This window comes from Cetorhinus maximus, chromosome 10 (assembly GCF_964194155.1).
Source record: "Cetorhinus maximus chromosome 10, sCetMax3.hap1.1, whole genome shotgun sequence".
Taxonomy (NCBI): domain Eukaryota; kingdom Metazoa; phylum Chordata; class Chondrichthyes; order Lamniformes; family Cetorhinidae; genus Cetorhinus; species Cetorhinus maximus.
The window spans coordinates 72,033,005-72,177,183 of NC_135888.1; the positions used below are offsets into that span (position 1 = coordinate 72,033,005).

The 144,179-nt window shown below is 44.7% G+C and overlaps 1 long non-coding RNA gene across 1 annotated transcript; it reads right to left on the minus strand.

Annotated features, from left to right (window-relative positions):
• Window positions 1-5,879: 5,879 nt before the first annotated feature.
• LOC144685254 (uncharacterized) lies at window positions 5,880-107,904 on the minus strand. The gene is made up of 3 exons (XR_013577683.1): window positions 107,850-107,904; window positions 105,957-106,060; window positions 5,880-5,938 (listed from the first exon to the last, which is right to left on the minus strand). It is a non-coding gene; the product is annotated as an uncharacterized LOC144685254 (long non-coding RNA).
• Window positions 107,905-144,179: the final 36,275 nt, after the last annotated feature.

The window sequence follows — 144,179 nt, forward strand, 5'->3', positions numbered from 1 at the left end:
CCATTCGGCCCATTGTGTCCATGCCAGACAATAAAGACCTGAATGCACTAATCCCATTTTTCAGTGCTTGGCCCATAGCCCTGGAGGCTATGGCAACGCAAGTGAATATCTAAATATTTCTTAAATGTTATGAGAGTTTCTGACTCAACCACCCTTTCAGGCAGCGAGTTCCAGACTCCCACCACCCTCTGGGTGAAAAAATTTCTCTTAACTCCCCTCTTAGCCTTCTACCTCTTACCTTAAATCTATGTCCCCTGGTTATTGACCCCTCTACTAATGGAAAAAGTGCCCTCCTATCCATCCTATCTATGTCCCTCATAATCTTATATATCTCTATCGGGTCCCCTCTCAATCTTCGCTGCACCAAGAAAAACAACCCCAGCCTATCTAATTTTTCTTCATAGCTCAGACCCTCCAGCCCAGGCAGCATCCTGGTATACCCCATCTGCACCCTCTCCAGTGCAATCATATCCTTCCTATAATGTGGTGACCAGAACTGCACGCAGTACTCCAGTTGTGGCCTTACCAATGTTTTATACAGTACCACCATAACCTCCCTGCTCTTGTATTCTAGGCATTGGCTAATAAAGGAAAGTATTCTATATGTCTTCTTAACCACCTTATCTACCTGCCCTGTCTTCAGGGATCTGTGGAAATACACACCAAGGTCCCTCTGATCATCAATACTTTCCAAGGTCCTACCATTATAGCGTAATCCCTTGTCTTGTTATTCCTCCCCAAATGCATTAGCTCACCCTTTTCTGGGTTGAATTCCATTTGCCACTGCTCTGCCCACCTGACCAGTCCATCAATATCCTCCTGCAGTTTACGGCTATTCTCCTCACTATTTACCACCCCACCAATTTTCGTCTCATCCGTGAATGTCTTGATCATACCCCCTACATTTAAGTCCAAATTATTTATGTGCACCACAAACAGCAAGGGCCCGAGCACTGAGCCCTGCGGAACCCCACTGGAAATAAATTTCCAGTCACAGAAACATCTCTCTACCATCACCCTCTGCTTCCTGCCTCTCAGCCAATTTTGGGTCCAATGTGCCACTTTGCCTTGGATCCCATGGTCTCTTACTTTCTTGACCAGTCTACCATGAGGGACCTTAGCAAAAGCCTTGCTAAAGCCCATGCAGACCACATCAAATACATTCCCCTCATCAACACTCTTGGTTATCTCCTAAAAAAAGTTGATCAAATTTGTCAAACACGACCTTCCCTTAACAAATCCATGCTGACTATCCCTGATTAGTCCGTGTCTCTCCAAGTGCAGATATATTCTGTCCCTCAGAATTCGTTCCAGTAACTTCCCCATCACAGAAGTTAGACTGACTGGCCTGTAATTTCCTGGCCTATCCCTTCCTCCTTTTTTTAATAATGGGACAACGTTAACAGTCCTTCAGTCCTCTGGCGCCTCACCTGTTGCCAGAGAGGATTTGAAAATTACTGCCAGGGCCCCTGATACCTCTTCCCCTGCCTCCCTCAATAGCCTGGGATACGTCTCATCCAGGCCTGTGGATTTATTGACTTCTAAGGCCGCTAAACATGCTATTACCTCCTCGCGCTCTATGTTAATTTTCTCTAATATTTCACTGTCCCCCACCCTGATGTCTATACCTGCATCGTTCTTTTCCATTGTGAAGACCGATGCAAAGTATTCACTGAGGACTGTGCCCACGTCTCCCGGGTCCACACACACACATATTACCTCTATGGTCCCTAATTGGCCCTACTCTTTTCCTAGTTATTCTCTTGCTCTTTATATATTAAAAAAACCCTTTGGGTTTCCTTTATTCTGCCAACCAATGCTTTCTCATGCACTCTCTTAGATTTCCTAATTTTCTTCTTAAGATCCCCCCCTGCACTTTTCATACTCCTCTAGGGGCTCTGCCATATTGAGCCCTTGGAATATGCCTTACACTCTTTTTTTCTTAATCCTAATCTTTATGTCCCTTGACATCCAGGGTTCTCCGGACTAGGTCCCCCGTTTCGTCTTTATGGGAACATATTTGCTCTGTACTCTCGGTATTTCGTCCTTGGAATGCCTCCCACTGCTCTGATAGTTTTATCTGCAAATATCTGCTCCTAGTCCACTTGGGCCAAATCGTATCCATCTTAGTAAAATTAGCCTTTCCCCAGTTTAGAACTTTTATTTCCGGCCCAACCTTAACCTTTTCCGTAACTATCCTAAATCTAACTGAGTTATGATTACTATCTCCAAAATGCTGTTTTTCCAACATTTTCTGTTTTAATTTCAGATTTCAAGCATCCGCAGTATTTTGCTTTAATCTTAGTACTGATAGGTTATTGGGTTAGGGGGAATTATAACCAAGCCTGGTCCTAACCATACCTGACATTCACACACATAGGGCAGAATTTTTTGCTCAGTGGGTGGTCTCGCGCCCGACCTGGGCGAGCGTCCTGACATCATCGTGCACTCGTGTGATATTTTGGTCGGCAGGCGCACACTAAACTTGGAAGCGCACCTGCTGACAATTAAGAGGGCAATTAAGCCCATTAATGGTGCAATTAACAGAGAGTTTTCATTGCCCATCCAACGTCACGGTTGGCAGGCAGCCTTTGCATTTTACAGGAACCCTCATTCATAGGTGGGATGAGGTTTCTGTGATAAATTAAAATAAAAATATATTTCTATGGACAGCATTTTCATTACCTACATGTTGAGGTGACTGATTGTGAAACTTGGACACTTTTTCCCGGTCCCTGTGACCTTTGTTTTAGGTTGTTCAGGCCTTCAGCTCCCTGAGGCAGCTCTCTGCCTTCAGGGAGTTTTCTGTGAGCGGTCACCCACGCCCATGCTGACTTCAGGGCGCTCGCCCTCCTCCCACTCCCATCCTGGCAGTGCTGAGCCTTTCAGTGCATGCTTCACGCTGGCTGGCTGCTAATTGGTCAGCCAGCGTGAATTCGCAGTCGGTGGTCCGTTCCCCGGCTGATCCCCAACCTGCCGATTGCGCCTGCCCGCTGACCTAAAAATTCTGCCCGTTCACTTTTGAGCAGAAACCATACGGACTTGTAAAAAGAGAAAAATGTCATTGCCCTAACAGGCTTTCACAGATCAACCTACCCACCTGTCTTGTCACCAGATCCCTCTATCTCTTCTTCTTATATAAACTTTGATTTGAAAACATTTAGATTATCTGCTTTGGTGACCATCCCTGGTAACTTAGTCCACATTTTTTTTTTTACTTGTTGATTGAAAACATCGTGTATGACTCCCTACCCAACTTCTAAGCTCCTAGGGCTAAAAAATTGGTTGTAGCCCATTTTTGGACTTAGGGATCATGTTTTATGACCTGCCCATGCCTGTTGCTATTGAGGCAAGCAGCATGCAAACTTAGTGCTGCCTGATATACCTGATTGTAGCACTGCTCTCAGCGGAGCCCATACTGCTGGTTGCCTGAGTGCTCAGAGAGGGCCAAGGAGCATGTGTTGATAGCATGTGGTGTAGTCAGCCTGCTCCTCTTAAAGGCAGCCTGTCCCTTTTAAAGGGGAGCTGCAGTCAGTGACAGAGAGCCAATGCTGGCTGCCTGTACTGACAGTAGCCTCATATAGGAGCTGCGCAAGAGAAGCACAGGGGAGGGTTTCTAGAATTATAGATGTGGGATAGGAGAACTTCATGATGGAGATAGACAGGTGGAGGGAGGCCATGATTCTGTGGGTGGGCCAGGAGGCTGTCAAGAACCATCCCCTGAAGAGAATAGGGGCAGGTATCCAGAGAGGTCAATGCAAGGAGTCTTACCCTGAGGACCTTATAGCAGTGCTACACAAATTTTAATGTCCTTGCATGGGTGATCAAAATCAATGTATGCATCTTCACATGATATCTCCTACCAATCTCTCCACCAATCTCTCATGATGCTCTCATGTGGGAATGCACCCACCCCTATCACTCACCCATCAGCAGTTGCAGGAACTCAGGACTCAGGCCTAAACATTCAGATTCTCCACCTTACTTTCACACACATTCCAATATTCCAGTCTTACATCCAGCTCCCCGTGCTTCTACATCCCTCCAGTTATTCATAACCACATCATCCAAAATCAGTGCAAAACAATTTCTGACATTTTTCCCATTCCCTTGCAGGACAAGGTGGCACACAATATAAGGGAGTAAAGCAGAACCGGTGGGGTACAAGGACATCTGCATCTCCTGAGCCCCATTGAAGAGATGGTTCTCCACATCCTGGGGCCTACTGTGACAGAGTCCATGGTCATTGAGGATGTTAACAATGACAATACATTCCCACCTTACACCCCTTCTCAACTTCCAGCTCACTCTCATTCTGTTATTTAACATGCCAGACATCCCCAATCTTTTGCACCAACTCATATTTACAAAAGGTTACAAGGCTAAGTTTAGATGAGGAAGGCCAGTCATCACATTTATCTCATCCTCTATGGAAACTCAGAGCCTCACATCATAGCATTCCATTGCTTCTCGAATGATTCCTGAGTATTGTGTTCACTACCTTACCAGGAAGAATGCTCCATGTCTTTATTACACTGTGTGAAGATATATTTTTTGACATTAGGCTTGAACTTGCATTTTACTACTCTTTACCTACACTGTCCTACAGTTTTGGGTTAACTTGAAATATTTCTGTTTTACATAGTGTCTTATGTATCTTATATGTTTCTTTAAAGTTCCCTCTCACTTGTCTCCTTTCAAGGCTGAAGAATTTGAGATTTTCTAACCCTTCCTTGTATCTCCTCCAACATTAGGGATCAAGATGGATTCTGATATTGTTAATTGCATGATGGTATAGGTATGTTTTACCGGTGTTTCTCAATTCTCATTGTTAAGATGGTCCAATTGACTTTCGTTCTTGGGATTTTTAAAGAAGTTTCTGAGCATCCATGACACATTTTAATAAATATATTATTAATCAATGGGTTTTATTTTGTAATTTCTAAATTTTCTGATTGTGTTGGACTTAGGTTAAGGCCAATCAATATATTATTCAAAAGACCTGAATTGAAATGCTGAATTTGGAAGTAGCAAAGATAAACTGAGCACAATGAATATCCTCATACAATTGTTCAAAGTACATCACAATGAATAGCTCACAATTAAATCTACAAGTATTCAAATGCTTTTGATATAATATGTTTGGAATCACACATTGCACTGAGAGAGAAGCAGAGTTCATGATCTTTCTGGGCTTTAGACCAGATAAATAAATCTGTGGTTGGACTCCTCAGTACTGATGTTGACAATTTGGCCAGTTCTCTGAGAAGTCAGCGCCATTTGAATGTTATTCTAGGCGTCTTTCTGTTTGATTAACAATTTGGACAGCAGTTTGTCTAAACCAACGGCTGAGAATTCAGATTATTAACTTCTAAAGTGATAAGTGCAACATCTTTGAACCATTCACTTTTAATGTAAGAAGAATAAAAGAAAGACTTGCATTTTAGTTCACCTTTCATATTCTTAGGACATGCTGAAGTGTTTCACAGACAATAAATCCTTTTTCTCCTTGAAGCTCAGTCATTGCAAACTTGATAGCTAATTTACACTCAGCAGAGTATCACAAACCACAAGATAAATATTTTGGCTCGTTTGATTGAGTGTTAAATTTTCGTCAGCATGCTAGATGAATTCCACTGCCTTCTTCAAATAGTGCCACAGGAATTTTCACCCAAACACGTAGACTGAAACTCAGTTTAACATCACATCCAAAAGAAATGGTAGATACCTCCAACAATGCAGGATTCACTCAGTTGTAGACTGAAGAGTCAGTCTAGAATATATTCTCACATCTTCCGTGACTTGAATCCATGTTCTTTGAACTCAGGAATGCGAGTGCCACTACTGAGGCAAGCTGAGGCCAGAGGCACTTATTATGCTGCAAAATAATTCGGTTGGTACAGTATAAACCTCAGGATATTTAACTCAAAAGGAAAAGCTGAAATAAACAAACATGTTTGGTTAGTTTTCATTAACTGGCATCTTTCTGTGTTTTTTTTAATTTAAGCCTCTAACCTAAAAGAAAACAATAATCATTGTGAATGTACAGAAGAGATAAACAATGTTCAAAATTTATAAAAATTCTTTATATAATTTGGGAGAATGTTCATTCTTTGCTAGAAAAAGACTAAAGAGTTCCTTAAAAGAAAGGTATTGTGAAGCACTAGCTAAATGTTCTTGGGTGAGAGGGGAAATCAAGATTTTTAAGCTTTGAAAAATAAGTGAAATATCCAAACTAATATTTATAAGTTATGAATATGGAATATTTTTGTGACTGGAAGCCACCATTTCTGTTCAATACAGTCCAGACAATGGTTCATACAATTGTAGTGTTGGAATTGTAGAAAATACTGATGGATTAGAAATACATTCACACTCTGCAGCAAGGCAACTTTTTAGAAAACTGAAACAAAAACAAAAATTGCTGGAAAAACTCAGCAGATCTGACAGCATCTGTGGAGAAAAAGACAGAGTTAACGCTTTGAGTCTGTATGACTCTTCTTCAGAATTAAAGAGCAGTAAAAATGTGGTGAAATATATACTGTTTAAGGGGGGTGAGACAGGTGAAGCTGGATAGAAGGCTAGTGATAGATGGAGGCAAAGGAGAGATTGCAAAAGATGTCATAAACAAAAGGACAAAGGGTGGACGTGGGGAAGATGTTTCCATTAGTAGGAGATACTAGGACCCGAGGGCACAGCCTCAGAGTAAAGGGAAGATCTTTGAGAACAGAGATGAGGAAAAACTTCTTTAGCCAGAGAGTGGTGAATCTATGGAATTCATTGCCACAGAAGGCTGTGGAGGTCAGGTCATTGAGTGTATTTAAGACCGAGATAGATAGATTCTCGATTGGTAAGGGGATCAAAGATTATGGGGAGAAGGTGGGAGAATGGGGTTGAGAAACTTATCAGCCATGATTGAATGGCGGAGCAGACACGATGGGCCGAATGGCCTAATTTCTGCTCCTATGTCTTATGGTCTTATGTTGATGGTGGTGGTACTGGCTAAAGGAGGTGCTAAATGGTGACATTAAGAGCAGAAAGCACAATGATCAAGTGACAGATAGCCCTAGTGAAGGAGGGGACAGTGTGGGAAAAAAGATTGAAACAGGCTAAAAGGTGGGGATAAAACAATGAATGGAAATAAATTTAAAAAAAATAATAGAAATAAGTGGGAAAAAAATATATATATAAAAATTAAAAAATAAATATTTTTAGAAAGGGGTTCAAAAAGCGGTGAGGATGGAGGAGAGAGTTCATGATCTGAAGTTGTTGAACTCAATGCTAAGTCCAGAAGGCTGTAAAGTGCCTAATCGGAAGATGAGGTGCTGTTCCTCCAGTTTGCGTTGAGCTTCACTGGAACATTGCAGCAGGCCAAGGACGGACATGTGGGCATGAGAGCAGGGTGGTGTGTTGAAATGGCAAGCGACAGGAAGGTCTGGGTCATGCTTGCGGACAGACTGAAGGTGTTCTGCAAAGCGGTCACCCAGTATGCGTTTAGTCACTCCAATGTAGAGAAGACTGCGTTGGGAGCAGCAAATACAGTAGACCAAATTGAGGGAAGTGCAAGTGAAGTGCTGCCTCACTTGAAAGGAGTGTTCGTGCCCTTGGATGGTGAGGAGGGGAGAAGTAAAGGGGCAGGTATTGCACCTTCTGCAATTGCATGGGAAGGTGCCGTGGGAAGGGGTTGAGGTGTTGGGGGTGATGGAGGAGTGGACCAGGGTGCTCCGGAGGGAATGGGGAGGGGGGAGGGTGAAGGGAAGATGTGTTTGGTGGTGGCATCATGCTGGAGTTGGCAGAAATGGCGGAGGATGATGCTTTGAATGCGGAGGCTGGTGGGGTGACCCTATCATGGTTCTGGGAGGGAGAGGAAGGTGTGAGGGCAGAGGCGCGGGAGATGGGCCGAACACGGTTCAGGGCACTGTCAACCACACAGGGTGGGAAACCTCGGTTAAGGAAAAAGGAAGACATGTCAGAAGTACTGTTTTGGAAAATGGCATTATCGGAACAACTGCGACGGAGGCAAAGGAACTGAGAGAATGGAATGGAAGCAGGGTGTGAGGAGTTGTAGTTGAGGTAGCTGTGGGAGTCGGTGGGCTTGTAATGAATATTGGTGGACAGACTATCACCAGAAATTGAGACAGAGAGTTCAAGGAAGGGAAGGGATATTTCAGTGATGGACCATGTGAAAGTGATGGAGGGGTGGAAATTGGAAGCAAAATTAATAAATTTTTCCAGGTCCAGACGAGACCATGAAGCGGCACTGAAACAGTCATCGATGTATGGGAGAAAGAACTGTGGGAAAGGGCCTGAGCAGGACTGGAACAAGGAATGTTCCACACACCCCATAAAGAGACAGGCATAACTAAGGCCCATGCAGGTACCCATAGCTGCACCTTTTATTTGGAGGAAGTGAGACCAGTTTAAGGAGAAATTGTTCAGTGAGAGAACAAGTTCAGCCAGACGGAGGAGAGTGGTGGTGAATGGAGATTGTTCAGGCCTCTGTTCAAGGAAGAAGCGGAGAGCCCTCAGACCATCCTGGTGGGGGATATCCAATCCCTCTACACCTCCATCCCCCACCAGGATGTTCTGAGAGCTCTCTGCTTCTTCCTTGAACAGAGTTCTCATGCCCACATGTCCGCCCTTGGTCTGCTGCAATGTTCCAGTGAAGCTCAACGCAAACTGGAGGAACAGCACCTCATCTTCTGATTAGGCACTTTAAAGCCTTCCGGACTTAACATTAAGTTCAACAACTTCAGGTCATGAACTCTCTCCTCCATCCTCACCGCTTTTTGATCCCTTTTTTCAAATATTTATTTTTAAATTTTTATATATATATTTTTTCCCACCTATTTCTATTATTATTTTAAAAGTTTATTTCCAATCATTGTTCTATCCCCACCTTTTAGCCTATTTCGAGCTTCTTTCTCACACGGTCCCCTCCCTCCCACCCCCACTAAGGCCATTTGTCACTTGCTCATTCTGTTTTCCACTCTTAATGTCACCATTTAGCGCCTCCTTCAGCAAGTATCACCACCATCAACACCCCTTTGACCTTTTGTTTATGACATCTTTTGCAATCTCTCCTTTGCCTCCACCAATCACTAGCCTTCTATCCAGCTTCACCTGTCCCACCCCCCTTAAACAGTATATATTTCACCACATTTTTACTTCTCTTTAGTTCTGAAGAAGTTATACAGACTCAAAACATTAACTCTGTCTTTCTCTCCACAGATGCTGTCAGACCTGCTGAATTTTTCCAGCAATTTTTATTTTTGTTTCAGATCTCCAGCATCCGCAATATTTTGCTTTTGCTCTCTTCTAAAAAACTGATTTAGATGCAGGAAAATATTGTACTATGAAATGCAGCACAGTAGAATGGATATCCCATTTATCCTAAGGAAGGTCCACACTTTGATTATTTGTACTGATAGTTTTAATTACATTATCTTGAAAACCAAACAAAACATTTTAGAACAAACTGCCGCATCTGTTGTTATTGGCCGAGATTTTGCAGTAGAAATAACAGTGAGGCTATCAGCACATATTGTTATTAAAGTGTAAATCAGACAGCAATATCCAGCGATTGTACATGTCATAGAAATTAGAAAATTGCTATCCAAGTTTCCCTGTTCCTTCAGAAGCTTCACTATACTGGTATCTCACCAGGGGGACTCAGCGTTGAAACCTATGAAACAGTGTGAAGTTGCTGTACTTATATCATAGAAACCCGCTAAACTTGTGAGAAAACGTTAAGGCTTGTCCATTTCAATGTAAGTAAATTTTTAACAACATAGGTCTTAATTACTGCCAAATAACCTCTTCCCTCAGTAAAAATGTTTTACAAATGTGGAGTCTCACTTCTTCTGATTTTGATTGTTGTTGGTGATTTAAAGAAATAAAGTTTCCTAAACTTTTCCTTTCTGTTTCTATTATTTTTCTTTCAATCCTATCTTTATTCTATTTTGCTTTCTGTGCCTGATTTGCCATTGAATTGACTATTCTCACTGATAATTCATAGTTCAGACTCTGTGTACCTCATTAATAATTCTTTGATTTGATTGGTTAAGGAGATGCTGGGGGTTATTTGGTCAAAGGGTGAAAATAGGTGCTAAGTATGTGCCATGCTAATAAGCAATGCCCATGTGAAAGTCTTGTTTAAGCTAATTTTGTTGGTGAGGTTTTGATAAAGCGTCCCAGGAAATTTCCTCATGTGTTTCAAAAGTCCTCTTCACACCTGTGAACTGTGAAAGCTGATTAAGTACCTTTCAAAATCCTCAACAAGAACACGTTTACTCCCAATTAGCTTGTCACTGTTAGGTCAAATGCTATCCACCAACATGCTGTGTAGTCTCTGTAATGAGCAACAACAGCCAATTTAAGTGTCAATCAGCTCCTAACAATCTTCTGTGTTGCCGTTCCTAGAGTGCACTTCAACTCATTTACCTAAATGGTGTCTTGTGCTAAACATGGATGTCATGAAAATATTATAATTTTCATAATATTATTGTGATTCATTGTAAAAGTGGGTTAATAGTGAGGTTTGGATTAGTTCCTCTGAGTGTATGTGTGTGTGTGTGTGTGTGTGTGTGTGGGCGTGGGGGGAGGGGGGGTAGATTTAATTGAATTGGAGACAGCTGGTCTAGAGGTTTTGAGTTATCAACAAGAAGCTAGGTTTGAAATGCTAAATACCTAAACATGGCTGAAGTTTTATAATGTGAGATGTAAGGAAAATTTGCATTTTTAGATAAACCAGAGTAGTTTGAATTTCAAAGAGATGGTAAGATGTTACGCCTAGCCAGAAGAAGCTAAGCCAAACAGTGTGTTTATTTTTCCCAAAGGTTACTGATAAAATTAGTAATATGAAATATTTATATTATGAGAAAAGCAAAGTTGCAAAGACATATTGGAACAATGGAGTTTGCATTAAAACGGGAGAAACATGTATAAAGGAGATGAGGTTATGTGTAAGAGGAGAAGGCATTCTAAGATCTAACAAGTGTGAAAAGCCTCCAGCCTCTGTGCATGAAGTTGTTGTGTACAGGAACTGAAGCTGAGAAAACTTATTTTGAATGAGACTGTCCAGGGTATTGTGTTGCTTTGCCTAGGTCTGTTTAAATCTATTTATTTTTACTGTTGCCTTAATAGGGTGGAACTGGAAGCCAGATTAATTAGGGGTTTTAGGAGTTATTATAGTAATAATTTGTAGAACTATAAATGTACTTGAAATCCTTTCTTTTGTTAATAAATTTAGTTTTCTAAAAACCTCTGAAGTCCTGGTAATCTCATTACTTCTGAATTCAAGGCATGCATCTCGAAATAAAATACAAATTGCAAAACAGTTGTGACCGCATGATCAAGTTTCCCTTGTGGATTTGATCTGCCTGGCACACATCATCTGCCACATCATAACAGTGGGTTAAATCACCATTGTAGCTCAAGACAAAAACAGAATTACCTGGAAAAACTCAGCAGGTCTGGCAGCATCGGCGGAGAAGAAAAATTTTGGCTATCGTGGAGGTTCTTTAGTGCCTAAATATCCAGGGACAATTGGGTAGTTGCTTGCCCCATTCACACAGTTCCCAGAGTCTCTGCTGAAGACCATATGTTGAAATGGCTTCCTAATCCCAGCAAGTTCCAGTGCAAAACCCCACAGAATGTCTGTGAGTAAGTGTAAGTGAAATGAATGGCTGGTATATTTGGTTCAATGATAGCCAGAAAATCCAGGCTAGCATGTGCATTTTTGTGATATAATAGGTGTTATACTACAGAGCAAGGGTTAGTGTTCTTGTTTAATATAAACTTTTCCTTAGAGTTTAATAAGTGGAAGACAACCATACGAATCAGCCTCTGAATGAAAAACAAATGACATTCTCTTCAGCGGTTATTCACTTAATCAACACCACAATTTATGGCACAGGCTCTTATTCTAAAACTCAGGGCTGCCAATGACAGATTGTGCACATAGTATGGTCTCTTGGGCTTCTGTACATTCCATTACTATTACACCATCCTTACTTCCAAGAAATTAATATAGAAATCAAGTTTCTTCCATCCCTTTGACTCCCAGGTTTTGTATGAGTCCAAGGCCCCATTTCGCTGGACTATTCATGAGAATGGTATTACTAGTACCAATCTCTCATCAAGCTGCATATTTATGTTCCAATAATAAACACAGACTATTTGCTTTCATTTGCTGACGATGTATATGAGGAATCAGCACCTATATACCAGATAATCCTGTTAATGCTTATATCCCAGAAATAAGTATGCAAAATTCAAGCATCATTGGTAAACTATATTCTAAATTCTTAGAAAAGTTACATAGGAGGTCTATCACAATGTTTCCAAGAAACTTCAGTTCTAAGGAGAGGTTGGAATTAAGACTGTTCTCCTTGGAACAGAGAAGGTTAAAAGGTGACCTTATTGTATTTGTTCATGGGATGTGGGCACCACCGGCAAGGCCAGCATTTGTTGCTCATCCGTAATTACCCATGAGAGCAGTTAAGGGTCAACCATATTGCTGTCAGTCTGGAGTCACAGACCGGGTAAGGATGGCAGATTTTCTTCCCTAAAAGGCATTAGTGAACCAAATGGGTTTTTACTATACAATAGTTTCTGACACTAGTTTACAATGCCAGATTTTTAAAATGTAATTCATTGAATTTAAATCCTACCAACTGCTGTGGTGGGATTTGAACCTGTATCCTAAAATATTAGCTATGATGCTCTGAGTCACTAATCCAGTGACATTAACACTATGCCACTGTATCCCATAAGCTAAGCAAAGTTTTCAAGATGATGAGAGGTTTTGGTAGAATAGGTGGCGAAAAACTATTTCTTTTGGTACTTGGGCCAATAGCCAAATGTCATACATATAAAATAATTGGCAAAAGGGAGATGGGGGAATTTCTTTCCATCAGAGAGTTGTCAGGAAGTGGAATGTTCTACCTGAAAAGGCAGCTGATTCCATAAATAATTTTCAGAGGGAGTTGGACAGGGACTTGCAGATGAAGAATTTAAAGGTTTATCGACAAAAAGATGGGACCAAGCATCCAGGCATTGTGTTATGTTATTTTGCTTATAAAGAAACAAGCACTAGATATATTGGGGTTGAAATATCTTTATATCTGGCAGCATTCAGCTAGCTTACAGCTGGAATATCATGGCCAGCCCCTAGAGTGGATTGGCAGGCAGGGGCGGGTGTAAAATCAAGAGCGATAGTGGGGAATGCTGTGCCCGTTATCTACCTGCCTCTGCTGTATTATACCAGTGATGGGGTAGGTGCCCATCTTTAGGCCAATTGAAGCTCTAAAGTGGCGAATTAATGGCCACTTAAGGGCTTCCTCCTGCCGGTCCTGGTATTTTACCAGTGGTGAGGTGTGTCCATGCCATGTGGCAAGGTTGCCAGGTATACCTTGGCAGCCTGGCTGCATGTTTGAGGTTAGGACACCTCTTGTTCAGACACCCCCACTTGAACCACAGCACTGGCTTCCCGATTGCAAACCCGCCACCTCACCTGGGCCTGCCTGACTGAGCCCGGTGAGACCACTTCACTTATTTTCAAGTCCGGTCTCCAGTGACAATTCTGCAGCTCAAGTGCCACTGCCGGAACTGGAAAGCTGTCGACCATCTGATTTGCCAGTAACTCTTGGAGGCAGGATATCCGCCCTCATGGGGGTGGATGCCATGACCTCAGGCACAACTGCATGAATCATATAAAATTGTATGATAACTTCCCAGGCTGGGTGAAGCAGGCTCATCCCCAGCTTTGCAGTTGGCGGGCAGAGCTACCAACTCCATGTGCTCACCTACTTCTTCAGTTTGGATCTGACTAGCTTAACTGACACTCAAGTGAAAATCTCTATATGATCATAAAAAAACTGAAATATTACAGGCAGGTTTGAGACACTGGGCTTTCACAGCATCTTGTCTTTCATCTGTCCTTATTCCAAGGGTTGACCGCATTATGAACAATCTTTCAGCACTGATTTCTATCCTCTGTTGCCCTGACTGCCTGTCCCATAGAGAGGCAGTCCACATTCTGATATTATGCCACCTTAGGCCTTCCTTGTGCAGGTTTTCCAGGTGCTTTGCCTTGCATTGCCTCTTTTTCCAAAAACTCCCCTCATGTTCGCATCACATGTCCAAAATATGTGAGCTTCCTTGATATCACTGCCTCAAGCAGGTTCCTCTTAACACCAGCTTTCTCAAACACCTGCTCATTTGCCCGCTTGGCTGTCCATGACACATGTAATATCCGTCTGAGTCCTTTCATTTCAAATGTTCTTATTCGAGCCTCATCACTCTTCTTGATGGTTCAGCTTTCACAACCACACATTGTCACCGGCCACACAAGGGTTTTCAGAAGATGAATATTCATTGTCATTGAGATGCTGTGGCTACTCCATGCTCTTTCAAGTGAGTTTACAACGCCATGACCCTTGTTAAATGTAGCCCAAATTTCTTTGGTAGACTTTGCATCTTCTGTGATGAGTGACACAGGATAGCAGAAGGTATCAACTTGCTCAAGCTGAACTCTATTAATCAGGATCTTGCAGGTCTTTCCACCCATCCCCATCACCTTTGTATTGTCAACATTGATCAGGAGATTGTATTTCCAGTTAACTCAATAACTTCATAATGGCTAGATTTCTCAATGTCTATTGTTTCCCTGCTTTCCATAGGCATTTAGCTTTAGATACTTTAGCTATTGGTGTTAAATCATTTCTCTTTACATCAGATCCTTCCAGATTATTTACTTTTGTTCTGCCTTGTGTAAATCCCTCTCTTTTGAGTCACATTGAAAAACAACCTCCAGAAGTAAACTCAATTCTGACTGTATCCCAGGAAACTGTCTTTGGGTGAAAAAGATTGAGTTTATATCATCAATGACAGACTTAACTGGCTTTTGACCTTATTGTACCTGAGTTTTGTGTTTTTTGCAGCTGAAGGAGCAAGAGCAAGGGGACAAGAAAGCAAAGAGAAAAAAATAAACCAAGTGTCACCTTGACTCTGGAAACCAGTAAGTAGCTGTCTCATTTACTATTTTGCAAATACCTTGGGGTGGGAAATTTCAAAATATGCCGTTGGACTGGTATCCCAACGTGCTCCTGCCTCCTTCTGTCTTTCCAAATGTGGGTGGAGTCATGAACCCTTGTGGCTGAGGTGGGAAGCCAATTAAAGTTGTTACACAGGAAATTTAGAGAGATTTGCTGCATGGATTCCCTCTTCCCCAAAAGGAGATCACCTCCACCCTGTGTCTCCAAATCAGCTGGTAGGAGAGGATGAGAGCAAAGTAGGAGTGAATTCCTTAGTGTAACTGAGGAGCTGTGAAGACTTTGATCAGTTAAATGGATGAGCTGCCGACATGCTCAGGTGAGAGGCTGCTTTGCACTCAAAATAAAGAGAGTGCAATTACTGCTTGACAGGTGACTGCTAGCTTCTCAGAAGGCACATCACCAATCCAGCACTTCATCCACCTTCAGCTCCAGTTCTTTGCTGCCAGCATTCAGAATGCCATGGGAGCATCTTATGCAGCTTCACCATTCACTTCTGCTGATGGTTCAGGACATGGGGCTCACCACCACCACCTGCTCCAGGAGCAGTAGAAGCAACACCAGCAGCAGCAGGATCAGCTGCCTTCTCCTCAGCCACATGCTCCTCATGGAAGAGGGGATAGCCACCAAGATCCAGCAGGAAGGAGGCAAGAACTTTAATTGAACATAAGAATATAGGAACTGGAGTAGGCCACTTAGCCGGTGAGCCTGCTCCGCCATTCAAAAAGATAATGTCTGATCATCTACCTCTACATAATTTTTCCTCACTGTCCCCATATCCCTTGATGTCGTTAGTATCCAGAAATCTATTGATTTCTGTCTTGAACATGCTCAATGATTGAGCTTCCACAGGCCTTGACAGCCAACTCTACCAGAAACCTACCAGTGAACCAAGATCTCGTAATAATTGCACTATCTTCTACACCTGACCACATCCAAAAAATAGCTAACCCAAATTGGCTGCAAGGTTTACAAATCTATGCCTCAAGGACAATCAAAGGATACTGTTATGGAGTTGATCTTCTGACAACTTAGTGGAAACAATTAAATCCTTTACAAGGCAGCAGCAGCAACTACATGCATGCATCAAACTCCATAAGTAAAGAAGAACGCTGCTAACACATTGGTTTACACAGATCATGTGATGTTACAACTGTTATGGCACAGCTGATGGTAAATGTTGAGCTGCTCAAATCCCAAAGAGAAACTTGAAACAATTGCCACAACTGTTTTGCAATTTATATAAATTTCAAGATGCGTGCCTTGAATTCAGTAGTAAAAAAACCACTGAGGCTTATAGGTTTCTTACAAAACTAAATTAAACTTTTATTAATAGAAGAAATGATTTTAAGTACACACATAGATCTACAAATTACTACTATGATAACTTCTAAATCCCCTAGTTAACCTAACTCCCAGTTACACTTCCATTAAGGCAACAGTAAGACACATAGATTTTAAAAGACCCAGGCAAAGAAACACGATATCCTGAACAATCCAATTCAAAGCGAGTCTTCTTAACTTCAGTTCTTGCAGACAGCAACGTGAGGCTTAGATGCTGGCGGTTTTTCACATTTGTTAGATCTTAGAATGCCTGCCTTTACACTCAGCCTTCTCTCCTTTATACAAATTTTCCTCTTTGAATGCAAATTCCCTTTGTTTCACTTTGTCTTTGGGCTTTACTTCTCTAATAATAAAAAACTCTATCATAGTACCAATTTTACCAGTAATCTTTTGGAAAAATAAACACACTGTTTCTTAACTTCTTCTGGCTAAGTGAAACATTTCACCCCCTCTTTTGAATTCAAGCTATTCTGGTTTATTTAAAAATGCAAATGTTCCCTTTGCACCTTACATTCTAATACTTCCCCCATGTTTACCTACGTAATTTTTCAAACCTAGCTTATCTTCTGATACATCAAAGCCTTCAGACCAGCTGCCTTTAATTCAATTAAGTCACACACACACACACACATCCATAGACACAGACCGCACTATTACTCTAATTTACAATAAATTTCACAAACATTATGAAAATTATTATATCTTCCTGATACAACACAGGATTATTCTTAAAGCTACAGTCCTATGTTTAGCCAAACTAAATTACTATATTCCTACCCCTTTAACTTTCCTGTACATTTTGCATTTACAAGGATATTTATCTCATGACATTACAATATTTACACATGTCATGAAATTACAAGTTCAGTCTTTCAGGTGGCTTCCTGATCCGTGTGGAATGTCGCAGCTCCACAACTGCAGATTCTTTTGTAGGAAACACATTCTCTGGAACTGCATTAACATCAGGTACCTCATTATGCACATGCAGTTCAGTATCTTCCACTCTTACAAAGACATTGGGCATGTCTGTCCTTGGTTTAGCAGCTTCAACATGAACCACTGGTTCAGTAATGGTTACAGGTGGAACATCATTTTGTTGGATTATCTCTCTTTCTCGTAAATGATCCACATGCTTACTGGTGATCCGGCCCTCCAATTCCATGTGGTGCGACAATGGTCCGGTCACAGAGCTTACTTTACCGGGTAACCACTTCAGTCCTCCACCAAAATTCTTTACATATACTACTTCTCCAACAGTGAATTGTCTCTTACGACTATGCAAATCATGAGTCGCTTTTTGTTCCTTGACTTTTCTCCACCTTCCCCTCCAAATTAGGAAGTATTAAGCTTAGTCTTGTCTGAAGATGGTGCACCTTCAGTAATTCTGCAGGTGCTGTTCCTGGTGTAGTGTGGGGGTTTGTTCTGTAGTGAAACAGAAAATGAGCAAATTTGGTCTCCAGCGAATCACTTGTTAACTTTTTCATCCCCACCTTAAAAGTTTGTACTGCCCTTTCCACCAGCCCTTTTGATAATGGGTGCTACGGTGCAGTCTTCACATGGTTGATATCGTTGTGGCTGATAAATCATTGGAACTCAGCATTTGTAAATGCAGTACCATTATCAGAGACGATTACCTCTGGCAATCCGTGAATGGGGAAGCTCTGTCGTACCTTTCCTATGGTAGAGGACTGACATTGGCAACTTTACCTCATAAATGTCTAACCACTTGGAATAAGCATCTATAATCAGTAGAAACATGGTCCCAAGGAAAAGACCAACGTAGTCAATGTGCAATCACACCCAGGGTCTACCAGGCCGCTCCCATGTGTGTAATGGGGCTGCCATCAGCAACTTTTGTAGCTGTTGACATTGCCCACAACATTTAACTACCTTCTCAATATCGTCATCCATCTCCAGCCACCAAAGATAAATCTGTGCTATCATCTTCATTCGGGAGATCCCTGGATGGGCTTTGTGTAGCTCTACTAAAAGTGGTTCCCTTCCCTGTGGAGGAACTACTTCCCGTGCACCCCATAATAGAATATCATCTCAACTGCTCAACTCATATCTTTGGTTGAAAAACCAAATTCATCCCAAACTCCATTCATCAGAGACTGGTTCCTGGGACCATCCATGTAACACGTGGGGCAGAATATTGCGCTCATGAGACAGGCGAGCGCCTAACCCGAATGAGCGTAAAATGATGCACAATGACATTGGGCAAGCTTCCCGATGTCATTGCGCACTTGCGCGATATTTTGGTCAGCGGGTGTGTGCGTGCATGAGTCGGCAGTGCGCCCATCGAAAATTAACAGTCCTATTAAGGTCATTAAAGTACTAATTGAATTTAATTTTTCGCTGCTCATCCAACCTTACGGTTGGCAGGCAGGCGAAAAGCCCAAGCGGCCTTTGGATTTTATAGGAAACCTCATCCATGGGCGGGGTGAGGTTTCCAACAGCAATTAAAAATTAAATAAAAATTTTAACATTTTAACATTCAATTCATAACATGTCCCTGCTCATGCGACAGGGTGGACATGTTATTAAAATTCTTTACTTTTCATTTTTTAAATCTTCAGCTCTCTGAGGCAGCTCTGTGCCTCAGGGAGCTTTCATTGCGCACACTTGTGCACATATGCAAACTTGTGCAGTCGCCTTTCTCTTTCTCCGACCAAGGCAGCACTGAGAACTGCAGTGCGTGTTTCATGCTGGGCTGGTCTTAATTGGCCCACCAGCATGAAATCACAGTTGGAGACCAATCCTGGGTGGTGGTCACTTTCACGGCCGCTCCCGCTTGCCCCCGTCGAGCCCACTTGATGAGGGCAAAATCCTGGCCTTGGTCTCTCATTTGAGACAGGACTGGATCACAATTCATCCAGTTTCTTATCTGCCTGACACAGACTGGTGAGGCATCTAGAACATTTGTCACTAATACGAGCTCCAGTGGGGTTTGGGATAAGTTCATCAAGCTCTTGCCAAGGAAGGTGACTTAGGGCATCGGCATTTGCTATATGAATCCCTGGTCTATTTACAAAGGTGTATTCATATGCTGCCAAAATTAGGGCCCATCTTTGTATTCTTGCAGAGGCTATGGAGGTTTAGCCTTTTCCTTGCTAAACAGACCCAAAAGCGGTTTGTGGTCTGATACTATCATGAAATGTCACCCATGCACGTATTGTTGGAACTTTTTTACACCAAAAATAATTGACAGACCTTCCTTTTTGATCTGAGAATATCCTTTTTCAGCTGTGGTAAGTGTCCTGGATACATAGACTATTAGCCTCTCTGTACCGTCATCCATTTAGTGAGAAAGTACCATTCCCACTCCATAGGAGGACTCACTCCATAGCAGGTTAGCACCAATTCCTTCGTCAGGTCATAATGCACTAACAAATTTGAAGAGTATAAGAGCTGTTTTACGTTCATGAAGACTTCTTTTGGGGTGCCTCCCAAAACCAAAGCTATTTTTCTCTTAGCATTGAATGTAGAGGGTCTAGAACTGTGGATAAATTTAGTAGAAATCACCCATGATAACTTAGCATCCCTAAAAATGATTTAAGTTCAGAGGTGTTCTTGGGTGCAGGTGCCTTTCTTATTGCTTTAACCATCTCTTTAACCGGGTGTAACCCTTGGGCATCTACCTGGTGTCCCAAATAAATGGCTTCATTTGCTTGAAAAGTGCATTTTTCCATCTTCAGGTGCACTCCTGCTTCTAAAAATCATTTCAGGACTTCCTCTAGGTTAGCCAAGTTTTCCTCTTTTGTGAATCCAGCTATCAGTACATCATCCAGGTAAACCACAACCTGAGGAAATCCTGTAGTAAGCTCTCGATTGTCATGTGAAAAATGGCACAGGCTGAGAAAACACCGAAGGGCAGGTGTGTATATTGGTATATTCCTTTGTGGGTATTTATGGTTACCAATTCCCGGGAGGCATCATCCAGCTCCAGTTGCTGATATGCATGACTCATGTCAAACTTTGTATACGTTTTCCTTTCTTCTAGTTTGGCATATAGGTCTTCAATTTTGGGAATAGGGTACCTGTCCAGTTTGGCCGTCCTGTTGACCGTTAGTTTATAGTCCCCAAAGATCTGGATGGTCTGATCCGGTTTTAGGGCAGGGACTATGGGTGCTGCTCACTCTGAGAGCTGAACCGCTTTTATGACACCCTGCCTCTCTAGCCAGTTTAGCTCAGTGTCAATCTTCTCTCTCAAGGCGTATGGCACTGGTCTTGCTTTCAAGAAGCGAAGGGTTGAGTCTGGGTCCACATAAATATTGGCCTTGGATTTTTCCCAATCCATCCTTGAAGTTGGTGTCATATTTTTTTAGCAGCTCTGGTAGTCCACCTGCTCACAACTGGAAGATTTTGGATCAGTTTAATTTAATCTCCTTCAGCCAATCACACCCAAGAAGGCTTGGTCTTTCACCTTCTATCACCATCACTAGTAGCTGTGCCAATTGGTGTCTACAATGAACAGTTGCTCTGGTGATACCTTTTACTTGGATTTCTTTACCTGCGTACGTTTTCAACTTGGCAGATGTTTGTTCCAAATTTAATTGTTTATCAACTTTATTTAAATATCTGAAAGTGTGTTCTTCTATTACAGTGGTACAAGGTCCCATGTCTACTTCCATTTTTAATGGTTTACCATTCACTTGCACTGTAACAAATATTGGCTCTGTCTTCCCAACTTTCATGTTGAATAATGAATAAATGTCAGAATTGGTTGTGTCAGGCTCTTCTACACTATAGACTTCATTGGACTTTGTTTGTTGTTTGGAGGCCTGTTTAACTTTTGCTTTGCACTGTCTCATTATGTGTGCACTTCTGTGACAAAAATAACATTCTACTTTTTTTAAAATTGCCAATCGCTAGAAGACTGATTATTTCCATGTCAATGAAAGTTATTTTTCGATTTAGTTGCTAAGCTGTTTCCTCTCATTTTTCAGTTAACAGGGGCTGTTTCCCGCTTTGTGGCGGTGTCCCGGCTTTTTGCGCCACTTTCGGATGACTGTTCCTGCCCAACTAGGAGAACAGCACCATTTTACGCGTCTTGAATTGCTTGTGAATCCCTTATAGCACTTTCCATCACCAGCGCTATGTCTAACGTTTTCTTAAAATCAAGATTCACTTCAGCCAGCAATCTACACTGAATGCTGTCTTTCTGCATGTCACATATTAAACATTCTCTGGACTTGTCATTCAGGGTTTCACTGAAATCACAATATTCCATTAGTTGTTTTAATTTTGCCATGTAGGGGGGCAATTATCTTCCCTGGATCTCTATTCCGTGAATTGAACCTGAACCTCTGCATTGTGACTGAGGGCTTGGGTTGAAAATGTCCCTTAACGAGGTCTACTAATTCACTGAAAGTCTTCGAATCTGGGGCACTGGGAGCCGTCAAGCATCAAATTGAACTGTAGGTCTTGCTCCCACAAATACTCAGGAGATTCGCTTTCCTCTTTTCCTCCCTTGTGATTTTGTTTGCTTGTAACAAGAATGTGAGACGTTCTATATATTGAGACCGATCACCTGTGGCTGGCTCAAAGGGATTGATTCTGCCAAACTATGGCATTTCAGATGAATATATCTTCCTTTATTTTTAATGACCATAGATGCTCACAATTGCTGGGCGAGGCACAGCACCGAATCTGATTTATCCTCATTGCTGGTTTGTTATAGAGTTGATCTTCTGACAACTTTTCTCAGTGGAAATGTTTAACTTTATTTACAAGATAGCAGCAGCAACTACACGTGTGCATCAACCTCCATAACTAAAGAACTCTCCCTGTAGAGGTTCCCCGTGCTGCTAACACATTGGTTTACACAGATCATGTGATCTTACAACACAGGATTATTCACAAAGCCACAGTCCCACGTTTATCCAAGCTATAATTACTACAGATACTTAACTGTATATTCTTCTACCTTTTTTTATTGGAGTCTAACTTCTCCTATTTATGATACCTATGTGTGTGCTTGTGTGTGTGGGTGTGAGAGTGTGCCAAATGCCCGACGTCACATTTTTATTATTTTATTGGGTTTAGGGGCTAATAAATTTTCTCTTCCTTTGACTTAAGAAAACCTTGTTTGATTGGCTCCTCGTTGCTCACAGCTTAAACAGTTAAATACATTCTGATTTGGAAAAGCATATTCTCGTGAAGAGGAAACTTAAACCTTTGTTGTGACCAACTGAGGAGGTTGAATGGAGGGGAGCCAGTTCACCCCTTCTCACCTGGTTGTAACAATTTGTGGAGGGTGACAGTGAGGTATGATTCTGAGAGGGCAGAAGGATGATAGGGAGTGTGATTATTCACTGCTCAGATGAGGATGTGAGAGACCTACGGGGGGGGGAGTGGGGGAATGAGTGGAGCTGCAGGGTGTACTGACCTGAGGCTTTCTGTGCAGGAAAATGCTGGGCAAGTCAGAGTGTGGAGCTTGGCAGCTGACAGTTCTATCCTACTTATCTGTCATGCCCTCCTGAGTTCCTAGATCCTCTTGGTCCATGGTCTCCAGGTTGTACATACAGTTGCTTCTCATTTCTTTGCCCTCTTCTATCCATGTCTGCTTGGCTGGAGAGGCTATTTTCTTATTCCTCTCCTTGGGAGAGCTCACCGCACTACAGCCCCTTGGATTCCTCAGCTGGGCCTTCAGGTAAGAATGGGAGATCCAGGGTGCTGCAGCCTAAAAACATGTCACGGTCCCTTTAAGCAGAACTCATTCATCTGACAAAATGGCCACATCATCCTAGCTGCCCTCCCTAATTGGTCATGGAGTCTGGAGGCTGGCTCTTAGTTGATTGCCTTCCAGAAATAGTAGCCAAAGGGGCCATTGTTCCTACTTTCCAGTTCCCAACCCGAAAATGGTCCTGATGCCTCATAAAAAAATGAATATGGCAAGAATCCATCCCATGTCTCCACTTGTTTTTAATGAGGTGATGAAAATTTTTGTCACATCCATCATCTCTCCATTAGCTTTATTAAGGATGTTTATCGCCAGATGCAAAGGTTATTTACTCTGTGTCCTTATGTGTTAATATTCATTTTCCCTGAAGACTGCCTTGATATCCAAATGCCTTGATTATGAGACAGATAGAATTTCCTACATTAATGAGCCCATGCTGGTACTACTATTAGTTGCTGTTGTGTTACCACAGCTGATTTTTTTCTTCATTCGTGGGGTGTGGGTGTCACTGGCTAGGCTAGAAATTATGGCCCATTCCTAATTGCCCTTGAGAAGGTGGTGGTGAGTCGCTTTCATGAACCATTGCAGTCCATGTGGTGTAGGTAAACACACAGTGCTGTTAGAAAGACAATCCCAGGAATTTGACCCAGCAACAGTGAAGGGACAGCGATATAGTTCCAAGGCAGGATGGTGTACGGCTTGGAGGGGAACTTGCAGGTGGTGGTGTCCCCATGTATCTGCTGCCCTTGTCCTTCTGGTAGAGGTCATGGGTTTGGAAGGTGCTATTGAAGGAGCCTTGGTGAGTTGCTGTAGTGCATCTTGTAGGTGTTACTGCTGACACTGCGTTGGTGGTGGAGGGACCGAATGTTGAAGGTGGTGGATGGGGTGACAATCAAGTGGACTGCTTTGTCCTGGATGGTGTCGAGTTTCTTGAGTGTTGTGGGAGCTGCACTTATCCAGGAAAGTAGAACGTATTCCATCACACTCCTGACTTGTGCCTTCTAGATGGTGGACAGGCTTTGGGGAGTCAGGAGGTGAGTGACTCTCCTCAGAATTTGGAGCTTCTGACCTGCTCTTGTAGGCACAGTATTTATGTGGCTGGTCCAGCTCAGTTGCTGGTCAATAGTAACACCAGGATTTTGATAGTGGGTGGGGGGAGGGTGGGGTGTGGATTTCAGCGATGGTAATGCCATTGAATGTAAAGGGGAGATGGTTAGATTCTCTCTTGTTGGAGATGGTCATTGTCTGGCATTTGTGTGGCATGAATGTTACTTGCTACTTGTCAGCCCAAACCTGAACGTTGTCCAGGTCTTGCTGCATATGGACATTAACTGCTTCGGTAACTGAGGAGTTACGAATGGTGCTGAACATTGTGCAATCACCAGAGAACATGCCCACTTCTGACCTTATGATGGAAGGAAGGTCATTGATGAAGCAGATGAACATGGTTGGGCCTAGGACACTACCCTGAGGAACTCCTACAGTGATGTCCTATGATTGAGATGATTGATCTCCAACAACCACAATCACCTTTCTTCATGCTAGGTATGACTCCAACTAGCGGAGAGTTTTCCCCCTGATTCCCAGTGACTCTAGTTTTGCTAGGGCTCCTTGAAGCCACACTCGGTCAATTGCTGCCTTGATGCTGCCAAGGGCAGTCACTCTCACCTCACGTCTCAAGTTCATCTGTTTTGTCCACGTTTGGACGAAGGAGGCCAGGAGCTGAGTGGCCCTGGTGGAAATCATACCTATGTCAGTGAGAAGGTTATTTGAGGGAGTTGTATTGGAGACTAAGGAAGGTATTTTATTAACAAACCCTAATGAAATAAGAAAAAGGCGGTCGAAATATATGGAAAGAAAAAGAAAAACCTGAATGATTGAGCTAGAAAAAGACAGTAATGTTAACATTAATTTAATTAGCCCAGGAATACTAGAGAGTGAGGTAAGAGCAGCAATAATTGTGACAAAAGCTGGAAAAATGGCTGCAGAGTTGATTAAAAAGATGGGAAAGAACATAACGTCAATGTTTACTGAGCTGTGAAGAAGATATTTACTTAGCAGGAGAATGGCCAGAGGGCTTCAAGTTGACTATAGTGATCACCCTAAGAAAGAAGCCCAAGGCATGCTGCTGTTCTGACTTTCTTACAATTAATCTGATTGTCCATGCATCGAAGGTTGTGTTGAGGATTGTAACAAAGAGAATGGGTGGGAAGGCATGCTATTTTAGAGATGACCAGTTTGGTTTTCAGGGAGGAAGAGGGGCGAGAGAAGTACTCAGCATTATAATAAGTGAAAGTAGTTTAGCATTAGACAGGAAGTATATGTTTATAAATTTTGTGTTTTTTGAATTTTGAAAAAGCATTCGATCAGATTGACTGGATTAGCTCTTGACAGTGCTGAAAAGCATTTGAGTAGACTGGAGAGATAGATGACTCATAAAAAATCTGTACATGGGATAAGCCGCAACAGTAAAAGTAAATCAGCCAAGGGGTGGGGAGTCGGAACCATGTGTAATTGGAAGAGGAATTCGGCAAGGCTGTTGTTTATCACTGATGCTCTTCAATGTCCATGCAGAAGCAATGATCAAAGAGGCATTTGAAGGCACAGAATCTGTTGTTAAGATTGGGGCAAATGATAACATCAGCTATATTTGGAGATGACAAATCAATTGTAGCAAGCACAGAAGGATTACAAGTTCTAGTGGATAGACTAGTAACAGCAGGCATGAACATTGGAATGAAAGTGAAAATTGGCAAAGCCAATGACGCATATTTCAAAATTACCATGATTACCAAATATTCATATACTCATAGAAGGAAAGGAACTAGAATGGGTGCAAGAATTCAAGTATTTAGGAAGCAAAATATCTGCAGATGAAAGGTGCAACAAAGAAATATGAACAAGGATAGCAATGGGATAGGCAATATTTAGTAAGAAGAAACAGTTGCAAACCGGAAAGCTGAGTGTCCAATTTATGAAGCAATTAATAAAGAGCTTGATTTGGAGAGTTGTTTTATATGGATGTGAGACTTGGACCTTATCGAAAGAGAAGACTGACATGCTAAATAACTTTGAAATGTGGGCTTGGAGGAGAATGGGAAGGATCAGCTGAACAGAAAAAGTAATAAATGACAAAGTGCTGAGGAAAGTGAATGAACAAAGAAATTTGCTGAACATATAGGAAAAGACAGAGACTGGGCAGGGCACATCTTAAGAGGAAGTGGACTAGTGAGAGTATTACACAGGGCAGATTTCAAGGAAAAAGTGGAAAAGGAAGGAAGAGAATATCAATGCTGTATGGCTTGAAAATTTAAGGAAGTTATTAGAAAATGAAAAGACTGGTACAGGATGAGGGGACATGGAGAAGACTATGAGTCAGGGACCTGCCTTTGGGCAGTGCACATATGATGATGATGATGTTGTATTATAGTGCCCTTCATAACATAAACAGGAGTTCCTTCAGTCATTAGTCCTTACTGGACAGAGCGGTAACCGATTTCCAGGCAAACTGGGAGAAAAATTGAATCTTTCCCTGTAGTAGATCACGTGACCAGAAAGTTGAATTGACTATGAGCTGGGGAAATTGCCAAGGCTCTGACCCAATATATTTATGGGTATGGATTGTCAATATTACAGAACCATGTTTAGCATACATGCTTTTTCCACTTGGGCTACAATTTACTTTCTATGCAGCGTGAATTGCAATTTGCTATACCATCTGTATCATGCTGTACATATGCCATTGAATGAAGTAATTTAGGATCTTTCACAAAAATACAATCAATTTAAAGTAAAAATAAACTCCTGAATATGAATTAATTTTGCATCAAAAATGAACAGATGTGAGCATCATTGCCAAATTATTATTCACAGTGATGTGAACAGGACTTATCTTTATGCATGATACCTTCTTAACTTTGCTTTCTTTGAAAACATTATTTTGATTAATAGTCTTTTATATTAAAATGAAAGCAGATAATAACAAACATTTCAAACATTCTAGTGAATTACTTCCATATCCATAGCCTAATAAATGTCAATTTAAATTTGGCTACATCAAGCTGCAGCCAGACGTTCTGGTCTGAATTCAATCGAATTATTTTAAAAAGCAAGTCAACAAGAAAGGGTTCTGAAGACGAGTCATATTGGACTTGAAATGTTAACTCTGTTTCCCTCTCCACAAGTGCTGCCAGACCTGCATCTTCTGGTTTTATTTTAACAAGAAAGTGAATAACCAGAATTTGTCACCGGCTGGGATTTTGACAACGACGTGCCATTCCTGAAGTCCTAAGCACGGAATGATGTTAGGATGCTCGCCCGACTTCATCTCGCGCGATTTCACATCTGATCGGGTCAGGCATGCGCCAGTCCGCCGACCTAAAAATTCTGCCCATTAACTCTCTTTCTCTCTCTAAAAGGCTGCCTTATCTGCTGAGTATTTCCAGCATTTCCTGTTTTATTTCAGGTTACCAGCTTCTGCAGTATTTTACCTTTGTTATAAGTGATAATTAAATCGATGGGGACGATGGATGTAATCTTGTCCACTTTGTCCCTGCTGGAATGGTGGAACCATTTTTGGGTCACAGATCTGATTGCCTTCTGGGCAGGCTGTGCCAAGGCTCTTTCCCAGAGCTTTGGCATCAGCATTCCACCTCCAGGCTGCTCGACCAACTAAGGAAAGCGAATGGGATGGTGCGTCCATTCAGTCAAGGAAAGGAAAGGATTTCTAAATAAAAGGTCTATGATATAGGCTACAAGGGTGCACCAGCTCAGCAGCTACAGGAATGGAGAGGAGACCCTGTGCAGACTGCTTCCTAGGTTTTTCACTCTTACCCTGTGGTCTTGCTGTGGGGTCTGATCCCCCACCCTGGCCCCTGTTACTCTCTGTTCCTCTAAGTGTGTTTTTATTGGGAAAGGTATGGAGTCTTTAAACTCCTCAAGGAGAATTATTTTATGGAGGTTTTTGTAAGTGACTTTTGTTTTAAGTGCCCACACCCACTGGTCAAAAACAAGTTGCTTAAGCCTTTCAAATTCCAGGTATGTCGGTCAGGCCATTTCCTAAGGGTACGTAATTTCTGACGGTATGCCTCCGGCACTAACTGGTACGCACTTAACATAGCCCTTTTTGCTGTGTCACAGTCAGTGGTACTTTCCTCAGGCAAGAGGGAGTAAACCTCGTGAGTTTTCCCCGAAAGTTCACTTTGCAGCAATAAGGACTAATGTTGGACTGGCCACTTTAATGTCTGTGCTAACCACTCGAAAGAGATAAAGAAGGCTTCCACCTCTGCTTCTTCAAACTTTGGGATTAAATGAGAAAACTGGATTGCCTCAGCCCTTAAGTCTGAGCTAGTGGTGTCTTCAGGGGACACAGTAGGATTCCTGCCCTTCAGCTCGCACTTAGCTTAACCTCCTTTTCCTTCTCTCTGTCCTGAAATTCTCTCTCTTTGCTCTATGCCCTTTCCTCTCTTTCCCTTTCCCTCTCTCTGTCCTGAAATTCTCTCTTCTCTCTGTTCCCTTCCCCTCTCTCTGTCCTGAAATTCTCTCTTCTCTCTTGTTCCCTTTCCCTCTCTCTGTCCTGAAATTCTCTCTTCCCTCTGTTCCGTTTCCCTCTCTTTGTCCTGAAATTCTCTCTGTTCTCTCCGTGCCCTTTCTTGTCTTTCCTCTTTCTGTCTTTCCCTTTCCTCTTCTCTTTCCCTTCCTTTCTCTTTCCTGAAATCCTAATTTCCGCTGCTCCAATTTTAATCTCTCTACCGCTATCCTATCCGTTTCATCGTCCACAATTTCCACCCATAGACTGATGACCACCCCTTATAAAATTTCAGGTTTTCTAGCTTTCGAGTGAAATTCCAATCCTAAGTGCCTTGCTAAATCTTTTAACTGTTCGAGGGACAGAACTTTGATATCCTCAAAGTAACTTCCCTAATTCTCCTAGAAAAGCACTGACATCAAATGTGAACATTTCTGCACTTTTGTGGTACAGACTCAAGAAAGCCTTTTAGCAGCTTTTAAAAATTGGTTTCAAAGGAACAGTTTACTTTCCCCATTCTAATTCTTTTGTCTCGTCTGTGGGAACAATCCTGGTACCGAGCCCCCAGTTTGTTATGAATGGTCCTGGGCGAGGTTTCCCCAATTTGTTTTGATCCTGGAAAAGGTACCACAAATTGTTATGCTCCCGGGTGAGGAAGGGTGAACTGGGTCCTCTTCTTTATTCAGCCTCCTTGGTTGGTCGCAACAAGGTTAATTTAACAAGGATCTCTTCCCTCGTGGATACCTTTTCCCAGTCCAAATGTATTTATGTTTTAAAAGGAGCCAATTTAACCAGGCTTTCTTGAATTAAAGAAAGGGCGAGTTTATTAGTTACTAAAACATGAGAAAAAAATAATAAAAATGCAACACACATACACATAGATTATAAATGAGAAGTGAATATGGAAATAGAAGTTAAAAAGCTTTATACGAATCAGTCTTTTGGCTAGTCTGTGAGGAGTAGATGGCAAAAAGTTGTGGCCATTAAGTTGGGTGATTCCGGTAGAGTTGACTTTGGCAGTTAAGCAGTGGGTGTGGAGATTCTTGGATCTGTAGGTTAGCTGGAAGAAGTTGTCCTGTTTCCTTTTTGACTGTTGCTTTATTGACTTGTGACTTGCTCCAGCAATCAGAGAGAGAGACTTTTTTACCTGCAAGCGTAGGGATACCTAGTTGGTGTTCTTCAGCTGTGACCTTCACAGCACACCCTCACACACCAGGTCTGGAACACCAAAACTAGCACACAGAACTAGGGTTGCAGTTGACTTTTTAACCCATTTTCTTGTGCATTTCTGGAAGGGAAAAAACATGCCTTTCACCTAGATCTGCTTTCTTTTTCAACTCGCATCATGTCCACAGTCTGGGATATAACTCAAAGGAGATGGTTCCTGATGAGATAGTAATCAGCTTTCATTATCTCCGCAAACACAGGAGATTACAGTTCAGTTTATGCTTTGCATCTTTTCCTTTGAATTGTCCCCGTCTGAAGTAGGCCTTGACACCTTTATTGGTGTGACATTCCGTTCTCTGGACTAGTTGGTCCAGTGTAATTCACATAGGAATTTTCCAGCATGTGGTTACTTTACAGTCTCAGCCAGTTTTTGATTGTATGTCCTTTTTTTAAAAAAAACGTCTTACTTAAAAATTTAAAATGTCCATAAGTGATTCGGGGCTATGATCCATAGTCATGATACCAGCATCTTCTGCTTTGATCCCTGGATCCACTAATTTTGTCTCACAGTCATTCCTGAAACCATGACTGTTTCAGTAAATTGGAGTTAACAAGAACACAAGAAAGCAGGAGTAGAAAGCATACTGCCCATCGAGCCTATGCCAACATTCAAAACAATCATGGCTGACCTTGGGCTTCAACTTCATTTTCCCGCCCACACCCCATATCCCTTATTCCCTGAGAGCCCAAAAATCTCTCTATCCTAGCCTAAAATGTATTCAAAGATGGAGCATCCACATATCTGCTATTTTATGGATTAAATCTGATTAGTAATCATGGTATGCAATTGGAATAACCTAGACTTGTTTCTTGTAGTGAGATGAACATGAAATCTTTCACTGTTACCTCTTAAATGTAATTTTATCTCTTTGAAAAAAATACTCATTAAACAATTTAAAAAAACACCCACACATTTGACTGGGTAACTTATGTTGGCATCAAACATGAGAAAATGGAAACAATTAACTTGTAATAGCTTAGGCTCTAACTGTGACTTGAAAGCAAAGGAAGTGTTTGAGCGAGTTAGAAGGACATTCTTAAAAATATTTACCTCGCTCCCTCCATCTTTAAAATCTCTTTCATCAAATTTTCAGTCACCTTTTCACATTTCTCCATGGTGGGCTCAACACATATTTTCCTTAAGCTTATTTATAAAGAGGCTTGTGACATCTCTGTGTGTTAAAGGGATCATATGAAAAAAGGTATTGCCCCAAGATTAATGCAAAGGTGGATTCCGATTGAAGGATGGGATAGGGGGAGGGAATTGTGTGTTGCAAAAACCTGGAAGAAAACTTAGTGCTTTCTCCAATTTCAAGTTGACTGACTCATTAAATTTTAATTGATGGCTTTGCCAGTTCACTCCTTCTCACCTGGTCATTACATTCTTCATGAATAAAAGTTCATGAACGTGAAAATAGACCAACTCCTCAATCTACTTAAACTGACGTTGAAATTCCAAGGAAGCAATAACTGGCGGAACATTGGGCTGAACTTAACGGCTGAGGCGGTGGCCTGGTCCACCAACAGGATAGTTGGTGGCAACCTGGCTATGGCCATTTCTGGGAGCTCTTCTGGGATTTAATCTCAATCAGGCGCTTACCTGCCTGCTGTCGGAGTTCCCAGAGCATTCAAGATGAAGAGACCAACTCCAAGAGCTCTTATCCAATTAGAATGTTGACAGCTCTTCAGCCTTAGCAGTACACTGAAATGTGGTCACTGCTGGGACTGTAGGAGGCCCTGGATGAGGAGCAACCATGGATGTCTGGAACCAAGCTCCTCAGGGCCAGTCAGACAGGCCTCCAAGATGGGTGAGGGGTGTTGGTGTGTTGGGTAGGGTGCCTGAACAGATTTCCCCCCCACCCCACCCACCACGTTCAGCCCCTAGCCGGCAGGCAGGCCCACCAGGGTGTACCCGGTTCCCCAGCCATGTGGCATGCATCTCCCCCACCAACAGCAGAATACCATTGGCAGCAGGATGAGGTCTTAAATGACGCTTAATTAGCCACTTAAGGGCCTTAATTGGCCTGAGGTGGGAAGACCGTCCTTGACCTTCATCGCCCTTGACTTACTTGGGAGTATTGGGAATACAACCTCATGCCTTCCTTCCTGCTTAAATTGAACCCGCATCACCTCGCCACCGCACCAAACCTTCCAGCCTGCTCCACATTGGACTGGGGTTGGGTGGGAAGGGAGGCTGGTGGCGGGGCAATGGTGTTAAATTCTGTCAATTGATTCTATTTTGCTTTTGTGCCTGACATACACTTTGAAATCTAAGACCTTAATCTTCCATGCTTGGATTTAGAATCCTCCAAGTACAAAGCATTTATTATGGTTTGATACTAATGATTTGTTTCATTATTTATAATATCTCCAATCATCTCTTTCATCCATACTCCGTAATCTACTTGTCATTTATGTACAGGGTCCAGTTGTTAATTTGCCCTTTTTTTGTTCAATAAAGTATTTTGAATTATAAAAGATCTTTGCTGTTTTTGCATTACTGAGCTCTGTGTTCCTTTTGAAAATTCCAATTAAAAACTAACACTGCCAGCAAGCAAAATGAGTTTATTTTTATTTGCAAAGAATTCTTTGTGCTGTTGCTTGACTTATTCAGCTAATGTTCCCACAACTGCAGCACTGTATAAAAATGTGCTTTGAATTATATGGACATGGCACTTTAATTTTATTATGCAGTTAAAATATTTAAAGCCTGCACTTTAACCTTTCATCTATCATAATTTATCAATGAGATTATAAACCAGATAGAACAAACAGTCATTGCATTAGTGGAGATTCTTAGATTCAGATTTAATAGTATTAGCAGTGTGATGAAATTGGAAATCCATGTCAGAATTAAGTCTGTCAAACTGCATTTGTATAAAAGGTGGTGCATTTTTTAGAATGCAAAAACTTATTTGACACCAATGTAAATTTCTGCACTAGTCTGTCCTTTGGATGAAACATTAAACCGACGTCTCTTCTGCTGGTTCAGGTGGATATATAAGATCCCATGGGATAATGTAAGGAAGAGCTGTGTGTTCTTCCAGCATCCAGGCCACCATTTCTCCCTCAATCAACAACACAGCACCATCAACAACAACTTGTATTTATATGGTGCCTTTAGGATAATAAAACTTCTCAAGGTACTTCTCAGAAACACTGTAAAGCAAAATTGGACATCAAGCCTTTAAGGAGATATAAGTGCAGATGGCCAAAAGTTTCATTAAAGAGGTAGGTTTTAAGGATGGCCTTAAAAGAGGGGAAGAGATGGAGAGGCTTAGGGGGGAATTCCAGAGTTTAAGACCTTGGAAGCTTAAGGCACAGCTGTTAATGGTGGATGCTCAAGGCCAGAATTAGAGAAGTGTAGATATCTTGGTGGACATTACAGAGATAGGAAGGGTTAATGCCATGGAGGGATTTAAAAGATTTAAAAGGAAGGATGAGAATCTTAATCAGTTGTTTAAGAGGGAGCCAATGCAAATCATTGAGCACAGAGATGAAAGTTGAATGCAGATTAGGACATGGGTACGACCTCAAGTTTACAAAGGGTAGAATAGAGGAGGCTGGCCAGAGTGGATTGAGGTAGTCAAGTCTAGAGGTAACTAAGGAATAGATGAGGGTCTGAGCAGCAGCTGCTCTGAGGCAGGGATGGAGTAGGACAATGTTAAGGAAATGGAAATAGTCAGTTGTAGTAATGGCACGAATCCGATGTTGATAGTTCATTTTGGGTCAGATGTGACACCAAGATTGTGAACAGTTTGGCGCTGTCTGCTCAGACAGCTGCCAGGGAGAGGGATAGAGTCAATGGCTAGGGAATGGAGTTTGTAGTCGGTCCTCAAGACAATTAGAGGAAATTTCTGCACGTGCAGTACTATATATCAGACCAGCAGTTCGACAATTTAGAGACAGCGGAGGAGTTGAGCGAGGTCTTGGTGAGACAGAGCTGGGTGTTGTCAGCATATGTGTATGTTTTCAGATGATGCTGCCGAGGTGCAACATGTAGATAAGAACTAGGAGGTGACCGAGGATAGATCTTTGGGGGACATCAGAGGTAATGACGTGGTAGTGGGAGGAGAAGACATCGTAGGTGTTTCTGACTATGATTTAATAGATAAGATGGAACCAGCGAATGCAGTTCCGCCCAGCTGGACAACAGTGGAGAGGTACAGGTGTGGTCAACCGTAGCAAAAGCTGCAGCCAGATTGAAAAGGACAAGGAGGAATAAGTAGCCTTTGTCACAGTCACACAGGGAGTCATTTATGCAGTATGGCATCCAAAACACCAAAAGCAGATTACTTGCTCATTTATCTTGTTTGCTGTTTGTGGGACTATGCATCAGGAAGGTGGGGAGGGGGGTGCTGAAAGCCACCTCTACTGCCCTTGCTACCCCCCCAAACACCCCTCTCCACTGAGAACCCCACCCTGAGATCCCTTCCTGTCATCACTCACTTGTGCTTGGGTCTTCCTCAAGCTGAGGCCTTGGATGAGTGTAATAATAGGTGTGCAAATCACCTGGCCTCAGCCAGTGAATTTGGATACTAAAATGGTCTCAAAAATCTTCGGTTATGGAAGAGAAAAGTAGCCAGGATCACCACACTTTGCTATCCAGTGACCTTCGACTTGGATGCAGCGTTGACATTGGGCACGGGCAGGGTAGTGGTTGGCTCTGTTGACCCACAGTTCAGTAAATTGCCAACATTCGCCATCAAGATTCACGTATGACTAAATGTCACTTGGGCAAGATATCAAAGGGTGACTGGTGTCTAAATCATACCTGAAGGAAGAGCCATTGAAGTGGGACAAGCCTAAAGGTGGCCACCTTCAGTAATTTTGTGAACCAGGAGGAGCACTCCTGCTTCTTCCAGCTCTGCAAGAGAAAACAACTTCTTTCAACTTTGTCTCTCTGTTTTCTGGTGTGAATACCAGTACACAGGGGACAAAGTGTGCTTTACGCAAACTCCAGCCATGGGTCCCCAAGATTTGCAATTACAATTCGGAAAAGGGCCTACCACTTGTTTTAAGCCAGTGTGTTGGCCAACCTGTAGTGGGCATGTGAAAGTCTGGTAAGGCCATCATCCCGATTTCTAAGTCCTCACTGCCCTGTTAATGCCAATAACTTTCTTAAACGAGAATTGGACCGAGTGATATTGTTAATCGATCATGTGATGATTAACACAGTAAGGGGTGAAACTTGTTTACACGGCATTGCTATAACTCTGCAGACGTATGTCGATGACACAGCACAAATGTGCAGGTAGCGGCCCACAGCTTTGCCTGTCCCCAGGGTAGGTAAATCTGGGTGGCACTGTCAGAAGTGATGCTACACAAACAAATTTCTCAACCAAAGGGCCTAAAGTTTTTGTGTGAATATTTGCTGAAGAGAAACAAACTTCTAGTGAGTTTGGACTGAAGAAGATCTGGTGGCCTCCAACTTATTCTTCTGGGAATGCCAATGTATTCAGTCACAGCAGTAAAATTCAAGAGTGTCTTTGCATTCAAAATCTTGTGTCATTGTTTAACTTTAATGTGATGCAGCGTGACTGAAAATCCACATTCTATATTATTGCAAATATTACCCAGAAATGGAAATCTTGAGCACAGATGTCCTGAGTGCTGCTTTGTGTGGTCATGGCCTGCTTTGCCTAGTTGTATTAATAAGTTTGAATTTATTTCTCTGGGTCTTCTAACATATTCTTTTCAGCTTTATCAGGCAGCATACATGTTGGCACGTAGTTTGTTTGCACTTGGATTCAAATGCAGTTGTAACAGCTCAGACACTGGTGGGATTGGAATTCTTTGAGTCTAACCATAAAAGTCCTTTTTAAAAGCACAGAATTGTTAAAAATTTCAAGAATATAATATGGGCACAACAGTTGTGATATAATCCAGAGCTTCTTGTTATGATCCCAGCTGAGGTTACCCCTGGACAAGCCTGATCCCAGACAGCTTGATAGATCCTAACTTTTAATTTGTTTGTTTAGATAAATGGACCGTGGCTACTGAACAGTCACAGGAGTCGGCTGATGAATTTTTAACAAAAGCATAAAACATTTATTTAACAAGAAAAGATTAACTATATTACAATACTTCTTCACCCATAACTATACCTTTACAGATATACACAGATTTATAAGGATAGCTCAAGTTACAAAAGCTACCTTATACTCTAATGTTCACAGTAAGTACACAGTCCATGTACCAATAGGCATCCTGTGGTCAGGAACACCACACTCTGAAACAAAGTGACAGATGCCACCCCAGACAGATGCTATGGATCCCTCCTCAACTACCCCCAGACGCTTGTCACACCATAAGCCAACCAGCCTCACTGAACTCCATCTTTCCCATGAGGGTTTCCAATCTCCACTTTCCAAGAACCCACCCTGGAATCTTCTCCCAAACTGACACTTTCTCTCAGACACCTTCCACAAGGGTTCACCTCCAGGATTTCAAACTCTCCTTCAGATGTTCCTCTCCCCTGGTTCACCACATGCATTCAAGCTGTCTTCCACACACTCCCTCTCTCATTGACTCAGCCGTCAACAGTACCACTGCTTCATATGCCTATAGAGAAGAGTTACAGACCTTCAGTTGTCTCTTTGGATCTTCTTGCCTCTTGCAAGCGGTTCTCACTTTAAATCTGCTTTCTGCAGCTTTTGTCTCTTTAAATCTGAATCTTGGAGCCTTTTTCTATGCCTCTCACTCTTAACTTCACTTAACAGGACCTCTTCCAGGTTCTTGTTCTTCCCTTTGATTAGAAGGTCTTCTTGGGACTTTCCCCTGCTTCCACTCCTCTGGAGTTTTGGGATTTTTCTTTAGCTTGGAACTGGCCATCTGTCCCTCTTGCACCAGTCTCTCTCTGGCAGCTACTTTCAACCAACTATAGTTTGGAACTGGCTATCTGTCCCTTCTAGGTGGCTTCTGTTTGGCAGCTGTCTTCAAAACCAGCTGAACTCCAACAGCTTCCACATCAAACTGCTGTTTCTTTAGTTTTTCTGTGTGTGTCTGTGGGAGGGACCTGCCCCTCTCGACCCCTGTTGCTAGACAACAGTCCAATTCTTCTACCCTTGTTTGTTTATCTTAGCTGCAACATTCATAAAAAAAACTCATTAGAAATGCAGGCACCTTTTTAAAGTGAACCTACCACTCAATTTGACCTTTCTTAACACACAGGTACAGAAATACAAATCAAAGTTAAACGTTAAAGCTAAAAATCATTCCTAGCACCTAGAAATACCAATATAACTTACTTAAACTATCTCTATTTCCTAATATTCTGAATTCACATTCCAGCATGGTGAGTTGGGAAATTATACACATCAAATCACAGATTCAAAATTATCAACTGATCTAGCATCAATTGTTGTTCGCAGAAGAGGGTTCCAAACTTCTACCATGCTTTGCATGTAGAAGTATTTCCTGGGGCAGAATTTTTAGCTCAGCATGCGGGCTTGCACCTGATCTGCTCAAGCATAAAATAGAGCGTGATGATGTTGGGCGATTGACCCAATGTCATTCCGTGCTCGTGCGATATTTTGGTCGGCGGGCACGCACAGAAGTCAGAAGCGCGCCCACCAACAATTAAGGGGGAAATTAAGCCCATTAAAGTTCCAAATGTCCCCAATTTTTCACAGTACGTCCAACCTTACGGATGGATGAATCTGCCAGATGGGCTTTGTATTTTTGATGAAACCTCATCCAAGGACGGGATGAGGCTTCCATTATTGAATAAAAAAAATGTATGGACAGAATTTTCATCACGTATACGTTCAGGTGACTGATTCTGATGTGTGGAAATTTTTTTTATGATATTAAAAACTTAATTTATTGCTTTTAAATCTTCAACTCCCTGAGGCAGCTCTCTGCCTTCAGGGAGTGTTCATTCCGTGCTCCCCCATGCCCACACTTACATCAGCGCCTGCCCTCCTCTCCCCCCTACCCCGGCAGCGCTAAGCATGTCAGCATGCGTTCACGCTGGCTGGCTGTTAATTGGCCAGCCAGTGTGAAATGGCGGTCGGGGGCCTATCGTGGGTGACGGCGCTTTCCACGGCCGCTCCTGGGCCCACCAATCATGCCTGCACGCCGACCTAAAAATACTGCCCCTAATTTCGTTCCTGAAAGGTCTGGCTTTAATTTTTACACTATGCTGCCAAAGATTCCCAACCAGTGAAAATAGTTTCGCTCTTTCTACCCTATCTGTTCCCTTAATATCTCAGGAACTTAGGACAAATCACCCATTAACCTTCCAAATTCCAGGGAACACAAATCTATTTTGTGTAATCTCTTCTTTTAATTTAACTCTTGGTGCCCAGATATTATTTTGATAAATCTATGTTGCACTTATCCCCCCAAGGTCAATACATCTTTCCTAAAACGTGATGCCCAGAAATACTCATAATACCTCAGGGCCTGAACCTTGCATTCTGAGGTTGGGAGCGCACCCAACGTGAACGCACATAATATTGTGCAAAATGACATTGGGCGTGCCTCCTGACATCATTGCACACACGTGTAATATTGAGGTCAGGGTGCGTGCGCACGAGTCGGATTAGCACCCACCGACAATTAAGGGGCCAATTAAGGTCATTAAAAAATGTATTGACAGCGAGTTTACATTGCCCGTGCGATTTTTAGCTCATTGCACAGGCAAAATGGGTGGGCGGAAATCACGTTTTAATCATTTCCTCCTTCTGTCATTGCCAGTCCTTTGACGTGTGAGTACAGAGTTGTCCCAGAGTTTCTTTGCATCTCATTTGATTGTCAAGCCTGTCTTTCAGCATCTCAGGTCCTCATCTTCCCTGGAAGGTTCCCCTGAGTATTTCAGCACAGTGCTCCTTCATCTTAAGGGCACTGGTCCTCTGCATCCCATCTAATTGGGATAGTGTATTCTGCAGGTTGAACTTCCTCTGAAGAGGAAGATGGGCAAGAAGGAGAGGAGGCCAGGTGGGTGTGGACAGCATCCCAAGGACAGACCTTTAAGAGGAGAGGCACAGCCTCAGTTGGTGCAGGGCCAGCAGGGAGGCCAATGCAGGAAGGCACACCGAAGACACCACTACCCAACGGCTAGAATGTTCAGGCAGCGCTCCAACTACCGCCAGATGTCCGAGGTCCAGGGCCGCAGGAGGCTCCACCTCTCCAGGGACACAGTGACAGTGATATATCACATGAGAGATCCGGAAATCACTTCCAACTGTGTGGGTGGACACCCCATGCCGGTGGCTTTGAAGGTCACAGTGGCCTCAACCTCTCTGCCTCCAGGTCTTTTCAGGCCTCAGTGGGGGATCTGTGCGGTGTTTCTCAATCAGCTGCACAGTTGTGTCAAGCCCGTGACTGATGCTATCTTTAGACACGTCCGCACGTTCATCCACTTCCGACAGATGAGGCGAGCTAGACCGAGAGAGCACGAGGCTTCACTGCAATGGTTGGGTTCCCCCACATCCAGGGGGTAATAGAAGCACTCACGTGGCCACCAAGGCGCCAGCAGGTGAGTCGGGAGGTTTTGTAAACAGAAAGGGGTTCAACTCAATGAATGTTCAGATCATCTGTGACCACAGGACACAGATTCTCCAAGTTTGTGCCCATTATCCTGGGAGCTCACATAATGCTTACATCTTGCAGCACTCACAGGTACCAAGGCTGTTCATGGCTCCTGTATGAGTGGATGGATGGCTCCTGGGTGATAAGGGCTATCCCTTGAAGAGGTAGCTGATGACCCCATCCTTCACCCAAAAACTGAGGCCGAGGAGAGATACAACAGGAGTCATGCCTCCACAAGGTCAGTGGTGGAGAGTTCCATCAGGCTGCTGAAGATGCATTTCAGATGCCTGGACTGATCAGAGGGAGCATTGCAGTATCCTCCAGAGCATATCTCCCTCATAGGCATCGCTATGCTGCACCCTGCACAACCTGGCTCTGGTAAGGGGGGACCCACTGGAGGCTGAGGAAAGCGAGGCAGCTCCTCAGGCCATGGAGGATGACTCAAGTGATGGCTCAGAGGAAGAGCCTGGGGAGGTGCAGGGTGAGAATCTTGAGGCCCAGGACAGGAACCTTCATTAAGGCAGGGACACCAGGGATGCTTTGATCCAGTGAAACTTCAGCTAGGCATTCAAGGCATCGATGCCTCATCAAACCAATGGCATTGTCTCCTTTGCTAACAATCAATAAATGAGAACCCAACCCAGTACGCCAGCATCACACAACGCCACACTTTTACAAGTCTATGCTGTATCTGGCACCTATTCAAACCATCCAGCCAACTCAGCCCATTTAAGTCAAATAAATATTTATGTTACTTCACATGAACAAAGAAAGAATAAACAAAGTGTCCATCCCTAACACATACTTCAAAATAATGAATGCAAATAATGTCACCCGTGACACGCCCCTGTTGTGCTCAAGGTGCCTTCAGCTTATGTCTGAGGGTGCTGCGTCTTGGTGCCCCTCCATCACTGTCAGTGGCGTTGGAGGCAGCTGCTGACTCTGCTGTCCTGGTTGCCTTGGTGATCTTGGTGGTTATACTCTGCTGCTGGAGCCTGAGCAGGCTCCACCTGGGACGGTGTGTCCAGTCCAATGGTTGGGTACTCCTCAGTCATCGTGGTATCATCAGATGCAGCGGCCTCTGGCAGAGGGGTGGAGAAGCTGGTGCCCTCGTCCAGAGTGCCCTGAGAGAAGCCCACAGGGGTGACAGGCAGATCGTCTGTCACTGTGTGGTGCGTTTTGTACCTCCCAGCTCACCATTGATGAACGGGGACATAGCAGTGAGACTAGGTGCCTCATCCATCTCACACACTGGCAGTGACCTCCTGAGATCACTGCCTATGTGAGGGTTTGCAGATCCGAGTGCAACCACAAGAACCCCTGCGTCTGCTCCTGAAGCTGCCTCTCCATGAGAGTTGCCACCGTCTCCATGGAGGAGGCTGTACACTCGTTATTAAGGGTTAACGTAGAACTCATGCTCCACATGGACTCCTCCATGATGGAGATCAAGGCACCCAGGCCCTCATGGATCTCCGCCAGATCTCCCCGCCTGATGGATGACTTCAGAGACTCGTCATCTGTCTGAGACGCAGCATGGTCCTGGTCTCCAGCTGTGCTCCCACTGTTGGCTCCCTGGGACCTCTCTGCCTCTGCCAGCTCCCCATGTGAGGGTGATGTGCCTTCACCACTGTGCATTACCTGCGGAGCCAAAGAGCTAATACCCACCGACGTGTGAGTATCTGTGTTGGTGCCTGGTTCAGAGAGATAGTGTGATGCTGGTGCAGGTGTGCTGTTTACCCCAGAGCTCAATGGGGGGGCCCTTGAGGTCGCCATCGACTCCTGTGGATTGTGCACCTGTGGGAGGGAGGCAAAAGATCAATACATTCAATCACCATAGTCACTATGCATGCTAGGCGGGCAGAGGAGACAGTGGAGACCTGCTGCATGGTGCCATCTGCATTGGAGCTTCAATGGGATCTCTGGTGATGACAGTTCACTTTCTGATGAGAGGAGCCTGTTATGTTTCCAGTACCTACTGCACACGCTTCTGTCACCTGCACTCTTACCTTGGTCTGAGGCCCCCGCCTCACCACGACCAGAGGAGTGAGCTGGCCGGTGGCATTCCAGCTCCAATGCATCGCTTTTATGCGTCATGAGGATGCACAGATTTGGCACTCCTCCACCCTTTCTATAGTGCACAGCGGCGTTACGACTGCTCTTCTCCTGACAGAGAAAAATAGCCTCATTATTGCTCCGTCTCCCTGAAGGTCCTTTCCTGGCTCCCCCCCGCCCTTCCACCCAGGCATTAGGTGGGCCGTGTCACTGTGGCACATCTCACCCTGCAATACACTGAGGCCAGTCGTGCTGACATCCCAGCCTTGGCAGGGCAGGCTTCAGTGCCAGTTGGCATACATACTCTTAGACCTCTGAACGTTGCATGCAATGGGCACCTGACTAAAGTTCTCCGCACAGGCCCATGCCATTTCTGCACTTACCCTTGCTGACTGCAGGAGATCATTGAACCTTTTGTGGCACTGAAGCCACATGCAGCTCACCACGTCTTGCCCACTAACCTGGGCGGAGACCTCTGTCCAGGCCTTCTCTTGCTATCCCTCAGCATTAAGATATGTCCCCTGGCACTGGCCCTCTCGACCAGCACTCCCAGCCACCCATCTGAGAAACGCAGGGCAGAGTACCCACCTGACTTGCCCTCCCACCTTCCATGACCACCAGGTGCTGAGGCCACGACTGCACACTAGGACACTTCTTGAATTGGTTCAAAACAGCTCCTTCAGCCTCCCATACAACTCCTGGCAGCTTTCAGGGAGCTTCCTCTTCCGATTTTGAACACCCTGCCCGGTCTCCATTGGACCTGGTGCCCGATGCGTTCCCACCCCCGTGCACAGAAAACACATCCAACGGTCACGTTTCACGCTGGGCTGGCATTAATTGGCCGCCCAGCGTAAGGTCACGTTCACAGCGCAAACTCGGCCGGGAGTGCGTTTTACATCCTCTTCCCGGTTGCGCCAGCTTGATACACACTCCGAGGGTAGAATTCAGGCCCAGGTGTTGCCTAACCAGGACTTTGCATCATTGAAACATGGCTTCTAATCCCTGGTGCAGTGTTATAGATTCTCAATATAGAGGCTAGCATTCCACTAGCCTTTTTGATTATTTTATGTACCTGCTCAAGATATTTTATCAATCTATTTACCTGGATCTCCAAGTCTCTTTGGATCTTCACTGCTCCTAATTTTTAACAATTTGGAAAGTATCCTGTTCTTTGCTTTTTATATCCAAAGTGGATGACCTCACATCTCCCTCCTTGGAAATCCATTCGCCAAAGTTTTGCATTCATTTAATCTATCAATACCTCTTTGTAATTTTACCTTTCCACTTATACTGCTTACATTGCCACCTATTCTTTGTGTCATTGACAAATTTGGGTATGTGGCTTTCTATCCCATCATTTAGGTTGTTAATAAATACAGTAAATAGTTAAGGCACCAATGCTAATCCTACAGGACACCACTAGTCACATCTTGCCAATTAGGGTACCTGCCCATTATCCCTGCTCTCTGCCTCCTATTGCTCAACTTATTTCCTAACCAGGTCAATAATTTGTCTTCAATTCCACTGTTTCTTGCCCTGCTTATAGATCTCCTGTTGAGGGCACCACACTGGATCAGATATCAGATTATTGGAAATTCCTGGTGACAAGACCATGAAAAATCGGTGGGCAGCTGTCAGTGAGGTGAACGGTGAGTGCCATTCCTTTGCCGCTGAAAGCAATATCCAGGCCAATAATAGAAACCAGCAGATAGACTCTGTAGAAATACAGAACAGTTCAACACAGCACAGAGTGGCTATAGCTAGTGTCATGGCTATATTTCATGTAAGACTATTGCGTGGGAGAGATGCTGCAAGCTTGTAACACTGTGTTCAGGTTTATTAACTTGATGCTTGTTGAGTTCAGAATGCAGGAAAATGACACTCATTATTGAACCAGGCGACAGAACCATAGACTTTTTTGTAATTGTGAGCAAACATTGAGAGCCAGTTTATAAATGCCATTGACAAAATCCAAATTAAACACTACCAATATAAACATGCCAATAAACTGTTTGGACTCTCTTTAACCATAAACTCATTATGACTCCATATTTTACAATTCTCTGGCCTAATTGCAATTTGAAATATAAAATTTAACTGTTGAAATGTGCTATATTGCTATTTTACTGTTACATGTTGTATAACATAATTATTATGGTACACCTTTAAGGATATGAATATGTATCTGCATACATCACTAGGTGGGAAATGATGCAATATATCATACAGAAAAATAGATCAATGATATGCCTTGATCCGAGACATTTGAACAGCTTTGAAGCATTGCCCACACAAAATACCTAATTCGGAAAATCTAAATCTGAAATTCCCCAAAGCAAAGTTCTTTTCAAAACATGATGTCAAACATGGTTATTTGTCAGTGCATCCAGCAGAGAAGTCCCAGCAACAGACGGCATTTTGCATCAGATGACATTCTTTTCAACGACTTCCTTTTGGGCTATCAGTTAGCTAAGATTGCTTTCATGCACATATGGATCACATTACATTACCATTCCAGAATGTATATCTATTGCAGATCAAAAATCCATCATGGGAAGAACAATGCAAGAGCTTGACCATAACTTACACCTGTTAATGCAAATGGCACATAAGGTAGCGCTGGTGGTCAACTTTCTTAAATGTGACATCAACGTGTAACAAATCAATTTCTTTGCCTCTATTTATTCAAGTTTTGGTATATGCCCTGATCCAAATAAACTAGAGGATATTCATGCCATGCCAACACCCCAAGATAAGGAAGATCATTGAAGATGCTTAGGTCTCTTTAATTTTTTGTCTCCTTACTTCACGATTTCACACAAAAATCATCACCTTTAAGGGAATTGTTGAGAAAGGAGGTGTTTTTTCTGTAGTACAAAAATCACCTACATCTCTTTGAAACACTGAAACAGTCATTATCAGAAACATTGGTTTGCAACTTTACGATCCCAGTGAGATAGCCACTCCAGAAATAGATGCATCACAAAAAGGTTTAGGAGCATGCATACAACAAAAAGGTTAACACATTGCACTTGCTTTAAAATCCCTATCTGTGGTGCAGTCCAATTACTCTAACATGGAGTGGGAAAGATTAGCCTTGATGTATGCATTTCACACCTACTTATTTGGCAAGAGATTTGTGGTAGAAACCGACCACAAGCCACTGGAGATGATTTGGAGGAAACATTTGACCAGCGCACTGCTGAGGTTGCAACGTCACTTGATAAAGATCCAAGGTTATGACTGAGATTAGACACAAGCCTGGTAACTTGACGGTCACATCGGATATGCTTAGCAGATTGCCTAATCCGCCGAAGGCCACAGATATATCTTTAGATCTACAGGTTGAATTGATTGACATTGAACTTGAAGATGTTCCACAAATTTTGCTCAATGTAAATGTCAGCAACTACAAGAGGAAACTGTGAAAGATTCTATGCTACAGGAACACTGGAAAATCATCATTGAAGGATAGTTTGCCTCATTCAGCATGCCCATGAACATGTGAGACCCTTTGGGCCTTTTTGGGTAGAGATAGGCATCCCCTGGGGTGTCATTTTTAAAGGTGGGAAGGTGATGTGACCTACTACAACAATTTCATCACTCACACATGGGCATAGATCAGACAAGAAGACTCGCAAGAGAGAGACCGGGTATGAGCAATGATATTGAAGTCATCATTAAGAAGTGTGAGGCATGTCAAGAGAACATGTCAAGTCAGCACAAGGAACTACTTCTACCACATGAAGTTCCGACTCATCCTTGGTCCAAGCTTGCTTCTGACCTTTTTCATGTCCATGGCACTTAATCATTATTAACTACTTTCCAAATACCTATACACCAGTTGCATGATATGTCAAGCTCAACTGTAGAACACATACCTAGTACTATTTCCAGTTTATTTGGCGCACCCAGAGAGATCGCCTAGAATAATGGTCCTCAATTTATTGGTAAGCCATTTCAGGATATGTGTGAGAAGTGGAATATCGATCATATTATTTCCTCTCCTCAATACCCTAGATCTAACGACCTCACTGAAAGTGAAATCCCTAATTCTCAAATGCGGGCAGACCAAACAAGGTCTACATATTACACTGTTACACCTGAGAACAACACCTCTAAGTGCAACCCTTCCATCACCAGTGGAACTCATGTTTGGCAGGCCAGTGTGAACCAATCTACCTATTTTCTTATCCACTCTACTCTCTCAAAAGCTGGAGGGCAGCTTTTAAAAAAAAGGGAGGATGACCGACATGCACAACAGGAATGCAGGTGCAGAGTTGCCAATCTTACAGTTGGGACAACGAGTGCAAATCCAAGATCCCACAGAAGGTATGTGGCAACCAGCCAAGATGACAAGTATCTGTTCAGAGCCAAGGCCCCACGAAATCATCACACACAAGGTGAAACAGTGAGGCGTAACTGAGGACAAATCAGAAACACTCTAACTCCTCAATCACTGTGCAATCCGATTGCACCCAGAACAAGGTCCCAAACACAACCAGGAACAAGATCCAAAAGTGATACTCCCACAGACTACTGAGAGAAGATAAAGAAACCTCCAGACAATGTTACAATGACTATATCAGAGCATACAAGCAGACTCCTTTATACTTCAGAGACTTATAAGTATGAGTCTTTCAGATCACAAATCTGTAACATGTAAACACACACACATGTATTGTAAATAGTTACACTTATTTGGAAGGAGGGGGTAACCTTAAAAATTAAGGCGGGGTGATATTGTAGCATACCTTTAAGGATATGAATATGTATCTGTACACATTCTAGAAGGGAAATGATGCAATGTATCATACGATTCAGTGTCAGTCTCACTCTCTGTGTGTAGTGAGCAGGCAACAGCAGACGTGTTTCCAAGCTTGGCAACAATGTAAGACTGCTATCATCTGCCTGACCTTTAATAGATGAACCTATGAATAATGTGTTAAGCAATCCTTTATGCATTGTTGGTGCCTGGATGTTTATATAGCAAATAAGCTCAAGGATTTAGTTTAGAAGAACACAACAATTATAATTACTGAAATTAAGATTTTGGGATTATAATTATATACAGGCAATTGAATTGATATTAAGCTATTACATTTCAAAGATTTAAGGCTCCATTTTCACTCAATAGTTACAGACATTAAGTGGAGCGAGAATCTCAGTGTTTCATAGAATCAGATTTGTACATCAGAGACAATGCTATTACATCTGTGCCATCTCTCTGAAGTCCCATTCCCTTGCCGTTCCTTAAAAAACAGAATCTACTTAATGCTCACATTAATGTGCATTATTTTAAGACACTTATTTCCAGTCCTTCACACAGTAGCTGTTCCTCATATGAAGAACTACATTGAAGATATATCAACCTGATTATATTCCCTAGTCATATTGTGGGAAACTTCATCCTGATTTGCCAACAATATGTTAATCTGTACAAAGGTTAACAAATTCAACATCTATGCACCAGTAGCACAATGACAGCATTAAGCATCAATGATAAAATTTGGTCCTGCTTCTTCAAGTCCAACTAATTTCCTGTAGCAGGCTGGTTTACCATTTTAAAGGTTAGATTTGACGGAAATGTCACAGCAGCACTGAAATGCTATGGTTACTTGAGTTACCTCACAAAAGCCTTTTGAAAAGAAGAAAATCATCAACATGGGTCAGAGCATAAATTCATTCAGATGTTCGTCTTTGTTGGTCACAATAAACTGTTTTGCAAAAAACTATTTTTTGGCATAGATAATTGTTTTAAGTAAGGAAAGTGTATTTGAACTATTTATTTCCCACATTTGTCTACCTACTGGGATAATTTAGGCATGTTAACAACAAACTGATTCAACTCACAAAGCATTGCCTTTACACTGCACACTTTATTATTGGGATGGAGGTTATTTTCTGTATTAGCTAATGATAAAGCCTTTGTTAAATTAAGGAGTCAAATGATGATAGAGTAACAATGAAACAACTTCAAAATTTAGGTTTCAGAGTGTTGCTGTTTATGGCAAAGTGCTGCTACCTCATCATGCAGGTTCCTCCAGTGGAGAGAGTGTGGGCTGGTCTAGCCTGATTAGCACAGTTGAGAAATTTGGTTGTGGTTTGCCTACAAATGTTAGAGCTTTAATGGAATTAGATGTCTCCCTTCTGTTCTGGATTCTTTAAAATAAAACGGTAAAATGTTTATCTGGCTACTCAGGGTAATTAATTACTGATGAGGGTTCATTGTTGTTCAGTCTTTCTTTCCCACCAGTAATAGGTGTTCATGTGTTAATCTCATGCAAATCATATGCATTATCAGAATAGCATTCACTATGGCACCAGCCAGCATTTATTTTGCCAGCAATTACAGTTTGTTAGTTTTAATGTGTACAAATCTGCCAGCCTTTAAAGCCTCCAGCCTAGCTTTCTGCTTTCCATCCTCTGACATTCTTTAAATGCTTTATAAAATTGTACAATGATTTCAAGAATGGGTTCAAACATTTCCCAGTATTTCTGCTAATTCATTTTTTTACATAACCCCAAGTATAAAAGCTTGTCACTAACTTATTTTCCATTTCTATGGGGTTACCTTTTGGTTTTACTACTGGGCAACTTTAGAAAAACACATCAATATATTTACTGTTTATATAGTGTGAGCTTAATTTATAGCAGCAAATTAGATTATGGTCCCATCCCTTCCTAGGTGCAATGAAGCATAAACTGATTAAAATCTACTTAAAATCATAGCTTTGCCCCTGTTTTTGGAAATTGGGTTGACATAGGCATCCGTCCAGTCTAAGGGAACATAGAATTACTTTTTTACAATACTGATAACACGTCACATTCAGTTTTTATTTCCTCGACTCCAGGAGGAAGTTAAAGCATTTTTCTGGTCATGGTATAGCTGAGGGAACCTTGTTGTACGTTAGAGATGCACTGCAAAAGACTTGACCAGCTTGGGTGCATTATAATATAGTGCTCAGAGGAGCCTTCATGGCATTCTACGTGTTCCACACAAAGCTATCCCATTGTGGTATCCTAACAGGGATTAGACCATAAAAGACCATAAAACATAGGAGCAGAAATTAGGCCATTCGGCCCATCGAGCCTGCTCTGCCATTCAATCATGGCTGATAAGTTTCTCAACCCCATTCACTTGAATTGCACAGGAGATACCAGAATTTATCATCGACAGGCAGCTTGGTTCTACTTAATAAATAAAATGCTCTGAAGCAGAGTCATATGGACTCAAAACATTGACTTGGGGCAGAATTTTGTGCTTGACGTTGACGGTGGGCCCCGCACATCAGCTGGTAAAATGACACGAGGTGACATTGGGCAAACGCCCCAACATCACTGCGCGCCATCGCGATATTTCGCTGGGCGGGCGCACGATGAAGTTCGACACATGCTCGTCATTAACTAATGGGCTAGTTAAGGCCCTTAACTCAGCAATCGACGCCAATTTTCAGGCACCCGTGCAATCTTCGGGTTGGCGCACGGGTGCAATGGGCTGGCGGGTAAGAGACTTTTTAATAAAACTCATCCACGGGCGGGATAAGAGGGCTTAGTGGGGTTCTCAATCTGTTCTGTGAAGTATTTATTGCAGAAAGTTTTTTAAACTTGCCTGTGTAATCTGTGGCAGTTCAGAACGAATTCCAGCAGTTTTCTGTATAATTTGAACCTTCAGCTCAGCATTCTGCAGTCAGCAATCTTTATCGGGCCTGCAGCTTTCTGGAGGCCTCCCTTTAGCCTGGGTATGGGTTCTGACATATCCACTGGAGGCAGCTCATCTGAGGAGGAAGGGAGGGCTAGAATAAAGAGGAGGCCAGGAGTGGACATTCAGCCTCCAGGGGAGCCACCTTTGGGAGGCCAGGCGCAGGCACAAGGGGCGCAGGGCCAAGAGGTTGTCCAAGGTGGAAGAGGCCACAGAAGATGCCACTATCCTGCTGCCAGGGTATACAGGCGGTGAAGCAGCTACCTCAATATGACTGAGGTGCAGTGCCGAAGGAGGCTCCGACTGTCAAGGGAGACAGTGAACTATATCTGTCAGATGATTGGCCCTGAGATCTCTCCTAACTGTGTGGGCGGGCACCCCTTGCCAGTGGCTCTGAAGGTCACAGTTGCCCTCAACTTCTATGCCTCTGGCTCCTTCCAGGGCTCGGTGGATGATCTTTGTGGTATCTCCCAATCAGCTGTCCACACTTGTGTCAAGCAGGTCACAGACGCTCTGTTCAGATGTGCATTGACCTTCATCCACTTCTGTTGGGACCAGGCAAGTCAGGCACAGCGAGCCAGAGGCTTTGTGGCCATTGCTGGCTTCCCTCGCGTCCAGGGTGCAATCGACTGCACACATGTGGCCATCAAGGCACCAGCAGGTGAGCCCAGTGCCTTCATCAACAGGAAGGGCTTCCACTCCATGAACGTGCAGATAGTGTGTGATCACAGGATGCTGATTCTACAAGTTTGTGCAAGGTACCCAGGCAGCTTCCACGACACCTACATCCTCAGTCACTCCCAGGTGCCCGGGCTCTTCAGTGCTCTGGGTCGGCTTGATGGATGGCTGCTGGGTGACAAGGGCTATCCCCTCAGAAGGTGGCTCATGACGCCTCTCCGCCATCCAAGAACAGAGGGTGAGCAGTGATACAATAGGAGTCACACCTCCACAAAGGCTGTGGTGGAGAGAGCCATCGGTCTTCTCAAGATGTGCTTCCGATGCCTGGACTGCTCAGGCAGTGCATTCCAGTACCCCCCAGATCGTGTCTCAGTGATAGTGGTTGCATGCTGCGCTCTCCGCAATCTTGCGCTGGAAAAGGGGGATGCACTGGATGATGAAGACGTTGACGCAGTGGATGTGGCTGCACACGATGAGTCCAGCACTGATTCTGAGGATGAGGAGGCACAGGGCGATGTTGAGGGGCTAAGCGCTGACCCGGGACTACACCAAGAAGGCAGGGACACCCAGGACACTTTAGTCCAATGAACCTTCAGCTAGCTCCACACAAATAGATCAGGAGGACCAGCCTTGCCTGGCGCTTCCATTCTTGGCACTTAAACGTTACATCTACCACTTCATCAGCTGCAACTAAGGGCTTTGGACATAAACCTCAATGTCCACTCAAACAGTCATGACATGTATGTAAAACATACAAATGCAGAACCACCCTCAGCCATGGTAACACATCTGGTTTTAATTTTCACCATCAGAAGGTCACACAAAATCAAACCAAAACATTTTTCAAACATAAACAAATAATAATTTCCTAATCTAGGGCCAACACAAAAGCACCAGTGAGAAACCCGTGGTGTGCCTAAGGTGCCTTATGCTTATGTTTAAGGGTGCTACATCTTGGTGCCGCCCCATCGCTTGGAGTGGCATCTGAGTGGCCTGCTGACTCTGCTGTCCTGTTGGCCTCGATGACCTTGGCGGCCGTCCTCTGGCCCGTGGAGCCTTGGCCCGCCTGGGAGGGATCTGCCAGGTCCACAGCTGGCATTTCCCCAGTTGTCGCAGCCTCACCTGATGAAGTGGTCACTGGGAGAGGGGCAGAGGAGCTGCTGCCCTCATCTGGAGCACCGTGAGAGGAGCCCGCAGATATGACAGGCAGCTGCTGCGCCGATGTGAGGTCGCCCCGGACCACCCTGCTCATTGTCGATGGATGGGCAACGAGCTGGGAAGCTTGAAGCCCACACCATCTCCCACATTGGCACTGACCAGCTGTGGCCACTGGCGCTGTGAGGGCTTGCAGGTCCAAGTGTAACCACAGGAGAAGCTGCTTGTTCTCCTGGAAGCCCCTCTCCACGAGAGTCACCTCTCTCTCCATGGAGGAAGCATGACGCTCTGCTATGAGGCTCATTGTATCACTGATGCTCCGTGTGGACTCCTCAACCACAGACACCAAGCGAAGCACAGTCTCATGCAACACTCCCAGATGCTCCCGCACACCCGGCCACATTTCCTGCAGCTGCTGTGTCGCAGACGACTCCAGAGGCACATCATCAGGCACCGACTGAGCATGTGCCTGGTCCCCTGCAGTCCTCCAGCTGCTGGCGCCATCAGCACTCTCTGTCTCTGCCAGATCCTCCAGCGATTATGAAGTGTCCTCTCCACTGTGCCCCAGGACACTAGCTGATGTTGCAATGCCCACCGAGGTGCTGGTATCTGTGCTGGTGCCTGCCTCACAGAAATGAGGTGATGCAGGTGACAGCTGAGAGCCCTCAGGTGTGAGGGGGACATCTGCAATTCCTCCTGGTGGCCATGCTCTGATGATGCTGAAATTAACAACAAGGACAGTGGATCAGTTAGCGTGCACACAGTGACACACTTCATCCCTTCCCCCCTGGCTCATTATGCACTCAACCTTCCAGAACCTATGGAGATGAATATTGGTGGGTGGCAAATAGTCAGAAGGAGACCCTAACATTACAGGCGGATACAGATGGGCTGGTCAGATGGCCTAAGGAATGCCAAATGGAATGTTATGTGGATAAGTGTGAGGCACTTGGGCAGGAGAAACAAGTACGGGAATACACAAGGAATGGTAGGACCATGGAAAGTAAGGAGGATCAGAGGGATCTTGCTGTGCATGTCGACAGGCCTATTAAGGTAGCGGGACAGGTACATAAGGCATTTAAGAAGGTAAATGCCATACTTACCTTTATTAGCCGAGGAATAGAATATCGGAACAGGGAGGTCATGTTGCAAGTGCAGAAAACGCTGCCTAGGCCACAGCTATAGTTCTGCATGCAATTGTGAAATATGCTTCACGGGAGGAATATGATTGGAGTGGAGAGAGTGCAGAGGTAATTGACCAGGATGCTGGCTGGGCTGGAGAATTTGGCTTATGAGAAGACAAAGCATAGACTGGGAATATTTGCCCTGGAGCAGAGGAGACTGAGGGTTGACATTATTGAGCTTTATAACTTTATGAGGGGCATAGATAGGGTTGACAGAAAGGAACTTTTCCCCTTGGCGGAGGGATGAGTAACCTGGTGGCATTGATTTAAGGTAAGGGGCCTGAGATTGACAGGTGAGGTGATGAGCAACTTTTGCACACAGTAATGTGGGACGCACTGGCTGAAAGAGTGGTGAATGCAGAAACCCTCCTCACAGGTAATAAGTATTTGGATGTGCAGTTGCAATGTCATGGCATACAAGGCCATAGGGATAGTGGTCCAAAATGGGATAAGGTGACTTTGGAAGGCGCTTGACATGCGCATCTTCGAAGGGCCGAGGGACCTTTGTCTATGACCCACACCTCTGACTCTATCACTCTGTGACTGAGCAATGTTGTAACAATAACAAATCAAACAACTGTACTGTGGATGGTGGGAAGACAGAGCGGATGCCACTGTTGACCTCAAACACTTGCCTTTCACTCCAGCCTCACCGACACCAGTGGACCTGGGTGCATGGCACCTCTCAAGCTCCAGGATCTCCTGCTTGAAGCGGCTTAAAATCATCAGCTGGGCCTGGCCACCTCCAGTCCGCGAAAACTCACAGGAATTGTGAGCATTTTTCTCCTGAGAAACAGAGAAGACCTTTCATTGTGGCTAATCGCACATGGACTCTGCACGCGCACGCCGCACCCCAATCACATTGGCTCTTATCAGGCCTCCAGTGCCTCCTCTCAACGCTACTGCTAATAAGTCACACAAAGATAGTACACCTGCTCCCAAGACCCCACAACAGCCACCTTGGACACATTCTGTGCCCATCACTTTAGGAACCACACGTTCTTAGCTCTCATCGCAAGGAGGCGCAACTAGGTGCAGCGTCGAGGGCAGCAGATGGCTCTTGGCCATGAGACCTTGAGGGTCTCCATCCACAATCTCATCACGGTGAATAGGACATGTGTTGGAGTTCTGAGTATGCGCCCAGCTGCATCTCCTGCAGGTTGCCCCCGGACTAGTCATGTACGACTAAGAGCAACACATGGTGCGGGGGAGAACTCATCTCCTCATGAACCACTCATGAACCACTGATCTAAGCATGGGCACAATCTGCTTGCTCACCCAGCGTATGAGAAATGCTCAACATGATTCAATGCAGTCACGACAGTAAGACTTGGGGGGGTGGGGCCCTCAAACACTAAGGCTACCTGCTGGGTTAAATGCTCAATGCCAACATGGTACTCACCCTTCCAGGGGGCAACAAATCATTGAAGCGTTTACGGCACTGGATCCAGCTGCACCACACCAAGCCGCGGGAGCTCACCACCTCCGCCACCTCCCCCCAGGCATGTTTGGTCATGTGGGGGGCCTCCTCCTCCCATCCTGGGGGACCAGCACCTCCCGTCGTGCTGCCACCTCCTCGAGGAGGGCAACAAGACAGTCAGCAGAAAAACAAGGGGCGCTGGCCTACCCTGCAGCCTGCCCTGCTCCTCTGCCATTCCCTCCAGAGTGCCCAGCTCAGCAGACCCCCTGCGGTTGGATCTCAAGATGGCCAATGTGAGCAGCCTAAGCAGACTGCCGGGTCGCTATTGGACCCGGTGGTCTGTGCACGCCCACCGCCGCCCGCATACTCCCGCTATCCATGGGAGTCGGAAATGCGCTGGGCGGGCCTTAATTGGCCTGCCTGCGCAAAATGGCGGTGCAGCCCCGATCATGGGCGCCGATCGGGTCCACACCCACCCGTGTCCACTCCTGCTCCGCCCGCCCACCAAACGGAAAATTTTGGCCTCTGTTTCTCTCTCCACAGATGCTGCCAGATCGGCTGAGTTTTTCCAACGTTTTCTATTTTTAGTTCTACTAAATGTTTGGCAGTGTTCAAGAAGGACAGGATGAAATAAAAACTATTTTGATTAAGTACAGCATCAAAATTTTGCTTTCATTACTTGCTCTTAATACATTCATTGGATGTAAAAATCTTTGTGTTAAGACATCAAACCATTTTTAATGAATGGGTTGATTGCAGAATATGTTTTAAGTGGTAGTGATAATGATATTCAAACAAGGGTTCATTCTTAGTTGGCAGCCCGATTTTGTTCTATGGTTTCTAATTCAATCTAAGATGATGTCCTTATTTACTCTAACATTTACAATTATTTGCTTAACGAGAATGGACATTAAATTTTTGCTTAGGAACTAGAAAACAAATTAAATTTTATACTGGACATATGTTTTTTTAGGCTTAGATAATTCCCAGCCTTATGGCTTGATGACTCATGGACAGGTTCTCGAGTAGTTGGTGAGGCAGATGTGGGGATGTTGGTGTGGATGACAGAACATGATAATGAAGATTTACTTGGGTTCCAGCTGTTCACAATCCATATCATGATTTGGAGGTGGGAACCAAATGTAATATTTCCGAATTTGTTGATGACACAAAGCTAGGTGAGAAAGTGAATTGTGAGCAGGATGCAAAGAGGTTTGAAGGGAATTTAGACAGGCTAGTGACTGGGCAAGAACATGGCAGATGGAATATAAAGCGGAAAAATGTGAAGTTATCCACTTTGGCATAAAAAAGCCAGAAATGCAGAGTATTTCTTAAATGGTGAGAGGTTGGGAAGTATTTATGTCCAAAGGAACCTCAATGTCCTTGTTCGTGAGCCACTGAAAGCTAACATGCAGGTGCAGCAAGCAATTAGGAAGGCAAATAGTATGTTGGCCTTTTTTGAAAGAAGATTTGAGTACAGGAGTAAAGATGTCTTGCTGCACTAGAGCCTTGGTGAGACCACACCTGGAATATTGTTCAGTTTTGGTCTCCTTACCTCTGGAAGGATATACTTGCCATAAAGGGACTGCAATAAAGCTTCACCAGTCTGATTTCTGGGAAGGTGGGATTGTCCTATGAGCAGTGATTGAGGAGCTTGGGCTATATTCTCTAGAGTTTAGAAAAATGAGAGGTGATCTCATTGAAACTTAGAAAATTCTTAAGGGATGAGACAGGGTAGATGCAGGAAGGATGTTTCTCCTAGCTGGGGAGTCTAGAACCAGGGGACACAGTCTCAGAATAAGGGACAAGCTCATTTAGGACTGAGATAAGGAGGAATTTCTTCGCACAGAGGGTGGTGAATCTTGGGAATTCTTTACCCCAGAGAGCTGTGGAAGCTCAATCATTGAGTATATTCTGGACAGCGATCTATAGATTTCTAGATATTAAAGATATCAAGGGATACGGGAATAGTGCAGGATTGATCATTGAGGGAGGCAGTTTTCAGTTTTAAAGCAGGGAGTTATAGTTTAATGGTTTCCGCCTGTCCCATATTCTATCAGGAATCAGTATACATAATAACAAGAAATGTGATCCTGTTATTTCAGAGGAAACATATTTTTACGTCAGCTGCATCTCCTGTAAGAGATCAAACAGATCACGCTCCAATGTCTGACCCTACAAAATCAATACTCCCGACATTGCAATCATTTTTAAAGCCAGGCAGCCCACTACCATTTTACATGGTCTGACTGGTAAATAATTTCAAGGGTCTTGTGTGTAGAATTAAAATGAAATGTGCTGCAAAAACACATACAAAAACAATCATTATGGCACATGCCAGAGCAAGGACTCAGTGATTTCTTTTGTATTCTTCCGGCACATTAATTAATTAATTATTGTATTTATTAAGCCTATTACAAGAGCAACATTCACTACCAAAGTCTGTTCTATAGTGTCACGGGATGTTGAAAGATCATGACTGGAATAGCAACACAACACCCTTCACCCATCCGGGCAGCAGTCAGACTCTGTACAAATGGACCTCTTTGCCTTTTTTATATACACACACTAAAATCTTTCTAAAAACTTCGTCCTTGATAATGGGGGTTGTCAAACCTTTAAACCCCACGTCTATCATCAGAAAGATAATCGGTTCTGGGGACCAGCTTCATTAAGAGTAATACTCCTGGTGATCATTAAACATAAAGCAATAGGAAGTCAATGTGAGATCATTTTAGATCCTAGCTGAAGATTTGACAGATCCATTGAAACTCACACTGGCTGAGAATCCCTGCCCCTACATCATCCCCCTCACTGGCTAGGTTTTGGCTTTAGTTAATTTCACTTCTCTGCCTTGGAAGAATTTCTCAGAATGAGAAGTAATCCACTGAACAACACCCTCTACTGTAACTCTACATTCCTCCTCTCCTGCCTCATTCTCCCTTGCTCTTTCTATTCCCTTTTCTCTCCTCTTCCTCTGCCCTACACGTCCCTTCCCTCCCTCCACATCTCCTTCACCATGCTGTTCTGTGTCACCTTCCCTCCTCTCTTTCCATGCTGCCTCCCCTCCTTCCATGGCCCCTCCCCTCCTTTCCCTCCATCTTTCTCTATTTGGTTCAATTACCCTTCCCTCCAGCTGTGCACAGCATAACTACTGCCCTAAGCCTTGACTCCCCACTTCTAACGTCATGGCAGATTAATTAGTATTTAAAAGTCTGAACCTGTGCAGCTAGAATAGTGATCCTATGTTTAGAGAGACATTAAAGTAGTATCTCAATTATGTTGGAGAATTGACTGTTCTCACTGTCAGACTGTAAACTTTAATATATTTCATGTAAAAGTGTTGTTAATATTCAGTTACTCATTGTCTTTGGCTGCACTGACACTTATCAGGGGCTGCTCAATATTTTCAAAACAAAGACTAAGACCAAGATTTTCAGCCTCATTGCCTGTTGAAATGGAGGCAGGCTGGATTTCAAAATGGTGGCCAGGACCCGATTCTGGGATTCCCACCCCTATTTTCCACCGTGTGCAATTTGTATGCCCTGGGATAAGGATAGATGTAGCAATCCCATCCTTGCTTACCCCATTGCAGGGTTGGGCATTTTAGATCCACAAGTTATTTCCATGGAGTCGGACTTGTTTTATTATGAGACATAGTTTGTGGCACCTCAGAGGAGTCGTGAGCCATATGGGAAGTGAAGCTTAGCCTGAAGTAGGGAACCTTTTGACAGGTAATTTCAAAAGATGTTGACAACTTCACATGTCAATGTAATGGTGTATGATAAGTTTTTAATGTAGTGGTTATTGATAGGGCTTTGTTCAGATAAGGTAAGTGACAATTTCATTGATCAGTATTGTGAGAATTATCTCCCCATTGGGCAGGCGGGTTGGGAGCGGGCGCAGGTGGGCGCGGAGCTGATCGCCGCCCATGATCGGCTGCACGCTGCCATTTTGTGTGGGCGGGCCAATTAAGGCCTGCCTAGTGTGACGTGCGCCCGGTAACGCTCAGCGCTACCTGTGTGGGCAGGGCGAGGAGGGAGAGTTGGGACCTGCGCTCTTTTGCGCAGAAATCTCCCTGAGGCACGGGGAGATTAAGTTGAATTTGACAGTTCAAAATAAAAAAGTTAAAAATCATTTACATGTGACCCCTCATGTGGCAGGGTCACATGAGCTGGGACATGTTTATCAAATGTTTAAAATTTGTTTATTAATGTAATAAACCCTTCATGAAACCTCATCCCGCCAGTGGATGATGTCAGGAAATGGCCCGACTCGAGATTCCCACCTCAAGGATGAAAATCCAGGCCCAAGTGTCCACTTTGTGCGCGATCAGCAATCCAGACATAAATTTCAACCGAAATGCACATTTGTTTTGAAAAGTGTTTTTTTTCTCAAGTTTCTGATGCATAATATTTGTTTGCATAATAGTTATTTGAATAATATTGAACATAAAAGCTGCCATGAAACAATACAATTGGACAGTGTTTTAGAGGGCTTTAATGGGCTTATCACAAAAAAATAAGCGTTTTTAATATGTGTCTAGTTTATCGCCTCTGAGTCTCCTGATTTTGAATAATTGAAACTGACTTTAAAATACTACCCAGAGCCCTTTATTAGTTACAATAGTGTAGAGTGCCTAATAGTTTTCTTGTTACCTAAAAGCAGCTTAGTTTTCAGAGTCTCCTTTAAGGCCCTCAGATGGATACAATCAGTGGAAACTCGCCATGGTGATTATTCAATTGGGGATGTGACCAGGGCCAGCTACGAGGTCAGGGCCAGCTTCCATTGCAGTATTTTATTAAACTAGTGCAAACTGGCTTATATACTCTATGATAAAAGCGGATGCTGGAAATTTGAAATAAAAACAGAAAATGCTGGAAAAACTCAGCAGGTCTGGCAGCATCTGTGGAGAGAGAAGCAGTGTTAATGTTTCGAGCTCGTATGACTCTTCTTCAGAGCTGCCCTGAGAATTTGCATTTGTTTAATATTTCTCTCCATGCCACTCATATCCTCCATGCCCACTCATATCCTCCATGCATCCTTATCCCCCTAGCCTCCTTATATCCCCAATTCTCTCTCATATCCCTCCATTCCTCCTCATGTCCCCGTGCCTGATCTATGCTCTGCAGGATAGAAGTTGTGCCTAAAATTCCTTGATAAATTGCCCTGGTTTGGCAAATTCATATAAATTGTGCAAAATAAAAGAGCAATGCAACCAAATGGAAACTCCTGCCCAAAGTTTATTTTTCAGTCCGTATGGAGAAGCATAACAATCAGAGTTCACCTTCATCATTAGAATCTTATGTCTAAATGCTCTGAGCATATATATTTGTTTAATATTTCACCTCTTGCACTGTGGTCCAAGAATCACAATGTACTTTATATTTAATGAAGCATTTAAACATAACTCTTTTTCTTTCTTATTCTCCTTTTCCTCTATGTCTCTTTTTGTTTTCCATTACTCCTTTTGCCTGGTTTGTCTTCACCTTTTAAAGTTACCTTAACTGTTTTCTCTGTAGATCCATTTTCATGCAGCAGTCATGTTGGTTAAAGTTTCTTTTCAGCCAATCACAAAACAGATTATTGAATTTGGCCCTTTCTAATTCTGGGAATAATCAAATGGAGTATACAGTTGGTAGTTCAAATGCTTGCTGCGTTATCTTATTGGCAGTGTTTAGGGAATTAAGAAATACAGGATACAATTTAGAATTTTATTTTAGTTTAGGTTTTGCAAATTTTGCATTCTGCCCAGTTCCCTTTATCGTTTTTAATGGGACAAATCAGTCTGGGATCTTAACCACAGATTTGAATCAAAACTCATCATAAAAGAATAAAACTTGGTTTGGGAAGTGGCTAACAAAATATAATTAATAACTTTTTGAAAAGAATGACTAAATGAGCTTCAGAGACTAACATTTTAATGATTCATTTCCTGAAGTATACAACATTTTCCTCTATTTGATAGTTATAGTTTGCTTCCTGACACAGCCCATTGTTCTTATCCCACCTTTGGGACTGTTATAAGTTCCTTAATAGCATTCCTTTATGAGGTTGTCTACTTGCACAGTTCACTGTGGTCAACATGCTAAATGTTTTTTTCTTATTTTGCTCCATTTTAGGTAATCTCAGGATAAAGTTCATCCATCAAGTCATGTAACACAAGCCAGGCATAATTGCTAAATGTAGTCACAATTACAGTTTTCAATGAGAAGTTTCTGATCTTCAGAGTCTAGCTATGACATTTTGTTGTGAGATGCTATTTCTGTCTAAGTGGGATAGGCATTAGAAAAGAGCTCCTATTCCTGTTTACACACATCATGAAGATATATTGAGATTAAAACAAATTGGTTTCTGTTTCATTTTGTTATACAGTTACACCCTTAACTTGAACCTTAGAAATTAATATGTTTCCTGTTCACTCAATCCAATTAGAGGGGAAGTGCCTGCACTAAATTAAGAAGATAGCATAACAGCAGAAAGGAGAATGCCCTATCATCTGAGATTTGCTTTTGACCTTCAGTCCTTAAAATAAATCCCAGTGTCAAGTATTACCATGAACATATCAAGATAACATTGTATCTAAGAGCAAAATGCTGCCAGTTATGTCTGGCTTGTGTTACATAAGTAGATAGATGAACTTTATGCTGAAATTAATTTCATGGAAATCTGAGAAAGAAACAGAAAATGTTGGAAATACTCAACAGGTCAGGCAGCATCAGTGGACAGAGAACAATGGGCAGAAACTTGTGGAGGAAACGGGGGCCATGGCCGGTTGCTGGAGAGCCAGGAAGAGACTTGTGTCACCTCTTTTCAGTCTGCTGCACTTTGCTTCACAGGCACTTGACAAGCCAGTGACGGGCCTTGCCTCAGGTTCATGGACCCCTGGGGCAGAAGCGCCATCCATAAGTGCTGCGAACCATCCAGAGGCCAGAATTTCTATTGAACGGCAGCACCACTGGGGAGCTGGTGGCTGCTGCTGGGCTGACACCCACCTGAGGCCTAAGATCGTTGCTGGACCCCAGGACAGAAGTGAGTGATGTTGGGAGGGGTTTGCGGGGTAGGGCTTGTATAGATGCAAGGTTGGGGAATGTCAGGGTAGGGAAATTCCTTTTAATTGGTGAAGTGTAGCTTGGTGAGGTGTAACTTCCTGGCTCATGACTAAATAGAAGTGGTGCTCTCAGAATGCCTTTCGTAGCTAGGGTGTTTACGAAGAACTCTCCTTCTGCTTCCACCTCACAGAGGTTCCCCTCTCTACCTTTTCTGCTCCATGTCCTACTCATGGTACAGTATTTCAAGAACTGCTCCCATACCTATGCAAGGCACTGATCTTTCCTCCCTTATTGTGTGCAGTGAATATCTCAAATTAGCTGCACCAACTCTCCACAGAATTTCCATAAAGTTTTGCCTGTGCAAAAATAAGTCAAAAACTGAAACTTGCTAAGCAGCGCTTTAAATAGCACCAGAAACAGGCCCACCTTGCTTCAGAATGCTTGTTGTTTCAGGAGTGATTCATGAAGAACTGCCTGTGCATGCATCAACCAAATATGGGATGCTGTTGTTGTATCAACCTGATTGGCTGAGTGGCATCATGATGCTGGTGATTCGTAACCTTCTGCGGCATGTAGATTAAAGGGTTCACTCTGATAGGTTCTTTTGAAAATGCTCAGCATGATGTTATGTTATAGTGATGCCACTCACTGGGAGAGGATGTCTGAGTGGCATCTCAGAGGGCAGCTCTAGCTATATGTTGCACGTAAATAAATGTTTTTTGAATGAAGACCATTGCCCCTAGCGGGATCTCATCTGCATTAAGAAGCTAATGAATCTCAAGACAAATCCATGGTAACAGAGTGCACACCTGTCATTCACCCGCTTGTACCCTTCCTCTAAAGGAACACTATGCTTGCTGCACAGGAAGAGACCAGCAGTATACAAGGCTCCTGGAAATTGGCAGTGGGCCTGCCAGACATGGGGCTGCACACAATAAGGGAGGAAAGATCAGTGCCTTGCATAGGTATGGGAGCAGTTCTTGAAGTACTGCACCATGACCAGGACATGGAGCAGAAGAGGCAGAGAGGGGAACCTCTGTGAGGGGGAAGCAGAAGGAGAGTTCTTCATAAACACCCTACATACGAAAGGCGTTTTTAGAGCACCACTCCTATTTAGTCATTAGCCAGGAGCAGCGCCTGAGGAAACTACACCTCACCAAGCTACACTTCACCAGTTAAAAGGAATTTTATTGAAAATATGTAGATTATAGATTTTACAGCAAGTGTAAGCTTTCTACCTAATTATCCGAATTATCTATGATACTTGTATGTAGCTGGTGATTCAAACAATGACAAAGAAAAACGTTTAAAACCACAATGCAAAATCACATTGGCTGCCTCTTACTGAGTTCTATTGCAGTCAATGGAATTCAATATCAAGGAATGTTTATAAGGGGCAGTCCATTCAATGCATGTCTGTTTTGTGCTACAATCGGGGTTTATTGGCAAGCTAATATTCACTTTCCATCATAAATTTCTATGCCCACAATTAAAAAGGAAACTGTCTGTGTAAACTTGTCACTTTGCCTTTGGTCAGTAGTGGCCAAACTACTAGAGGGAGGGTGTGATTGCAGCCTGACACAATTGGTATAGACTGTGGGTATTGGAACTTACAATGGCAGAGCTGACAGAAAATTAGTTCAGGTGTAAGATTTTCCAAGATATTACTATAGCAACAATTATTATAGTCAATTTCTTGCGATATTATGCTCCTTTTCTTTCTATCCTGTGTTTGCTACCTTTGTATTGTTGCTTCCTTCTTTGGCTTTGGCTCTCTTCTTCTCTCTGTTTCCTCTGACTTAATTCTTCTTTCATTTCTCCCTTTTTCTCTTCCTCTTGGTGCAGTGGGGTAAAGGAACCACAGCAATTACAGGCTGCATTTTGGATGGAGGTTGTGGGACACATATGGCTCTCACAGCCCTCATGCTCATCCTTTCTCCTGGTCATGCGTGTTTTTGCCCCCTCACTCCTATCATATTCCCTAGCTCTTCGCCTTCCCACTACTCATTTCTCCTTCTACCCCTCAGCCCCAGAACTACCCCATCTCCGTTAAACAATTCACTCATCCCCTTTGTCCTCCTCTCCCTTTTTCTGCACTGACACTCATTTCACCCTTCACCCGCCATTCAATCTCTCCCTATTCTCTGTCAATTCTCTCGGGGCAGGCGGTAAGAGAGCAGGAGCTCTTCACCCTCTATCCCTTTTCCTCCTCATCTCCCACTCCTACAATATCTTTCTGTTTTACTCCAGTGTGGTTTTATCTACTTGAAAAAAAATCAGCATTTAAAAAAATAAAATCAAGTTACAATAGAGAAAGAAGCTGTTTTTCCCTCCATGTCTCCTATCATTCAGTTTCTCCTGTCTCATAGGCATTTGAAATTCAAATCTCTCTTTTACAGTCATAATCTGTTAGCATTTTCTGTCATGAGAACATGTGTGTGTTATTTAGTTGGCTTCATAATTTAACTAGTTACCAATGACTTTCTCTCCTTCATAAGGTCAGAAGTGAGGACATTTGTGGATAATTGCACAATATTAAGCACCATTCGCGGTTCCTCAGATACTGAAGCAGTCCGTGCCAATATGCAACAAGACCTGGACAACATTCAGACTTGGCTGACATGTGGCAAGTAACAATCATGCCACACAAGTGCCAGGCAATAACCATCTCCAGCAAGAGAGAATCTAACCATCGCCCCTTGACATTCAATGGCATTAACATTCAATGACATTACCATTGCTGAATCCCCCACTATCAACATCCTGGGGATTACCATTAACCAGAAACTGAACTGGACTAGCCATATAAATACTGTGACTACAGGAGCAGGTCAGAGATTGGGAATTCTGTGGCGAGTAACTCACCTCCTGATTCTCCAAAGCCTGTCCACCATCTAAGAAGGCACAAGTCAGGAGTGTGATGAAATACTCTCCACTTGCCTGAATGAATGCAGCTACAACAGCACTTAAGAAGCTCAACGTCATCCTTTTAAAAGCAACTTGTTTGACTGGCACCTCATCCGCCACCTTGAACATTCACTCCTTCCACTACTGATGCACAGTGCACAGTGACAGCAGTGTGTACTATCTACGAGATACACTGCAGCAACTCACCAAGGCTCCTTTGACAGCATCTTCCAAACCCATGACCTACATCACCAAGAAGGACAAGGGTAGCAGATGCTTGGGAACACCATCGCCTAGAAGTTGCCCATCAAACCATCCTGACTTGGAAATATATCACTGTTCCTTCACTGTCACTGGGTCAAAGTGCTGGAACTCCCTCCCTAACAGCACTGTGGGTGTACCTACACCACATGGACTGCAGTAGTTCAAGGAGGTGGCTCACCACCACCTTCTCAAGGGAAATTATGGGTGGACAATAAATGCTGGCCCAACCAGTGATACCCACATTCCATGAAAAATTAAAAAAAGACACAAAAGATGATTTAACTGATGATTAAAAGATGATTTATCATGTTATGGCAAAATATGCATTTCTTTAAAAATAAATTGGTTAAACTCCATAATTTGGACAATAATTTCAGTTCCTGTGGAAAGATATCAGAAATCAGTTTGAAAGCTATCATAGACCCATATTTCTGCCATGATGGAGAGGCTCTTTGTCATGGTGAAGATCTGGAAATGGCTGGAAATTCTAAGTCCGTCCCCAAACACAGCATTTCCTATTTCACGGGTTCAGGACTGGAGTCCAGCCAGGGTTCACGCATGCGTGGGTTACGGAGACAGCTGGCCATTTAAATCACCAGCTGCCTCCACTGAAGTGGGAGCTTGGAGGGCCAGGAGTGTGAAACCCAGAGTGTGCAGATTAGAATAGGTAAGAGGAGGTCTGAACTTGGTAGATTCATAGCCAGGGCAGATAGTCAGGGTACCCCTTTGGAGAGGTAAGGCACCCTTTTAGATATGGTCCCGGGACACCTTTGAGAGAGGTAAGGCACCCTTTGGGATTGTTAAAATTAAACACAACTGTATAGAAACTCATTGGAACTGTTGAAGCTGTCAAGGAACTGTCAGAGCTGTCAAGGAATTGTCAAAGAGTAGTGAAAGCTGTCAAGGAACATTGAAAGCTGTCAAGGAGCTGTTAAAGTTGTCAAGGAATGGTCAAAGCTGTCAAAGCTTTCAAGGAATTCTCAAATAACTTATAAGCTGTCAAGGAATTGTCAGAGCTGTCAAGGAACTGTCAAAGCAATCAAAGGACACTAGGCATCATGTCAATAAGATATGAAAATAAATCAAAACCATGTATATCAAAACTTTATTCTTTTTTGCTATTTTATTGTGGACTTTTGCTGAACCAAAATATAGCTGCTACAGGTCACATGACTCACAAGATTGGCCGTCTGTTCTGGAATCTTCCAAAAGAGATTACAAGATCAAAACAGTTCCACTCTCATCCTTATGGAATCTCACACCCCATTGTAAGGCCACATTATAATCATAAAACTAGAAGGCGAACAGATGAATTGGCTCCCCAGCCAGGGCAAAAACAAAGTTGGAGACATCAAACCTTGTTATGCCTGAAAGGTGTTAACAGACCCAGTTTCACTTCTAAGGGAGGCAATGGATTTTGAACAGGGGCACAGAAACTGCTTGTGAAGCTGCAGTTAACTCATTACTGGGCCGGACCACATGACCCCATGCTTCTACCCTCTTGGACAGTTTTAATATTACATATCTAGCCTCCCATATCAGTCTGCTGATTTTACACCAACTGGAAAGAGCTCCGGAAGGACTCCTAGCTGATCAAGCAACTGGCCATCATCTCTCAGCTCTTCAAATCCTAAAAGCATCTGATCATCGCCTGCTAAACATTCACGTGAACTAATATTCATTTCTATGGGTTATTTTACTATTGTTATCCATGGTTGCAAACGTGTGTGTGCACGTGCGTGTGTGTGCGCGCAGTTGTGTACATCCCTGCAGGGACCTGTATAGACAGAGCTGGTGGTACCAAAAGGAACTGGAGAGCTGGAGGTATCACAGGGAGCTGGAGTGACAATACCACAGGGAGCTGGTGAGACAGTACCACAGGGAGCTGGAGAGACAGTCCTGGACATAGTGCATGGAGCTGGAGTGACATATGTTGTAATATGCCTTTAAGGACTGTAGCATGACATCACTAGAAAGGAACTCGAGATGATTTGGCAAAAACCATTGGCCTGTGCACCACCAAGGTTGCAACATCTCTAAATAAAGGTTATAGGTTATGACTGTGACAATAGGTGCAAGCCAAGTAGCTTGATGGTCACATCGGATACATTTAGCAAATTTCCTAACCCAGTGAAAAAAGATGTATCCTTAGATTTACAAGTTGACTTAATTGACATCGAACTTGAAGCTGTTCTCCAAATTGATCTGGTATATTATGTGCAATGCAAATGCCAGTAGCTACACGAAGAATTGACAAAAAAAAATTCCGCACTACAGAAACTGTGGAACACCACCATTGAAGGACGGCCTGATTCAATTTAACATGTCCACAAACATGTGAGACTATTTTGGCTTGACTGGGATGAGCTGGGAAACTCCCGGGGAGTCATTTTTAAAGGCAGACAGGTCATCTTACTGGAATCTTTGTGACACAATACTCTTCAACAAATTCATCCCTTACACATGGGGCTCACAAGAGAGACATTCTATTGGCTGGGTATGAAAAATGACATTGAAGTCATCATCCAGAAGTGTGAGCCATGTCAAGAGCATATGCCAAGGTAGCACAAAGTACCACTCATTCCACATGAAGTTCCTACCTATCCCTAGTCCAAAATCGCATCCAACTTCTTTCTTGCCCATGGTACTGACTTCATTGTCATCGGCGACTATTTCACCAAGTACCCCATTATTCAACAATTGCACAATATGTCAAGCACAACTGTTGCAAACAAACTAAGTGCTATTTTCAGTTTACTAGATGCACCTAGAGAAATCATTATGGATAACGGTTTGCAATTTATTGGTAAGCCATTTCAGGATATGTATGAGAAGTGGAATATCAATCACACTACTTCTTTTCCTCATTACCCTAGATCTAACGGCCTAACTGAATGAATGATTTGCATGGTGAAATCCCTAATTTTCAAATCTAGACAAACCTAGCAAGACCTACACATTGCAATGTTACATCTGAGGACGACACCTCTAATCCATCATTGGCAGAGCTCCTGTTTAGCAGACCAATGCATACCAATTTACCTACTGTTACCCATTCTACCCTCCCAGAAACCAGACAGCAACATTTAAAACTACAAGAGAAGATTACCAATGTGCACGATAGAAATGCGGTTATCGAATTGCAAAATTTACAGTTGAGACAACAAGCATTCAGGATCCCACAGAAGGTACATAACAACTAGCTGAGGTGACAAGGATTTGTTCAGAACCAAGGTCCTATAAAATCATTACACACAAAGGTGGAAGGTGAGGCATAACCGAGGACAAATCAGATCCATTCCAGATCCTCACTCACCGTGCACTCCTATTGCATCAAGGACAAGATCCAAAATGCAACCAGGAACAACATCCAAGAATAACAATCCCACAGATCACTATGAGCAATTAAAGATACCTCCAGCCAAGGTCAGCATTACAAGATCTAGGCGTACCAAAAGGTTACCTTTATACTTAGGGCCTCAGATTCACTAGTCCTATTCACTTATGTAATGGTAACTAAACATGAACACGTGTTGTAAATACATATAAACTTCTTTGGAAGGGGGCAATATCTTTAGAAAGAAAGGGGGATTTTGTAATATGCATTTAAGAGATTGCAGCATGACATCACTAGAAAGGAAGTGTATCATGTGATCCAGTTTTAGTTTTGCTTTTGCTTTCAGTAGAGCACACACACAGCTCTGTAGCTCTGATGACTTCTAGCATTATGCCCCTGTACAAATATTCCCATGTGCCTAGCCCCAGTAAATGAACCCACACCTTATTTGCACAATTCCTTATGAGCAACTGGTGCCTTATTATCATTCTAAAAACACAACATCATAATTGGAAAGAAAACAAGGATCTGGAGAGCTAGCACAGGAGTGAGATATCTGTGGCCAAATAAACTGCAGATAGACAAGTAGGTCATTCAGCCCCTCAAGCCTATATTAGAATATGGTTGAACTACACTTCAACTCCTTGCTCCGAATCCCTTGACAGTAATTTCAAACAAAAATTTCAATTGATCCAGCATCCATAGCCTTTGGGAATGAATTCCATATTTCCACTACCCTTTGTTGAGAAAGTGTTTCCTGATGTTGCTCCTAAATGGCCTAGGTCTAATTTTAACATTATGCCCCCCCTGTTTTGGAATCCTGAACCAGAGGAAATGGTTTCACAGTGTTAAATCCCTACAACATTTTTAACTGGAACCAGCATTAGAAGAGTTCACCTGCAGTAGGAATGCCTTTGACATTTGTTTTGTGTTACCATGGTTGGACAAATGCTATCCCTTCAGCATAATCATATTGAACAAAGCAACAAAGTTTTAAAAAAAATATTTCTTCTCATTTGTGAGGAAATACTAGCAGTACATTTGCCAGATGGACAATGGCCCACTGGGAATAAGAGCATAATTTTCTTTACAGTTCAATAACTAAACTGTCTAATGTTCTGACATGAAAACATGCACAAATGCTCTGCTTTATGAGTTTATCCCATATTTGCTGGATTTATTGTGCGAGCTGGACGATTTACAGGTACTGGTTGATGCTGTCAGGATTATTTTAGAACATTTACATCCAGCCAGCATCTGTCAGACTCTCTCTGAATGTTGACTGTTGTGTGATTATCCAAAGTGATAATCCACAATTTGTAATCCGAGCTCGCAGTCTAGTTCCTTGGTTTGCAAGTGGCACTGATTCAATGATTAGTTTTATTCCAGGCAGCATGGTCAGCTTTTCCTTGCAAGTTTTCTACTTTCTGTACCTCTCCGTGAAACCACCAATTCTTATTGAGGTACAGTTCTATGGGTATCAGTACCACACTCAAATGGCTTTTATGCACATGTAATAATGTATATCTGCAGTTTATTTGACCACAGCAGTCTCACTCCTGAGCTATCACTTCAGCTCCTTCTTCACTTTTCTTTTACATCATACCAGCTCCCTGCATTATATCCTTTTCCATCGCTCCAGTTCCCTGAGGTACCTCCAGCTCTGACTCTCCAGGTCTCTGTTGTACGTCCAACTCTGTCACTCCACTTCTATCACAGCAACCTCATGCGGTCTTCCCTGTGTAGTATGTCCAGCTTTTACTCTTCTATCTCAGGGTGACAACTTTTATCCTCCTATCCCATCAGTGCCCTTGTTGGCTATCAGCCATTCTAGTCTGCTGCCTTTGATGAGATGGTGCAATCCTTCTAAGCTCAGAGCTGTTTGAGGTCATCATCCAAGACCCAGAGCTGCTCGATATTGTCTTTGAAGGCTATCTGCAGTCCTCTCCACTGAAAGTCAGCAGCCTTCCACTTGCTCTGCTGCAACCACTGGGGTAACACTGTATAGGAGCACTCCTCCTCCTTTAGGTACCATGCCAAAAGAGGCCATTGGCAACCATGAACCTCCATTGGATTGGCCCATGATTCTGCATGGCAAAGTATTGCAGTAATTTACCATTGCCTTCTGAGGTATGGCTGACCAGGAAACCCTCCCATTCTTACCACCTGCCACCAGACGTATTGGAAGGATTTACAGGCTGATAATCAACCTGTTTGGCCCCATTATGAACACACCTTCCATGGGTGTCAAGTCCTGAAGTAGGATTTGAACCCAGAGCTTCTGGTGCAGAGGTAGGGATGCTACCATTGCGCCACAAGACCTCCGTAGGAGGAGTACTAGGGCAGGCAAAGAGACCTGAAAGACAGGCAATGAGGGATTGCACAAGGATGACAAATTGCCTTTTGTATGCAATATGGCATGGTTTGATTTATAAATTTGTTTTGGAATGTTTATTCTGTGGTGTCTTTTACTTTTGCATTGTGGTCTAGCAGATACTGTGATGGTCAGTAACAGAGGGGAAGGGAAAGTGCTCAACTGTTTGGAAATGGTGAATTAAGACTCTATTTACTGTAACTGCACCTCCAATTAATTCTTCATTAACGCCCTGGGCAACAAGCGACTGTCTGGGTTGTCTTCCACTTTCTCCGCCTCAGCTGATTGCCACACGGGATATATATGCCATATAGGTGGCGAGGGCTGTCACTTCATGGTGGTGAAATTAGGCAGCATACAGTGGGGGCTACCGCAGATTCTGACAGCCACTTTGCCAAGTACTGGAGGGCTCTTCCAGAGCTGCAGAGGCAGTGGAAGCATTATTTTAGCACACCAATGGTGTCTATCACATTTCCTGTGGCAGCATGACTTGCTGCTGTGCACGTGTGCGTGGGTTGGACACTGCAGGCATTGTTAGTCATGTTGTCACTGGATAGCCCTTATCACTCAATAGCCACCCTTTCGTTTGCTCTACAGGCTCAATGTACTTGGAACAGTGGACTGCCACAGAATGAAGACATCATGACTGCTGCCAGGATAACAAGCATTGACCTGCAATATTTGCTGCATATGATCACACACCAGCTGGACGTGGAGGGATTTCCCCCCCACCCCCATTTCCATTCCATTAAAGGACCGAGTTGAAATTCGGTGCCTGGAAAGTGATGTGCGTGCATCCAGTGAATGACAAACTGCACCATGGAGAAGCTTGCAACCCTAGAAAAACTGTGTTTGCTTCACTTGCTTATCTCTGGCAAGCGTGAATAAAACGTAATCAGCTCTCATTGAATAGAGAGACTCAGTGTCCTTCCTTATGCAACATTGGATAACAAACTGCAAGATGTAAACTTCTTCAGCACCAGCCTGGATGGTCAACCACGTAAAAGCTCATCACCACAGACACCTTCAAGGTCACTGGCAACGTTGTCCTTGCCCTGCTCTGTGGTTGCAGTTGTAATTGCAGCAGGTGGCAATTTCATTGACAACTTGCTTACTGAAATGCAATTATCTCACATGTTGTTCCTTACTGAGGTTTAGGTAGGAGAATTGCTCCCTGAAAACGCTGGACAGATATGTCCTCTAGCTAAGGGCTCTTTTCCCTCACTTCCTCCTCCCTCTTCCGGTAGTGTATCCTGTGCTATGTGGCCTCTGATCATTCCATGAGGCATGTTGTATTCAAAAGGATATCTTTACTAGTGCATCCATGTCTGGGAGCAACTGATTTGTACAGAAATCTTGAAACGAGCAAACTGTCATTGAACACTTGCCACAGCACTCAGCGCAGACTTATGCAATTTGAAATGACTATAGTAAGCACCCAGCGCTTGTAGGATTATAGGGCTGCATTTTATCAGCCCTTTGGAGATGGGCTTAGAGGCAGGAAGGCAGGCAAAATGGCATAGGAAGTTGACGGGTGGCATGCCTGCCATTTTGCCACCAGCATGAAGGTTGGTAGACAGTTTGCCTGCCTGGAGTCCAATTAAGCCACATAAGTGGCCAGTTAAGCCCCTCTTTCTGCCTCTGCTGACATTTTACCAGCAGTTGGGGGATCTTTCGTCATGCAGGGAGACTCCCAGTGGGCCCTGAGTGGATCAGCCTCCACCTTTGGTGCTGTTTGGCCCACTTAGGACTGTCCCACCCCTCAGTGACAATGATGCTGCATGTCCTCACTCACCCCCCGGGACAGCCATCGATGCGCCTGTATCCTCCAGGTGCAGTTACAGAAGTGGAGACCACTCCTGATGGTGCTGCTGAGACTGCTGGATTGCACACCCTCTGATTGGGCTGGCAGCTCTTGGGAATGGGCTGCCATCCTTAAGAGGGACACAGCCTCAGCAGCAGCCATTTAATTGGCACACCCGGATCCCACTGCTGCTGAAGCGGGGCACCTCACCCCACCCCACCCCCCTCCCCACCTGCTTCTGGCCCCAGTGGTTGGATCCCTGTTGACTGCATAAAATTCAGCCCATAGAAACCACCAGAAGAAATCAAGCAGCAAATAACCTGCAAGTAGTTTTATTAGTTAAACAGAACTAATGTGCATGGAGGGAGGTGGGTGTATGTAGGTCCTGTCCTAGGTGCTTCTGATCACATGTTCAGCTGTACAAGGTTAAGAGAGGGTGTTATAGCACTGACCAAATGAGGAATGCGTAGAGCAATGTTCTTTGCTTACCATGTGACAGAGGCATGGCCTACTCTCTCTATTCAGGTACCATGCCTTAAGAGGGCATTGGCGGCCATGGACTTCCATGTGCTGGTTCATGGTTATACTTGGCAAAGTGGTTTCCATTGCCTTCTGCAGGTTCTGACTAACCAGGAGACTATCCCATTTTTACCACTTGACATAGGTGTATTGGAAGGATTTACAGGTTGATATTCAATCTGTTTGGCCACATTATGAACGCACCTCCTGGGGCCATCAAGTCCTGGAGTGGGAATCATTCCTGGAGCTTCTGGCTCAGAAGTAGGGATGTGCATGGCCTATTATCAGAAAGTAATCTGAAAACCATACATATCTTTGCAAACAATTAATATATTTCATGAATTTTTCAGCAGCTCCAAAACTTGCTTTAGACCTCAGCACTTACAAATTCTATGGAAGGCAGTGCGATGATACCCATATGTTTATCTATGGATTTACAGGTTGTATCAAATGCAAGCATTGGAAGTGAAAATTTGAAGAAACTTTGGCCAAAATTTTATGGCCCTGTTGTAGCAGGGACGGGGTCGAAAAATGCGGCGAGCCATTCTAAACTCCATTGACTTCGGCAAGAACGTAAAATCTCCCTGCCATAAAATTCCGCCCTTTGCCTGGTCATCCAATGCTAAGGGGAGAAATGTCCTGAATTAACCAGCCCTAACATTTCCTGGCATTTTTAGTGGTTAAATACAGCAAATTCATATTGTTACATGGATTTCATTCCAAAGTCTATCCGTGAGGTAATGTCATAGCACAGCCTGTAAAGAACCAGGGTATCTCAGACGACAGTTTGGATTTCTGTTTTTAACTAGGCATGTGCGAACTCCAGAAGTTGCTAAACAACCAACCCCATAATAACGGTGAGTGCTGGTCACCTCATCAAAATCCCAATGTAAAATGTGGGCCAATAATTCCATGCCTAATGCAATAGCTATTTGACACGATAAACATCTAAACTTGTGTGAAGAAGGAAAGACATTTAACTTGTGATAATAGTGTAAAATGGGCAAAATCAAATGGCCCACCAGATGGTCAGAAATTGCTCATTTTATGATTGCTACCTAAAGTTAAAATTACTTGCATAGATCTTTCACATTAACAACAACAGCATGAGTAAAATTTTGCTAATTTACGGTTAACAAGGTCTGTATAATACATAAATTTCCTGCAGACAAGTTAAATGTGCTGGTTCATCAATATATCAACAGCTTTACCTAACATGCTTCAAATAATGAAAAGAAGAAATGGCAAATGCTGTCTCTTATAAAACCAGAATTCTTAGTACCACTACATTTGGCACCAGTACAAATCCCACATTTCATTAAATGTCACACATGGTATTTATCATTCTTACACTTGATGTAATGCATCATATAATTTCAAGTGTAAGACATACTTACTTTTGTGCTTACTGCTTTAATGAAAACTTTACATGACATTTAAAAATTACATAACATAGAAATCATGTTCCTCTAGCAGAATGCACATAAAAAAAAATCCACAAAGGGATTTGTACAAGGCATTTCCACATGCACTAGACTTTACAGTAGTTGCAATTCCTGAACAGTTGTGTCAAGAAATTGTGGATCTTCCAGTTAGGAATTGCTCCCTTTGGCTATTTGTGGTTTACTACCTAAAAGGAAAACATTTTTAAGCTGACAATTACTAACAATTATTCTGAGGGAAATGATTTTGTGGCCATAGGTGTACAAAGCTTCTTTCCAACCATAATTCCGATCTTTCATCTGTAATATACAAAGTTTCCTTCTTGACTAAATCTTGGGAATATGTCAATCTGTGGGGTGTTGCAATGAATGCACTAGATACTGAAAACATAGGGCACACCTTCCAAACATCTCAACAGCGCAACTCTGTGACTTGTATTTTTTGAATCAAATTGTGCCAAAAGCTCATTCTCCTCACATCTGAGTGCTCTTTCATAGGGACAGCAGCAGGATCACTGAATGTTGGTTTTCAGCACATCCTTGAAGTGCTTCTTCTATCCTCCTCTGGTGTGTATGTCCTGACTGAGCTGGGAGAAGAAGACCTGCTTAGGGAGCTTGGTACCTGATACCTGAACTATATGATTAGCCCAACAAAGCTGATGGAGGATGATCATTGCCTCAATGCTTGTGGTGCCAGCTTGTGAGAGGACATTGATGTTGGTGTGTCTGTCCTCCCACTTAATATCTTTTACATTCTTTTTTTATTCATTCACGAGATGTGGGCTTTGCTGGCTAGGCTAGCATTTATTGCCAATCTTCAGTTGCCCTTGAGAAGGTGGTGATGAGTTGCCTTCTTTAACCACTGTAGTCCGTGTGGTGTAGATACACCCACAGTGCTGTTAGGAAGGGAGTTCCAGGATTTTGCCCCAGCGACAGTGAAGGAACATCGATATATTTCCAAGTCAGGATAGCGAGTGACTTGGAGGGGAACTTCCAGGTGGTGGTGTTCCCATCTATCTGCTGCCCTTGTCCTTCTAGATGGTAGTTGTCATGGATTTAGAAGGTGCTGTTGTAGGAGCCTTGGTGAATTCCTGCAATGGTCTTGTAGATGGTACACACTATGCAAGATCTTCAGGTAGCATTGATGGTTTGACTCTAGTGCTTTGTGGTGCCTCTTATATGTTGTCCATGTTTCAGCCTTGTACATAAGGAAGGGATCATGACCATATAATGGGCCATGAACTTGGTTTCAGTTTTGATGTCACAACCTTCAAACACTCCCTTCTGCAGGTAACTGAAGGCTGCACCAGGAATTTCAGATGGCGCTGGATTCCTTAATCAATGTCAGCCTTCTGTGAAAAATAAATTCCACGGTACTAGAAGCATTCCACATTTTCCAGGCACGCATCATGAATCCTAATCAATGGGGCTGGGATGTGTACCTTTGGAGCTTGCTGATGGAAGATTTTGGTCTTCTGAATGTTAAACGTAAGTCCCATCTTCTTGTATGCCTCCATTAATACATTAATAATTCTCTGCTTACTGCCGGATCATCAGCATATTGCAGCTCAATGACTGAGGTCAAGGTGGTCTTAGCTTTAGATTGGAATCATCTGAGATTAAATAGTTTACCATCCATTCAATAAATAAGCTGCACTCCAGCAGGGAGCTTAACTCTAGTCAGACAAAGCACGGCAGCAAGGAAGATCGAGAAAAGACTTGGAGTGGTGACACAATCTTTTTTGGCTCCTGTCTTAACCTCCAAAGGGTCTGTAATGGATCTGTTGCTAAGGATCACTGCTTGCATATCATAATGAAGCAGGTGAAAGATGGTGATGAATTTTGGAGGACATTCATACTTCAGCAGAATCTTCCAGAGTGCCTCACGATTTACAGAGTCGAAGGCCTTTGTCAAGTCAAAGAACACTATGTAGAGGGATTGATGTTACTTGTGATACTTTTCTTGGAGTTGGCGGGCACTAAAAATCATGTCAGCCTCTTGATGTCCTAAACCCTGATATTTGGGGAGTAGCTCTTCTGCAAGTGTAATAAGTCAATTCAGAAGGGTTCTTGTAGTCATATTCCTGCAATGGAAAGCAGGGTGATGTCTCTAATTTCCGCAGTTGGATTTGTTTCTGTTCTTGAAGATTGTCACAATCATGGCACCCTTGATATCATTCGGGACTTCCTCTTCATTCCAGATCTGTAGGATAAGGGCATGGAGCAGTCCTGTTAGTTCCTCTCCTCCTTGCTTAAAGATTTCAGCAGGGATTCCATCACCTCCTGCTGCTTTGTTGTCCTTCATTTGTGTGATGGCTTTCATCAGCTCCATAGGCATTGGCGGAGTTCCAAACTCATATATAATTGGATGTTGTGGGATAGAGTTGAAAACACAGTCATCAACAATTGATTCTTGATTGAAAATATCTTCAAAATGCTCTCTCCATCAGACATTGACAGCTTCACTTTCTTTGATCAGATCTACCCCTGTCCTTAGGCCTCAGAGAAGCTGTTCTTTGAGCACTTGGGCCATAAATGGTCTTTGTGGCAGTGAAGAAGCCACAGATATCATTCATGTCAGTGAGATGTTGAATTTCCTTTGCCTTGTCTGCCCATCACATGCTCTTCATGTAGCAGTGCACCTTTGTACCTCGGCTTTTGTTGGTAAGCCAGTTTCTCTTGCATTGAGTTTGGGTCATTCCACCAGGCACAGAAATTCTTATGCTTGTGATCAGTCAGTTCATTGATATCCTGAAAATTTTCGTCAAACCAATCCCGATGTTTCCTGACAGAAAATCCAGGTGTCTCTTTGCAGGCACTGATGATATTGGGCTTAAGGACATCCCAAACACTGTGGACACTCTCCTTCTGCTCTTAATGGAAGTTTGAAAATTTTTTCCTAAGGCATTGTTGGAACCGGTCTCCTTTGAGTGGATCTTTCAGAATTACGATGCTGATCTTTCGTGGACATCTCTTCTGTTGTACCCGTCGTTTGGGAGCCAATTTGATGGACATAATTGAACGGATAAGTCGGTGATTGGTCCGGCAGTCATCAGCCCTGTCATTGCTAAGGTGCTGTGGGCATTTTTGCAATTCTGGGCATGGACAATGGCATAGTCAGGTGTCAGTGCTTAGACCATGGGTGTTGCCATGACATTTTGTACTTGCTCTTCTGGTAGAACAGGATAACCCTATGTTTTGCACATTTGATAAGGAGAAGAATGCCATTGGAGTTAACGTTTCCAATTCTTTCCCTGCCAATAGTGCCATTCTAGTGACTGGAGTCTCTTCCAACTCTGGCATTGAAGTCATCGAGAAGAATAAGCCTGTCCTCCTTCGGAACCCCACAGAGAGCTTGGTCAAGTTTGGCATAGAAATCTTCCTTGGTTTCATCGTCAGCGTGTAGACTTGGGGCGTATGCACTGACCACATTGGCGAATTGACTCCTTGCCAGTTTGAGGTGAAGAGTCATGAAATGCACATTTCTTCAGACACTGCGACTCAGGAGGGAATCGAGGTGGACCCACTGTCAAAGAATGGAATAGCCCCAAACATTACATTGCTGCAGTGTTTCCCTCTCTCCCTCCTCCTCAAACCTAAAAAAAGAGAGAGAGGAAGAGGCAGTGCCTTCAGGAGTGCACCAGACCTGCGAGGGACACTCTTCTGAAAGTGGATTTTAAAGAAAAAGATTGGTGAGTAAATCCTGGGAGCAGACTCGGAGGGAGGAGTACCGGAGCGGTGAGTATAAATCAAGCTTACCTCGGGGATTCGCGGCCTTGTCTCCAGGGAGCAGACTCAGAGGGAGGAGCACTGGAGCGGTGACCTCAGGGCACAGAGTAACTGAAGCCAAAACTGAAAAAAATGATGTCACAGAAAAGCTGTGACCTGATTGGTTGGTAGGAAATCTGCACCAAATTTGTAAAAAAAAAACACTGCAAAGCTAATTAATAGATTAATTAACTAAGTAAAGATGGCTGGGCAGGTGATGTGTTGTAGCTCTATGATGTGGGAGCTGGCAGATCCCAATGCGAGCCGCAGTGACCACATCTGCAGCAAGTGTTGATTGCTGGAGGAACTGCGGCTCAGAATTGATGAGCTGGAGTCCAAGCTCCGGACGCTGCGGCACATCTGGGAGGGGGAGAGTTACCTGGATGCTTTGTTTCAGGAGGTGGTCACACCCGGTAGATTAAGTACCTCAGATTCGGTCAGTGGTCAGGATCAGCAGGGTGGGACTGCAAGTGAGGCAGGAAGAGGGATCCTGTGTTCAGGAACAGAGGAGCCTCAGCTCTTGACCTTGTCCAACAGGTATGAGGTGCAAGCTCCCTGTGTGGATGAGGAACAGGGCTGTAGGGAGGATGAGCCAGCTGACCACGGCACCGTGGCACAGGAGGCCATTCAAGAGGGGGGAGCAAAAAGACAAGTGGTAGTTGTAGGGGATTCTATAATTAGGGGAATTGATTGCATCCTTTGCAAGCAGGATCGAGAGTCCTGCATGGTATGTAGCCTGCCCGGTGCCAGGGTGAGGGACATCTCTGACCGGCTTGAAAGGATATTGGAGAGGGAGGGGGAGGATCCAGTTGTTGTGGTCCACGTCGGGACAAATAACATAGGTAAGACTAGGAAAGAGGACCTGTTTGGTGATTATCGGGAACTAGGAACTAAATTAAAGAACGGGTCCTCAAGGGTTATAATCTCCGGATTACTACCCGAGCCATGTGCAAATTGGCATAGGGACGCGAGAATAAGGGAAGTAAACACGTGGCTAAAGGAGTGGTGCGGGAAAGAGGGGTCCCATTTCGTAGGGCACTGGCATCAGTATTGGAACAGGAGGGATCTGTACCGTTGGGACGGTCTCCACCTGAACCGATCTGGGACCAATGTTCTAGCGAAAAGGGTAAATAGGGTGGTCAACAGGACTTTAAACTAGAAAGTGGGGGGGAAGGGAAGGGTAAAACTCCAAGAAGTATGACTAATGGGAAACAAAGCAGCAGGTTAGCATGTGGAAGGGTGGATTCAACTTCATGGAAAATTATGAAAAAACTGAAAAGAAAGGAGAGCCCAGGAGAGGCTATTAACGTCTACAGAACACAAATTGGACAGAGTGTTTGGAAAGGGCTAGGAATCTAACTTCAAGCACATCAGATAAAGGGACGACAATGAGAAAGGGGACGGGAAATACAGGACTGAAGGGGTTGTATCTGAATGCACGCAGTATACGAAATAAGGTAAATGAGCTTGTGGCGCAGATTGAAATTGGCAGGTATGATGTGGTGGGCATCACGGAGACATGGCTGCAAGGGGATCAGGACTGGGAGCTAAATATCCAAGGATATACATCCTATCGAAAAGATAGGCAGGTTGGCAGAGGGGGTGGGGTTACTTTGTTAGTAAGAAATGAAATTAAATCGATAGCAAGAAACGACATAGGGTCGGATGATGTAGAATCTGTGTGGGTAGAGTTGAGGAACCGCAAAGATAAAAAAAACCATAATGGGAGTTATGAACAGTAGTCAGGATGTGGGGCACAAGACACACCAGGAGATAGAAAAGGTGTGTAAGAAAGGCAAGGTTACAGTGATCATGGGGGATTTCAATATGCAGGTAGACTGGGAAAATCTGGTTGGTAGTGGATCCCAAAAAAAGGAATTTGTGGAATGTCTACGAGATGGCTTTTTGGAGCAGCTTGTGGTGGAGCCCACTAGGGAACAGGCAATTCTAGATTTAGTGATGTGTAATGAGGCAGATTTGATAAGGGAGCTTAAGGTGAAGGAACCCTTAGGAGGAAGTGACCATAATATGATAGAATTTACCCTGCAATTTGAGTGGAAAAAGCTGGAATCAGATGTAACGGTATTACAGTTAAATAAAGGCAACTACAGAGGCATGAGGGAGGAGCTGGCCAGAATTGACTGGGAGATGGGCCTAGCAGGAAAGCCAATGGAACAGCAATGGCAGGAGTTTCTGGGAGTAATTTGGGAGACACAGCAAATGTTCATCCCTAGGAAGAAGAAGCATACTAAAGGGAGGACGAGGCAACTATGGCTAACAAGGGAAGTCAGGGACAGCATAAAAGCTAAAGAGAAAGCATAAAATGCGGCGAAGAGCAGTGGGAATCCAGGGGATTGGGAAGCCTACAAAGACCAACAGAAGACAACTAAAAAAGAAATAAGGAGGGAGAAGATTAAATATGAGGGTAAACTAGCCAGTAATATAAAAGAAGATTGCAAGAGTTTTTTAGATATATAAAGGGTAAGAGAAAGGCAAAAGTGGACATTGGGCCGCTGGAAAATGACGCTGGAGAAGTAGTAGTGGGGAACAAAGAAATGGCGGAGGAACTGAATAGGTACTTTGCGTCAGTCTTCACGGTGGAAGACACGAGTAACATCCCCAAAGTTCAAGAGAGTCGGGGGGCCGATGTGAGTATGGTGGCCATTATGAAGGAGAAGGTGCTAGGAAAACTGAAAGGTCTGAAGGTGGATAAATCACCTGGACCAGATGGATTACACCCCAGAGTTCTGAAGGAGATAGCTGAAGAGACAGTGGAGGCGTTAGAGGTTATCTTTCAGGAATCACTGGAGTCAAGGAGGGTCCCAGAGGACTGGAAAATCGCTAATGTAACCCCCCTGTTTAAGAAGGGAGTGAGGCAAAAGACGGGAAATTACAGGCCGATTAGCCTGACCTCAGTCGTTGGTAAGATTTTAGAGTCCATTATTAAGGATGAGATTTCAGAATACTTGGAAGTGCATGGTAAAATAGGGCAAAGTAAGCATGGTTTCATGCCTGACAAATCTGTTAGAATTCTTTGAGGAGGTAATGAGTAGGTTAGACAAAGGAGAACCAATGGATGTTATCTACTTGGACTTCCAGAAGGCCTTTGACAAGGTGCTGCACAGGAGGCTGCTCAGTAAGATAAGAGCCCATGGTGTTAGAGGCAAGGTACTAGCATGGATAGAAGATTGGCTGTCTGGCAGGAGGCAGAGAGTGGGGATAAGGGGGTACTTCTCAGGATGGCGGCAGGTGACTAGTGGAGTTCCGCAAGGGTCAGTGTTGGGACCACAAGTTTTCACTTTATACATTAACGATCTAGATGAAGGAACTGAGGGCATTCTGGCTAAGTTTGCAGATGATACAAAGATAGGTGGAGGAACAGGTAGTGTTGAGGAGGCAGGGAGTCTGCAGAAGGATTTAGACAGGTTAGGAGAATGGGAAAAGAAGTGGCAGATAGAATACAACGTGGGGAAGTGAGAGGTTATGCACGTTGGTAGGAAGATTAGAGGCATAGACTATTTTCTCAATGGGGAGAGAATTCAGAACTCTGGAGTGCAAAGGGACTTGGGAGTCCTAGTCCAGGATTCTCTTAAGGTTAACTTGAGTTTGAGTCAGTAGTTAGGAAAGCAAATGCAATGTTTGCATTTATTTCAAGAGGACTAGAATATAAAAGCAGGGATGTGTTGCTGAGGCTTTATAAGGCTCTGGTCAGACCACATTTAGAATATTGTGAGCAATTTTGGGCCCCGTATCTCAGGAAGGATGTGCTGGCCCTGGAGAGGGTCCAGAGGAGGTTCATGAGAATGATCCCAGGAATAAAAGGCTTAACATATGAGGAACGTTTGAGGACTCTGGGTCTACACTCGATGGAGTTTAGAAGGATGAGGGGGGATCTGATTGAAACTTACAGAATACTGAAAGGCCTGGATAGAGTGGACGTGGGGAAGATATTTCCATTTGTAGGAGAGACTAGGGCCCAAGGGCACAGCCTCAGAGTAAAGGGAAGACCTTTTAGAACAGAGATGAGGAGAAACTTCTTTAGCCAGAGAGTGGTGAATCTATGGAATTCATTGCCACAGAAGGCTGTGGAGGCCAGGTCATTGAGTGTATTTAAGACCGAGATAGATAGGTTCTTGATTGGTAAGGGGATCAAAGGTTCCGGGCAGAAGGCGGGAGAATGGGGTTGAGAAACTTATCAGCCATGATTGAATGGCGGAGCAGACTTGATGGGCCGAATGGCCTAATTTCTGCTCCTATGTCTTATGGTCTCTTATGGTCTTCCAAGAGGGAACTCATGAAGCCCATTTAAAAGTTAATTCTTGATGGTAAATCCAACTCCGTGAACTCTGTGTTCTTCTTCAGATTTCCTTTTCCAGAAGAAAGTATAGCTCCCTCAGAGTTCCTTGAGCTGCCACTCTCCGGCTCACCGGGTCTCACTCAGAACTGCGGTGTTGATGTCACATTGCTAGAGTTCTCAGGCAACAAAAGCAGCATTCTCACCGTTCACTCGTTGGTGTCTCCAAGAGGATCCTGGTGATCCAGGTCCCAAATTTTACTACTTGTATCTTTTGTGTGTATCTAGCACAGAAGGTGATCACTCTGGTTGTGGCTATAAGGGGTGAGCAGAGTATATCCTAAAGAGGGCAGCTCAGTTGCAGCTAAAGCTGCGGAAAGGCACCCCTGCCTGGTTTGAGTGCCAAGCAACCATCTTGTAACTGCTGCTTCCATGGCAGATCATGATTAGAAGCTTCCAGACAACACAACCCTGCTCCCATCATCATTTGCTGGTCACCAAAGAGCTTGGGAGATGTAAAACAAAAACAGAAATACATGGAAAAACTCAGCAGGTCTGGCAGCATCGGCGGAGAAGAACAAAGTTGACGTTTCGAGTCCTCATGACCCTTCAACAGAACTAAGTAGAAATAGGAGAGGGGTGAAATATAAGCTGGTTTAAGGGGGAGAAGAAGTGGGTGGTGGTTGTTGGGACAAGCAAGCAGTGATAGCAGCAGATAACCAAAAGATGTCACAGACAAAAGAACATAGAGGTGTTGAAGGTGGTGATATTATCTAAAAGAATGTGCTCATTAAGATTGGAGAGCAGGACGAGCAAAGTAGCTCTAGTAGGGGTGGGGTTAAATAAACCATGGATGAAATACATTTAAAAATAATGGAAATAGGTGGGAAAAGAAAAATCTATATAAATTATTGGAAAAAACAAAAGGGAGGGGGAAGAAACGGAAAGGGGGTGGGGATGGAGGAGGGAGTTCAAGATCTAAAGTTGTTGAACTCAATATTCAGTCCGGAAGGCTGTAAAGTGCCTAGTCGGAAGATGAGGTGCTGTTCCTCCAGTTTGCGTTGAGCTTCACTGGAACAATGCAGCAAGCCAAGGACAGACATTTGGGCAAGAGAGCAGGGTGGAGTGTTAAAATGGCAAGCGACAGGGAGGTCTGGGTCATTCTTGCGGACAGACCGAAGGTGTTCTGCAAAGCGGTCGCCCAGTCTGCGTTTGGTCTCTCCAATGTAGAGGAAACCTCATTGGGAGCAACGAATGCAGTAGACTAAGTTAGGGGAAATGCAAATGAAATGCTGCTTCACTTGAAAGGAGTGTTTGGGCCCTTGGACGGTGAGGAGAGAGGAAATGAAGGGGCAGGTGTTGCATATTTTGCGTTTGCATGGGGAGGTGCCATAGGTGGGGGTTGAGGAGTAGGGGGTGATGGAGGAGCGGACCAGGGTGTCACGGAGGGAACGATCCCTACGGAATGCCGCCGGGGGGGTTAAGGGAAGATGTGTTTCGTGGTGGCATCATGCTGGAATTGGAGGAAATGGCGGAGGATGATCCTTTGAATGCAGAGGCTGGTGGGGTGATAAGTGAGGACAAGGGGGACCCTATCATGTTTCTGGGAGGGAGGAGAAGGCGTGAGGGCGGATGCGCGGGATATGGGCCGGACACGGTTGAGAGCCCTGTCAACTACCGTGGGTGGAAAACCTTGGTTAAGGAAGAAGGAGGACATGTCAGAGGAGCTGTTTTTGAAGGTAGCGTCATCAGAACAGATGCGACGGAGGCGAAGGAACTGAGAGAATGGGATGGAGTCCTTACAGGAAGCGGCGTGTGAGGAGCTGTAGTCGAGGTAGCTGTGGGAGTTGGTAGGCTTGTAATGGATATTGGTGGACAGTCTATCACCAGAAATTGAGACAGAGAGGTCAAGGAAGGGAAGGGAAGTGTCAGAGATGGACCATGTGAAAATGATGGAGGGGTGGAGATTGGAAGCAAAATTAATAAATTTTTCCAGGTCCCGACGAGAGCATGAAGCAGCACCGAAGTAATCATCAATGTACCAGAGAAAGAGTTGTGGGAGGGGGCCGGAGTAGGACTGGAACAAGGAATGTTCTACATACCTCATAAAGAGACAGGCATAGCTGGGGCCCATGCGGGTACCCATAGCCACACCTTTTATTTGGAGGAAGTGAGAGGAGTTAAAGGAGAAATTGTTCAGCGTGAGAACAAGTTCAGCCAGACGGAGGAGAGTAGTGGTGGATGGGGATTGTTCGGGCCTCTGTTCAAGGAAGAAGCTGAGAGCCCTCAGACCATCCTGGTGGGGGATGGATGTGTAGAGGGATTGGACGTCCATGGTGAAGAGGAGGCGGTTGGGGCCAGGGAACTGGAAATTGTTGATGTGACGTAAGGTGTCAGAGGAATCACGGATGTAGGTGGGAAGGGACTGGACAAGGGGAGAGAGAAGGGAGTCAAGATAACGAGAAATGAGTTCCATGGGGCAGGAACAGGCTGACACGATCGGTCTGCCAGGACAGTTCTGTTTGTGGATTTTGGGTAGGAGGTAGAAGCGGGCCGTCCGAGGTTGGGCGACTATCAGGTTGGAAGCTGTGGGAGGAAGATCTCCAGAGGAGATGAGGTCAGTAACAGTCCTGGAAACAATGGCTTGATCTTCAGTGGTGGGGTCATGGTCCAGGGAGAGGTAGGAGGAAGTGTCTGCGAGTTGACGCTCAGCCTCTGCGAGGTAGAGGTCAGTGCACCAGACAACAACAGCACCACCCATGTCAGCGGGTTTGATGACAATGTTAGGGTTAGACCTGAGAGAATGCAGTGCAGTAAGTTCAGAGAGAGACAGGTTAGAATGGGTGATAGGAGCAGAGAAATTGAGACGACTAATGTCACGCCGACATTTCTCAATGAAAAGATCAAGAGAAGGTAAGAATCCAGAGGGAGGGGTCCAGGTGGAGGGAGAATATTGGAGGTGGGTAAAAGGAACCGTTGAATGGGGAGAGGACTCCTGCCCAAAGAAGTGAGCACGGAGACGAAGGCAGCGGAAGAAGAGTTCAGCATCATGCCGAGCCCGAAATTCATTGAGATGAGGGCGTAAGGATATGAAACTAAGTCCTTTGCTGAGCACTGAACGTTCAGTGTCGGAGAGGGGAAGGTCAGGGGGTATAGTGAATACACGGCCGGGGCTGGGATTGGAAGATGGGGTGGGGACGGAGGGACAGGCAGGGGTGGAGGGTCCTAGATGGGTGTTGGTGTCGATGTGTTGTTGGAGCTTGCGTTCCTTAGCACTTGAGAGAAAGAGAAAAAGCTTCTTGTTGAGGCGTCGGATGAGACGAAGAATAAAATGAAACTGGGGACACGTGCAGCTTTGAAAAAGGGTGCGGCGGTGCTGCTGGAGGGAGAGGTCGAGTGTGTTCATATGGCGGTGCATGGCACTGAGTGTGGATCTCAGAATGCGATGGGAATAACAGTCCGAGAAACGTTTTATGTCCCAGAGATACCTGTAATCCTGGGTGGGTTCGAAACATGAGGGATGGGATTTCAGTTGAAATCCACGTGGGGTAAGCCGGAGACGGAGACAGTTACTGAGAAAGGAAATATGGCTGTGAAAGCGGGTTTTAGTAAACACCTTGTCAAACACCAGGAGAGAAATGGAAAGCAATGAAGGTGAACAAGGCAAGAGAGAGATTTGAAAATCCTGACGGAGAGTAGAACAAAACTTCTTCATGGTAGGCATTTCTTGAAGAGAAGTGGCAGTCAATTAAACACAGAGATAAAAACAAAAAAACTGTGGATGCTGGAAATCCAAAACAAAAACAGAAATACCTGGAAAAACTCAGCAGGTCTGGCAGCATCGGCGGAGAAGAACAAAGTTGACGTTTCGAGTCCTCATGACCCTTCAACAGAACTAAGTAGAAATAGGAAAGGGGTGAAATATAAGCTGGTTTAAGGGGGAGGTGGGGGAGGGGGGGGGCGCGGGTGGAAGAAGGTGGGGCGGGGGTGTGGTTGGGACAAGCAAGCAGTGATAGGAGCAGATAACCTTTAGCTTAGGAGATGTGCTTGGAAAGAAAGACACCTGTGCATGACATCTTTTAGCATGGGGAAACTGTTGCACACCAGCTTCCACATGTCTTGATAGAATGAAACCTTGATCCAATGGTATGGAAACCCAGACAATTCGAGGTTTTGTTCTGCCTCAGCCTTTGGCTGCCCGGACAGCCGTTGAGATATTCTAGATGGCAAATCTTCCACTGTCTGTTCTGCCATTGCGGACTTGTTTGCCAGAGCCCGGTCTGCTGAATATTTCTAGGGTAGCTAACAGGTCTTCATGATAACTGAAGTAGCCCAGGCCATAAGGAGTCCCACCATACCTCTATCCAGCTCCACCTGTCCCACCAACCTCAAACAGCTTATATTTCACCTCATTTCTATTTTTCTTTAGTTCTGATGAAGAGTCATACGGACTTGAAACGTTAACTGTGTTCCTCTCCGCAGATGCTGTCAGACCTGCTCAGTTTTTCCAGCTATTTTTGTTTTTGTTTCAGAATTCCAGCATCTGCAGTATTTTGCTTTTACCCACCATACTTTACCCTATTTTGATCAACCCTTTCTTACTCATTGCCCTGTTTCTGAGACAGGGACAAGGGGTGGGATTTTTGACCCTAAAAGGGATGCAGGAGCAGAGGGACCTGGGTGTATATGTGCATAAGTCATTGAAGGTGGCAGGACAAGTTGAGAGAATGCTTAATAAAGAATACAGTATCCTAGGCTTTATTAATAGGGGCACAAAGTACAAGAGCAAGGATGTTATGTTAAACTTGTTTAAAGCACTGGTTCATCCTCAGTTGGAGTATTTCATCTAGTTCTGGGTGCCACACTTTAGGACAAGTGTGAAGTCATTGAAGTTAGCAGGACAGTTTGAAAGCGCAGTTAATAAAGTATACAGCATAGAGTACAGAAGCAAATAAGTTATGTTAAACTTGTATAGAACACTGGTTCAGCCTCAACTGGAGCATTGCGTCCTGTTCTGAGCACTGCACTTCAGTAAGGGTGTTGAAGGCATTAGAGAGAGTGCGGAAAAGATTCATGAAAATGGTTCCAGGGATGGGGAACTTCAGTTACATAGATAGATTAGAGAAGTTGGGACTGATTTCCTTGGAGAAGAGAAGAACGAGAGGAGATTTGATAGATGTATTAAAAATCATGAGGGCTCTGGACAGAGTAGATAGGGAGAAACCATTGGTGGAAGAGAATGAACGGGCACAAACTTAAGGTAATTGTCAAAAGAAGCAACGGAGACATGAGGAGAAACTTTTTCAGCAGTGAGCGGTTAAGATCTGGAATATGCTGCCTGAGAGTGGGGTGGAGGCAAGTTTAGTTGATGCATTGGATTATTATCTGAAAAAGAAAAATGTGCAGGGTTACAGGAAGAAGGCGGGGAATGGCACTGGGTGCATTGCTCATTTGAAGAGCTGGCACAGCCATGATGGGCCGAATGGCCTCCTTCTATCCTGTAGCAATTTTGTGATTCTGTGATTAACTGTAGTTTAGAATTTTAGAAATATGTCATAAATGGTTTAAAATTAGCACACTTCCAACTTTCCTCAAAAAGTTATGTTGCAAATGGGAATAACATCTATAATTGAACTTCGTGGAAACCTTTGAAGACTGTGTAATTTTTGGGTGAAAGTCTACTTCTTTTTGAATATTTATGTATTTGACATGTCTGATTGTTGAAGATTTGATTTTGTTGTCTATCCATTACACAGCAACAAAACAACTTACTTTAGAAAGCATCATGTGAAACTTTAAAAAGTCTTTCACAGGAACATTAGCAAACCAAATTTGCAATAATCCATCTAAAAGGTGTTAGAACAGGCCATGGAGGCAATTTTTAAGGAGAGTCTTAAAGGAGGAGGGAGAGGTAAAGAGATGGAAAGGTGCGGGGAGAGAATTTCATAGCTTCGGACCTGGGCAGCTGTGGGCACAGTCACCCGTGGAGGAGTGATGAAAATGGGGGATGTGCAAGAAGTCAAAATTGAAGAAACGCAGATACCTTTGAAGTCATAGGGCTGGAGGAATTTACAGTCACAGGGAGGAAAAATTTATGGAGAAAAGTATCAGTTTATAATTGCCAACTTGGCTCTTAATCAGAAGGTTGTGTTTTGAATGTCCCTACGAGCATGAGCACATAAACTAGTCTGACAATTCAGTGCTGTACTGAAGGAGTCCTGCATTGCTGGAGCTGCCATCCCTTTGATCGGGTAAGGCACCATCTATTTGTTCAGACGATGTCAAGGTTCCCCTGGTAACACTTGAAGAGGAGATGGGAGTACTCCTGTTGCCCTGGTCAACATTCCTCTATCAATCAATGAACATCCCTAAAATCAGATTACCAGATCACTAATTTATTTGTTATTTTTGGGATCTTGTGGAATAACATTTGCTTGCTATACTTGTCTCCATATCAACAGTGACTGCATTTAAAAAGTAATTCAGGGGTCATAAAGCATTTTGGGATGTGCTGAGAGCACGATAAAATATTGTATAAACACAAGTTTTTTTCTTAAAAACCCAAAATTCCAATTCACTAAAAACAATATTTTCATCCTGAGGGTAATTTTATTCATCCTGGGGGTAATTTTAACATTGGAAAAATAGTGTCTAACGGTGTACATCGAATCAGCCTTTACTCAATGATTCTGTGATTCTATTATACATCGCTGCTGATCTGCCTTTCCATCGAAGTTCTCAGTATGTTACTATGCAAAAGATTTACTAAAGAAGATAGCTGACAGATTAAAAACCTTTACCAATGTTTGAGGAAGGCTCATGTAAACCACATACTTAATAGAAAACCTAATCCTAAACAAATGCTGCACATGCCATTCTAATCTCCTAACAGCTGAGTCCTTTCACAACTGTCTGCATGACACTTTGAACAGATAAGAGGCTATGGCTACTTCTATTATTTCTAGTGAGAACAACAGGATAACAAATACATTTACATTAGTTGTAACAAGGAATTGACAACAAATGCTAGATACATCGGGATTCCAATTGAATTTTCTGCTTAAAAACAGTGGGAGAGACATTGGGCTGGCTAAATGATTGCTTTATGCCTGACTGAGTCCTGAACCAAATATGGAATTAGGTCTTTTTTCAATAGAAGCAGTGAGCTGTCAGTGCCAATCAGCTCACCAGTTGGACTGACTCTAATGCCAAGGGTGCCCTTGAGAGTTGTGATGGGGAATAGGTGAACCCAAAGGGGTGTGCCTGTGTCTGAAGGAGCCTCTAGCATTTTTGCAGATCCATAGGAGCACTCTTGCTCTTTGTGGCACCAAAAAATTATAACTTTGAGAAAACACTGTGGCTGATTTTTTTTCAGGGACCTCCAGTGTGGGTGGGCCACTCAAGACCTGGTGGCACAAACTCCTCCCATTTATTCCTGAATTTTGCATCAGGACCCTACAAGGTATAAGGACCCAAGTTGCCTGATGAAGCAGCCTATATAAAGCAGGCAGGCTGCTTGCTATCGACAGGCACAACTGATAATGGCATCAGGTGGGGCTTGGACAAGGTGCAACTCCTCTACCTGGCCCTGGTTTTCTTGTCCTGACCAACCATTTTTCAGGTGCAAAAAGAAGGTTGTGGTTTGAGTTTTTTCCCTGTTGAGGAGGAATGCAAAATTAAGTACTTATTTACTTGCATTGAGATTTGTTGTTCAATAAACCAGACTAGCTCTACAGAATAATGGATTTAGATGCATTTACCACAGCGGCACCAGCATGCTCCAGAATGGAGAGGCCAGAGGACTGTCCTAAAATTGCCCTTGGGGCTTATAATTCCTGCAAGTAGCCCAACATTGTTTGCCTGTTGAAGTCTGGCTAATTTTGGTTGGATTGAACAACAGCTGAGGCCCACAGTGAGGGCCAGCATAGGCTGAGAATGGCTGCAATCTTAGAGTGGAGGCAGGAAAGTCAACAGTCCTCCTCCTGGTTCCTTTTTTCACAGTCTCCAGCTGATTCAGCCAAGTCTGAGAAAACAATGCAAGCTCCAACTGCTTCTAATCAAGTTTATAAATGAGTTCAGTAATGGAAGCAGGAGCCTCATTTCATGTTCTGATGAAGAGTCATACGGACTCGAAACATTAACTGTATTCCTCTCCGCAGATGCTGTCAGACCTGATGAGTTTTTCCAGCTATTTTTGTTTTTGTTTTAGATTTCCAGCATCCACAGTATTTTGTTTTTAGCCTCATTTCAATATTTAAGCCAGTACTCAATTCAGGCAACCATCATTTCCTGCCCAAGAAAGGCCCTATGGAATTTAGCAGATCCATGGTATACACACAAATTGTGAGTCACCTTCCTGATGCTCAATTTGCCCTGTCTGCATGTTTTTCAAGGGAAATTGGCACAATAATGTTGAGCTTCTCTCCCAGTAATGTAGAAATTTATCTTATACATCTCATTGAATATTTTAATGTTTTGTCTTGATAATGTTGGCTTCCTACTTCTGAAAACAAAACTTCCTGCATGAACATGGAAGAAAAATTTAAAAAATCATACCCAGCAAAAAACAAAGAGCTCAGGTAAGTAGCACAACATTACAGAATTCATAAAGGAATGAAAAAGAATGGAATGAGAAAAAGACCCATCAAGTTTGTAATGTCATGTATCTTAGTCCAAACCATTTTGTGACCTTTCCAAGATGAATGTCCATGAAATTTCTCCCTAACCATTGAAACTAATTCAGAAATGACAAGTCAACAATGTTAGTCAATTCTGACCAGTCACTTTACTGGAAAGTTAGCGATAACCCATGTTGGGGAAGTTCCAAAGAGCACTCTCGCTGTGAACTTATGCTGTGCCTATGTTGCATTAACAACTAATATTTACATATCAATAGATTGGTGCACTATTTAAAAATGAAAGAACTTGCATGTGGCTAGCAGCCTTCCATCTCGTAAGGTAATGCTTTGTGTCTCGGTAATCAACTCTGTGATAAGCATTGCCTGGTGTGGCTCAGGAGTGCCACTCTGGCATGGCAGTCTCTGCTGCATTGGAAGACAGTGGACTGAGAAGGTGCACAACTTCGTGGCCTCTTTCTTCTCTGGGCCATTTGGCCAGCTGAGTTTTTCATTTCTGTTCACCACTTCCAATGCCCCTCCAAATAGTCAGTCTCCAGTGGTCACGGCCATCACTGACTGCCTCCCAGTTGTCAGTGTCAATGTCTGCCATCTTCATATCTCATTCGTGGCAGAGGTATGGACACCCAGGAGATCTTGATCTAGTGGCAAGTTCACTGTACAGAAAGTCTTTGGGTATATGTCCGTCATATACCCGATGAACATGGCAGAGCCAGCACAGGTGGCATTGGCTTAGCAATGAGTGTATGCTGATGCAATTAAAATGCATTAGGAGCTCTGAATTGGTGACCTTGTCCTGCAAAGAGATGCTGGGGACATTTCTGAGACAGCCAAGGTAGAAACTGTCTCCTGTCTAGCACATGTTGCCCAGGTCTCTCCAGGAGTGCGTTGAGGATATAGGCTTGATAGACTCACAATTTGGTATTATCAGTTAGGTTGCTGTTGTTCCATACTCTTACTCAGTTTGGCCAGTCATAGCAGCTACAGCTTTGTGATGCATGTGTTGATTTCAGCATCAAGTGACAGTTTGCAGGTGATTGTAGAGACTAGATATGTAAAGCTATCACAACCTCCAACATCACATTGCCAATGCTGATAGAAGGCGGTATGGTGACATCCAGAACTATGACATTTGTCTTCCTGATGCTGATGGTCAAGCCAAACTCTTTACAGGCATGAGACACTGGTCCTTTGCTTCTGAAGGTGTTCCTCGGTATGGAATGTGAGTGCGACATCATTAGCGTAGAGCAACTCTCCAATGAGGAATTGGTGCAACTTTGTCTTGGATGTCAAGTAAGCAAGGATGAACAGCTTTCTGTCAGTTCTGGTAAGTAAGTAGACACCCTCTCTAGATGGCCTGAAGGCATTGACAGCAGCAAAGGGAACAATATGCCAAAGAGTGTCAGTGCCAGAACACAACCCTGTTTGACCCCGCTGCAGATCTCAAAGGGTTTAGATGTTGCCCCGTCATAGTTGACTTTACCATCAGCTTAAATAGACGCTCTGCTCACATGGTCGAATGCTTTGGTGAGATCGATCAAGTTAATATACAGTGGTCTCCTTTGTTTACGGCATTTCTCTTGCTGGACTGAGAAGATCGTGTCAATTGTAAATCTTCCAGTTCTGAAACCACACTGGGATTCGGGTAGATGCTTTTAGCCAAGATCTACAATCTGACAAGGGCAACAGGGGCAAATACTTTTCCTGCAATGCTCAGCAGGGAAATACATCAATAGTTGTTGTAATCACCTTGGTTGCTAATGTCCTTATACAGGGTCACAATCTTCCCATCGTGCATATCTTGGACCAATGCCCCCTCCTTCCAGCAGTGATAGAGAAGTTCATGTAGAAGCTGCAGGAGTGCCAGTTTCCCGTGCCTGTTCAGTTGGTGTTGCATCAGCGCTTGGAGCTTTGCCCATAGGAAGCAAGTTAATTACTTTGCTCAGCTCCTCCACTGTGGGTTTGATATCCAGCTCTGCAATGACAGGCAGGCTTTCTATGGCGACTAGAGCTTTCTCAGTGACAGTGCTCTCATTAGGGCACAGCTCAAGGTAGTGTTACACCCATATTTCCCACTGTTTATTGCAGTCAGTGATGACCTCCACTGCCTTTGTTTTCAGTGGAGCCATTTACTTTACTGATGGACCTGTTGCCTTTTTGATCCCTTCACACATGCTTCTAGCATTCCCTCTGTCGAAGGACACCTGGAAATTCTGTCAAAACTTATAACCAGTGGTCATTGGTGCACTGCCTAACAGTCTGTTGGACTTTACTTTGAGTGGCTCTTAGTGCATTCAGAGTTTTCTTGCTGGGGTCTCCCTTGTAATTAATGAGAGTGGACCATTTGGCTTCAATGGCACGCTCCATCACAGTGATTGTTTTTTTATTCATTCATGGGATGTGGGTATCGCTGGCTAGGCCAGCATTTATTGCCCATCCCCAATTGCCCTTGAGAAAGTGCTGGTGAGCTGCCTTCTTGAACCGCTGCAGTCCACGTGGTATAGGTACAACCACAGTGCTGTTAGGGAGGGAGTTCTAGGATTTTGATCCAGCGACAGTGAAGGAACAACGATATATTTCAAAGTCAGGATGTTGAGTGGCTAGCAGGGGAATTTCCAGCTGGTGGTGTTCCCATGTCTCTGCTGCCTTTGACCTTTTAGATGGTAATGGTCATGGGTTTGGAAGGTGCTGTTTAAAGAGCAGTGATGAGTTCCTGCAATGCGCCTTGTAGATGGTACACAATGCTGCTACTGTGCGTCAGCAGTGGAGAGAGTGAATGTTTGTGGATAGGGTACCAATCAAGCTGGCTGCTTTGTCCTGGATGGTGTCAAGCTTCTTGAGTTGGATCTGCACTCATCCAGGTAAGAAGAGAGTATTCCATCACACTCCTGATCTGTGCCTTGCAGATGGTGCACAAGCTTTGGGGAGTCAGGAAGTGAATTACTCGCGCAGGATTCTTAGCTTCTGACTCAAGCCAGTCAGCAATTTTCCACTCTTGCTTCCCACATGTTGGGAGTGCAGTATTTTAGATGGTGTCTCAAAGTATGTTCCATTTCGCTTCTGCAATTTGTGTGGGAATGCTGGGGAGTGCCTGTTCAATTGAGTTGAAGGCTGTTGGCTTTTATCTGGATCATCAGTACTGCTGATGTTAATGCAAGGACAGCATTTCTGCTTTGAATGAAGAAACTTCAAGGGTTGCATCTTAACTCTGGTGCCAGGGAGCAATCCAGCACTGTGGTAGATGTGTTTGTCGAGAATGCTATTCAGAGAGTTAAGTCTGGTGATGATCAGATCCAGCTGGTGCCAATTCCCTGATCTTGGATATCTCCAGGACACTTTGTGGCATGGGATGTTCTGGAAAAAAATGCAAGTTACACAAAGCTCATGGTAGCAGCAAAGCTCAAGTAGCCCCTGTCTGTTCTCATTTATCTTTCACAGGCCATGGGGTCTGAGACAGGAGGGCAATGCCTCTTGTCCATGTCAATTCTTGCATTGAAATCCCTAGTAGGTAAAGATGTTCTCATTTAGGGATTCAGCTAATAGCTTCTTATTAGAACTGGTCTTTCCCCTCTATCATGGAGCACAGAGTTGGAACATAAATATTCATGAGGTTGACTAGTCCTGTTTGAGTTGAGAGATGGATGGAGAGAACACACTCTGAACCATTTGTGGAGTGTTCTATCATTGAAAGTAGCAAGTTTCTTATGGTGAAGCCTATACCTTGCTCATGTGTTTCATTTGAATTCTTCCCTTTCTAGGTGAAGATGTAATGTTTTTTTTTCAGTGATCCACTCTCGGGTGAGCCTGGTTTCTTGGAGGGAAGGTATGTCAATTTTCAGCCTATCAAGTTCCACGTTTACAGCGCCTTCATGTACTCAAATGTCCCACAGCACTTTACTCAATGAAGTATTTTTGAATTGTAGTTGCTGTTGTCATGCAAGAAATGTGGCAGCCAATTTACATAGAGGAAGTTCCCACAATCAATGATAAAATAAGCGACCAGATCATCTGTTTTAGATGTTGGTTGAGGCATAAATATTTTCCAGGACACAATAAACAGGTTAATAGCGAGCAAAGGAATTGCATACAAATGCATTAAGCGCTTGTCTAATAAACATTGAATATTTAAATACTAGGCCAACTCAGCTGTAAATGTTCGAAAGGGTGAAGGAAGCAGATTCTACAATAACCTTTAAAATGGAATTGGATATATACTTGAATAATAAACCCTCGCAAGGCTATGGGGAAAAAGCAAAGATTGAACTAATTGGATAGCTCATGGAAAGAGTAGACACAGGCAAGATAGGTTGAATCACTTCCTTTTTCACTGTAAGATTCTAGGACCTAGAAATGGGTCTGCGGTTAGTGCACTCTTCTCAGGTATTACATTGCCACCTAAGAGCCAAAAATGGTGAGATCCATGGGCGCAAATACTTCCAATCAGACGTGTGCCACCTGCCATTTTGGTTCAGGAGGTGGTGCTCACGTTAGGATCACACACCAACAGCATTTGCAATCACAATCTACCTCCCAGTTAAGAGATGCTGGCTACCTTGAAATAGCTTGGGTTGCTCCATGGGTTCCTCCTGCTCCTAGGCCCAATGAACAGTGTGGGTAGTGTTGGGCATAAGAACAGTTCATCAAAATTGTTAGGCAGCACAGATTTCACATGCTGGCTGCAGTACAAATAAATAGCACAGGTTATTAGCGCATTGTTCTGAGAGAATCTAACACTGCTGCCTGCCACTCTGGGTCAAGCTGTGGGAGGAACTGCAGGGCAAAGAAAGACATGGATGCTGAGAATGTGAGGAGTGTAGCAGAACAATTTGCCTTGCTGATTTCTGGGATGCTGTTGCAATTGCAGTTGATGATGGTGTTCACTGGTGTCCATTGAACACTGAGGAAATCTGTATTTTTGAATTGTATTTGTATGTTTTGAAGCTGGGTCATGGTTGAAGGACAAGTCAGTAATGTGCCTGCATGGGGTGTGGTATGAAAAGTTGCCCATGTGACCAGATGCGCAGAGCAAAAACCCAACCTGGGGGCAGTGCAAAAAAAAAACAAGCCTGCATGAAAAATTTAGTCCATAGCTGAAGAGGTGGCAGCTGAAGTGAGGCCATTAGCTCCGTACAGCTGGGGATCAAAGGGGCCTGTGAGAGGTTGAGTCTCAGAGAATCCCAGGAGCAGCTGAAAGCCCTCCACTGCTGAGAAGTTGAGATTAAAAGAAGCCCGGGGGCAGTTTCCAGCTTTGTGAAGTTGAAGTGAATCTGTCTGCTGCGTGAAGCAATCAGCTGGGACTAAGAGAAACCCATGGTTGTCTGTTCACTACAGTTGGCTAGCTGGGATCGTGCAGGTGGTTAGATGCTGGGGTGCAGCCTGGCCACTGCAGTGGGATGCAGTAATGGACAAAGTGATTGAGCAGCTGGGTGAGCAGTCGTTGGGGCAATTTAAACTGGAGTCTGGTTGCCTGGCAACTCATTGCAGGCAGAAGAAGCAAGAGGGCTTCCAGGTGGGTTGTGGGTTCATGTCCCACTCCCGGAAAACCAAGAACTGTGATTGTACTCGAAAGAGTTGCAATCTGTGACTGTTGATAACTCGAAAGAGTTTCCAGGTTGAGTTGGAGCTGATGTTGAGGGAAAACAGAGGTGATATCCTTGAAAGAAAGGAGCTGAAATCCCCTGTGAGGAGGACAGAGTTTAAATGATTTTTAATACCTAGTTTAATTCATTTTTTATTACCAATATAGAAAGAACTGAGACTGTGCACTTTAGAGAAGTGTGGATTTAGGGATTTGATTGAACTTTAGAAGATGGCAAAGGGAATAGATTGTGTTTGTGTGAACAGTGTTTTCATATTAATATGTTAGGGTGGACCATGGATCACAATCTCAAATTATGCAAGGCCAGGATTAAATTGGATGTCAGGAGGCAGTTCTATCCCTAAAGAATACTGGGTCAGGAGAACATGCTGGTTCAGTGCCACAAATCCTGATGCTCTAATTTCCATTCAAGTGAGAACTGGACCAATTTCTGGCTGTGGCAGAGAATACCTTATACAAAAGGTAGGCATTAATCAAGACTAATGATATCTCCTGGACTAATTTTGATCACCTAAATGGGTCAGAGGATTTTTCTAGATTTTTATCTATGATTAGCTTGGGTTTTCATTGGGTTTTTGGACTCTTTGAGAAGACTGCATGGCTTTGTGCTGGGTTGGGTGGATGTTTATGCATTCTGATACACTATGGATCACTGAATTGTGGGGCAGGATGAATCAATGGGGCTTTTCCTATTCATCATTGTTGTATGTTTGTATATAAAGGTGTTCTTCTGATCGACGGTGATGTGACCTCAGCTGATGGGAACGACTGATGACACTGAGCCCGAGAGAAATTTTTTTAAATTCATTCATGGGGTGTGGGCTTCGCTGGCTGGGCCAGCATTTATTGCCCATCGCTACTACTGCCCATCCCATTTCCACTGCCGTCAATTGAAAGCTGAAAAACACAGGCAAAAAATCTGTATACACATGGAGCTGGATTTTACCAGTCCTCTAGGGACAGGCTGGGAGACAGGGTAGGCCCTGTAAAATGGCATTTGCAAAGTGGATGATTGCCCTCTTGCCCAAATGCCAACTGTTCCACTTAAGTGACCAATTAAGGGCCTCTTCCCACCACCACTGACACTTTACCAGTAAAGGGTTGGTCTTCTGCTGTGTGGGGAGACCGCACCCTGTGGCCCACAAAAGGGCCAACCCACAGGCAATGGCCACCGTGCAGCAACATCTCCAATCTGACTTCACCAGCCACCTCCCTCCCACCTCTCTAGGGCCTGCCTGACTCAGCCACCAACAGCTGCTCTTACCTTGTTCCGAGCGTAGGGTGCAACCGTGTCTTCTCAGCTGGGTGCAGTTCCAGCAGTGGCCACCCCTCCTCATGGTGCTTCTGTGCCTGAGGAGGTACCATGTAGTATTTATGATTTTATTTAGTGTGGCTTTACTTATTGTGTAATGTACCTTTAAGAATACTTGTTATGCAAGATCACGTGATCTGTAGTAACCAATAGGAGAGTAGCGTCAGTGTAGAGATAGACTTGGAGTTGAAAGCACACATGTAGTTGCTGCTGAGTATATTGTAAATACACTTAAGGTTTCCACAGAAGAAATGTCTGCTGATCAACTCGATCATTAATAGTACAACTCGGCCACCCTACAACTGGCGATGTGGATAAAACAGGATTGAACAGAAGAAATCAAGTTTAAAAGAAATTGGCAACGTACCTCACCCAGTGATTGTAATTAGTGAGCTCTGTTAGAATTGAAGGAGTTATCCTCTCTCAAAATGCCACAATTTGGAAGAATTGATTGTTTTGAAACAGTCACAGACGATTGGTTACATCGACGATTCATTACATAGAATGCCTCACATTCTTTTTTCCAAGCGAACGAGGGGAAGAGAAGAGGTGAGTGATCCTCTTGAGTACTTGTGGGAGCAAAACCTACAGTTTGACTTGAAGTTTGATGGCACCCAGTGCCCCAGATTCGAAAAATTTAAATGAATTGGTGGACCTCGTGAAGGGTCACTTTCAACCCAAGCCCTCAGTCACGGTGCAGAAGTTCAGGTTTAATTCACAAAATAGAGACTCAGGTGAGACAATTGTATGCTATGTGGCAAATTTGAAACAGTTAACAGAACATTAAGAGTTTGGTACAACTCTGAATGACATGCACAGAGATCATTTAGTGTGTGGTGTGAAAAAGGACTCTGTTCAGAAAAGATTATTGTCCGAAGTGAATCTGGATTTCAAGAAGGCAGTAGAGATAGCCCTGGCCATGGAAAGTGCAGTAAGAGATTCAAAAGCATTACAGGGTGTGCAAAATGGTGCCGTCCTCCACATCAGGCGAGAAACCTCAGCTGAAAGTAGTGCTAAAAAGCGAGACTCTGCTGAGAAACGGGAAATGGGAAGCTAGCTGGAGAATGAAGAAAAATAACTTAGCACTGAAATTGAAGAATAATTTTAATAGAGGTGGAAACAGTCAGTCTTTTAGTGATTGGCAGTTTCAAAAAAATTGAATGCTAGTATTGTCAAAGAAATGGACATATGATGAGGCAGTGCAAGGAAAGATTCAAGCAGGCTTGTAAACAAAAGAAGAAGCCCAATGAAATCTACAATGTAGAAGAGCCTGAAACAAAAAATTCAGACACTTACTCATAGTTTAATCTGAAAGTTGGAAAGACAGAACCAATATTTGTCACAGTGAAAGTAAATGGCAAACCTGTTAAAATAGAAGTGGACATGGGAACTTCCACCACAGTAATTGCGGAACACATTTTCAGATATTTGAATAATGGTGAACATCAATTAAGTTTAGAAGAAACAGCCACCAAACTAAAAACATATACGGGTGAAGACATTCAAGTAAAAGGCATAAGCAGAATAACTGTCCATTATGTAAGCCAATCAGCAAAGCTACCCTTGATGGTGGTAAAAAGTGTTGAGCCAAGCCTCCTGGGGCGAAATTGGTTAAAGGAGATTAAGTTAGAATGGGCTGAAAATTTTCCAGCTGAGAACAAGTGGGCTACCAGTGCTACATAGAACGCACACCACCATCTTTAAGAATGAACTTGGAAAAGTCCGGGGGCTGCAGACCAAGGTTCATGTGGATCCAGAAGCAACCCCTCGCTTCATGAAGGCAAGACCGGTGCCATTTGCCCTGTGAGGAAAAATCGACATTGAACGGAGCAGACTAGAGAAACTGGGTGTTATACAACCTGTTCAGTTCTCAGAATGGGCAGCACCCAAAGCCCCTGTCCTTAAATCTGATCAAAGTGTCCGAATTTGTGGAGGCTGCAAACTGACGGTTAATAAAGTAGCTAAACTAGACAGGCACCCCATTCCAAAAATTAAAGACCTGTATGCCAAGTTAGCAGGAGGGGCAATGTACATAAAGCTTGACATGAGCTATGCTTATCAACAACTAGAGTTGGATAATGCCTCGTGGGAATTTGTCAAAATTAATACCCACAAAGGGTTGTACCAATATACATGATTGCCTTTCGGTGTCTCCTCCATTTGTGCCATCTTTCAGTGAACAATGGAAAGTTTACTGCAGGGATGTAGGCCCCAGGGTGTATTCTATTTAGACGATGTATTGGTGACAGGATTCACTGAAAAAGAGCATTTGGCAAACTTAGAAGTCTTAAAATGTTTCTTGCAAACTGGAGTGTGTTTAAAAAAAGAAAAATACACATTCAAAGCAAGGGAGGTAATCTATTTGGTCACCGGGTAGATTCACAGGGCCTCCACCTGGTTGAGGAGAAAGTGAGAGCCATAAGAGACGCACCTGTGCCAAAGAACGTCTCAGAGCTCAAATCATTCCTAGGAATGATCAACTATAATGGGCAGTTCTTACCCAATTTGTCTACAGTGCTGGCCCCCCTGCATTCTCTACTCAAAAGAACCAAAGTTGGCCTTGGGAGGTACCCCAGAAAGAAGCTTTCATAAAGGTGAAACAATTGTTGCACTCGTCCAATCTATTAGTGCATTATGACCAGACAAAAGAATTGGTGCTGACATGTGACACATCTCTTCATCGGATGGACGATGGCACGGAATGGCCAATAGGTTACGTATCAAGAAAACTCACCACAGCGACAAAGGGATACTCGCAGATAGGAAAAAAAGGCCTGTCCATCACCTTTGGTGTCAAGAAATTAAACCAGTACATGGCCGCTATTTTACAATCATTTCAGACCACAAACCATTGCCAGGATTGTTTAGAGAGATAAAAACAAAAAACTACTGCGGATGCTGGAAATCCAAAACAAAAACAGAATTACCTGGAAAAACTCAGCAGGTCTGGCAGCATCGGTGGAGAAGAAAAGAGTCGACGTTTCGAGTCCACATGACCCTTCAACAGAACTGAGTATAGTTAGGAGAGGGGTGAAATATAAGCTGGTTTAAGGTGGGGGGCGGGGGGAGAGAAGTTGAGGGTGGGGTGGTTGTAGGGACAAGCAAGCAGTGATAGGAGCAGATAATCAAAAGATGTCACAGACAAAAGGATCAAAGAGGTGTTGAAGGTGGTGATATTATTTAAGAAAAGTGCTAATTAAGAATGGATGGCAGGACACTCAAGGTACAGCTCTAGTGGGGGTGGGGTGGAAAGACTGACAAGGTATTAGTTTTAGATTTAAAAATAATGGAAATAGGTGGGAAAAGAAAAATCTATATAAATTATTGAAAAAAACAAAAGGGAGGGGGAAGAAACAGGATGGGGATGGGGGGAGGGGGAGTTTAAGATCTAAAGTTGTTGAATTCAATATTCAGCCCGGAAGGCTGTAAAGTGCCTAGTCGGAAGATGAGGTGCTGTTCCTCCAGTTTGCGTTGGGCTTCACTGGAACAATGCAGCAAGCCAAGGACAGACATGTGGGCAAGAGAGCAGGGTGGAGTGTTAAAATGGCAAGCGACAGGGAGGTTTGGGTCTTTCTTGCGGACAGACCGCAGGTGTTCTGCAAAGCGGTCGCCCAGTTTGCGTTTGGTCTCTCCAATGTAGAGGAGACCGCATTGGGAGCAACGAATGCAGTAGACTAAGTTAGGGGAAATGCAAGTGAAATGCTGCTTCACTTGAAAGGAGTGTTTGGGCCCTTGGACGGTGAGGAGAGAGGAAGTGAAGGGGCAGGTGTTGCATCTTCTGCGTGGGCATGGGGAGGTGCCATAGGTGGGGGTTGAGGAGTAGGGGGTGATGGAGGGGTGGACCAGGGTGTCCCAGAGGGAACGATCCCTACGGAATGCCGCCAGGGGGGGTGAAGGAAAGATGTGTTTGGTGGTGGCATCATGCTGGAGTTGGCGGAAATGGCGGAGGATGATCCTTTGAATGCGGAGGCTGGTGGGGTGATAAGTGAGGACAAGGGGGACCCTATCATGTTTCTGGGAGGGAGGAGAAGGCGTGAGGGCGGATGCGCGGGAGATGGGCCGGACACGGTTGAGGGCCCTGTCAACGACCGTGGGTGGAAAACCTCGGTTAAGGAAGAAGGAGGACATGTCAGAGGAGCTGTTTTTGAAGGTAGTGTCATCAGAACAGATGCGACGGAGGCCAAGGAACTGAGAGAATGGGATGGAGTCCTTACAGGAAGCGGGGTGTGAGGAGCCGTAGTCGAGGTAGCTGTGGGAGTCGGTAGACTTGTAATGGATATTGGTGGACAGTCTATCATCAGAAATTGAGACAGAGAGGTCAAGGAAGGGAAGAGAAGTGTCAGAGATGGACCATGTGAAAATGATGGAGGGGTGGAGATTGGAAGCAAAATTAATAAATTTTTCCAGGTCCCGACGAGAGCATGAAGCAGCACCGAAGTAATCATCAATGTACCAGAGAAAGAGTTGTGGGAGGGGGCCGGAGTAGGACTGGAACAAGGAATGTTCCACATACCCCATAAAGAGACAGGCATAGCTGGGGCCCATGCGGGTACCCATAGCCACACCTTTTATTTGGAGGAAGTGAGAGGAGTTAAATGAGAAATTGTTCAGTGTGAAAACAAGTTCAGCCAGATGGAGGAGAGTAGTGGTGGATGGGGATTGTTCGGGCCTCTGTTCAAGGAAGAAGCTGAGAGCCCTCAGACCATCCTGGTGGGGGATGGAGGTGTAGAGGGATTGGACGTCCATGGTGAAGAGGAAGCGGTTGGGGCCAGGGAACTGGAAATTGTTGATGTGATGTAAGGTGTCAGATGAATCAGGGATGTAGGTGGGAAGGGACTGGACAAGGGGAGAGAGAAGGGAGTCAAGATAAGGAGAAATGAGTTCCGTGGGGCAGGAACAGGCTGACACGATCCGTCTGCCGGGATAGTTCTGTTTGTGGATTTTGGGTAGGAGTTAGAAGCGGGCCGTCCGAGGTTGGGTGACTATCGGGTTGGAAGCTGTGGGAGGAAGATCTCCAGAGGAGATGAGGTCAGTGACAGTCCTGGAAACAATGGCTTGATGTTCAGTGGTGGGGTCATGGTCCAGGGAGAGGTAGGAGGAAGTGTCTGCGAGTTGACGCTCAGCCTCCGCAAGGTAGAGGTCAGTGCGCCAGACAACAACAGCACCACCCTTGTCAGCGGGTTTGATGACAATATTGGGGTTGGACCTGAGAGAACGGAGTGCAGTAAGTTCAGAGAGAGACAGATTAGAATGGGTGAGAGGAGCAGAGAAATTGAGACGGCTAATGTCACGCCGACAGTTCTCAATGAAAAGATCAAGAGAAGGTAAGAATCCAGAGGGAGGGGTCCAGGTGGAGGGAGAATATTCAGGTGGGTAAAAGGATCCGTTGAACGGGGAGAGGACTCCTGCCCAAAGAAGTGAGCACGGAGACGAAGACAGCGGAAGAAGAGTTCAGCATCGTGCCGAGCCCGAAATTCATTGAGATGAGGGTGTGAGGGTATGAAACTAAGTCCTTTGCTGAGTACTGAACGTTCAGCATCGGAGAGGGGAAGGTCAGGGGGTATAGTGAATACGCGGCCGGGGCTGGGATTGGAAGATGGGGTGGGGACGGAGGGACAAGCAGGGGTGGAGGGTCCCAGATGGGTGTTGGTGTTGATGAGTTGTTGGAGCTTGCGTTCCTTAGCACTTGAGAGAAAGAGAAAAAGTTTCTTGTTGAGGCGTCGGATGAGGCGAAGAATAAAATGAAACTGGGGGCACGCGCAGCTTTGAAAAAGGGTGCGGCGGTGCTGCTGGAGGGAGAGGTCGAGTGTGTTCATATGGCGGCGCATGGCACTGAGTGTGGATCTCAGAATGCGACGGGAACAGCAGTCTGAGAAACGTTTTATGTTTAGAGAGGACAAGGCTATACCGCCCGTAACCTCAGCAAGAATATAACGATGGACTTTCATTCTGGCAGCATATGAATACACTTTCATACATGGGACTGGCAATCAAATCGCAAATGCTGATGCCCTTCGTTGTTTGCCTTTACAAGAAAATAATGATGAGCATGTTCCAGTTCCACAGGAACTTGTTTTACTGCTAAATTTCTTAGATTCCTTCCCGGTATGCACTCGACAGATCAGAGACTGAACAAGTCAGGACCCAGTCCTATCTCAGGTACGAGAACAAGTGCTGCATGATTGGTCACTGGAGCCAGCATCTGACAAAATGAAACCGTACTTCAACGGAAGACATTAAATAACCAGCCAGGATGGCATCTTATTATGGGGTACATGAGTGATATTTCCTCCAAAGGGAAGGAGGCACTTTTAATTGAACTACACAGTGCCATCCAGGAATTTCCCGAATGAAGACCATAGCATGCAGCTATCTATGGTGGCCCGGGATGGATGGCAAAATAAAGAGTTTAGTAAAGCACTGTGTGTAAAGTCAGCAACTGCAAAAGTTGCCAGTGACCGCTCCATCACACCCATGGGAATGGCCAGGTAGACTCTGGGTGCAGTTACACATTGTTCCCAGGAAAGGTCCAATATAGTCAATGTTTCTGCTCATTGTCGATGTTCATTCAAAATGTTTGGACATGTATAAAACCATAAGACGTAGGAGCAGAAGTAGGCCATTCGGCACATCGAGTCTGCTCTGCCATTCAATGAGATCATGGCTGATCTGACAATCCTCAACTTCACTTTTTTGCCTTTTCCCCATAACCCTTGATTCCCATGAGTGAAGTAACCAACGTCGGCCGCTACAATTGAGAAACTATGTCAGAGTTTTGCCATTCACGATTACCAGAAGTAGTCATTTCCGATAACGGCACAGCTTTTATAAGTGCTGAGTTTCAACGGGTTTATCAGCCTCAATGGTATCACTCATGTGAAAACTGCACCGTGCCAGCCTTCCTCAAACAGACTGGCAGAAAGGGTGGTTCAAAAGTTCAAGGCAGGCATGAGGAAGCTAACTGGTGAATCCTTGGCAACCAAGCTACTACAATTTCTTTTTTATTACTGGACTACTCCTCACAAAACAACCAGTGTCACACCTACAGTCTTATTGTTGAAACGCTGTCTCAGGATGAGATTGAGCTTAATAATGGCAAATTTAGAGGGGAAGGTGGAAAGGGGTGAGGGAAGCCCGAAAACTAGACATGACTGGCCTAGTCTTGAGGAAATTTTCTGTGGGAGAGCCAATATACATAAAAAACTTTGGGGAAGAACCAAGGTGGTTACCGGGTGAACTAAGTGCGGTATCTGGACCTCTATCATACCACGTGGAGGTGGAAGGCAGGATCATCTGTCAACATGTGGACCATTTAAGGAAGAGAGACAAATCACCAAGATTTGGTTCCACCATTGATCATGGCCAGGTCTGTGTTTCCTGTTGAGGATACTCAACCCAGGACTGACATGTCTGATATACCTGTAAGAGTTGAGGATACAGAACTGCAAGTGCCCACCGAAGCACCTGATATTCAAGCAACTCCAGAAAAGGAGGCACCTGACAAAGAATCTGAAGTTGTGGAACTGCAACATTCCACACATACCAGGAAACCACCTGAAAGACTGAACTTGTAAATTCCTTACCCAGTGTAAATATTATGTTGTTTTGAAAAGTATGTATTTACACATATAATATGTATAACCGAGTTAAAGGGGGAGGAATGTAGTAATTTTGGTTTTATTTAGTGTATAATGTACTTTTAAGAATACGCGTTAGGCAAGATCACATGGTCTGTAGTAACTAATAGGAGAGTAGCACAGCCTACCTCAGCAGTCAGTGTAGAATTAGATTTGGAGTTGGAGTTGAAAGCACACACGTAGTTGCTGCTGAATATATCGTAAATAAACTTAACGTTTCCACCCAAGAAGTGTCTGCTGATCAACTCTATCATTAATAGTACAACTCAGCCGCTTTACAACATACTGGCTCACCAATTGAACAGCAGCTTTTGGTGGTGGACTGTCGTGCCTTAAAGGGAAGGGAGCCCTGACTGCAGCTCATTAACTGCATGATGGACCTCAAATGGGGTCATGGCATCCACAAAATGACCAAGACAGTGTTTCCCTGGCTTTGTGGCCCATTATTGGGGCCTCAGCCCCCGTCAAAATTCAGCCCATGGTATTGATAACATAACTTTAAGGATGTCTTAATAAAGTCAATGCATGACTGTGCTAGTTTCCTGTGTTTATGCAGACTGGAGAATTAAAAGATTTGTGCCATTCTCAGCTATTTTCCAAATGGAAATCATAGGAGTGGGGAGATGTTTGTGTTTACATACTTCCATGTTACATTTCTTCCAACATTCCAGGAAGTATCTGTTTAAAAACTAAATTAACATTCAACACGAATCACTGAGTGGAAAAAGTACTAAATTAGACCGAATGCAGACTTAAGCTAGAACACAAGCAATAGTGTTTTATAAACCCAATTATTGCTGTTACTCAAGAAATGCGACCAGAGATTGGTTACATTAAATTCATTAAGCAGATACCAAATTTAAGACAATTCTGTGAAATGGACTCATGTTTAATCAATTCCATTGTGACTGTTAATATTTAGAAAGGAAGATTCCCCTCCGTCTCTAGCACCAGCCATAAAACAGCGTCCCAACAGCTAAATGGTCATGATTAAATTTAATCGAAAAGCAGAATACTGCAGGTGCTGGAAATCTGAAATAAAAACACTCAGCAGTATCTGTGTAGAGAGAAAAACAGAGTTAAGGTTTCAGGTTTATGACCTTAATCAGAGCTTGGAAATGTTGGAGATGTTAACCAGTGGATGAGTGGAACAAGGACAAAAGGAAGGTCTGTGATAGGGTGGAAGGTAGGAGAGATTAAATGACAGAAAAGTTAGTCCCCCAGGGCCAGAGGGAGTGGTGATGGGACAAGAAATGAAGCAGAGAAACAAAAGATGTGCCTAGAGCAGGTATGCTGCTGTCTGAAAGAAAAACAACAAAACAAGCAGAGATAAGGAAACAAAGGGGGGGACAGAGTTTATAGCCTGAAATTGTTAAACTCAATGTTAAGTCAGAAGGCTGTTAAGTGCCTAATTGAAAGATGATGTGCTGTTCCTGAAGGTTACCTTGAGCTTCAGTGGAACAGTACAGTAGGCCAAGGACCGAGATGTCAGCATCAGAGCAAGGTGGAGAATTAAAATGACGGGTCACTGGAATATTGGGGTCTTTCCTGCAGACAGAACAGAGGTGTGATATCTTTTCAGGACAAGAATTCTGCTGCTTACACATGGAGTTCTAATACCCAACTGAAACAGGTTTATTCTGATTTGCTTATATACATAAATTAACAAATGGTCATAGGAGGGTGCTATTACACACCTCTTTAATGAAAAAGTTACACAAAATTCAAATTTCATACAAGCTATATACATTTCTTGTTTTTCATTTATTTACAAATCCAAATTAAGCACTGGTTTCCTATCCCTAAGACGATACCTCCTTTCTTAACCCAAATTTTCAGAACTTGGGGAAGGACCTTGATCCATCTGGGCCCCAAGTCTGAGCAGAAGTTTTCTTCAACAAAGACCAAATTTAACTTTGAACTTCAATTTCCACTTTATCCAGCATGCCTGTCTCATTCTGGCCAGTCTGGATCTGAACTGGTTTCAGACACAACTTATGTTGGGGTAAGTATTAGTATTCTAACTATTGACATTCTACTTGCATCCCAACTATCTAATTCCTCAGGCTCAATTGATTCTTCACAACTTCATTCTTCTTCATGAACCTCTAAAGGTAAAACATAATTTACATGTACAAACCACTACCAAATATTTTGACTAAATATATGCGAGGACCATATATTTTCTTTACTCTTCCTGGTGGCCACTTCAACCACTTATGATAATATACTTTTTAACCTTCACATGATGGTTCAACTTCTGACTTCTTTCTCTCACTCTACCTCTATCATGATTCTCTTTCTCCTTGGATTTTTCTCTTTCATTGAGTGTGCTAAATGTGGCTTCAGCAATCAAAACCTCATTTTAGGCAATGATTATACATATGAATTAGGAGCAGGAGGAGGCCACCCAACCCTTCGAGTCTGCTCTGTCATTCAATAAGATCATGGCTAATCTGATTTTAGCCTCAATTCTGTTTACTAGGTGGATATCCATTTACCAAAACAGGCAGCAGAAGATTCTGCAAATCACAACTGTTTTATTGTTAAACTGTAGTTCAGTACAAATACCAGTTTCCACTCTTCCCTTCTGAATACTCTTCCTGTCTAGAAGCAAAAAAAAACCCTACTGGGGAAAAACCCAACACTTAAGTACAGGCTTCAATGAGCATCACCTGTTCTCAATTCATTCTGAGGCTTGTCCTGGTTTACTCTTAAAGGGACCTGTGTTTCTAGCATTGTCAAACTCCATATTCCTGCCCACCCCTATTAACCTTTCACCTCCCCTTGCTTATCAAGAATCTATCTACCTCTGCTTTAAAAATTTTAAAAGATTTTGCCTCCACCGCCTTTTGAGGAAGAGAGTTCCAAAGACTCACAGCCCTCTGAGAGAAAAAAAATCTCCTCATCTGTGTCTTTAATGGATGAACCCTTATTTTTAAACAGTGACCCGAGTTCTAGATTCTCCCACAAGAGGAAACATCCTTTCCACATCCACACTGTCAAGTCCCCTCCGGATCTTATATGTTTCAATCAAGTCACCTCTTACTCTTCTAAACTCCAACGGGTACAAGTCTAGCCTGTCCAACTTTTCCTCATAAGACAACCTGCCCATTCCTGGTATTAGTCCAGTAAACCTTCTCTGAACTGCTTCCAATGCATTTTCATCCTCCCTTAAATAAGGGGACCAACACTGTACACAGTACTCCAGATGTGGCCTCACCAGTGCTCTGTACAACTGAAACATAAGCTCCTTACTCTTGCATTCAATTCCCCTCACAATAAATGATAACATTCTATTAGCTTTCCTAATTACTTGCTGTACCTGCACACTAACCTTTTATGATTCAATCAGTAGGACACCCAGATCCCTCTGCATCTCAACGCTCTGCAATCTTTCACCAATTAGATAATATGCTTCTTTTTATTCTTCCTGTTAAAATGGATAATTTCACATTTTCCCATATTGTACACCATTTGCTAGATCTTTGCCCACTCACTCATTTATGCCTACCCTCTGTTCCCTGTTAGCTAGCCAATCTTCTATTATGAGGGAATGCGGCCATGGTGTCCTTTTGAGAGGAGTCCCTGTGGAGCATGACCACTGCATTGACCCTCATGGCTGAGCGCAATGCCACCACCATGGAGAGAGTGGAGACTCTCATGGAGAGGCTACTTCAGGGACACAATCAGGGGTCCCTGAGGATGCAATCAGACCTGCAAGCCCTCACACCAGCATTGACCTCAGATGGTCAGTGTCAGTGTGGGAGATGAATTGGGCACCAGTATTCCAGCTAGGTACACATCCATCAATGGTGAGGAGGGAGGTCCAATGCGACCTCACATTGGCGCACGAGCTGCTTGTCATCTCTGCAGGCTCCTCTCAGGGTGCTCCAGGTCATGCCAGCAGCTCCTCCATCCCTCTGCCAGTGACTGTGGCATCTGATGAGGCTGTGGCGATTGGGGAGGTGCCAGCCATGCCACTGGCCGCTCCCTCCCTGGCGGGATCTTTACAGGATCCACGTGCCAGAGGATGGATGCCAAGGTCATCAAGGCCAATAAGACAGCAGAGTGAGCAGGCTGTCTCCAATGACAGTGCCAGCGAAGAGGGAGCACCTAGACGTAGCACCCGCAAATGTAAATGTAAAGCACCTTAATCACAACACGGACTTTTCACAGATGATATTTTGTTCCCCCGTTTTACTTTAACTTTTTTAATGGTGTGATTAACAACACCGGTTAATATTTATTTCAGCTATGTTTCACATGCACAATTAAATGAGATGTTGGTTTGTGCTACTGGCCCCTGTATGCTTCATTTGTTCTGTAGGTGCAGGGAAGTGATGATGGACTGTGTCTCCTGAAACTTTATTGCACAGGCACAGAGTCTATGTTGTTGGTGAAGGAAATGGTCCTGGCAGGGGTCGAGTATGGAGCCTACAGCCCTGGCATGTGGTGGTGGTTCTTATTTGGTGGGTTAGCTGAAGGAGCGTTGGATCAAAGCATCCTGGGTGTCCCTGCCTCCCAGGAGGTTACCCAGGTCAGCGTCTACCCCCTCAGCGTTCTCCTCACCATGCTCGTCCTCGGATTCACTACTGGACTCATCGTCCGTTGCCTGTGCAGCTGCGTCAACATCCTCTTCCTCCACTGGGTCCCCCTTGCCAGTGCCGGATTGTGCAGAGCACAGCATGCAACCACTATCAGTGACACACGATCTGGGGGGTATTGCAGTGCACCCCCTAAATGGTCCAGGCATCAGATGCGCATCTTGAGAAGACCTATGGTTCTCTCCACCACAGCTCTTGTGGAGGCGTGGCTCCTGTTGTACCACTGCTTGGCCTTTGTTTTTAGGTGGTGGAGAGGCGTCATGAGCCACTTTTTGAGGGGATAGCCCTTGTCACCCAGCAGCCATCCATCCAGTCGGGCTGGGGCACTGAAGAGTCTCGGCACCTGGGAGTGTCTGAGGATGTACGCGTCTTGGGAGCTGCCAGGGTACCTTACACAGACTTACTGAATCTGCATCCTATGGTCACACACTATCTGCATGTTCATGGAGTGGAATCCCTTCCTGTTGACAAAGGCACCCAGCTCACCCGCTGGCGCTTTGATGGCCACTTGTGTGCAGTCGATGGCACCCTGGACGTGGGAGAGCCCAGCAATCGCTGCAAAACCTCTGGCCCGCTCTGCCTGGCTGGCATCGTTCGTATGATAATTAATGAAAGTTACTGCATGCCTGAACAGAGCTTCTGTCGCCAGTATGATGCGATTATGGACAGCTGATTGGGAGAATCTACTCAGATCCCCCACTGAGCCCTGGAAAGAGCCGGAGGCATAGAAGTTGAGGGCCACTGTGACATTGATGGCCACTGGAATGGGGTGTCCACCCATACAGTCGGAGCTGATCTCAGGGCCGATCACCTGACAAATGGAGGTCACTGTCTCCCTTGAGAGACGGAGCCTCCTTCGGTATTGCACCTCGGATATATTGAGGTAGCTGCATCACCGCCTGTAAATCGGAGGCAGGGCCTGCTGCGCACGTGGCTGAAGATCCACATAGAGCCGTTGCTCATAGGCGCCTCGCTGGTCCCAGGGTCCTGCAGATGACTGAGAACCAGTATTGCCGAAGACTGTCTACGCAACTAGTCAGACAAATATGCCGCCTGCTGCATGATTTGGCACAACAAGGACATGGAAGACATCCACTGCTAGTGGCCGTGAAAGTGACCCCAGGACTCAATTTTTATGCCAGTGGCCCCTTCCAGGGCTCTACAGGTGACCTGTGTGGGATCTCACAATTCTCCATGCACAAATGTATCCAGGAGGTCATGGACGCCATCTTCATGAAGGCACAGAACTTTGTGCATTTCACCGGAGATCAGGAAAGCCAGAAGCAAGAGCGCTGGGATTTGCACAGGTCTCTGGTTTTCCACAGGTGCAGGGTGCCATCGACTGCACTCACACGGCACTTAGATCTCCATGGCAACAAGCAGTCAACTATGTCAACCGCAAGGGCTTCTACTCACTGATGTTCAGCTGGTCTGTGACCACCACAAATACATCCTACAGGTCTGCGCGTGGTTCCCAGGGACTGTCTACAACTCTTACATCCTTAGCAGGTCTCAGATCCATGACATCTTCCAGGGTCCACAGAGGCTGCAGGGGTGGCTCCTCGGAGACAAGTACTCTCCAGAGAGGACGTGGCTGATGACGCCCATGCGGCGGCCTCAGACTGCAGCAGAAAAACTGCAGCAATGAGGCTCATGCCGCAACCCAGATTTTGGTGGAGCACAGGATAGGAATCATGAAAGTGAGGCTCTAGTGCCTCAACATGTCCGGTGGAGCACTGCAATACAGTCTACTGAGAGTGTCACACGTCACCGTTCTTTGCTGCGTGCTACACAACCGGCGCTGTAACGGGGCAAGGACCTGGCTGAGGAGGAGATGGGACAGCTGCATGTCTCCTCTGATCAGCAGGACATCGAAGGGGATGACGGTGATGAGGTCCTTGAAAACGAGGATGCCGGCGGGCCAGACAAGGCTGGTGCACTCGGGAGGCCCTCGGAGCAGCAAGATTTACGGAGGATGATGACGAGATGCAGTGAGAACAGTCCTGATATCTTCACCTTGCATCTGTGAATGTTTGACTCCTGTGTGGCTGATGGCAGCGCACATAACCTCAGTGCTCAGGCTCATGTCATAGAGATGCAGCAGAGGCCCTAATAGTTGCTAGATTCCAGGAGGATGATGATGACATGCAATGAGGACATTCCATAGATCTTCACATAACCTCTGTGAATAAAAACAGAATTACCTGGAAAAACTCAGCAAGTCTGGCAGCATCGGCGGAGAAGAAATCAGTCAAGGTTTCGAGCCCTCATGGCTTTTCGGCAGAACTGAAGCATAGTTTCAACAAGGGAGAAATATAAATTGGTTTAAGGTGGGTGGGGGGGAAGAGACACATTGAGGGTGTGGTGTGAGCAGATAATCAAAAGATGTCAGAGACAAAAGGGTCAAAGAGGTGTTGAAGGTGGTGGTCTTTGTCTGAGAAAAGTGCTAATTAAGAATGGAAAACAGGATATTCAAAGTACAGCTCTAGTGGGGGTGGGGTGGAAAGACTAAAGGTTTTAGTTTTAGATTTAAAAATAATGGAAATAGGTGGGGAAAGAAGAATCTATATAAATTATTAAAAAAAAAGGCGGGTGGGGGGGGAAAAGAAACGGGGTGGGGATGGGGGGAGGGGGAGTTTAAGATCTAAAGTTGTTGAATTCAATATTCAGCCCAGAAGGCTGTAAAGTGCCTAGTCGGAAGATGAGGTGCTATTCCTCCAGTTTGCGTTGGGCTTCACTGGAACAATGCAGCAAGCCAAGGACAGACATGTGGGCAAGAGAGCAGGGTGGAGTGTTAAAATGGCAAGCGACAGGGAGGTTTGGGTCTTTCTTGCGGACAGACCGCAGGTGTTCCGCAAAACGGTCGCCCAGTTTGCGTTTGGTCTCTCCAATGTAGAGGAGACCGCATTGGGAGCAACGAATGCAGTAGACTAAGTTAGGGGAAATGCAAGTGAAATGCTGCTTCACTTGAAAGGAGTGTTTGGGCCCTTGGACGGTGAGGAGAGAGGAAGTGAAGGGGCAGGTGTTGCATCTTCTGCGTGGGCATGGGGAGGTTCCATAAGTGGGGGTTGAGGAGTAGGGGGTGATGGAGGAGTGGACCAGGGTGTCCCGGAGGGAACGATCCCTACGGAATGCCGTCAAGGGGGGTGAAGGGAAGATGTGTTTGGTGGTGGCATCATGCTGGAGTTGGCGGAAATGGCGGAGGATGATCCTTTGAATGCGGAGGCTGGTGGGGTGATAAGTGAGGACAAGGGGGACCCTATCATGTTTCTGGGAAGGAGGAGAAGGCGTGAGGGAGGATGCGCGGGATATGGGCCGGACACGGTTGAGGGCCCTGTCAACGACCGTGGATGGAAAACCTCGGTTAAGGAAGAAGGAGGACATGTCAGAGGAGTTGTTTTTGAAGGTAGCGTCATCAGAACAGATGCGACGGAGGCGAAGGAACTGAGAGAATGGGATGGAGTCTTTACAGGAAGCGGGGTGTGAGGAGCTGTAGTCGAGGTAGCTGTGGGAGTCGGTAGGCTTGTAATGGATATTGGTGGACAGTCTATCATCAGAAATTGAGACAGAGAGGTCAAGGAAGGGAAGAGAAGTGTCATAGATGGACCATGTGAAGATGATGGAGGGGTGGAGATTGGAAGCAAAATTAATAAATTTTTCCAGGTCCCGACGAGAGCATGAAGCAGCACCGAAGTAATCATCGATGTACCGGAGAAAGAGTTGTGGGAGGGGGCCGGAGTAGGACTGGAACAAGGAATGTTCCACATACCCCATAAAGAGACAGGCATAGCTGGGGCCCATGCGGGTACCCATAGCCACACCTTTTATTTGGAGGAAGTGAGAGGAGTTAAAGGAGAAATTGTTCAGTGTGAGAACAAGTTCAGCCAGACAGAGGAGAGTAGTGGTGGATGGGGATTGTTGGGGCCTCTGTTCAAGGAAGAAGCTAAGGGCCCTCAGACCATCCTGGTGGGGGATGGAGGTGTAGAGGGATTGGACATCCATGGTGAAGAGGAAGCGGTTGGGGCCAGGGAACTGGAAATTGTTGATGTGACGTAAGGTGTCAGAGGAATCACGGATGTAGGTGGGAAGGGACTGGACAAGGGGAGAGAGAAGGGAGTCAAGATAAGGAGAAATGAGTTCCGTGGGGCAGGAACAGGCTGACACGATCGGTCTGCCAGGACAGTTCTGTTTGTGGATTTTGAGTAGGAGGTAGAAGCGGGCCGTCCGAGGTTGGGCGACTGTCAAGTTGGAAGCTGTGGGAGGAAGATCTCCAGAGGAGATGAGGTCAGTGACAGTCCTGGAAACAATGGCTTGATGTTCTGTGGTGGGGTCATGGTCCAGGGAGAGGTAGGAGGAAACGTCTGCGAGTTGACGCTCAGCCTCCGCGAGGTAGAGGTCAATGCGCCAGACAACAACAGTACCACCCTTGTCAGCGGGTTTGATGACAATGTTGGGGTTGGACCTGAGAGAACGGAGTGCAGTGAGTTCAGAGAGAGACAGATTAGAATGGGTGAGAGGAGCAGAGAAATTGAGACGGCTAATGTCACGCCGACAGTTCTCAATGAAAAGATCAAGAGAAGGTAAGAATCCAGAGGGAGGGGTCCAAATGGAGGGAGAATATTGGAGGTGGGTAAAAGGATCCGTTGAACGGGGAGAGGACTCCTGCCCAAAGAAGTGAGCACGGAGACGAAGACGGCGGAAGAAGAGTTCAGCATCATGCCGAGCCCGAAATTCATTGAGATGAGGGCGTAAGGGTATGAAACTAAGTCCTTTGCTGAGCACTGAACGTTCAGCATCGGAGAGGGGAAGGTCAGGGGGTATAGTGAATACGCGGCTGGGGCTGGGATTGGAAGATGGGGTGAGGACGGAGGGACAAGCAGGGGTGGAGGGTCCCCGATGGGTGTTGGAGTCGATGAGTTGTTGGAGCTTGCGTTCCTTAGCACTTGAGAGAAAGAGAAAAAGTTTCTTGTTGAGGCGACGGATGAGGCGAAGAATAAAATGAAACTGGGGGCACGCGCAGCTTTGAAAAAGGGTGCGGCGGTGCTGCTGGAGGGAGAGGTCGAGTGTGTTCATATGGCAGCGCATGGCACTGAGTGTGGATCTCAGAATGCGACGGGAACAGCAGTCCGAGAAACGTTTTATGTCCCGGAGATACCTGTAATCCTGGGTGGGTTCGAAACAAGAGGGATGGAATTTCAGTTGAAATCCACGTGGGGTGAGTCGGAGACGGAGACAGTCACTGAGAAAGGAGATATGGCTGTGAAAGCGGGTTTTAGTAAACACCTTGTCAAACACCAGGAGAGAAATGGAAAGCAATGAAGGTGAGCAGGGCAGAAGAGACAGTCGGAAATCCTGTTGGAGGACAGAACCATACTTCTTCCAAGAAGGCATTTTTTTGAAGAGAGGTGGCAGTCAATCAAACACAAAGATAAAAACAAAAAGCTAAAAGCTACTGCGGATGCTGGAAATCCAAAACAAAATAAAAACAGAATTACCTGGAAAAACTCAGCAAGTCTGGCAGCATCGGCGGAGAAGAAATCAGTCAAGGTTTCGAGCCCTCATGGCTCTTCGGCAGAACTGAAGCATAGTTTCAACAAGGGAAAAATATAAATTGGTTTAAGGTGGGTGGGGGGGAAGAGACACATTGAGGGTGTGGTGTGAGCAGATAATCAAAAGATGTCAGAGACAAAAGGGTCAAAGAGGTGTTGAAGGTGGTGGTCTTTGTCTGAGAAAAGTGCTAATTAAGAATGGAAAACAGGATATTCAAAGTACAGCTCTAGTGGGGGTGGGGTGGAAAGACTAAAGGTTTTAGTTTTAGATTTAAAAATAATGGAAATAGGTGGGGAAAGAAGAATCTATATAAATTATTAAAAAAAAAGGCGGGTGGGGGGGGAAAAGAAACGGGGTGGGGATGGGGGGAGGGGGAGTTTAAGATCTAAAGTTGTTGAATTCAATATTCAGCCCAGAAGGCTGTAAAGTGCCTAGTCGGAAGATGAAGATGACCTCTGTGAATGTCTGACTCCTGTCTGGCTGAGCTTGCTTGCTCTCTGTAATCAGGGTCATATCATGGAAATGCAGCCATGAAACTTTAAGTGCACCTCATCCTTTGTCTGCCTTCCAGCACCTGTCCCCTTCAGGTGCACAGCATCACCGGACACAGATGCGGAAGAAATGGGGGGCCAGTCCCACCTCAAAGGCGCTAAAAGCACACAGAGAGAATGACAGAACTCTGGGACACCTGCCCACGGGCAGCAATAACAAGCGCCATTGAGGTGCAGGCATCACTAATGTGTCCAGTGAGTATGAAGCTGGAACATCACTTTGTTCTGAAGGTTACACACTGCACAGGGAAGAGGTCCTGGACTGAGACACCTGCCTTTATCTTGTGCAGGGGCCAAGATTTCACATCTGAGTGACACGAACACTGCTCATCATAACAAGGAGCCATAGGCAGGAGACATTCTTGGGAGTTTATTTATAATAGTGAACAAGTGATATATACAAGTGATTAATACCCATGCCCAGAATATGCAACTCATCTTCTTCACATTCCTAACCCTGCCACTACACCTTGATGCTCCCCGGATATCCGCAGTGGAGGTGGAGGCAGCCTTCCTACTGCTACGCCCTGTGATGACTTCGCCTTGAGTCCTCTGGAGGATCAAGAACTGGAGGGTCGCAACTTGATTTGGGTGTCCTGCTGTGGGCCAGCTGCACCCTCCTTGGCCTGTGGAGCTGGAGCTGCGGGTGTCACAGGAAGAGGGGATTTGGATTGGCCGGACATTCCCATAATTACCTGGGTGGATGGCCCCAGGGTGTCGAGCAGCTGGTCCTCCTCCCTATGGGTGCCCAAAAACCCTGGCTGACTCCTTGAGGAGAAGGGGAAGCTGGAGTGAGATCGAGCTGCCCCACACCCCTCTTGCATTGACACTGTTGGAACCAACTATGGTGTCAGCGATGGAGTTCAGCCCATGCAGCAGTACAGGACCAATGTCCTGGACTAAGGTCTGCATGGCAGCCGTCATCCTGCCAGTGTTGACCTCGGTGTGTCGGCATGCTGGTGCTATCACTTCAGACTGATGGAGGATGGACTCCTCCATTGTCCCTTGCAATCTGAGGAGTGCACCAGGCATCTCTCTCTTCCTGATGTTCCCGTAATTGTCTTTACGGCTCCAAAAACTGATTGAGCACCGAGTCCAGGGGCTCATCATCTGACTCAGACTCACCAGGTTCCTTTCCTCCAGCAGTCCGCCCAGTGCCGGTGGTGAAGGATATCCCTGCCTCCGCCTGCTGTGGGACAGATTGTGTGTTGTGCTCACCAGATTGTGATCTCGAGGCTGCTCTATATCTAGGTCCCACCGAGGTGTGTATCGCTGCGCAGGTGGAGGGTCTGGGTGAGTGCCATAACGAGTCTTCAATGGTGCTGCCATCAGGGTCCTCATCCGATGCACTCTCGGCACTGGGTTTGGGGTCAAGGTTGCCTGAAGGCGACATGTCAGATGTGGAGATTATTAGTGCTTGGCAGCCACATTGAACACAGAGCAGTGGACTTAGAGTAGTGTTGAGAGAGGGATCATTTTGTGCAGGATCCTCACGTGGGTGTTTGCCACCTACTTCACCTTTGCTGCAGGAATGGTCGACGTCCTTTCTGGCCAGCTCCAATGCACGACTCACGAACGGAGTGAGAACCTTGATGTCCAGCGCTCCATCCCCTGTCTGGCCCCTCTCCCGGTGATTGTGCACAATCTTGTCCTGCATAAAGATGAATCGAGTGAGTGCGAGCAAGGCGCATGCTAGGCCAAATGAAAAGGATGCCAGGCATACGTGTGCGCTGAGTGGAGCCATGGATAGGATGAGGAGGCTATCTCCAGAGGAGATGAAGCCAGATGGAGCTGTGAGGGTGTGTGTGAGAGATTGGGGGATGATGTTCTTGAGCTGGCCTTGAGTGAGATGCCAGTGAATGTGTGATGGGCTTGTGACTGGGTGAGTTGACATTGATGAGATGGTTGACTTACCCTGGCAGCACGGATAAGATCATTCATCTGTTTTCTGCACTGGCTGGCTGATCTCTCGTGTGCAGCGCTGGCACAGACCACCTCTGGTACCGCCTCCCAAGCCAGAGTGGTGAAACTGATGGGCTTTATGTGGCCAGAGCAGGGGTAGAGAACATTGCAGCAAGCCTCCACGGCATTCAGAAGGCATCCTAGGGATGTGTCATAGAATCGACGGGCTGCACTCTTCATGGCTTTCGGGGCCATGTCTTCACTGCAGCAGCCCTGGCTGCAAGCACTGAGAAGTGTACATGTGGCTGCATTTTAAGTATGGCGCCTGGCGTGAGGAAGCTGCAAGGTAACAGCATGGCAGGCCAATCAGAGGCTGGCTGCCAGCAATCCAGCATGTTTCCCATGACTACATTATTTATGAGGAGGGAAGGGGACGATATGGTGTGAAAACCCATCATTGTGGCTGGTGAGTAAAATGTCTTTATTCACATCTGTTACCGCACTTAGTGCAAATCTGAGACTATTCCACCCCTACTTTCTGTTTCCTGTCTGTTAACCAATTCTTAATCCATGACAATATATTACCCCCAATTCTATCTGCTTTAATTTTGCACACTAACCTCTTATGTGGGACTTCATCAAAAACTTTCTGAAAATCCAAATACATCACATCCATTGGTTCTCCCTTAGCTATTCTGCTCGTTATATCCTCAAAAATATCGGTAGGTTTGCCAAACATTATTTCCCTTTCATAAATCCATGTTGACTTTGTCTAATCCCATTGATATTTTCTAAGTGTCCTGTTATCACACCTTCATAATAAACCTCTAGCATTTTCTTTACTACTGATGTTAGGCTAACCTGTCTGTAATTCCCTGTTTTCGCCCTCCTTTTTTAAATAGTGGAGTTGCATTTGCCACCCTCAAATATATCAGGACTGTACGAGATCTTTAGAATTTTGGAAAATGACAACCAAAGCATCCACTATTTCCATGGCCACCTCCTTTAGTACCCTGGGATATAGATTATCAGGCTCTGAGGATTTTTAGGCTTTCAGCCCCATTAATTTCTCCAGCAATATTGTTTTAGTAATACTATTTTCCTTCAATTCCCCCTTCTCACTAGACCCTTGGTCCCCTAGTATTTCTGGGAAGTTATTTGTGTCTTCCTCCATGAAGACAGAACTAAAGTAATTGTTTAAATGCTCTGCTATTTTGTTGTTTTCTATTATAAATTCTCCTGTTTCGGACTGTAAGGGATGTACATTTGTCTTCACTAATCTTTTCCTTTTTACATACTTATAGAAGCTTTTACAGTCCATGTTTATGTTCCTAGCAAGTTTACTGTCATACTATATTTTTCCCATCTTAATCAACCTCTTGGTCCTCCTTTGCTGAATTCTAAACTGCTCCCAATCCTCAGGCTTGCTACTTTTTCTAGCAACTTTACATGACTCCTCTTTGGATCTAATACTATCCTTAGGGTTGAATCATCCCAGATTTGCACTAAGTGTGGCAGCAGGTGGGAAAAAGGACATTTTACCCTCTGGCCGCAGTGGTGGGTTTTTGCGCCATATCATCCCAATCCCGTCTCATTAATCATGCATATCTGGGAAGCACACCGCTTTGCTGGTGGGCGATCTCCAATTCACCACACCGTCATCTCACTGCTTGCTCGCGCCGTATTTAAAGTGCAGCCACGTGCACACCTCTCAGTGCTTCTAGCCTGGGACTGCTGCACAGAAGATATGGCCCCGAAAGGCATGAAGACTGCAGCCCCCCGATTTGGTGACGCATTCCTAAAATGCCTTCTGGACACCATTGGGGCCCGCCACAATGTCCTCTACCCCTATTCTGGCTGCAGGAGGCCCATCCATATTGTGTACACTTTTGGTGTCCTTACTTAAGAAGGGATATACTTGCATTGGCAGCAGATGAGAGAAGATTCACTAGGCTGGTTTCTGGAATAAAGGGTTGTTTTATGAGGAAAGTTTGAGCAGGTTGGGCCTATACTCTTTCGAGTTTAGAAGAATGAGAGGTGATCTTATTGAACCATATGAGATTCTGAGGGGCCTGACAGGGTAGATGCTGAGAGGATGTTTACCCTTGTCAGGGAATTTAGAACCAGGGGGCACAGTTTCAAAATATAGGTCATCTATTTAAGATGGAGATGAGGAGGAATTTCTTCTCTCAGAGGGTCGTTAGTGTTTGGGACTCTTTTCCCCAGAGAGCAGTGGAGGCTGGGTTACTAAATATATTCAGTGCTGAGCTAGACAGATTTTTCTTATTTACAAGGGAGTCAAGGTTTTAGGGGCAGGTAGGAAAGTGGAGTTAAGGCTACAATCAGATCAACCATGCTTGAGCAAGCACAATGAGCCAAATGGCCTCCTGTTATTTCTTATGATCTCATGATCATCCCACTCTCCTTATTACCAATAGTCACATACCAGTTACAGCTCAGTCTCTACATTTTTCAGTTGGTAAGATGTAACGAGCAGAATTTTGCCCTTGATGGGCGGGCGGGCCCCACCAGCTCGGTGACGGGCAGGCAGCTGATCGCCGCCGCCGAAACAGGCCCCGCTGCCATTTTAAGTGGGCGGGCCACTGACGGGAAGCACTATGCGCCTCCTGTGCGGGGGGGGGGGATTCCCCAACTGCCAGAGTGCGCTCTTTCACGCATGCGCATGAAAGAGCGCACATCTCCCTGCGGCAAAGTGCTGCCTCAGGGAGATCGCTGAAAGGCAGTGCAACATTAAAAATAGAAAAATAAAAAAATCATTAACCTGTCCCCCTCATGTGAAAATGTCACATGAGATGGGACATGTTAATGAAATACACAAAAACTTTATTAGAATATTATAATTCCGATATCAAACCTCATCCCGCCACTGGATGAGGTTTGTAAAAAAATCGCTTACTCGCCTGCCCGTTGGGCCCGTGCGCCGAGCCGAAGTTCGCACGGGCCCTTCAAAATCCTGGTCGATTGAAGAGTTAATGGCCTTAACAAGGCCTTTAATTAATGGCGGGCACGTGTCCCGCTGCATAGCGCGCCCGCTGACCGAAACATCGTGATGCCGCGTGCTGACGTCGGGACGCTCGCGCGACATTTTAAGTGCTGGCTTGCAGACTCCGCCACCCGCACGCCAGCCAGAAGATTCAGCCCAACGAGTGGTGTGCCACAGGGATCAGTGCTGGGACCTCAACTGTTTACAACTTTATATAAATGACTTGGATGAAGGGATGGATGTGACTGTTGCCAAATTTGTTGATGACACAAAGATAGGTAGGAAAGTAAATTGTGAAGAGGACAAAAGGAGGTTACAAAAAGATATAGATAGGTTAAGTAAGTAGGCAAAGATCTGGCAGATGGAGTATAATGTGGGAAAAGGTGAAATTGCCCATTTTGGCACGAAGAATAAAAGAGAGGCATATTATCTAAATGGTGAGAGATTGCAGAGCTCTGAGATGCAGAAGGATCTGGGTGTCTTAGTGCATGAATCACAAAAGGCTAGTATACAGGTACAGCAAGTAATTAGGAAAGCTAATAGAATGTTATCATTTATTGTGGGGGGAATTGAATACAAAAGTAGGGAGATTGCGCTTCAGTTATACAGAGCACTAATGAGACCACATCTAGAGTACTGTGTACAATATTGGTCACCTTATTTAAGGAAGGATGTAAATGTGTTGGAAGCAGTTCAGAGAAGGTTTACCAGTCCAATACCTGGAATGGGAAGGTTGTCTTATGAGGAAAGGTTGGACAGACTAGGCTTGTATCCACTAGAGCTTAGAAGAATAAGAGGCGACTTGATTGAAACATATAAGATCCTGAGGGGTCTTGACAGGGTGGATGTGGAGAGGATATTTCCTCTTGTGGGGGAATCTGGAACTGGGGGTTACTGTTTAAAAATAACGGGTCACCTATTTAAAACAGAGATGAGGCAATTTTTTTCTCTCAGAGGGTCGTGAGTCTTTGGAACTCTCTTCCTGAAAAGATGGTGGAAGCAGAGTCTTTGAATATTTTTAAGGCAGAGGTGGATAGATACTTGGTAAGCAAGGGGGTGATAGATAATCTGGGGGGTAGGTGGGATGCAGATTTGAGGTTACTATCAGATCAGCTATGATCTTATTAAATGGCAGAGCAGGTTTGAGGGGCTGAATGGCCTATTCCTGCTCCTTCTTCACATGTTTGTGCATTTTATTAACTGGAACAGTTGATTTATTGTGAAGTTGCTCATGACAGAAAACAAAATCACAATCTGGAACTTGAAGCATGGTTTCTGCTGTTTATTAAAGGAACAAATATGAAATTCAGTGATTTATAGGGCCAGTGACTGTTCAGTAAATTATAACCCAAATAAAATTGAACAGAAATAATTATGGAGACAAAGCCAAATTTAGAAATATTTATGATTAAAAAATTGCCATTAAATAGAATGTGCAAATTTTGACAGAAAAATGAATAAAATTAGAAATGTTAGGAGAGCCCCTAATCAAGTTTTGAACCAGACAAAATCCTACCACAAACTGGTTAGTAAACTTTCTGGAGTGTAAGTGGAACTGTCTGCACTTAATTAAAATAAATTCACGTGGTTACCAGTGAGCAATCAGAACTCAGGAAATAGCACAAAAAATTAACCATCCCGTGCATTTTGTAGAGGAGACAGATTTAAAAAGCATGTGCATGCTAGCAACGAGTATGCACACCATTTCAAAACATGATGATGCATTTTTGTAAACAAAGGGGAGAGAAATCTAATTAGCATGTGATTGCTGTCATCCTCAATACCCCATGCAGTTTCTTGTTACTATAATTTGCACTTCCATTTCAGGACTGAATACACAGCAGCAATCCATGAGCAGAATCATTGGCATTGGTTTTCCTGAGCAGTTTTGTGGGTGGTATCCAATTCTAGGTTGGATTAACTGTTCTGTTTTGCAATTGTGTGTTGACTAAATATTTACGGCCCTGTGGTGAAGTACACAACATCTTACCTTTGCAGTCTAGCAGTGGGAGAAATCCTTATTCTTGGTGCTTTTAGAGGCTTGATCATTTTGGGTGTCAGTGTTAACAAACTAGTAAGGTGGCTGTCTCCAAACCTTGGCTCTTTTGAAGAATTTGTGTCTGATTACCAGATGGTAACGATGCAACTCTCCTTTTTGGCAGCATGGAATTGAGAAAGGGGGGCAACTCTGTATTTTTTGGTGCCTACGGCATTTTGTGAAGCAACCTTTGGAATTGGAATAAAGTTCAGTTTTAATTTTGTCACTACCTGTCCTTCACTACCATTGTTAACAGAAAGTGAAGGGTTTTCAGACCAGATGGTGATACACCCACGGTCGGGCCAATGCTTGCCATTGCAGTGGTTCATGTTTGCCAGCATCTTGACCTTAAAGAGGCCTCGCTGCCTCCTGCTGCTCAGGCTCTTGCTCCTCCTGGCACTGTGCCAACTGGCGACAGACCCTCCATCTCCTCATCTGGATGAGAGCCATTACCGACAGGGTTGCCTGCAGCCTGCATCATTGATGCCTCAGTGGATGTGTGAGGGAATTGAAGTGATACATTAAGTGAGCATGTCCTTTACAGGTTTCCCTCCATCCCAAAGCCAGCAGGCAAATGCGAAGCCCTTCACCTGGACTCTATCTAGACATGGCATCCCCACCCTACCCGTTCCAGGTAAAGGACATCCTGGAGGACCGGGGATGGGTGTTCTTGCTGTTCATACATGAATACGTTTGCAGACATTGCTCTTTGACCAGGGTGATGAGAATCATTTACAAGAAGCCTCAAGTGGACACGTTTCCATTTGTCTCCACTGCCTTTGAAACTCTAGAGAAAGAATATTGCCATGGCAGCATAGAAAGACTAACCACATGATCCCTTGTTAGCCATGACCATTCTCCCAGGCAGATTGAGGACTGGAGTCACGAGTTGGCTGCCTTCCACCAGCTGTGCCCCTTGGAGGCAATCTAGCTCCCTCCCTCGCTTCATCCCTGCCTCCGACTGTAGCCGATGCCAAATGGCACAGAATGAGCAGCAGCTCCACACCTTGCTGGGATCTGATGTTATGAGACCCATGAGTCGGGAACAAATCTGCTGCAATGTGGGCTTCACCATAGAGAGGAGAACACAAGTGAGCATCTTTGACACCCAGTTGCCTCATAATTATTAGGGTGTTCCTTTAGTCAGCCGCATGTGATGACCTCAAACTCCACCCACCCGAAAAGACTCTCCTCGAAGGAGTTCACTGACTGACTAACTGTGTGGGCAATGTCAGTTTGGAAAAATGGTTCTCACCACCTATCAAACTTGCTCCACCACCTCTACCCTCTACTTGTCGTCCACCTATATCCCCCCAACACCATAGACCCACTGAATATCACCATTCCTCTCCCCTCTGTCACCCTTGAACCTCGTCCCCCACCCTGTTACCCTGGACCCTATCACAATCCACCTCCACATGCCTTTCCTCCTCTCAGAGCCAACACCCGTTACCCCATGCCCACCCTGGCCCTGCCCCCTCTCATTATCCGAGCCACCTGTCTTGTCCTCCTCCGTGACCCACCTGATGAGACCTTTATCTACCAAACTTTCACCCGGGACCTTCCACCCTGCTGCATCCCTCGCCCCGGTCTGTGACTGTTCTCTCTATCACCAGTACCCTGAGTTCTCCCCACAGGACCCCACATCAACAGCATCGTCCCCACCCTCTAAGACACTCCCCTCCTTCTGCAGACATTACTCCCCCAAATTTCCTGGGCACTCTCCCCCCACTTTCCTGGACACTCTCCCCGCCCATCCCCCATAAGCTTTCCTCTCCTGCTCAGTCCTCACTCCACCCTTCCACCCTACCTGGCACCACCCCCCACCCCAGCTTTCGCCTGCCTCCCTTGTCCAGCCTTGGCGCAGTGTTTGCTAATGACACTCAATATGAGAAGTTTTGTGAGGTCCCCAAGAAGGAGAAAGCAACATCTACCGACCTCAAAGTCGTGGTAGAGGTGAAGCTCGCCAGGCACAGACCACTTATATACGGTCGTAAAACTGAACGTTCTAAATTCTCTCTGGCAGGGAACTTAATTTAGAAGGGGGAGCTTAATTCTGGCCAGGTGGCCTTTTAATGAGCATGCATGAGATGCTAATGCATGCAAATGGGGTTCTGGACATTGTTTGTCAGGAAGTTTGACTTGCCTTTGACCCGCCTTGATATTTAGGGGAACAAAATTCCAACAGTTTATCCCAACATCGGGAAATAGATTTTTTGCCTCTCACCAAATTAAGTGACCCCCCCCCCCCCCAACCACCACCACCCCTTCCCCACCATAATTCCCGCTGCTGGCGGGACTGGAAAATTCTTCCCAAAGTGATTTCCAAGAAGTTGGCAATCATCTGAAAGCACAGGAAGGAATGCTGTGAGCAGCAGCCTGCTCACCATGCCGGCCATGGCTGCAGTTCCTCAGTTTCACTGATCAAAGGTTTCCCATCTTCGTAGTTTCACTGAATAAACTCTTCTTGCCTTGCACTCACTTCATTGACCCTGGTGCATCAGCTTTGGACATAGTTAAAGCCAGATGCAAGGTTTAAGAGACATTTAATTGCCTCTTTGTATTTTCTAATTACCTTCCCAACAGCTCCATGGGGAGCCCCGCTCATCTTCCAATCTACCATGGTGAAACTTGGAAGATAGCATGATGATGTTGGGATCCCGACCTAATGCCACCTCTAGGGCCTTTAGCTTCCCGTAACCTCCCAAAAGCACCTCCCCTTGCTTGGGAATTTCTCCCAATGTCCTTCCTGCTCAGCAGTGGCTTTTGCAAGCACAGCTCTTTCATAATGCTCAGTTAGATAACTCAATACAGTAGAGCCAAAGGTACCTGCCATACGTATTGCACCTCTTTTGCTCTATCTGCTCTCGAGCTGTACTCTCATCTTGCTGCAGAGAAGAATAGTAGATCAGTCTTAGAATAAACACATTCAGTTTATTTACAAAAGGAACTTAGCAGCTACACGTGTGTGCTCACAACTCAAAACTCCGTCATTACTCTTCAGACTCTAACTCAAGACTTCTGACTACAGAAGTAGCCCGTGCTACTCTGCTGTTGGATACCAAGATCATGTGATCTTCCATTACACATTCATCTTAAAGGTAAATTACACATCAGATTATTACATCCCTCCCCCTTTACTCAGAAATAAATTTTAAAATTTTTTTCAAAATATCAAATTTTTCACACAGATAAATAGTTTACAAAGTCAGTCTTTCTGGGGGTTTCTTTATGCATGTAGAACATCTCAGTTCTACAGCTTCTGATGTTTTATCCGGAACCTGCCTCACTGGAGTTGTCTGAGCATCAGGCCATTCAGTAGGTACCTGAAAATCTGTTTTCTCTGCTCTTTCAGGTACAGTCGACCCTTCAGACACATCTGTACTCGGTTGAGTTCTTTCAGCAGGAGACATTGATTCAGTCCCGAACACTGGTGGAATCATCTCTGGGTATTTTTTTCTCCTCTTCTTATATGGTCCACATGTCTCCATATGACTCCATCTTCCACTTTCACCTGATAGGAAAGAGGTCCAGTTACTGCACTTATTTCACCAAACAACCATATTGGTCCTCCTCTAAAATTCTTTACATATACCTTTTCTTCTACATTAAATGTCCTGTCATGACTGTGCCAGACATGTCCAGTTTTCTGATTTCTTGATTCCTTTCCACCTTCCCCCCACTAAGTTTGACATAACTAGGCTCAATCTCGATCAGAGATGGCGCTCCATCAACAATTCCGCAGGTGTGACACCTGTTGTCGTATGAGGGGTGGTTCTATAATGGAAAAGAAAATGTACTAGTTTCATTGCAATAGAATCTCCAGACAATTTATTCATACCAGACTTGAACATCTGAACTGCTCCCTTGGCCAGTCCACTTGGAGAAGGATGGTACTGTGAAGTTTTTACATGAGTAATACCGTTGAGGCTGATAAATCAGTGAAACTCGACACTCGTAAATACTGTTCCATTGTCTGATATGACCACTTATGGCAGTCCATTGATTGCAAAGCTTTGTCGTAGCTTGTCAATTGTAACAGAAGATGTTGGCACCTTCACTTCATATATGTCCATCCATTTTGAGTGAGCATCAATGATAAATAGAAACATTGTTCCTATAAAATGTCCCACATTGTCGATGTGTACACGCATCCATGGACTTCCTGGCCACTCCCAACGGTGTAACGGAGCTGTTGAAGGTAACTTTTGCACTTGCTGAAACTGCATACAACTTCTCATTAAGCTCTATTTCTCCATCCATCCAGGCCACTATAGATAGCTGTGTGCTATGGCCTTCATTTGGGACATTCCCAGATGTGTGCTATGAGGTTCAGATAACAATGGCTTTGTCCTTTTGGAGGAACAATCACTCGTGCTCCCCCAATTAGATACCTTCCTGGCTGGTTATTTCGTACCATCTCTGAAAATATGGTTTCATTTCATCAGATTCATGTTCTTGTGACCAACTATGAAAAACTTGTTCTTGCACTTTGGATAAGACTGGGTCTCGACTTGTCCAATCTCTATCCTGTCTCACGCATATCGGTGATGAATCCAGGAAGTCCAATAGTAAAACGAATTCTTGAGGAATTGAAACAACTTCATCGTTTACTTGCATTGGCAAACGACTAAGTGCATCAGAGTTTGCAATTTGACTTCGGGTCTATGAATGAAAGTATACTCACACGCTGCCAAGATCAACGGTATTATTTGTGCTTCTGTGTCTTCTTTCGATGGGCATTCTTCTTTCTGACACTGACTTTATTCTCGGCCTTCTTTTCGATTTCCATATTGGCCAGACTAATCTCAGATGTAAGCTTGACTTGAGTGGTTGAGTTTTCCAGAATTTTATCATCTGTCTGTTTCTTATAAAATTCTGCGGCTTTTGCCTCCAAAGCCTCTTTGGTTTCACATAGTTGATTTTTCAGCTTTTTGATCTCTTTTTTTCATTGGTGTACTGCCTCCTGGAAAATTAAGCATTGTCATGTCTTCTCTGCCAACTCATCCTTCATTTTGCTCAGAGAAGTGCAGAACTCTTTCTATTTCCCTTCATACTTTTCCAGAGGTACATACTTAGACAGGAGGGAAACTGATAATGTGTGAAGGTCTTTTGGCAGGTTTTCACTTTTCTTTTGGAATCTCTATGACAAATCAAGGTTGATTTCCCTCAGCCAGTTTCATCCTAGTATGCTTGGTCCTCTGCCTGCTACTACCATCAAGAGTAATTTCACTGTTCGACCTCTGTAGTGTACTGTGACTTTACATATGCCCTTGACTTGTATGTCTTCTCCCGTGTAAGTTTTCAATTTGGCATCAGTTTCTTCCAAATTTAGTTTACGTTCCCCGCGATTCAGGTATTTAGAAGTGTGCTAACTTATCACCATAGTGGATGCGCCTGTATCCACCTCCATTCTGATCAGCCTCTCATTCACTCTCATGTTTATATAGATAGGTTCTGTTCTTCCTACCTTTAAATTATGCAACAAATAAACATCTGAATCTATTACTTCAGGCTCTTCAATGCAGTAGATCTCATTGGGATTTTGCTTTGAGAGTCTGCCTGATTCCATCTTTTGTCTGTTCCGATGACTGAAAAAACATTATATTTTTTTTAAATGGCAGTTCATTACAAGCTTAGCTGCTTCCACCTCTGTTACCATTATGCCATGTTTTCCCTGCTAAGTTATCTCTTTTTATTTGTCTGCTAGCAGTGGCTGCTTCCCGCTTCTGAGCAAAGTCTTGTACTTTGACACTCTTTTTGGCTGAAGCTCCCTGTGCAAAGTGGAGGACGGTGCTATTTTGTGCTCCCTGTATGGCTTCTGAGTCTTGCACTGCAACTTCCATTGCCAGAGCAATTTTCAATGCCTTCTAAAAATCCAAGTTTGTTTCAGACGGTTATCTCTTCTGAATTGCATCTTCATTTATACCACACACCAAACGATCTCTAAGCATATCATTGATAGATGTACCAAGCTTGCAATATTCAGTTAATTGTTTTAGGTTTGCCTCATGACAAGCAACTGTTTCCCCCGCAGCTCTATTCCTTGAGTTAAATTTGAACCGTTGCATCGTCACCAAAGGCTTCGGCTGGTAACGGTTCTTTCACAAAGCTTTTTGAATCTAGGGCACTGGGTGCCAACAAATTTCGAATTAATCCATGTGTCTTACTCCCACACGTGGATAAGAGGATCATGTGCTTCTTCTCCTCCCCGACAATGTCGTCCACCTGGAAGAAGAACGTAATGAGACCAGTTGTCCAAGGTTGGATCGAGAGGCTCCACTCTTCCAAATTGCGGCGTGCTGTTACGAAAATTTTTCTTTACTTACAATTATCGTGCAAGGTACAACCTGATTTCAGTTTTCTTGATTTCCTTCGTTCTTTCTTGTTTTTTCTTGTCTTTTCATGTCTTTTTCTTTGCCTTTTACTCACGTCGCCAGTTTGTTAGATTCCGTACCCAGGTTTGTTGGGACTTAAAAATCCGGGTGTTACGCTTGTTTTGGGGTGACTGACTTGGTATGATCACTCAGTAGATCACTCTTAGCAGAAACACGTGCTGTTTATTTACAAAAGGAACTCAACAGCTACACTTGTATGCTTACAACTCAAAACTCTGTCTTTACACTTCAGACTCTAACTTAAGACTACTGACTACAGAGGTAGCCCATGCTACTCTGCTTTTGGGTATCAAGGTCATATGATCTTCCATTACACATTCATCTTAAAGGTATATTACACATTAGATTACTACAGTGTGTCTGTCCAGCTGTACAATCTCTTGAGATCTCAGAACTCCTCCAACTCTGACTTCTTGTGCATCTTGATTTTCTTTGCTTTCTCATTGGTTGCCATGCCTTCAATTGCTAAGACCCTAAGCTCTGGAATTCCCTTCCTAAGCCTCTCTGCCACTCTTTCCTTCTTTAAGACGCTCCATAAAGCCTACTTATTTGACCTAGCTTTTGGTCACCTGTCCAATATCTCCTTATGTGACTCAGTGTCAAATTTTGCTTTGTAACACTCCTGTGAAGTGCCTTGGGGAATTATATTACTGTTATAATTAAAGGAGCTAAAGTTGTTTATCGTTAGCTTAAAAAATGTCCAGAAGCAACAACATATTTCAGAATGATTGAATGTAAAAAACAAATATAATAACTTTAGTCACTTTTGGTGCTAAATCAACATTACTCATCATTCAGTGACATTTCTAATTATATGCTTTCTTTCCTTCTTTGCAAACAAACTAGCTTTGAGGCTATCGTGGAATTAATGGCAGAGCAGTGAATTGTTACAGAATTCATCCATTTATAAAATAAATGATTTAATATTTGAGAAGGAATTTGACAAGTAGGAAAGTTATTCCGAAAGTTAATTATTTCCCTTCCACAATAATTTAAAAGTTCGATTAAGGAATTGTTCCAGCTTAGTGAGATTTTCTGAATGAAATCATGATTCATTAGAACTGTCCTGCATCATCTTGACAACTTTTTTAGATACTGTAGAAAAACCTCTTTCAAATCCTTTGTAGATTTCATGCTTTGGTATTCAAAGCACTAAAAAGGAGCAATAGCTGGACACATCAAATATGTACCAGGAAATTATCACCATGCCTCAAAATACATAATCGGAATTTTTGCCACATCTGGCAGATAGGTTCCTCACAAATGAGCTATTTGCAATATGGCAATAATTAGATGTTTGTTGCTAAATGCACAACAATCCTTTTAAACTTGTAAACAAGCGTCCAGTTATTTCAATTAGAAATTGTATAGATGGTACAGGGATTTGCACCAATTATATTAACATGCAATGAAAAAGGTATAAAGCCCCAATTTTAACCCAATATCCTCCAGTTGAGACAGTTAAAATTGTAGCTATAATTTCATCTTTCTATGGCCCAGCATAGACTTGGTGAATCATAGCCCGGGCCACAGTCAAGGTTTGCCCTGCCAACTTGAGACACTTTACATCTACTACCAACCAGTAATTATGCTTCTCCTTAAAATCAGCCACTTAACCGAGACTGGAGTAAAAATGACAAAAAGAGTCACAGTGAAGATACAAGAGGTTCGGAGATACTTTTACTGTGTGTTAGGTGCGCCTCAAATTGTTCTCAAAGACCATAACATTTTCATAGAATGGTTACAGCACAGAAGGAGGCCATTTGGGTTTTTAATGCCTGTGCTGGCTCTCTGCAAGACAAACTCACTTAGTCGAACTCAGCCTTTTCCTCATTGCCCTGTAAACTTTTTTCACTTCAGAATGTAATTTTGCTATTCAAGAAAAGCAGGAGACAGAAAGCAGGAAACTACAGGCCTGGTCACTTAACATCTGTCATAGGAAAAGTGCTGTTGTGACAACACAATTCGCTAATGCAATATAGGTTTTTAGCAAAATTATTTTCATTTTTAAAAATTCTAGCATTTCAGAAAAGTTGGCTTTTAATTTTCACTGATTGAAAATAATCCATTTTCCTGCTTTCTTTTCTCAATTGGGTTCACAGTCAGGCATAAATGATAAATTCTACCCATGTGTTAACCGCTCTGACAACGAAGTAAGCTGGCATTGTGACTCTAACTCCATGTTTACGGTGCTCCTTTAACAGTGTTTGTTCTACCACAATGATGCACTAAAGTCCGTATGACTCTTCAACAGAACTAAGTAAAAATAGAAAAGAGGTGAAATAAAAGCTGGTTAAAGGGTGGGGGGGTGGGGGGTGGGGGTGGTGTGGGTGGGACAGGTAGAGCTGGATAGAGAGCCAGTGATAGGTGGAGATAGCCAAAAGTTGTCATAGACAAAAGGACAAAGAGGTGTTGAAGGCGGTGATATTATCTAAGGCATGTGCTAATTAAGGGTAGAAAGCAGGACAAGCAAGGTACAGATAGCCCTAGTGGGGGTGGGGTGGGGGGAAGGGATCGAAATAAGCTAAAAGGTAAGAGATAAAACAATGGATGGAAATACATTTAAAAATAATGAAAATAGGTGGGAAAAGAAAAATCTATATAAATTATTGGAAAAAAAAGGGGGATCGGAAAGGGGGTGGGGATGGAGGAGAGAGTTCATGATCTAAAATTGTTGAACTCAATATTCAGTCCAGAAGGCTGTAAAGTGCCTAGTCGGAAGATGAGGTGCTGTTCCTCCAGTTTGTGTCCTCCAGGCTTGTGTCGTCCTGACTCTGTGCTTTCTCCCTTCTATTCCGGTTATTCTCTTCTTGTATTGGATTATTTACAGTTATCTTTCCTTTCTGACATCTTTTGGTTCTTTTTTTTGCCTCTCAGCTCTTCAATAACTTATCTGCCTGGCTCACATACGTACCAAATATGCAGTGAAAATACCTCAAACTATTTTTGCTCAGAGTGGCCTTAATTGCATGTAGCTTATCTAGCTTAGGTGAACACAAATCACACATTGCTTGTAATCCTATAGAAAATATTTGATCATTTTATCTTCAAGCTGTCTCAGTTTACAGTGCAAAAGTTAATCAGACTGAAAACAGAGAAGCTGCCAATCGTTTGAAAATCCAGGTCAATCAGTGCAAAGAAAAGAAGTATATTTCATCCTTAAGATGATGCAAGCAACAATGATTTCTTTGTAAGTAAGCAGAGCAATGGTTATTCGACTTCACCTAATCCTGTCAAATTCTGTCTTAGCTTTTAACACAGAACTCTGTTTTTCCTCAGTCCATAAAAGTAGTTTTAAGTGCTCCACAATATGTACAAAGCCAAATTTCAATTTAGCTCAGTAAAATTGTCTGGGTTCTTATCTTAGGTGCAACTAGAATTAGAAAGGTAATGCTTTATACATTCAAAACAAATTTAGCACAACTAAAATCTAGTTTGGTGACGTCCCTGCAAACTGCAGAAGCCAGTGTGTAAACCCATATGACAAGTTATTTTATGTTTTCCTTCTTTTTATGTGTATCATGGTTTGGCCACGTTTACAAAATTAGACAACAATCTTCACTTCATAAGTTCTTCATATTTAAGAAAATGGCACAACATTTAACTTGTTCTCTTCTGATTTCCTTCACACTTTCTCATTGGTTTATTGATGCAACCAAGCCCATCATTTAGGCTAGACAATTCCCACAATTTAAAATTATTCTGTGACCTGTTTTTTAAAGAAATCAGTGCATTGTTTTTCTTCTGTTCCTGAAGTGGACAAGAGTCTTCCATAAGAACTGATGAACATCGACCTGAAAACATTAACTCTGTTTCTCTCCACAGACGCTGCCTGACCTGCTGCGTCTTTCCAGCATTTTCTGTTTTTATTTCAGTACTTCCAGTATCTGAGCATTTAACTTTTGTAAGAATCCTTTGCACTTTCATTTCAAATGTATTTGACATTTTCACAACTTCATTAATTTCGATCTCATGTTGCTAGGTATGCCAGTCTGCCCTGACAAGGACCAGCTCTTGCATCTCTCAAATCTCAGCAATCAGCAACAATTGTAGCAAGCATGGCTACAAGATCAATATTGAAGGTACCACATATTTTGCACAAGCTCCAGACACAAATAGCATTCATCTCTCTCAGCTCTCCCAATCAGCTTTCATCCATACATTTCTCAAACATTTCATCATACAAAAGAAATAGCTAAAATTGGTACAAATTGTAAAATGCTCAAAATGTATTCACAATGAGACAAAACATAACGCTAAAAAAAAGAAAATACTTTAGCAAAAGCTCAGCTGGAGTGTAAACAATTTGCTTTTTGGTAAGTTGTTGAGCTACAGACATGCCAGGGGTTGAAATCTGTTGCAAAAAACTGTTAAAATTTAGTGGGTTGAGATTGCAGATATAAACTGGGTGTGATGAAATCTAATACTTACTCTCCAATAGAAGATAGCTGGATTATTTGAGACCACAGGAATGGCTGTCCCTGTCTTTTTGCAAGTCTCCCCAGATCCAGGTAAGGGGCCCACGCTCAGACTCATGAGCCATGGCCAACGGCGCAGAACCAGGAAATTTTTGACAGAATGGCATAAGAGTTAGAACCTCGAAGGACAATGGCTGCTTACAGACGATGGATCCTTCAGAAGAGGACTTCCGTTTCCTTTAAGCACATGAGGAAGGCAACAGGAAACTACCTCATGTATTCTTTTCCCTAGTCATATTGCTTATTGAAATTGAAAACGGGAGGTTCCCATGAGCAGCTAAAGGGGAAAGCATAAGACTGCTGTCACAAAGAGATTAATGTTTATAATGTTATTGGAAGTTATTTTTAAAAAAATAAGAGTTCTAGTGGGGTCTAGTCTATGGGCAGAATTTTTGCTCGGTGGGCGGGCGCGCGCCCAACCTGCTTGACTGTTAAAATAAAGCACGTTGATGTCAGGCGAGAGAGAATGCACACTCTCATGTTATTTCGCTAGGCGGACTGCGGTGGAGACGGAGGCGCGTCTGCCATTAATTCAGTAGCCAGTTAAGGCCATTGAGACAACAATTGTCTCCGACTTTACGTAGCCCGTGCAATGTTTAGGCCGTCACACAGGCAAAACGGGCAGGCGGGCAGGCCACAATTCGCAAAACCTCATCCACGGGTGGGAGAGAGAGGTCAGTGGCCTTGTCAAAGCGATTAGTGAGGAGTGCAGGATATCACTTGCTGCTGGTTGTTTCAATGAACAGGACAGCTTCATCTCGCTTCAGAGCTGCATTCAGAGCATTTAGAGGCTTCAGTTCAGAACTGAGCGTTGTTTTCCAGGTCCCCAGGGGATTCACACTGCTTGGGGCCCTCCAGGTATCAGACAGCCTTCTGTACCCTGGTAATGGGATTGTGGTCTCCACTGGAGGCACCTCCTCAGGAGGATGAGAGGGCCAGAAGTGGGAGGAGGCCAGGTGTCCCAATGCAGCTTCCACAGGAGGACAGATGCAGGCTCAAAGGGTGCAGGGCCAACAGGAAGTCCATGATGGAAGGGGCCACAGAAGATGCCACTATCCTGCTGCCAGGGTTTAGAGGCGGTGATGCAGCTACCTCAATATATCTGAGATGCAATGTTGAAGGAGGCTCCATCTCTTGAGGGAGACAGTGACCTTCATCTGTCAGAGGACCGGCCCTGAGATCAGCTCTGACTCCAGTGGCGCTGAAGGTCAAAGTGGCCCTCAACGTCTTTGCCTCTGGCTTTTTCCAGGGGTCAGCAGGGGATCTTTGTGGAGTCTCCCAATCAGCTATCCATAGTTGCATCAAACTAGTGACAGAAGCTCTGGTCAAGTGGGCATTGACTTTCATTCACTACCGTTGAGATGAGGCCAGCCAGGTAGAGTGAGCCGGAGGATTTGCAATGATTGCTGGGTTCCCCTGCGTCCAGGGTGCAATAGACTGCACACATATGACCATCAGGCGGCAGTGGGTGAGCTGGGAGCCTTCGTGAACAGGAAGGGCTTCCACCCCATGAACATGCAGATAGTGTGTGATCATAGGATGCAGATTCTGCAAGTCTGTGCAAGGGACCCTGGCAGCTCCCATGTTGCTTACATCCTGAGGCATTCCCAAAAGCCGAGGCTCTTCAGTGCTCCAACCCCACTGGGTGGGTGGCTGCTGGGTGACAAGGACTATTCCCTCAAAAGGTGGCTCATGACGTCTCTCCACCACCCAAGAACAGAGGCCAAGCAACAGTATAACAGGAGCCATGCCTCCACAAGGGCGGTGGTTGAGAGAACCATACGTCTTCTCAAGATGCGCTTCCGATGCCTGGACCCTTCAGGGGCTGCACTTCAATACCCCCCAGATCATGTGCCACTGATAGTGGTTGCATACTGTGCTCTGCACAATCCGGCACTGGAAAGGGGGGCCCAGTGGAGGAAGAGGATGTTGACGCAGCTGCACAAGCAACAGATGATGAGTCCAGTAGTGAGTTTGAGGACGAGCATGGTGAGGAGAACGCTGAGGGCATAGACGCTGACCTGGGTAATCTCCTGGGAGGCAGGGACACCCGGGATGCTTTGATCCAACGCTCCTTCAGCTAACCGACCAAATAAGAACTGCCACTACATGCCAGGGCTGCATGCTCCATACTTGATCCCTGATAAGACCAGTTCCTTGGCCAGCAACATACACTCTGTGCCTGTGCAATAAAGTTTCAGGAGACACACATCCAGCATTACATAATGACCTCCCCTGCACCTACAGAACAAATGAAGCGTACAGAGGCCAACAGCACAAAACAACATCTCATTTACTTGTGAATGTGAAACATTGCTGAAATTAACATTAACTGGTGTTTTCCATCACATCTTTAAAAATGTAAAGAAAAATGGGGGAATCAAATATCACCCGTGATAAGGCCATGTTGTGCTTAAGGTGCTTTAAGTTTTTGTTTGCGGGTGCTACGTCTAGGCGCTCTGCCCTTGCTGGCACTGGCATTGGAGATAGCCTGCTCACTCTGCTGTCTTATTGGCCTTGATGACCTTGGTAGGCATCCTCTGGCCCATGGAGCCTGTGCTGGCCCAGCCTACGAGGGAGCAGCCAGTGCAATGGTTAGCATCTCCCCAGTTGCTGCAGCTTCATCAGATGCCACGGTCACTGGCAGAGGGGCGGAGGAGCTGCTGCCCTCATCCAAAGTGCCCTGAGAGGAGCCCGCAGAGACAACAAGCAGCTTGTGCGCCAACGTGAGGTCGCATTGGCACTCCCTGCTCACCACTGATGGTCGGGCACCTAGCTGGGATACTGGGTGCCCAATCCATCTCCCACATGGACACTGACCAGCTGAGGTCATTGCTCATGTGAGGGCTTGCAGGTCCGAATGCATCCCCAGGGTCCCCTGATTGAGCTCCTGGAGGAACCTCTCCATGTCTCCATGGAGGAGGCATGCGCTTGGCTGTCAGGGTTAGTGCGATGGTCATGCTCCACAGGGACTCCTCCACAACAGACACCACGGCAAGCATTCCCTTATGTATCTCCACCAGATCCTCCCGCACACCCCGCTGGACATCCAGCATCTGTGGCCTAATGGACCACTCCAGAGGCCCATCATCAGCCATCAACTGAGCATTGTCCTGGTCTCCAGCAGTCCTCCAACTGCTGGCGCCCTGGGCACTCTCTGCCTCCGCCTGCACCTCAAGCGAGTGTGAAGTGCCCTCACCAATGTGCACCGAGATTCTAGACGGCGATCTTATGCCCACCAAGGTGCTGGTATCTGCGCTGCTGCCTGCTTGACAGAGAGGGTGTGACACAGGTGCGTGGTGAGACTGGTGGTCTTCAGGGGTCAGGGGTGGGCCTTCAGGCTCCTCATAATGAACGGCTGCTGGTGAGCCAAAAAGGGATAAAAAGGACATGTCATTAGTTTAAGTCATGAATCTGTCACTGCGCATGCCAGGCACCCTGGTGAGACAGATATACATCATGGTGTCCTCATCTTTCAATTATCAATGGGGATTCTGGGTTCCAGGCTCACATCAATATAGAGACTACACTAGAATGGCTGCAATACCCAACATTCTCACCTCAGTGCACCGCACTCTTATCTTCATCTGGCACCCCAACCTCACCGCGGCTGCTTGACCGGGGTGCATGGTGCCTCTCCAGCTCCAGGGCCTCCTGCTCAGATTGAGCCAGGATTAGGAGGTGTGGAGGTCCGACACTAGTCTGCGACCTCTCAGTATTGTTATGGGATGTTTTTCCCTGAAAGGACAGAGGAGCATTGATTAGTCCATTCTGTACCTGCAGCGCCATTGCAGCCTGACCAACCCCACCTGAGGAATACTCGCAGGGCTCAGCTGATTTGTGACCCTGGAGCCACAGTGCGCTCAGTCCAAGCAGCCAGGGCTCACCCTCTTGGCCAGCTCCTGCCTCATTGACATTTGGCACTCACACTCTAACACCTCTGAGGTCCATGGGGGGAGTGGGGGGAGTGGTGTTGGGCAGCTCTTAACAGTTCTGCAAAGTGACCCATGCCAACATGGCACTTACCCTTCCCAATCGCAGCAGATCGTTGACACGCTTCCGGCACTGGACCCATGTGCGCCTCACCATGTCATGGCTGCTGACCCTGGATGCCACCTCCTCCCAGGCCTTTTTGGAGACAAGCCTCCGGGGGGGCTGCGAGGCACTCGTCCGAGAAACGCGGGGCCGACCCTCCCTCCTGCCTGCCGTGTCCAACCGCAATGGTTTCCATTGACCAGACTTCAGCGTCCTTCCATGGCAGCCTTCCAGAGGCTGCCGAGGCTGCTTTTGAATCGGCTGCCAGGTCACCATTGCACCCGGCAGACATCATGCCTCTGCGCCCACCTGCCCCTTCGCACTCATTCCCAAACCACTTATCACACTGAGTGGGCCTTAATTGGCCCGCCAGTGTAAAATCGTGGTATGCTGCTGATCGCGAGCAGCAGTCAGCATCCTGACCGCCCCCGCCTGCCCCAACCGATCCCACACGCCGAGGGCAAAATTCTGCCCTTGTCTGTGGGTAGAATTGTGTACTTGACAGGGGTGCTCAGTGGGGGCGGGCGGGGGTGGTCGGAAAGACGACCGCTGCCTGCAATCAGCACCACACCGCGATTTCATGCTGGTGGGCCAGTTAAGGCCCGCCCAGTGTGATAAGCAGCTTGGGAATGAGCGCGAAGAGGCGGGCATGCCTCACCAAAAAGGCCTGGGAGAAGGTGGCATCCAGGGTGAGCAGCCACGGCATGGTGAGGCACACATGGGTGCAGTGCTGGAATCACTTCAACGATCAGCTACACTCAGGGAGGGTGAGTACCACGTTGGCATGGGTCAGTGTGCAGAACAGTTAAGGGCTGGCCATCCCCCCATGGGCCTCAGAGGTGTTAGAGTCTGAGTGGCAACTGTCAATGAGGCAGGAGCTGGCCAAGGGGGTGAGCCCTGGCTGCTTAGACTCAAAGGCCACAAATCGGCTGAGCCCTGCCAGGTGTTCCTCAGGTGGGATCGGCCAGGCTGCAACGGTGCTGCAGGTAGAGAGTGGACTAATCAATGCTCATCTGTCCTTTCAGGAGAAGAAATCCCTTAACAATATTGAGAGGTTGCAGACTGGCAAGGGACTCCTACACCCCCTAATTCTGACGTGATATGAGCAGGAGGCATGGGAGCTGGAAAGGCACCATGCACCTCGGTCAAGTGGCCGCGGTGAGGTCGGGGTGCCAGACGAAGACAAGAATGCCGTGCACTGAGGTGAGAATGTCGGTTATTGCAACCATTGTAGTGTAGTCTCTGTATTGATGTGAGCCTCAAACCTGGAGTCCCCATTGATAATCGAAAGACAAGGGCACCATGATGCATATTTCTGTCTCATCTACGTGCCTGGCATGAACAGTGACTGTGTGATGACTCTCACTAATGACATGTCCTTCTTCTCCCTTTTAGACTCATCAGCAGCCGTTCGTTCTGAGGAGCCTGAAGGCCCACTCCTGACCCCTGAGGACCACCATGCTCAGCACGCACCAATGTCACACCCTCTCTGTCAAGCAGGCACCGGCGCAGATAACAGCACTTCGATGGGCATAGGATCGCCGTCTAGTATCTCGGTGCACATTGGTGAGGGCACTTCACACTCGCTTGAGGTGCAGGCGGAGGCAGAGAATGCCCAAGGCGCCAGCAGTTGGAGGACTGCTGAGGACCAGGACAATGCTCAGTCGGTGGCTGAAGATGGGCCTCTGGAGTCATCTATTAGGCAGCAGATGCTGGATGTCCAGCGGGGTGTGTGGGAGGATCTGGCAGAGATACATGAGGGAATGTGTTCCATGGTTTCCGTTTGGAAAGAGTCCCCTTGGAGCATGACAACTGTGTTGACCCTCATGGCCAAGTGCAATGCCTCCTCCATGGAGATAGTGGTGACTCTCATGGAGAGGTTACTCCAGGGACACAATCAGGAGTCCCTGAGGATGCACTCGGACCTGCAAGCCCACTTTTAACCAATCAACTCAGCTGGTCAGTGTCCGTGTGGGAGATGGATTGGGTACCCGGTATCCCAGCCAGGTGCTTATCCATCAATGGTGAGCAGGGAGGTCCGCAGCTACCGCACGCTGGCGCACAAGCTGCCTGTCATCTCTGCGGGCTCCTGTCAGGGTGCTTTGGATGATGGCAGCAGCTCCTCCGCCCCTCTGCCAGTGACCGTGGCATCTGATGAGGCTGCAGCGACTGGGGAGATGCCAACTGTGGAACTGGCCACTCCCTCCCAGGTGGGGCCTTCACAGGCTCCACAGGCCAGAGGACGACTGCCAAAGTCATCAAGGCCAACAAGACAGCAGAGTCAGCAGGCTGTCTGCAATGCCAGTGCCAGCGAGGAGGGAGCACCTAGACGGAGCACCCGCAAATGTAAATGTAAAGCACCTTAAGCACAAGACAGACTTTTCACGGATGATATTTTGTTCCTCCGTTTTACTTTAAACTTTTTAATGGTGTGATGAAAAACACTGGTTTATGTTAATTTCAGCAATGTTTCACATGTACAATTAAATGAGATCTTATTTTGTGCTATTGGCCTCTGTATGCTTCATTTGTTCTGTAGCTGCAGGGAAGTGATGATGGATTGTGTCTCCTGAAACTTTATTGCACAGGCACAGAGTGTATGTTGTTGACCAAGGAAATAGTCCTATCAGGGGTTGAGTATGGAGCCTGCAGCCCTGGCAAGTGGTGCTGGTTCTTATCTGGTAGGCTAGCTGAAGGAGCGTTGGATCAAAGCATCCCGGGTGTCCCTGCCTCCCTGGAGGTTGCCCAGGTCAGCGTCTACCCCCTCAGCGTTCTCCTCACCATGCTCGTCCTCAGACTCTATACTGGATTCATCATCTGTTGCCTGTGCAGCTGCATCAAGATCTTCTTCCTCCACTGGGTCCCCCTTTTCTGCGCCAGATTGTGGAGAGCGCAACATGCAACCACTATTGGTAACACGCGCTCTGGGGGGTATTGCAGTGCACCCCCTAAATGGTCCAGGCATCGGAAGCACATCTTGAAAAGACCTATGGTTCTCTCTACCACCGCCCTGTTAAACCATTGCTCGGACTCTGTCTTTGGATGCCAGAGAGGCGTCATGAGCTACCTTTTGAGATGATAGCCCTTGTCACCCAGCAGCCATCCACCCAGTCAGGCTGGAGCACTGAAGAGCCTCGACATCTGGGAGTGTCTCAGGACTTGGGAGCTGCCTGGGTACTTTGCACAGATTTGTAGAATCTGCATCCTGTGTTCACACACTATCTGCATGTTCATGGAGTGGAAGCCCTTCCTGTTGACAAAGGCATCCGGCTCACCCACTGGTGGCTTGATGGCCACATGTGTGCAGTCTATTGCACCGTGGATGCAGGGGATCCCAGCAATTTCTGTAAATCCTCTGGCTCGCTTGGCCTGGCTGGCCTTGTCTGTAAAGTAATGAATGAAAGTCAATGCATGCTTGAACAGAGCTTCTGTCACTAGTTTGATGCAGCTGTGGACTTCTAATTGGGAGACTCCACAAAGATCCCCCACTGAGCCCTGGAATGAGCCGAAGGCATAGAAGTTGAGGGCCACTGTGACTTTCAGAGCCACTGGCATGGGGTGTCCACCCACACAGTTGGAGCTGATCTCAGGGCCGATCCTCTGACAAATGGAGGTCACTGTCTCCCTCGGGAAATGGAGCCGCCTTCGGCACTGCACCTCAGATATGTTGAGGTAGCTGCATCACTGCTTGTAAACCCTGGCAGTGGGATATTGCTGTTTTCTGTAACCCCTTCCGCCTTGGACTGCCAGCTGGCCCTGCCTCCCTTGTGCCTGCACCTCTCCTCCCACAGGTCGCTTCCCTGGAACCTGCACTGGGACGCCTGGCCTCCTCTCCCCTTCTGCCCCTCTCTTCCTCCTCAGAAGAGGTGCCACCAGCAGAGACCACAATTCTCATTACCAGGGTTACAGAAGGCTGCCTGATACATGGAAGGGCCCACATGGGCTGAATCCTCTGGGGGCCTGGAAGACAACAATGAGTTCTGAAATGAAGCCTAGAAATGCTTAGAATGCAGCGAGATGAAGCTGTCTCGTTCACAAAATCAACCAGCAGCACATGATCTCCAAATCTCCTCACTACTCATATTGACAATGCTGTTGACCCTTCTTATCCCACCCGTGGGTGAGCTTTTGCAAATTGTGGCCTGCCCGCCTGCCGTTTTGCCTGTGCAACAGCAGAAAATTCACACGGGCTACGTAAACACTGAGACAATTGGTGTGTCAAGAGCGTTAACTGGCCTTTTAATTAATGGCGGGCGTGCCTCCATCTCCCTCGTGCACCTGCCTAGTGAAATATCGCGAGAGTGCGTGTTGACGTTGGCACGCTTGGCTGACGTCAACAAGCGTTATTTCATGCTCGAGCGGGTCAGGCACGCGTCCACCCGCCCAGTGAAAAATTCTGCCGTGTGTGTGCCTTAGTTGGATTAAAGCCAGTTGGTCTAGAAGTTTTGATGTATAGAAAGAAGTAGATTTGAAATAGTAATTCGATAAACATGGGGAAGTTTAGAAACATACGTGTCAAGGGGGTACTTTTGCATTTGTTGAATAAACCATTCAAGGCTGTGGGTGAAATCTTGCACCTATCTAGAAGACGCCGAGCAATGTATTTATTTTTTTCAGCTTACTAATAAAATTGGTGAAATCAAAGGATGTTATTGTTAGAAGAGGTAAAATTGAAAGCCCAGTGATACAATGGAAAATTTGCATTCACAGAGAAAGATATATATAAAGGAGAAAGGAGATTGTGTGTAAGGCAGAAGCATTGTAAGATTCATCAAGTGCGAGAAGCCTCCAGCCTGCAAACCTCAAGTCTGTCTGCAGGGACCCAAAACTGAAAGAAACTCATTTTGAATGTGACTATCCAGGTTGTGCTTTGTCAGGTGTCTCTTTAAATGGATGAGTTTTACTGTTGCCTTAATGGGGGTGCAACTGAGGGTCAGATTAATTAGGAGATTTTTGTAGTTATTATAGTAGTAATTTTGCAGACATATGTATGTGCTTAAAATTTTTCTTGTATTAATAAATGTTTAATTTAGTTTTATTTAAAACCTCTTGCGACTCAATGTACTGAATTCTACTGAATTCAAAGCCTGCATCTTGAAATGTGCAAATTGCAAAAATAGGTTATGACAGTTGTTTCAAGTTTCCCTCTGGGACTTGAGCAAGTCAACCTTTACCATCGGCTGTGTCATAATAACTGCAAGGCATGGAGAAATGAGCAGAGGACCTGCCCCCTGGGCAGATCACTGCTACTCTCTTAAATAAACTTGTCTTACATGATAATTCAAAATGTGGAATGAATCACTAAAAGGACACAAAAACACAAAGCGCAGGATTTTAGGGTCAGTGGGCGGCCACAATCGATGACCCCAAGAGTGGCTGGGAAATGACCGTGATTGGCCCCTGACTGCAATTTCATGCTGGCCAATTAACAGTCAGCATGAAGCGCGCTGATATGCTCAGCACTGCTGGGGAGAGGGCGGGAGGAGAGCTAGCGCTGAAGTCAGCACAGGCACGGGGGAGCGCTGACTGAAAGCTCCCTGAAGGCAGAGAGCTGCCTCAGGGAGGTGAAGAATTTAAATTCAATAAAAACAGTTTTAAAATTCCAGAAAAAATGCCCACACATCAGAATGAGTCACCTAAACTTATGGATGCGTCCAAATATTTTTATCTTTTTTAAAATAAATCTCGGAAACCTCATCCTGCCCTTGGGTGAGGTTTCCTGAAAGATGCAAAGGCTGCCTGGGAGATTTGCCCGCCTACCAACTGTAACTTTGGATGGGCAGCGAAAAATCCCAGTTAATTGCGCCGTTAATGGGCTTAATAGCCCTCTTAATTGTTGGTGGGTGCACTGCCCACAAGCTCCCACATACCGAGCGAATAATTCTGGCCAAAGGCCCAGATTTTTGCTATGATGGAAAGGCTCACTGCCATGTTGAAAATCCTGGAAATGGCCAGAAATTCTAAGTCCCGCCCCGACATGGTATTTCCTATTTTTGCAGGGGCGGGATTGGAGTCAGGCTGGGATTCGTGCATGCGCAGTTTACTGAAGTAGCTGGCCATTTAAATCACCAGTTGTCTTCACTGAAGTAGGATTTTGGTAGGCCAGGGATGTGAAACCTGGAGTGTACAGATTAGGCCAGGGAAGAGGAGGTCTGAACTTGGTGGATTCATTTGGATAGCCAGGGTACCCCTTTGGAGAGGTACTGTATCCTTTTGGATATGGTCCAGGGACATCTTTGGGAGAGGTAAGGTGCCCTTTTGAAGAGGTAAGGTACTCTTTGTTAAGAGTAAACATGATTATGTATAAAAGGTGCATAATATCATTGGAACTGTCAAGCTGTCAAAGAACTGTCAAGCTATCAAGGAACTGCCAAAGCTGCCGAAGTTGTCAAGGAACATTCAAAGGATACTAGGTGAGTTGGCATGGAGGGAGGTAAGAGAAAAGGATCAGGGTCGGGGGCATGGGTTGGCATGAGTTGGAATGGGGGCTATAAAGGGCTATGTGGATGTGGGGAGCATAGGGGGTACAAAAAGTCATGGGCTGGCTGGGGGCATGAGGTGGCATGACAATATGAGGGCCATGGGGATGTGTACAGAGGCATGGGTTGGCATAGGCTAACATGGATGGTGCATGGGGAGTGTGTGGGGGTGGTGAGGGGTGAGAGCTGGAGGGTTGTTTTTTGTTTTAATCTTTTTTTCAATAACTTAAACAAGTACCAAAGCACATTGGCAGGCCTTCTGCCCAGCTTGCCTCTGCACCTGGCAGCCTACGCACTCATTCCGGGGGCCCCCCAGCCTTCCGCCATTCCCCACCCCCCCACCCCCAGCAACACCCTCCCCGCCCCCGGAACAAAAACAGGAATTGCGGGTAGCTATTCTTAGAGATCAGGTTTGCAGAGCCGGGAATTCTCCTATCTCTGCATACCCAACCTGGGAGCGAAAATCTGGGCCAAAGTGTCCTTTGTGAAAAGCTTTATTATTTCACTGTGAGATCAGAACTTTTTCCACATAATGTTTTGAATCAATAAGCTCAAAGCTTATGAATGTTTTAATTTAAGGTAGAAAGTGATTCCCATTCATAGCCCTCTGGGGCTACAATCCACT